General features: G+C 47.1%; 1 protein-coding gene across 3 annotated transcripts; it reads left to right on the top strand.

Annotated features, from left to right (window-relative positions):
* Positions 1–27,056: 27,056 nt before the first annotated feature.
* IGSF11 (immunoglobulin superfamily member 11) lies at positions 27,057–136,414 on the top strand (the record flags this gene model as incomplete). 3 transcript variants are annotated; one of them, XM_082305038.1, is made up of 7 exons in its annotated part: positions 27,057–27,129; positions 131,192–131,355; positions 132,597–132,804; positions 133,594–133,749; positions 134,750–134,872; positions 135,104–135,254; positions 135,964–136,414. In XM_082305038.1, 7 exons carry the CDS (start codon positions 27,057–27,059, stop codon positions 136,412–136,414), a joined length of 1,326 nt encoding a protein of 441 aa, XP_082161164.1. The 3 variants fall into 3 exon arrangements, with proteins under 3 accessions (XP_082161164.1, XP_082161163.1, XP_082161165.1); XM_082305037.1 differs by lacking the exon at positions 27,057–27,129 and adding an exon at positions 91,763–91,886; XM_082305039.1 differs by lacking the exon at positions 27,057–27,129 and having other exon boundaries at positions 131,212–131,355; positions 134,750–134,800.
* Positions 136,415–143,106: the final 6,692 nt, after the last annotated feature.

Here is a 143,106-nt window from a genome sequence, read left to right as displayed (position 1 = left end):
CTGGCCCACTCGTGGCTTTTCCAGACCCAGCTGTTTGCCCACGAGCCAGAAGAGTGACAGCTCCACAGTCAGCATCTCCCACCACCGGCGCCCTGACTTACTCAGCTGCTGCGAACTGCAGGCGAAACTCATCACACATGTTCCTTCACTCAGATAACACAGCAAGCAACAGGTACTGCTGCAGCTCCTCGCCAGGAAAGGAAGCACAGGAGAACCCTTATGCTAGGATGTCCTGCAGCACCTCTGCAGAAGGGCACAAACACCACTCCTCTACCTCACTTCTTCTGTTTTTGTCCCCTGTCCCCGTTGAGTGCTGCCACAGCTGATGTGCCATCTGTACAGAACAGACTGATGGCTCTCTCCCTCACCCCACGCCCTCTGTGGAGGCAAGGGGCTGGTGACTGCGACAGACGTGCAAAAGGACAAGGTGAACGTCGCAGGCAGCACCAAGAAAATCCATCTGACACCCTGCTCCATATGGGGAAGCACAGTTCCAGCTGTTTGGCCTTCGGAGTAAGCTGGCTCTGAAGCTGCTGCTACCCTGGCTTTAATGCTAGGCAAGCACAGACCCATCAGAGCTGCTGAATAGGGGGAAAGCAGCGGGGGTAGCAGCATCATGCTGGTACAAGGAATCTCGTGATGCTATTGCTCCCCATGATTATGCTGTTAACAGCCAAGCAGGGTGGAGTTTAATGAGCAAAGGTAGATGAGAAAAGGAAAACAACTGAGACAAATGATGTTTAAATGTGATGGCTCATTACACAAAAGCTCTCTGCTATGTTTCTTTCCTTGGTAGCAACAAAAGGGACAATGGCCATAAGTAAGAGGCAACCCACTGACAACAGGAAGGATTTATAGAAAGTAACACATTTAATTTAGCAACTCCAGCACCAATGAGCAGAGATATTTTGCATCAAGTAACTCAAGTGAAGGGTTTTGCAATGTTTTTGCATGAGGCAGAGAGCTCTTTGCAGCCCATATCCTATGAGTTTCTCACTGTTTGAATATCAAGGACCAGTCCTCCTTTCCCGCACATCCAAACTCCTGCTGTCTCCAGCAGATGGTTTGGAATGCAGAAGCCAGTGCAGCGTGGGACGCAGGTCTCATACTAATGCATCCACTGTCCTGTCTGGCCTGGGTTACCGATGCGTGCTTGTGGGGCTTTGATCCTGACCAGATCCCGTAGTTTCTACTGAACTGTAGGTCTTAACAGACTTTGAGAAGTTGTCCTAATCAATTCCGCTCCAAAAGGCAGGAGCAGCTTCTCTGGTGTCCTGCCTGCCAGCTGTATAACCTGTGCTCAGGGCAGCCGAGCAGTAGAGGCTCTGCACCCCCCAGACTGAGCAACTATTCCAGTGTTTCATTGTCATTATCCACCTTGTCAGTATATTGTCCTATCCAGCCAGGATATGGAGGACAGATTATTTCCTCCCTCTTTGCCGAAGCCTTAGTATCGATTTTGTAATAGACTGCCTTTCAGCTTTCCAACAACATGCGAGAAAAGATCTCCATAATGTTCATCTGTCTTACAAGGCAAATGGCCACTCTGCATTTGTATAAATCACAAAACTGGGTGTGATCTTCTGCCTGAAAAAAAAGATGCAATCTATCATACTGAAGTTTCTATTGTGTTATTTGTGAGAATGGTAAAGGCAATACTCTTCAGACATAAAATACGTGATCCCCCAGGAGCTCCCACCAGTAAGCTCCTGCTCTGAGAAGGCGGCCCTGCAGTCCACCAAGAGTGGAGGATGGGGCCGTGGACTTCTTTGCCAGTTCAGAATTTGTCAGGAATGAGAAAGACTGAGTACATGATTACTTCTGATGTTACGACATCTTGGACGGCAAGAGAATAATATCTTTACTGCTCTTTTCTTATTTTCTGCATGGGCAACCTAGCCTTATCAGAAATTACATTGCCCAGGACTGGAAAATTTAGCCACTTGGAAGCTGTAGAAAGTATGCTGCTAGCTCTCTCCATAAGAAAAAAATCTTGCGAGCAGACGCAGAGATAGCAGATTTAAACACCCTATTCTGTGGCCTTTTTAAAGGTCAGGCACCAAGGAACTAACCCAGATTTTAGGATTCCCACTGAAATGGTGGTGCACAACAGCAGTGGTACAGGCCTTTGTGTCGGCTGTGTTCTGCACGTGACTGCGCTGACATCGTAAACCACAGTAAAACAAATAACTTTGTTCTAACTGCTGCAACAGAAGGCCCTCTGTCTCCCAAACATCATTTGATCCAAGAGGGATTGAACTGACTTGAAAGCAGCTTTCATCAACACCCTTTCTGTTCCAAGTGAGGAGCTTGCATCGCTGGAACTGCCTGTTCACAAAGCTCGTGGGAAGACAGCCAGCAAAATACAGCATCCATACAGAAAGTGCTCTTGGTTAAGGGATGGCAACTCTGTGGACAGGAGAAAGGCTGCTGAGGCAATTTATCTACAGTGGGGACTTTAAACATCCATTTCTCGCTCCTGTACTACTGTAGCTCCTGTTTAGTGGATGTCAAAATGTAGCAGTTGAGCAGCATCTCATTTTGTGCATACAAATCAATGGTCTGATTGATTGCCCTCAGACTGATTTTTGTTCAAAATTGCTGAAGCCCCATTACCTGGATGACATGAGTCAGAGAAATTAAAGTCTCACTGATTATGATGTTATAAAGCAACCAAAGAATAACCTATGTATTTGATACCAGGGCACACTGTGTTTGCAATTGGCACTTGGAAGGCAAATACCTAATATTAGTCAGAGCACGCTACAAGAAAACCAGGACACAATGGTAAGGCAAGGCCAGCTGGACACACAGTGACTGAAGCCTGTTTCACCTTGGCCTCTGGCAGTGAGGGAATTTCGAAAGCCTTACTGACAGCAGGATTTAGCTCCAAACTCCATTGCTTAAATGTGGGTGTGTGGCAAGTTCTGACGTTGCAGCCAGCACAGATCCAGTCAATGCAGGCAATGCAGTTTGGAGACCTGTGCTGCTCTTGCTGAAGCAGGCACAGTTGGTTGTCTCTCCAGACTCTGCAGCCTGCATCGACCACGTTTTCGTTGACTGTAAGCAGACGTTTGGCCCCTAGTTCACATGTAGGTACCTACAGTCCGGGCACCTACATCTCACACTGGCTGTATCTGCACACAGTTTAACTCACTCCAGAACTGCAAACCTCACCTCGGTGTGTGCCTTGTCAGTCAATAGCAATAGCAAGCTCCTACAAAAAGTGATTACCAAAGAGTAATCTCTCATTCTCTGGGAATATCATCCTAGTATTTAAGACTAGTCCTTCCACTTCATTTCACACCACGAAGATGTAGAAAGTATCTGGAAACTGAGTCCTGAGCTGGAGTGTCTTCTGAACGGTGTGTTCACAAAACATTCAGTCCCAGAAGTCAAGAATATTTAAATATGTATTTTTCTCAAACCTTTCACCCACCTTGCCTATCTTATAAACGACTTCTTCTCCCAGTTTTACTCTGATGGACTTCCTAGAACTTTCTTAATTCTTTCCAGGTGGCGTCTCTCCAGTTTCACATCTACCGATGACCACATTTTCTTCCTGTATCTATTGAAAGCCACTGTATCTGTTCCAAAACACCTCCCCATGGACAGACCCAGGAGGCTTCTGATGACAAACAACAATTTGATGCTCATTCATGTTATGCTGACATGTAAACCCACCAAGGGTGACCAGAACAAATGGGACCTGACTGTCTTCATAAATTTCCTCGAGTGCCTGGTGGGAAGCAGAACATGCTCTTGCCAACGACCTCTGAGACTGCAGTATAAAAATAACCTAAAGCATTTAAAAAGCAACAAGAGGGGAAGGATGCATTTTATGTCAATTCAGTCAAAAAGTCCTCAGAATTAGTTGCCTGAAGTGTTTGGGAAAGCTGACGGAGTATAATAGCACAGAGACTATTTTCTTGCTTCTCAGCAAAGACAGCATTAATCGTCTGGGCTTAATATAGCCTTCCACATGCCAACTGGGTGCAAAATTATGGCTGGTATTAGAAAACCACTTACCATGTGGACAGGCTTAAAGTGCAATAAGCTGTGGGGCGTGGATGCAGATGGAGTATGCCGAAGGACATACAGTGACCTTGAGAATTGTATGCCGTGTCTCTGGAGACATAGTGCCTCTTCATTATGGACCCTGACAGAGATGGAGCTCTTCATCAGTGGTGGGGCAAGGAAGGACTTGGATTTGAAGTCAGGCTTGAATTTTAAGATCCAGGTATATCTAGAGATGGCTGAGCACAAGAGATTTACTGTAATCTGTTGTATACACCATTATAATATCCGTATGCATAATGCATAGACCAATATGTATCAGGATTGTGCCAGGGAGAGAAGCCACAACTCTGGGTGTTTGCAAGAATGTCATGTATAGAAAAAAACCACAGACCTGTAAGCATCCTGCATCCTCTTCTGTACCCAGCCTGGCTTGTTTGGTGTACCTGCTGCCAAATAGCAACAGTTATTTTGATAGAAAGGGAGCAGAAATATGGCTGGGTGTCTCTTCTGAGACTTTGTCTTAGCGCTTGAAGAATGCAGAGTATGACAAATAAGGTCAAACCCTTTAACACCCTGTATTGTAACATCTGTACAACAAAGCTTAGAGATTGTCGTTCTAGTACTACTACCAAGTAAAGTGGGCTCAGTTGCTCAGTGCTTATGTAACACACTTTTTTCTGTGCATGAATTGTGTCTCAATCCTGTTTTTCTCCCAGTAGATTTTCTCAAAAGTTATTAATAAATAGTTTTGACTAATAAGTTACGGGTTTTGCTGTGAGTTATTTGTCATTCTGTCTGTAGTTGGCCTCTTTGGTTATGCAGCGATCTCTCTCTGTGATCTCTGATGAGAGGATTAATTTTAAGAGCATGATAATAAATACACTGTTGGTGAAGTCTTTTGGACAAATGTAAATCTTTGCTAAAATTAGAAGACATTCAGCCTAGCATTTCCGCGGTTATCCAGATACTGACATACAACGACATCACGCAGAGTGAGTCAAGCAGAAGGCTGATTCATGGATCAGGATTTTTGATAATCAACCAACACTAGTATTTAGGTAATTATGTCTGTACAGGATGTTATGACATATCTATCCTACATATATTACTGGTTACTGCGACAGCTTCTTTTTATTACTAAAATATACCTTTCCTGCCTTAAAACATTATGACAATTGTGGGAATTTCTCTTATTACTGAGCCACATGCCGCCTTGGTAAAAGTGACAGGGCTCAACTTGTGTGAATTAAGGCTGAACTGGAAGCACAGAGGAGACTACCCATGGCTCCTCATCTGACTGCTGGAAGGATGAAAGGTTTGGCAGCAGGGCTGGAACTGAGAGAAGCAGCTAAAAAGAAGAAGGGGAAGGGAGAACATCCCAGGCGTTTCTAAGGGTCATCTTCTTGTGTTAGTGACCAAATACTGCGAGATCACTGAATGCCCTTTCTCCTGTTTCGACCTGTGTTTCTGCAGGTGCCTCTGCACCAAGTGCCACCAAGACCTGCTAAGCTGAGGGGCTGATCCAAGTCTCACCTTCTAGCTGGGAAGGGCGTGCAAGGAAAGTGGCTGGATACTGTGCCGCCATTTGGCTATTGCAGCTACCAGGAGGTATGAGCATCCTTTACCGCTGCACACACTCTTGTGCAAACACCTCCCCTGGCCACAGCCAGGAAGGGGAAAGGTGACTTCACAAAAAGCAGATGCTATGTGCTTAGCATCTTATGTTGTCATCTCCAGTTGTGTTGGTTCTTAGTTGTATTTGGGATCTGCTTTCCTTCCCAGCCTGAGACTGGGGAACACAGCTGTGCTCCTCAGCAACAGGCCACTGTTTGGGCTGTGCATGGAGGGTCGACCCTGTCTCTGGAGCACAGACACGCGTCGATCTCTGACCCTCTCGCTGGGAATCTTCCAAGAAACTCTGTTCCATGTTCAGATCTGGGGAGAAGTGGTCTTAATTGCCTTCTAGGCCTCTAATGCTTGCCTTGCAAAAACTACTGGAGTCTATCATCTGAAGGGCTAAATAACAAGGTGCAAGGTGCTTGCTGTCAGGCTGGAGAGCCGTGGCTGTGCTGGTGTTCATCTGAACCCTGCCAGCTCAATGCTGCTCACTGTGCTCCTTCCGCTGGAAGATGCCTCACCACTCCTGCTTCCTTCTCCCTTTTCCCCTCCTCGTGCCAGGAAAGGCTCCTTGGCTTTTAAGTGGGGGCAGATCACGGCAGATGTGTGTTCTCCTCTGAGACTCACCCACTGTTTGGCTTAATTAATCCTGACACGTTGCAGTTGCTGTTACGGAAGAAATGTCAAGAGAAATTAGACCAGCTGGTAGCATGAAAACCAGGGAGCCGGGACTGCACAGTGCCTCACTTTCCTGGAGAAGTTTGATTTGCTTTCCCAGTGGGGGCGGTGGGGGACTGGAAGGCTGTGAGCAGAAGAGGCTGACCTGTGTCAGCTGGTCTTGGCACATTCCCCTTGCACCGAGATCCATGGAGGGGACGAGGAGGAACTGTTCCCCAAACAAGCCCAGCAGGAGATCTAGCCAGCAGCAACTGGCATGGCTGGGCTTTTGTGAGAGCCAGGGCAGCCCTGGGATTCAGCTTGGCTTAGGGTCCTGCTTCCCTGAAGCGTAAGGCTGCGAGGAGCTTAGTTCAGCTCCTCGGGTAGGAGAGAAACACTGCTGAGTTGCTTCTTTATCTTCCTTTATTCTATCTATGAGCACCTTCAGCTGCTGTTTCTCACCACTTCCTTCACCTTTATATCTATTGACGGGAATGATTTCATACACCAATCAATTTCGTTGGATTTATGAGCAGCTTTCATGCTTTTTTTTTCTTAAAGCAAACAACCTTCATATTTTGATGTTCCATTAGACCATCGCATCTGAGCTCTTTCCTTTCTGCAGTGATCTGATTTAAAAAAATGAGAAGCTGGTGTAATAACACACAGTGCAGCTGCACAACGCGGATGCATTGTAAATACATATTTCCCCCTATATGAACATCTCCTTCTCTGTGCTTTCCTGTGGGACATGTAGCTTGTAAGTCTGCAGATGCCACAAGGCTGGAATAGAATTGCACTTACAGAGAACTGACTTTGACAATTAAATATTGCCCAAAGTTCAGGAGTGTATTTTGTGCTGTGTGTCTTGGGATGCAAGCAAGTAAAATTTCACTTCTGCTTGATGCATTGGCAAAAAAGTCTCTTTGTTCTACTGCAGACAGGCACTTACTTGCCAAAGGGATTTTACTCATATTTAAATATTAAGAGCAAGACCTTGCCATGGCATAGTATCTCTGGCTTGCCAAGCTCCAAAGTAAGTTTGGCTTCTAGTAGTGTAGAAGGAATATATTTCTCCTGTTTTAAACCCACAGACTGTGTGTCCTGTTGCAGGTGTTGGAGGTCTCACTCCTGCTTACCCCATGAGAGCAGTCCCATGGTCTTGTGCATTGTGTCCCTCATCCCTATCCCACTCCATGTTCCTCAAAAGATGGCTTATTTTCCCTTTGTTGTGGTCAGGGCAAAAAGAGGTGCTCTGTTGTCCTGTAGAAGACCTGGCTTGTGGGGACAAGCCCTCCTGTCTCACTTTGGGCTTGATCTGAACCTTACTGCACACGTCCAAGGTGTAAGAGGGCAAAGGGAATGGGATATGGGGGCTATGAGAAACATAGCTCAGGTACCAGTCCCTGATCCCACATCCATTCACTCTACTCTTTTCCAGAGATGCTGCTCTCCTAGGTTGAATGTCATCAGGCTGCACAAAACACTTGCTGTCTGTGGCCACAGCAGGGTTGCCTGTCCTCTGGGTGATGAGTTTCCAATGAATTTAGAGAAAGAGACCTGAACCAGGTCGGCATCACTGTTCCCTGGATCCTAACATCCATTTCCTTGCCAGGAGAGCTTCAGGAGCTGTGAGCGTGGAGAGCAGCCCAGTGTGAACGGGGGGTTGCGTTTGTGTGGTGCTGATCAATCTGTGTGTGGTGGGAATGACCTCTACCTGTGTTTCTCTGTACACATCAGGCCACTGCCTGAGCCAGAGCTGGCTTCTGCTACTCAGCGCTATCTCAGGGCTTCTCAGACATGTCAGCAAGACTGACTGCTTTGAGGATGAAGGACTGAGGCTAGGCCAGGACTCTGGGGAGCGACTGCTGTTGATGGGCCATTGGAAGCATTCCTCTTCTCATGTCCTGCATGTCTACAAGTCCGTGTCCTACATGTCGTACAAGTCCTCTGAGCCAGCCTGGCTCAATGATTTGGCTTAGGTGAAGCAGGCAGTGGGGTCATTGTCCCATACTTTGCATCCCTTGGTCTAGCCTACTTTGCTCGAGAGCTGGGCACTACATATGGTGGAAGCCCTTGTCTTTCCCTTCACTGCTGTTGCGTTGGGCACAGCAGGCCACTGCTGCAAGTGGTGTGGGCTGCATTGGCATCCAAACAGGTTTTGGTCTGGGGGTGATGCCAGTTGCCTTTGCCCCAAGCCTCCAAAGGTGAGCAGAGGTAGCTGTACTGATGGAAAAGATGGCTACCCCAGCTCGCTGGTGCTGCTGCCTTGTCGGAAGTTGCCAGCCCTGCCCAGTCTGCTGGGGAAGCTGTGTGAGTTTCATTCCCTCATCCTAGTTGTGCAAAATCCTCAAGCTTAGCTCACGTCAACCATTTTGATGGCTTCAGCTAATCCATTTGTTTTTTCCATGGCTTGGATTTTGAAGGCTCCTGTGAACTGGTCTGCCAGCAGTGCTGTGTCGGCCCCCCATCCTTTCAAGGGCAGCGAGAGCAAGCTGAGGTACATCTGCTCTTCCACTGGCATGGCTGAATCTGAGAGAAGGCACCTCTCCATTGCCTGAGGCCTTTCTCACTCACGGCTGTTCCCTGGGTTAGTTAAAGCAGCGCAATCTCCTCCCTGAGCTCTCTCATGTCAGTATAAAAGTGGCTTACATCTGCTTTTTAATTCATAATTTCCTTACAGACTTAACTTGGATCATCATAAGCTGTTTCCAATCCTATAGAGTGCGAGCGAAGGCGGGGGGCCTTCAACTAAATGCATGTAACACCAGCACAGTTTTATGGGTGGGCAAGCTCTGAGCGATGTGACTGAAGGCATGTGAATATTCACAGCCATTAAAGTCAAAATAAATACAGTGCGGATGGCCTAATAGATTCAAACAGTAAATGCTGTAGCAGGAACTGCTGTCAGTGTCCATGAGCAAAGAAAGATAAAGTTCATCCAAAGAAAAAAAAAACTATATTCACTTTGCATTATTCACCCAACCACAGCTTCTCCTGAGGGAGACCAAGCTGGTAATGGCTGGAATGGGGGAAGGCAAAACAAAAGGTGCAACAAAAATGGCAATAAACTCCAAGCATTTTTTCACATTTCACCTATTGATGCTAAACTATTAAACGCGTTTGCTCAGGGTGGGAGGGCGTGGAGCTCTCAGGCAGGAACAGCGACACACAGAGATACTCCTGAGATTTTCCACGTTGGCTCTGAAAGGTGCTCCAAGGATGGTGTTTCGCAGTTGTACCACAGGACCTCCTTGAAGGAAGGAGAGACATGACCTCCCCACTCACTATGGGACTGCACAGTAGTAGGAATGGAAGGACTAACACCTCTCTGGGTCAGGAGGGAAGACCTACTGATGGTTCTCCTGCCCCTATAGCCATGCTCTTGAATAAACCTCTAGAAGCGAGTTATCATTAGTGTCTCAACAAATTGCGATAAGGTTTGGGGACCAGCTCCTCTGGGCGCTTTAGTAAACTTGAACCTTATTAGACATCTTCCAGAAAGTCATCAGAGTCTTTGCAGATTTGCTTCAATGTTATTAATTTACAAGGGTTACTCAATTATGAGAGTCCGCTAACTTGTAAAACTTTACTTATTTACACTGTTTCTTGGAGAGGGATTTTCTCAAAGCATGATGATGATAAGCTTAGGCATTACAAATCCTCTTGCTGCTTTTGTCAACAGGCAGCCTGAGAGCCTTAATCGGAGAGACGCACACTTCCCGCTGGTGGCTTCGCTCCAGTTGGCTGCTGCTGGGTACGGCCCTGTGAGGCACCGGCTTCCCCCCAAGTCTGGTGGAGCCCTGCACGCTGGCCTTAGCCTTTCCCAGGGCTAGAAACCCCATTTGAAAGGCAGCAGCAAATTGAGATGTTTCTCATGACCCTCTTTTTAGGCAACAGGCAAGACAAGGCTGTCTTTGCCTCAAAAGCAAAGCACTCTCCCTAAAGCGTGCATTTCAGCTCAAGGCAATTTTCTTGCACCATAGACGTCTCTACTGCATGAAGCTTCAGCAGGGCAAGATGCGGGGTATGTGTGGGCTTCAAAGCATGCTCCCAATCACTTTCCAGCCAAGTGAAAAATTGTGATTCAGATTACTCCTGCAGAGAATGGAAATAGAGCGCAGGGTGAGGAGCACTGGGAGTGTTGTGACCTCCAAGCCCTAAAGACTGTCTTGATCACCTTGAGGGGTGTCCCAAATGCTCCTTGTTTGTCTATGAGCCTCCAAGTGATTTTAGTCCAAGCCGGTTGTGCAGCTCTGTGTTATTCACATGGCATATGTGGTAGGTAAATGCTGCCGATCTGCTACTCCTGGGAGGTGCTGGTATACATTAATGGTATGAGGGACATGGTGCGATTTCTGCCCTGCCCCAGCCCAGGGTGTTATTTATCCCTATGTCACTGCTGCAAGTGAGATTTAACAAAGAGGATTTTACCATTCCTGCTAGTTACTGAGATTTTGCTCTGGGCACTTGGTGAATCCTCATCTCCCTGGTGTGCAGACACTGTTGGTACATGAAGCGTGAAGTTTGAACCCACCCGGCAGACTGGGACAAGTCCTTCCTCCGTGATGGATTCACTGAGGTGGTACTGGGGAAGGTGAACCCATCCGCTAGCTGGTTTGGGCAGGAAAGCCACTGTCTCGGGCAGTGAGAAATAATGGTGGCATCCAGCTGCCAGAGCAGGCAGATATTAGACACATGGAGGGTTTGACACGGGTTGTGTAGAAGTGCTCCTTTTGACCCTGTGTCCAGTGCCTGCCTGACTGGCTACTCGGGCTTCTTATGTGTTACTCAGAGCATTATTCTGTGTATTGACATTTTCCTCCTTTGAAAGCTGCAGGGAGAGGATAACCCACTGCCTGCTTACATGGAAAATGCCAATAATGAAATCGGATGCAGCAGGTTCTCACTTCACTAAGAGCTCCATGGTTTCACGAACGTGTCATGAGTGTGTTGGTAGCCTTTGCTGCCTTGAAGGGGTTTGCTTCTTGAAGCAAATTGATTTCCCCTCAGAGTCAACATGAAAGCAAAGTTTTTCAGCCCTGACTGTTCTACAGGTGTCTGTGCAAGATCTAATATATGTGTTAATGTGCATGCAAGGATGTTGCTAGGAAACTTGTGAGAGCTAAATGAGGAAATGATATTAATAGAGGCAAGCGACAGGGCCTCGAAAGTCTTCCTTTGCAGTTTTGCTGATGGTCATTATTATCTGAACAGGGCCAGCTGTGAAGCTGGGTTGGGTCATCCCCTGGTGTCAGTGGGCCTACTTAAATAGCAGAAGAAAAAGGCTTGGCTTTGCTCTTGTGGTGGGGTTTTGGTGTTCCTCTATCCCAGGTAAGCTTCATTGCAACATCTGCTTCTGGAAAGAGTAGGTAAGCGTTTTCTTTCTAGATTAGCTGGTGGGGACTCTGCTCTGCCTTATTTCACTGTTCCTATTTGGCACTTACTGGTAACCAGCCTGTTGCAGACCTGTTTGAGCCCTGAGTTGGGGCAGCGTTTTCCCAGTCAGCCTGAAAATGTTTTGTGGTGTCTAGAGCACTGAGGGAGATGACTTCTTGCCACTACCTTTGTCTGTCTCCGGTGGGCCTCTTAGAGTTTAATTCAGCTCAAAGGTGATGTTTGAATGAGAGATTTTCCTCCCTTCTTTGTGGTGTGAGAAGCCTATAGAGCCCAAGGGATGCAAAGCTAGTAGGGACTGCTAATATCTTGCATTTGGAGGAGGCCAAAAAACTTTTGGCTCAGGTTGACTGTGAGTACACTTAATACATGATCTTCCCAGGTTAGCTCCACTTGCCTTCCCCTCCTAAAGGTGTGTTATTTCTGTAACAAGTGTTGCTCTTCCTGCCATTACTGATCCCAAGAAGTAACCTGTTTTGCTTCTCACAAAGGGTTAAGGAGTGCTGAGCTTGCTCTCTTTTGGAGAAACATTAAATTGTGTATGTTATGTACTTTCCAACCACTGTAAATATTAGGACTGGCAATTGTGGCTTGCTCCCAGCTGAAGCTGTGACGTGCTGCTACTTCAGCTTCTTTTCAAACTTCTTGAGTACATAATACTTCCCTTTGTGTCATCACTTGTTGTATTTCTTTTTTTAGGAACAGCCAGGAAAAAAAAAAAATCCCAAAGCAAATTAACTAAACTCCAGCAGAAAAGGTTTTCTTTGGGTATAGCCATTTGTTCTCTTGGCTAAGAGTGACCTGCAGGTGCCTGGTGTCAGCTGGAGAGGGAAGGTCTTTGCTATGCTGTGTTGTGTGGATGAGAGCAAGTTGCAGGCCAGATAAGCTTTTTTGGACTGAGTTGTTCCTCATGTGTCCTGAAGTATAACTTCTCTGTGTGATTTATGCTGAAATAGCCCCAATAACTTTTTAGCCCATTGCATGGCAACTGCTATTGCAAAAAAAGTCCTGGAAAAATTTTGTGAGCTTAAAATGTTTATTGGAACAATTCTTTCCTCCTTGGCTCCCTTGTGTTCAGATCCAGAGACTTTTTTAATCTTGAAGGCTTTGCATGCCAAAAAGATTGTCTGATTTCCTCCTGCCCCCCCATTTCTTAGCTGATCTAATAAATATTAATTCCTTTCCCTACAAACTTTGTCTCAGCTACAGCCTAAAGCCTTCACAACTGTAACAATACTACTACTGTGAACAAAGCTGCCTCCATTTCAATGAATCCAACTGTGCGGAACTGAAAGGGAATTGGCTGTACAACCATTTAAAAATGACTCAAATGCATTTCTATGCACAAAAAGTCATAGCATTAAAATATTGAGTCTTTTCAGGACATGTGTCCCCTTTCTGCAGCTGGGAATTGCCCTTCTCTAATAGCATGAAGCTCCCATTTCTATCCCTTCAAGACCATCAGGCATTGAAGATGAGAGGGTTTTTGTTGTACAGGGTTTTTATGCCTAGAAAAGCATCACTAGCCGAAGGCCAAGGCTGAATCTGAATCTTGCCTGTCCTGAGTGGGGATAGTTTGGGGAGAAATGCCTTTGAAACTGATGAGTTATTTGTAACACTAGAATACATCTCTGTAAAGATGGATTAATGGGTAGAGTACAGCTGAGCTGGTGAAAGGTACATGATTAATTCAGTTTTGACAGGACTGTATAATTTATAGCCTGGATCACACCTCCAATTAGGCATATCGCATTTATTTCTACAGCTGTAGAGTCTAGGAATACCATACCTGAATGTCAGCTGTAGCGTGCTTGGTGCTGTACAAACGGACATAAAGATACGATGTGAGAGGGAGTGCACCCGAAAAATGTTGAGACTATTTTGGAAGGCAATGCTGCTCACTAGTGAAGTATTGGACTATTGAAGCTTTCATGCTTAATGAATTCCTCACTGTTTCCATGAATGTCCCAGTTTCTGTCATTGCAGCCATTCTTTTGTGGAGGCCAAGTTTGATTCCAAGGGGAAATAAGCTGAGGAAGGCTATTTAAGGGGGCAGGAGAAGCATTGCAAAGATGGATGTCCAGTGATGCCGTAGATGATGTGGGTTTTGGGTGCCAGGGTCACCAGAGGTTGAAGTTTTGCTCATGAGGAGTGTGTGGGTTCCTGACTTCTGGTGGGCTGAAACTGTAACACCAGACTGTAGAAAAGAAGGTGAATTTGCCCATGAAGGAAGTGGTCTGTCCCAGGCAGAAACAGGTCACTGTGCCTTATTATAGGCATGACCAAGGTGATGAGGAAAGCTAGCTAGGCTGGAGCTTCTGGTTCCTGCAAGGGCATTAGCTGCCCTTGCTGTGGGCCCATCTCTCAATGTCAAGCAGCCTAGGGAAAGCAGGCTTAAACTGAACTGCTGCACCTTTACGTTGCGGGGAAGGACCCCCTGCCAAATGATTGCAAAGCGGATGTCAGTCAAAGCCCTGCGTTGCTGTTGCTGCACTGAAGACCTTGCTGTTATACCTCTACCTGTAAGAATTGCGAGGCTGTTGTAGGAGCTCTGCCGTGCACCTCCACATCACACCTTGGGGCTACTGTTCACTGCGCAGCTTGTGCTCCCCTTGTTAGTGATTTAGGAAGTATCGCTGCATAAATCAGTATGCAGGGAAATAACTTAGCATCTCTGCCAGGTGTCTGTTTTCCCATAGTCTTCCCCAGTATTTCAGACTGGATTGATAATGAGCAGAGAGCTATATTTGTGTGGAAGTGAGATGCCACTCCTTAAGGATTCATTTACTGGGCTGTAGGCCAAGATATATTCTGGCCCTTGATTGCATGTTACTTGCTGCATTTACTTAATCCAATGGGGAAGGTTTTAAATTTTCAATCCAACAACGTGAATGCATCATTGCACAGTCCTCCGATTTTCTTACTAGCAACATCTGAGTAATGAGGAATGGGGCTAAGGAGGAAAGAATCAACAGTGTTGTTTGTCTGAGGAGGGTCAAGATCTGCTCTGTGGCTCTGGGCCTCTTCTGGTACAGGTAAGATAAGGACTGTGCTCTGTCTTTTTGCAACATCAAGACCCATTTTAGGAGACGTTTCTGAAAAATCTGATTTGTAGCTGCATGCCTTTGCCTTCCTAGACAAAGCCAGCTGCTTTCTTCTCTTTCGGGAGAAGGATTCATCCTTGAAGATGACACCTCCTGGAAACCATTATAGAACATAGTATCCCTGGTAACTGGAGCTGATATTTCTATACACAGAAGAAATCTGTGCCATTTTAAACTGGGAGTTGAATGGGTAGGGGAAGATAACTTCAGAAAAAGCTGCTCTGAGCCACTGGAGATAAGATCAAAAGTCCACATGAGGTGTCTAAGCATAACCTTACACACAAGTGTAAACCCAGTCACAAATTCATAGTACCTTTGTTATCATTCAAATGGTAGTATGTCCAGGGAAGTCACTTAGACCTTGCCTGTCCCGCATACATTTTAAATTGTTAAAATATGTTAGTGCAGACACCACTCTGAGAAAAACTGAGTTGGTTAGCATGCCCTGTTATCAGTATGATCTTGCTATGATACTCTACTGATCAAATTGGGTTGAGATCAAGTACTGTTGCAGTGATGTAGAGGCTTTGATTCACTACCACAGGTGGAAAAAAAGGAGAAGCTGAGGAAGCTGAGCTTTCTTCAGCCTGGAGAAGAGCAGGGTCAGGGGAACAAACACCTGTCTTCCAATGCATATGTGGAAGCCATCAAGAAGATGGAGGCATGCCCTTTTTGCTGAGGATAATTGATCACTGGAATAGGTAGCTCAGAAGTTGTGGAGTCTATGTCCTTAGAGGTTTTGAAGAACTGACTGGTCAAAGACCCAAGCAACCTAGTCTGAATTGAATATTGACCCTGCTAAAATTGTTAATTTGCTAATTTTTTTTAAGTAAGAAATGGTTTTTTCTTTTAAATTACTTTTTTTTGCTCAACTTAGTTGCCTCATAGGAAACATCTTTAATTCAAAGCTTAAGAAAAAAGCTTTCAAATCCTTTTTGTATTTGAGAAACTCAAACTGGAATCTCTCCACAAAAAGACGCGATGTGAAGAAAAACACTTTTGGTAAAAATTCATTTGAAAAACTTGGACCTGGTCTATGCTCAGTTTTAGATGTGTCTAGACAGAGTGAATAACACTGGGGGTGGTAACTAGGACTTCTCAGAAGTTTCATATTCGTATTCCAGTTGCACCCAAGGGTCCACTGGTAATGAAGCCCCCCCATAGGTTGGTCCAGCACATCCCTTTGAAGAACATGCAGATGAAGACAAAAGTGAATTTATTATTAAGGGCTTAATTTAGCTAAATTGAGTTGAATCTGTGCTACCAAACTGAAAACCCCAATTGGTTTCCTAAAAGTCTGATTCTCTATAGTTCTCTAGCTGGGTTTGAAGGACTACGTGTTCCCCCAGCAGAACATGCTCTCTCTGGCTGACCAACACCCAACAGCTGCTACCTCAAATCTTTTTGAGAGCCCCCTGTTTTCAAAAGAACAGCTTTGGTGGAGGTCACACACTCCCTGCTCCTCATACTGATACAGTATAGAGAAATGCAGACATGATGTGATAAGAGGCCTTGAAAGAGGGGGCAGAGGATGCAGTGCGGAGGAGAACAGGCATGGGGTGATGAGAAAAGACATGCAGGATACAGCTGTAGACCCCAGATCAGATAAAGAAAGGTGGACATGAGAGCTGGGCAAAGCCAGTATTAAAGAGAAAATAGAATGAAATCAAATATATGTAGAAGTTCTCCATATGTGGCAAATCTGGATGCAGTGTGGACTTGCAGACCAAGAAAGGAGGAGTGAGATGTAAAATGTTGCTAGAAAATTGTATAAACCCAGCTCCATATGGACCTTAGATGGAGGAGGAAGAATGCCTCAGCACCGTGCTCCTCCCTGTGAAGAGAAAGATGGGATGTTTGCCAGGAAGTGTGTAAAACAATTTCAACTGTATTATCATAGACTTTTTCCAGATAATATTCTTTCTTTTTTTCCTTTAGTAATTAGATCTAGGCAAATATTTCTGTTAAGATTTCAATTACACTGACAGTAAATTCTTGGGTTTGCGTATAAGGTCTATTCAGATATTGTCTATAGCAAGAACCTGAGTGCAACGGCAGCACTCAGCAGGTGAGTGATAGCCATGAAAAAATAAAAAAGAAACAATGACCAGAAGATGTAGGAACTTCCTCAGGCTCAGCTTTGTGCCCCCGGCATGAGACATTCTCCTGCCCTCCCATCTTGCAGTACTCCATGAGACCAAGCTTTTCTGGAAAAAACAGCAAGTGTGAGATACCACAGACTGCTGCCAACCAGAAGTCAGATGGCACTAGGGAAACAAGAGATGAGGTTTTACTTGAAGAGTGGTGGCAAGCAGACACTTAAATTGCTGCCTCTGCTAGTCCAGTCCTGAACTCAGGGCTCTACTTGCTACATCTGGCCTTTTCAATCTTTATTTTCTTTCTCTTGATGTGAGAGGGACCCTGTTAGGATTCCTGGAGGCTTGACTTCTGCATACAGTGGCTACGCTTAGTCTCTGCTGTGCTGCAGCAACAGCCACAAAACCCAGAAATGCTTTTGCCAGTGTGACCCTTTCTGTCCCAGACCATTTTGCTAAGATAAGCAAAAAGTAAGGCAACTGGTGTAGTGGGTTTTATACTGCTGAGCGAGGCACCTCGCTGAGACCGCTGCTCTCATTTCTCACACTGTAACCGTATTGTTGTTGAAAGCATTCATTGCCATTCACCTTTAGGAGTTTAATTTGCATAATCATTTTTCTTGCGAGGCTTCAGAATTGGCTGATCTGGACTCTCCACTTGAAAATATCTTAACTGTGCTTTTCAATATGCACACAATGCCGTGAGAGAACAAAACGATCTTGTTGTGTTACCATAGAGACATCCAGGGTCTAAGAAGGGTTCCTGCTCAAAATCGGACTGTTAAAGGGACAAGGGGCTGTTAAAATTTGATGGAGGGTTTAATCCTTGACCAGGCACTGGTTTAGATCAGTGCCGTCAGGGTGAAATGAACTGGCAGTCCCAACGTAGCTCTTTACAGACAGTGTTCTTCAGTCCAACTGGCCCAAAGGGGCTGTTGTCTTGGTAGTTTCAGCAAAAAAAAAAAAAGGGGGGGGGAAGGTCCAGGAAATTTGCTTGAAAATGTTAAATCACTTCATGCTTTTCATTTGTTTTCCTGCCTTCTTTTGATTTGAGTGCTAATTAAAGAGGCTTTCCTTTGCACTTAGACAACTCAACTTTGCTTTTTAAGCGTGTGCTTTTTAAGCACCACTAAACGAAGGCAGGGGTGAGGGAAGGTGCAGGGCTGACAACTCCTACGTTCACAGTTAAAGGCAAATAGCAGGACTGTAGCTGTGTTCCTGCGTTGACCTGGCGAACACATGGTTTGGACTGAGAGGACACTACCTTCTCTGAGCCTGCTGAGTTTTTAGTGTTGGTGCTGTAATTGCCAGCTATAATGATGGTGTTGTGCAATGGAGGGAGAAGAAAATGTCTTGCTATATGCATAAAGGGAAGTAAAAATTGGTTGGGAGTAGATTCAGCAACAAAACCTTCTGGCAGTTAGCACTGTCTTTGCTTGGGACTACAGTGTCTGGGCTACTTATGAGCATGAAAATGTTGCTTACAAATCCTACTTGCTAACTTATTTAAAGCCCTAGTCCAAAATGGCAGGGGAGGCTGTACTCTGCTCCATGTTAATTAACTGAGGTGGACACTGGAATTATAATCCCCAAATGGGCATTTGAAAGAGCATTGGTGAACATGTTTTGAAAATTCACCTTTTGTCATTGTGACTGTGGTGGCAGATGCAAATCTGCCTTGTGTTATACATGGAGCTGTTCCTCTCCTTACTGACAGTAGCTGCTGGCTCAGGCTCTTAGGGCCTTCTGGCTCTGGAGTCTGGTGAGGGCAGAGTTTAATCCTTCCCGCTGTCCTTAAGTCAGCCCTGATGACTTCCTCCTCTGGCTTAAATCCTGACCCTGATGGACTCACCTGATGACTGTTTTGTTATGCAGTGAGCATGGTAAGGTGTCTAAAAGACAGTTCTGCTCTCTGTTTCTTTGCTGTGAAACAAAACCTTTCTGGCCCAGGCTAATGTGAATTATGCACACCCTGCCCTGCATAGGAAGGCATGGCATATTGTGCTAAAGCAGTATGTTCAGCAGAGCTAAATTTGTGTACATCCAAGTTAATAGTAACTCCTCAGGTGCCATGTGCTCTGACAAATACCATGTGGCCCACGGCTAACACTAAGCAACAGCAAGCTATACTGTCAATAATAGCTTGGAAACTTGCATTCCTGTCAGCAGTGATTTACAGGGTGGTTTAGACTCCTTCCAGAACAGGTGAAAGGAAGATCAGCTGGCAGGGGCTCGGGGCAGCTTCCCAGCAGCACAGCAAATGCTGCTACAAGGAGAGGTTTGAGTCTGAAGTGGAGCATGGGCAATGAGAAATGTTAAACAGTAGGTCATGTCAAAGTGCAATTTTGTGTTTTGTCCTTATATTTCTTCATTCTTTATACATAGGAAATCTTTCATATAAAATCTTCTGAACAGAAGATTTCAGTTGTTCCCACATGGCTGCCTAGATTTTGGAGGAGTCACCCTTGATGTGGCTGGCTCCCTGATTTGGAGGATCAAGGACAGATCCAGAAGATGCTGAGCACTTGTCACATGAAGGTGCTGACAGGCAGGGGTGAGGTTCATGCTTCCCAAAATTTAACAGTCGCTTTGGTATGATGCTAATAAGTAGCATCATGATTATAGATGGAAAACCTTGCCCAAATTCACCTTTAGGCCAGTAATACATACTCCCCCATCACTTCATGGGTCACCTATCTCATCTATGCATAGCGATTGCACTGTGGATACCAAAGATCTGAGCACTGTCCTGCCTCAGTCCAACAGAGATCATAAATGTCCTGAGTTGCAAGGGACCCACAAGGATCATCAAGTCCAACTCCTATCCCTGCATAGGACAACCCCAAAATTCACACCATATGTCTGAGGGTGTTGTCCAAATGCTTCTTAAATGTTGTCAGGCTTGGCACCATGACTGCCTCCTGGGGGAGCCTGTTCCAGTGCTCCACCGCCCTTTGGGTGAAGAACCTTTTCCTAATGTCCAATCTAAACCTCCTCTGGTGTATCTTCCTGCCCTTCCCTCAGGTCCTATCACTGGTCATCAGGGAGAAGGGATCAACACCTGCCCCTCCTCTTCGCCTTGTGAGGAAGCTGTAGACTGTGATGAGGTCTCCCCTCAGTCTCCCCTTTTACAGGCTGAACAGACCAGGTGACTTCAGCTGCTCCTTGTATGGCTTCCCCTCTAAACCCTTCACTATCTTTGTGGCTCCTCTGGACACTCTCTAGCAGCTTCGTATCCTTTTTGTATTGTGGCTCCCAAAACTGCACACAGCACTCAAGATGAGGCTGCACCAGTGCAGAGTAGAGCGGGACAATCGCCTCCCTTGACTGGCTGGCAATACAGTGCTTGATGCACCCCAGGACATGGCTGGCCCTCCTGGCTGCCAGGGCACACTGTTGGCTCACGTTCAACTTGCCGTTGACCAGAACCCCCAGATCCGTGTCCATGGGGCTGGTCTCCAGCCTCTTGTTCCCCAGTCTGTATGTACATCCAGGGTTGTCATGTCCCAGGTGCAAAATCTGGCACTTGCTGCTCTTAAACTTTGTAACTTGGTGATTGCCCAGCTCTCTAATTTGTCCAGATCTCTCTGCAGGGCCTCTCTGCCCTTGAGAGTGTCAATGGCTCCTCCCAATTTTGTGTCATCGGCAAACTTTGATAACAAATCTTCAAGTCCTGCATCCAAGTCATTTATGAAGATACTAAAGAGCACTGGCCCCAAGATGGATCCCTGCAGAACCCCGCTAGTGACTGGTCACCAGCCCGATGTAACCCCATTTACTATAACCCTTTGAGCCTGACCCGTCAGCTGATTGCTCACCCATTGCATTATGTGTTTATCCAGCTGTATGCTGGACATTTTGTCCAGGAGGATACTGTAAGACAGTATCGAAGGCTTTACTGAAGTCCAAAAAGATTACATCGACTGGCTTCCCTTGGTCAGCTAGGTGGGTAATCTTGTCATAGAAGGAAATCAAGTTTGTCAAGCAGGACTTTCCCCTTGTGAACCTGTGCTGGCTGGGGCCAATGGCTGCATTGTCTTTCAGGTGTTTTCCAATAACTTCCAGAATAATCTTCTCTGTAATGATGCTTTGCTCAGCTGCAGAGTAATGTAGACAATATTGTAGTCCCTGAGCCAAGCAATCCTCCTGAATTGTGAGCAGCTGTGAGGGCGCTACAGAGATACCTGCATAGCTCTATGGGCTTGGCAAAGTTGGTGTTTGCTGAATGTGGAAGTCTCTGCCCTGTGCTCTCCAGACTGTCCTGTATTTCCCTGGGGTTTTCACCATTATGTGGGATATTTCTGGCCTTTCTGGATAACTTGCAAAAATAACTTTTAATCCAGTAAATTATTGATACAGACACCATTAGTGACACCAAGATTAAGTGAAGTGGCCATATGTCCACTGGTGCAAAGATTTTAGCCTCTTGTTTTCCTGGACTCTATTCATTTTTAGTCCTTGTAGGAAAAAGCAAGCAAGTAGCTGAAAAACATTATGTATGGTTACTAGTTGCCAATGAACATCAAACAGTTAAGAAATGCAGAAAGCTGCAATATCTTTTATTAGACCAGCGGATGTAATAAGGAAAAAACAGATGAGTTTTCAGGCGTGGAAGCCCTTCTTCAGGTCAATGTGCCCAAAAGTGTGTTGATATTTTTCAGCTACATCAGCTGGTCTAGTAAAAGTTATTGCTTATCTGTAGAAGTTATTGCATCTCACATATCTTTAGACCATCACAGCCACAGCAACACTGCTACTAAACAAGATTCTTGAAGACCCATTTTGTATCACAACTGCAGGAATATGTCCACATGAGTCCTAACTTTAGTGTATTTCTTCTCAGTTTTGTCATCTATTTATTTTCTGTCACAGCTGTGTGTAATAAATTCTTTCAGCAGTTCTGGGGGAAAAAAATGGGAAGAGTGATTGATTTCCATTTTCTGAGCTTTATGGGGTGTGCTACTTAGAAGACTTGTCATTACCACCATTTGCTGGTGTTTAGTGGAAGATTTAATTCACCTACTGTAATGATTTGGTGAAATCTGTCGATGTACAATTTAGAAAGTTATTATGTAAATGGCAGCATTATGAAATGCTTTTATGTGGATGCAGCATCCACCGTTTGCTAACAGGGGTGGCAGCATCTGTCTGACAGGGTACAATGGACAGTTGTTAACCACAGCAAGAACAACGTGTCCAAAGAAAAGATTTAGTTGAAGCCCTGGAGAGCAATTTGTTCCAAACATGTCTGCGTGGCCTGGGTTTAGGGGAGTGGAGTGAGAAAGAGATGAAGGATTTTAAAATGTTGAATAAAAAGCTTTGGTTTTGTAGATGTGCACTGAAACACAGAGGGTCGCTGGGCAGGAGAAGGAGAGAGAGGAGATGATTTTGTAGCTGAGGAGGTTTGCTTTTACTGTGGGAGCAGCCAAGGAAAACTCAGAGGATGTAGAAAAGATGGAGAGAGTTGACAAGATTGTAGATTAGCTCAAAGTGCATTGGGATGTTTCGGGGTGGTTGGAAATCACAGGGGTGGGGTGCATAAATGTTTTTATTCCCTGTGCTCCTGAGGAAAGGAGCACCTTGCAGTGCACTAAGCCAAGCTGGTCTGTCGCAGGTACTACATGCCTGTGATGAAGAAACCAGACAAACCAGTGTGCCCACAAGGCTGGGAAGGTCTAGGGGAAGCAGTGCATCAGCCCAGCTCCTGGGTGCTTGTAAAGCTTGGCTGTATGGCTCCCTTCCCATGAAGTGGGGACAGGCAGAGAGAGATGGCTCTTGAGGTGTGGGTCAAAGCAGCCTTGGAGAAAGAAACAGCGCAGTGGTCTACTTCAGCACTGAGAAGTTTGAAAGTACACCTAACCACCTGAGCAAATCTGCTCCTGCATCTGGCATCAAAGGAGTATGGAAATTTGCCTGTTATTTTAGGGCTGGTTCTACTTGGATATTCCCGAGGTCTCGCTACGTGGCCAACATACAAGCAGATGTTATTGCTGTGGCAGGGATCAGGTTATCCTGACTGGCACACGGGCAGCACTTGCCTGAAAGCCTACATTGGCAATGCATCAGACTCACGGTGCCTGTGTTGGACTGCGCCTGACTCTGGACAGTGAGGGCTGATGAGAGTAAACTAGTAAATACCCACCTCTCCCAGGTCCGAGGCTCCTGCTGATTCCAGTATGCAGGCTTTCAAAAGCACAAACCTTTGTACTTGGGACAGTATTCCCACATAACCATCCCTGTGGCTAGGATGAAAAAAATCTCCTGGGATAGATGAGTTGACAGGAGTATTGCTATTTTTTCTTCTGGTTAGTGACATCTATTTTGTATACATCATCAAAATAAATCTAGGGTTTTGTTTTAATTCTTTTATTGAAAAGGTACACCCAATTATCTATCTCTGTATCTCTGAAGCTCTGTCATATTTTTTTCTCGGATAGTATTAAAACAGTTCAATCTGCAAACTCTATTTCCTCTGTCAAAAGAAGATAACCAATTCCACAGACTGAAGTTATTAATGAACAACTGAGTGAATTTTATCCATCTCTTTATATCTTGGAAGAACACTTCACTGAAGCTGATTTTGATCAATTTGTAACCAATGTCACCTTCAATAAATTCCCATCTGACAATAGATGACCCAGTAACAAGCTGGGAGACAGCAAAGGTGATGTAAGACTTGGCATCTATTGCAACTCTTGAACCCAACTGCATCCCCACTGTTTTTTTTTCAGAGCTATGTTAAGGGAAAAGGAAAAAAAAAAAAGCTGCCTTCTCAAATTTGATTCAGAAAGATGTTTTTCCCTGAGACATGAGAATTGCATTACTCATCATAATTCTTTCAAAAGAAAAAGCAGGTGGGAGTGGTTTCACTTTTCTCTTTCTGTCCTTGTCCAGCCTAGCGTGTAAAGTCTTGGCAAATATCTTGACCATTCAGTTTAAGGATCCCATGTCTGTTCTTGCAAGCAATGTAACACAACTGAGTCCTGCAGTGGTCACCTGCCAGCATCTGATGGTTGGGATATTGCAAAAGTATCTCCTCAAGCCATGATGTGCTATTCCATCAGTGCCAAGGAAGAGGTATAGACACTCGCTGGTGGGAAAATAGACTGCTGGAGCAGCAAATATATGTCTGCTTGTAGCTCCGGCATCTAACCGGCTGGAGTGTGCTGCACTGACTGAATAAATGGTTGGCATAAGCCTAGTATTTTGGGAAAGGCTCAAGGGCAACTCAAGTAGAAATTCAGAGTTCCAGGAACAATATCTCCTCGTCCACGTCCTTTCTGTACAATCTGCAAGCTATTTTTGGAAGTGGTGGGAAGGTGGAGAGGGAGCCAGGGTGAGAGGACTGATTGGTGCATCTGAAGATTATTATTCCCTGTGGCTGCTCCATCCTTCTGGAGCGTGGCCACACATTGTTCTTGCTGTTGCTGCAAGAAGCAGCTAAAGTCACTTGCTGTGTCACTGTGTTATGCAGGTATGACATAGTATCTGCTATGGTGACCAGATCCTAAAGGTGATTAAAATACTCCCTGCTCCTACCAGCTTGGGTCAGAAGGGAGTCGTTTGGGTCCATTCTGAGCAGAAATGCTTTCTCTGACCACCAAGCCCTTGGTTCACATTATGCTCACCGCGCTCTTTAGGAAGCACATTAATTCAGCCACTGTACAGGGTGAACTGATCTTTGCTGTTTACCTGCCAGCTGATGCACAGCAGGATGCAAGGAACAGTCCAAGGCGAGCTGGGATGGCATTTGCCAAATGCAGTGTGTCCTTATACTAAAAAACCCACACTTATTTCCATTAGGTCAAGAGAGCTTCCAAGACTTGGCAGATCAGGAAGGCAGTGTGGCAGTCTGAGGGAGAATATGCAATTTTTTTGTGGTTTTACTTGATTTGTCTTTACATCTTTTCATCCCCAGAGGTTATCTGAAGGAGTAAGGGTAGCGGCAGGCCACTGTGCCCAGTGTGCTCTGTGCTCTCTGCACTTGACTTTGGTGAAGGAGGTTATGGTTGGCAAGAAACATTCATGGGCTTTCATTGTGGTTAGGAGTGTGGACGTACTCATTGCATTCCTCCAGGTGGTCACCGCACATACCCACAACGATGGGGGTCTCCTGGAGCTGCTGCATTTTTCTAGATGAAAAAATACAGCAGGTCAGCTGAAGGAAAGAAGTGATCTGAGGGAGTCTGAGAGGACTTCAGTCCCCATGTTGCTGGAGAATGAGGGAGACGACTGGGCTATGACTCTTCCTTTGGTGCTCCCATGAAGTGTTATGCTTCAGCTGCTTGAGCCTTTGCCAAGAGTTGGCTCCTTAATGGAGCAAAACTATCTCTTAGCCTGCCTGCCCATGGCAGGGCTGGAGTGGAGCACTAGTCCTATGAGACTGTCCACGTTCTCAGGTTTGATGCCTGAGGATGTGCAGCAGGCACCTGACAGACCTGGAAAGAGACTGGGGCTACACCCCCTGAATGACCACGCAGTGCCTTTTTGCTCTGTTGTGCCACCCCTCATTGAATGAAATCCCAGCCCACGTGGGAGTCAGCAGGAGTTCTGCTGCCTGATAAGGACAGGTCAGCCATTGCGCCTCACATAGTATTTTTTTTTTTTTCTGGAACCAAGAAAATCAGTAAACCCGGACTGCTGGGGTGATGTTTTTACCTATTCCTCTGGTAAAGGGTGCCAAAGCTTGATGCTGGGCAAGGCAGAGCTTAGCCTAGGCTGGTTAGATGGTAGCCAGTTTCCCACTTACTGTTTCCACAGGCACCAGCTTACCTTTTTTGTTTCTTGATTGTTTCTGCTCTGCTACCCTGGACGCTTTTCCGTGTCTTCTTTGCTCCCAGGTGCAGCTCCCACTTTCTCAGTGGGAACACAGACACATAAAGGGTCAATGCAGCTTTTGAGGTGACTGGGGAGGCAGAAACCTGAGAGGTGCTGAGGAATAGAGTAGGCTGGGCATGGGGATGCTCCCAGAGCCTCTGGCTGGGACGAAGTAGGGAGAAGCTTTGCAAGGTGGATTGGCTGCCTGCAGGATGCAAAGGCTGCATGGCTATACTTTGGAGCAAACTTTGGGCAGGGGAATGAAGCTAATCGTACACTTTGCAGAATCGTTAGAGGATTTTCCTAACCAAACTGCTTATTTTCACAAAGCAAAACTAATGTGGTCAGACTTGGACAGGGAGCTGGGCATGTGGAAGGAGTCAGTCAGTGTGAGCTCTCCGCTTTGAGCCTTTCCTCAAACGATCACCCTAAATTTGTGAAGGGCTCCTTTCCTTCCTTCCCACCCTCTACATTCATGCTTGATGTCTAGCGTGCTTTATTTTGATGGACTGATTTTTTTTTTTCTGTGTAGCCTTAAGGACTGCAATTACTTAAGCTCTTGATCCTAAATGACACCCTTCTTGGCTATTCTTGTGCTATGTAGTATTGTGGGACCCTGACTCCAAGAACTGCCTTACTCCCTTCAGAGGAGTCTGATTTTTAGGGCTGCTGAACACTCATGTCTTGCACTCTCCTGAATAGCAGAGTTATGGTTTAGAGGTGGACCAGGCAGTTAGGTTAACAGGTTGGGCTCGATGATCTCGGAGGTCCTTTCCAACCTTAATGATTCTATGCCTTTGAACAACAAGCCAGCAATGTTTATACTGTGCACTGCAGCAGCGCCTGGTCCCATGCAGCCCGTCCCAAATCATTTTCTGTGTGCTGCCACCCTCTGCTTCCATGCGGTGTAGGAAGAAGCCCCCCGCGATGATCCGGAGAAGCTGCGGGGGTGCAATCTCCAGCCTGGTGCTGGACCGGGGACTCCTCACCCTGCCCTGCGTAGCATCCCTACGGATGCGGCGGGGTGGTGGTGGGGGAGCACCTGATTTTGGAGGTGGCCCGCTCGGGGAAGGAGGGTGGTGGGTTGTGGCTCTGCGTGCTGGGACGGGCCGCGCTTGTGCCGTGCGGGGGGTGAGAACCGCAGCCCGGCGGGTTGCGGGGGCGGCTCGGGGCCGCCAGGCTGCGCTCTCGGGCCGGCCGCCTCCTCTGCCGCCCTCCCCGGGCGAGCGGGGCTTGGGGCACGGCGGAGCCTCGCCGTAAGCGGGCGATCGGTCCCGGGACGGCGGCAACAACACCGGCATCAACCTGCGGGGAAAAGCAGGGCTCGGTGACCCGCTCTCAGCCCGGCATGACGCGGCGGCGGCCCGGAGGAGGCGGGAGGTGGGTGCCGGTAGCCCTGGCTGCGCTCCTGGCCCTGCGAGGTGAGTGCCGCACGGGTGGAGCGGGGAGCGGTACCCACGGCCGTGCCCTCTCCGTGGGGTCGGCGACGGGGATGGGGCGGGCGGGGGGCCCCCCCGCCCGCCCCATCCCCGTCGCCGACCCCACGGCCGTGCCCCGCCCGTGGGGAAGTTTTGGTTGCGGTCCCATCGGTGATGCTCGGAAATGCGGCGGCGGGTGAGCGCTTTTGCCAGGCAGGCGTGGGGAAGGAGCGCTGCTCCGCTCGGCTCCTCTTGCTGCCTCCCCTGCACCATCCTTCTCACTATTATTCTATGCTTTTTTTTTCCTTTTCCTTTACGGTGCTGTAAAACTTGCTTTAAACTGGGCTTCATGTCATGCTTAGTTGTCTGGGCCTAGCCCCTTTCCACCCACCTCACCTGGATGGAAAGGAAAACTCCGATCTATCCTTCAGGCCCTGAGGCAGCAGGGAACTTTCTGCAGAGATGGTGACAGGTTGCCCAGAGCCCTCTGTCACCCAGGAGTCCCCTCTGCCTTCTCCTCCCAGGCGTGTGGCAGGCTCCTTCAGCTCTAAGATAAGTGCCTGCCCCTGGGGGTGTGGAGAGACCCAAACGACTCCATCAGCTCCCACCCCCAGAAGCCCTCCTGAAATAAGGTGCGTACCCCGGTCCTCGGTGTGGAGAGGGAACAAATTGCATGTGACAGATGCTACTCACGTTGCTCGGTGCATTGCTGGAGAGCACTAGGAGATGCTGTGATAAGGGCAACAGAAGGAGCTACAGAGTGCAAAATGTGAGACTCATCTGTTGATCAGGTGGTGATGGCTTCTTTCAAGTAATGCCAAACTCTAGAGCGGCCCTGTTCAGCTGTGTTTTGCTGAGGTTGTCTACAAGGTAATTTTCCCTCGGGTCTGCTCATTTGTGCAGAGGTCCACCAACTAGTTTTGCAGAGGTCCGCTCAGTAGTGAGCAGTGCACAGCGCTGCTGAGCCAGCTGGGCACTGCTGCTGGCCACCTCTGCAGCTGGGAAACTGGGAGACCTGCTGCAAGTGATCCCTGAGAGCGTAGGAGGACAGTAAGAAATGACGGGATCTCCCATAAGAAGACCAGAGACCTCTCAGCAAAGTCTGGATGAAACTTCCTTGCGGTCTGGATCTGGATGGAGTCTCTTGCTTGGGTAGCTGTGCCTGGCTCTTGCTGCCCTGCGAGGCGCAGCAGGCCATTCCTCCCTGCCCAGGACCTGCTGAGAAACAAGTCTTGTGATGGACAAGGTGAACTTCTCACAAATGCCTCAGCCCCGAAAGCACTCTGAGCCCCATCCTCAGAAAACATTTTGGGAGCCCGAGTTGCATGTGTTAAATGGAAATTGCACCTGCTGACTTCAAAGAGATGAATTATGGAAAAAAAAGTTTATTAGCATTTAATTGAAAGAAATAATCTCAGCTGTTTCACACTTCATGCTGTGTGTTCACTTGTTGAACTTTTCCCAGTTTGGAAAGTGAGTTCAATGACTTTTAGGTTCTTGTTGCCACAATTTTGTCTGCAGACATTGCAAAGGTGTAACTGGCTAGGAAGTTACTGTGCCTACTGCAGTTAGAGGCATGTAAGGGATAAAGTGTTTCTGTTATGTGATATCCTTGCAAAAACATATAGCATAACCAGATTTTAGGTTAAAATTAAAGGGGTGTTTAATTATCTCTTTAGGCAAAAAGATTGACTCAATATTTAATTTTCTTTTTTTGGTTGAGGGCATGTGGGGACAATGGCAATGGAGATAATGAGGCACAGAAACACACCTTTCCATGAAATATTCATCTGCAATAGGGCAATACTTTTTCATGTGCTTTCCTTTAAGGCTTAAAGATTACCTAAAGGAACCACCTGTGTCTCAAGCTTGGTGGTTTTTTTTTTCCTTTTTGTCTTAGGAAAAGCCTTTAGAAGATGGTAGTAGATGAAAATAGCTGTGGTACTCAGTTACTCTTGTGTTACACAGTATGGCCATATTTTCGGTTGTTCTTGAATTTGAAAAGAAAACCCTGATACGGTATAAGGAACAGATATACACTCATGAAAGCTGAAATAAAAGTGGGAGAGTTTTTTCTGAACAACATTTGCGGAAGATCAGTAAGCATATTTCTGCTCTGGGTTGCCAAGTCTGGCTAGGAAGAGTGATTTTTTTTTTCCTTTTTGAGGCTTTAGATTGGTTTAGAGGATAGAGAAGAAAAATGGCGGTGTCATATGCGAAGCGATGCCTAATAAAAGGTGAAAGGTTTAAAAGTTAAAGGATCAGAAACTGTAAGAGTGTATAAACAGAAGAAATACTTAATGCCAAACAAATGTAAAGTGGTGGGGACAAACGGTCCCTGGAGGTCATTTTGTCATTCTCACACTTTATGCCTGTGATAAAATACAGTCCAACTTGGTAGTGGAATGTCAATCAAGTATTATAGTCCCATTTTCTTACGTTGTTTTGCAATTTGTAGAATAGCAATGATTCTTTTTAACTGGAGCTAGATGACTGCTTTCTTTGGGCCCATAATATCCATGTTTAATGCTCCTGGGGCAGGGGCAGTGTCTGTTTTCCCTCCAAAGCATTATGAGCACAATAACTTTTGCAGAAATAATATTTTTCAGGCTCCCTAGAGAAGTTTAAGGAAAGATAGGAGGGAATTCTGTTTAGAGCTTTGAAACCAAACCTGTGATTGCAAATCAATCCTGCTATGTAGCCAGAAATAACATACTGCAAATTGTCAAATGTGTTAGAAATCACACATCGGGGTACAGCTAAACTGCAGAACCAACTTTTTAACTGTGTGGTGTTTGGATCCTGTGATATAGTATCGCAACAGGTGAGATGTCGGTGTGTTACAGTCCGTTGCAGCTGGATCTTGCAAGATCAGGGTAGGAGGTGTGTGTGCGTGTGCACCTGGCAGCAGTGCATCCATGCAACAGCAGGTCTGCAGCTTCTCACACAACTTTTCCAGTCCTCACCTGAAGTCACCCTCTGGGCAGCCTGAGGTTACCACAGCTGAAACTGTGGTTCAGCCTTGCAGCACCCTTGTGTTAGCCCCCATATCCTTCCCAGCCCTGCATCAGGGCCTCAGCCCTAGCAAGAGAGGACTGTGGCAGTCCCTTGCTCATCCATGCTTATGCGTTTGGGTTTTTTTTTTTTTTGGAACAGATTTGCCATTTGTGTCAAGCTGTGTGGCTTTGTGATGTGTAGATAAATCATTTTGCTCACAGCCTGACCTTGGTCTCCAGTGGAAGGCACAGATGCATTAACCACTACTTGCGTCTCTGAAGTGGACATCCCTCCCTTATTTTGGAAACTGATTCTTTATCTTTGTTTCTTCAGTATTGCCTAAAACCCAATTTTCTTTTGTAAGATTCTTTTCTCTGAGGGATCTTGAAGTGCTTCGAGAACAGCTATATTTAGCTGCTCAGTAGTAGTATGGATATACAAAGTGTGGTATAAACAGCTCATTAAGAAACTTAGAAATCATTTTTCCTGCCTTCATTGGGGAGATGAGTTTTTATTATTATACCAACCGTACAGATGGAGAAAGTGAGGCTCAGAGAGGCTTCGTGACCGGGTGAAGGTCAGTGGATGCTGGTAGTAGTCCTGAGTGTCTTGGTCCAAACTGTAACCACAGGAGAATGCTTAAATTTATGCAGCAGGTTAAGCAATACTGTAATGGTACTCTTTAGGGATGTTCACTACTAAATTGTGGTGAGTCATCTATATTTAGCAGGATGCTACTGTCATTGTGCTTTTTAAGTAAAGTGCTTTTAACACAGTTTATTTCAAGGAGAAGTGCATGCACTGAAAACCTAGTCTTTGTAGTTTTCTCATTACGGGGCATTAAGGCTGCTTTCCCTTTTGTAAATGTTCAGACAGAAATTTAGCTCCTGGTTGTTTAACAGACAGTAGTGTAACAAAGACAGTTCCCTGGTTAATAGTACCTTGTGTTTGCACAGTCATTTACGAACATTAATTGAGAGTCTCCAAACTTACTTTGTGAGGGCAGTCAGTTTGATTTATAGCATGGAAAACTGAAGTGTACAGAGATGAAATGATTTGCCTGCTGTCAGGTGGGACATCTGCCCAGCCTCTTTAGAGAAGCCACAATTGTGGGGTTCCTAGTCATATGCCACCCTGCTTTTCTCTCACAAATGTTTCATGTCTTATGCACCAAGGAGAAAGCATGATATTATTAATTATGCACAGTGAACTTTTGAGTTTTTTTTCTTATCTGTTTTCATCTCTCATTTTGGAGGTCACTTGTGTCCATTCTGGCTTCTGCCTTTTTTTCATTGCTTGAGCTGGGCTGAGGACAAGTGTTCTGTTTCATCAGGATTGACGATTTTGGCTTCATTCTGAATGGAAATAGAAGTTAAATGCTGTGATGGTTTTGAAAGGAAATTTTTTTTGAGGACTCCCATCTTAGGTCAACCAATATTGTGTTTCTTTGTGGAATTGTATTATTACAACATCAAAAAAATACCCCAAATAAAAAGATATTTTCATGTGAAAAGTCAAAACTTTTCATCCCAAAGATGCTTAAGTTGGATGTTTCTGTATTTCTTACAACTTCCCCTGTGTTTCTATTGAAACACAGTTATGACGGTACAAAACATCTCACGTTTGATTAGGTTTGGTTTAGTGGAAGTATCTACAGTAAAAGCCTTAGTGGTTGCTATTTTTTATTTCTACAGGGCATTTAACAATGGCAGTGATAAAAACCAACTTGCAGCAATTGGTGGTATCTGTGCACAGTCTCCGTCCAGTATTTTTGCCATCTTGACTCATCTCTGCAAACACCATGTACACTTACATGGCATTGCCTGTGTCCTTTCCGTATTCATCATGCTGTAGAATGCTGTTTGCACCAAAAGAAGCAGAATATGGCATATGAAATAAGAGAAGTTTCTATTTAAGGAACACAGCCTCCTTGTTAATCTTTGTTTACCCTTCTGGAGCAGTCGCTGGAGAAGTCAGAACAGGACTGGCAGATCGAGCTCAGCCTCTATCACTGGTGCACGTGCAGAGCTGTAGCTCTCCTCCTGGCAGCACAGCAGTACTTGTGCATTTGCATATCTGCATGAGGTTAATTTCAAGTGTAATTTTGGTATTAGATTGATCAGATTGCTTACTTAGGGATAAAAACTTGTGCATTTTTTGTCACATCCTCATGTGTCAACCTAGCTACGAGAACATGAGCTAGATTGTGTTTCACAAGCATCAGCAGGAGAAAGCTGATGTCTGAACTCCACTTGATTACATCTAGTCTTTGGTTTTACTCAAAATGCTGAAGCCAGGAATGTCATTTGCGGGGGCGTATGACACACTGTTTACAATGCGTGTTTCTGCAGCGACCTCTCTAAGCAGTGCTGGGTCAGGTCAGACTGTTGATCTGCAGTGGTGTGGCCAACGCTGGGTGCTTCAATGGGGGGGGTGCCGAAACTCCCACAGTGAGCAATTGGTACCAAACATTTAGCAGAGAGGAGGCTGGTGCCATGCCAGTGCTACAGGTTGCCCTAGGAGGAGGTCGGTGTATGTATTGCTCTGGACTTCAAAGCCTACTCAAGCTAATTTTTCTCTTAATTTCGGGAGGTGCCTATGCTCCACTTCCTTGCAATAAAATGAACTAAGTCATATGTATTCCTCCTAGCAATGCAGAGTGAAAAAAATGTCCATTCCCTCTCCTTTTCTCAGGGAAGCCCCCTCTGCTTGCAAAGTAACAGATGCGAAACTTCCCCCCTCGCCAGGAGCGAGGTAGAGCTGGGGTAACTGTGCCTGCTCTTGCAGCCTCTTCAGTTGGGGGGGGGGGGGATGGGATGGGATGACGATGACTGGTGTGCAGTCCCACTGGGCCCCCAGACCCCAGCCTCCCGAACGGCATGGGCTGCTGGTGGGCTGCCCAGGCTCAGCTCTTCCCCTGCCTGGCGTCTTAACGGCATCTGCCAGGAGCAAGTGGGTTGGTACACCCTCTCTGCATGCCCACTGGGAGATTACTTCCTAATCCTCGTTAATTAGAAGTTGGCTAATGCCTGGAAGCATGAGGGTGTAGTGCTGCTATACTTTATTCTTTTCCTTCTTTCTTCTCTCTTTTTTTTTTTTTTCATTCTACCTGACATATCTGTGGATGTTCCCAGTATCCTTACAAATGTGCAGGCCTCTGTGATTTCTGCTGAGCTCTTGACTTTACAATAACATGGGCTAATCATTCCTGGTAGTTAATTATAGGCTGTGTTTAGAATAAGCAGAAAAAGCAAAAACAGAAAAGGAAAATCATAATAGTTTCCTTATGTCTGGTCACATTTCCTGCCCTTCAGTTGTATTGAACAACCTTTTGTCTTTCTCTCAAAAAAAAAAAAATCTAGAAGCACCTGGTTCACTTCTTCATACCATTTGATAATTTCTTTCTACCTAGCTCCTCTCCAGATTAAATTGTACTGATTTTAACTGTGCTTGACCAGTAAGTGTTATTGACCGGTGAATGATGAAACCTTTCTGTGCCTTCTGTATTTTCAGGTATGCCATCCAGAAGTAACCACAGCAATTCTAGCTGAGGATGCCACTGTCAGTATTCACAGTGGCATTTTAATACTTCCAGCATCCTTTTCAGCCTCTGCCTTAGACACCCTAACAGCTTGCTTGCTTTTTTGACCACCATTGTATGTTGAACAGATGTTTTCACTGAGCTGTTCACAGTGATACCAAGATATTTTCCTCAAGTGATTACATTTGAATTAGAGCCCCATGGTATATGAGTAGTTCAGATTATTCTCTCAAGTTCTTATTACTGTCCCTTTGGTAATGTTGAATTTCATCTTGCATTCTGCTGCCCACTTGCTGAGCTTTGTCAGATCCCTTCGAAGTCTCTCTCAATCTTCTTTTGTCTCAGCCAGCCCAAATCACTTTGCCAGCTCCCTGTCTTATTTCCAGATATTAAGGAATAGATTAAACCACCCCAGAGCTGGTATGAAACCTGGGGATAATCCCTTGTAATCAGGGCCAAAGCAAGGGCAGGGGGAGAGGGGCTCCCACGCCTCCGAACCTGGGCACCGAGTGGTGGGGCAGCAGCTCTGGACTCGGTATGAACCCTATCTGGGGGGGAGGCAAGGGGGGGTGGTCTCCCACCCCAGGCAAGCAGGGGACAGGGCTGGCACCAAACTGGCATCCTGCCCAGAATGGCTTAGCAGGCGTGCTTCAAAGTAACTGGAAATTAATCACTTAGTCCTGTCCTTTTCCTTCCAAAATTTGAGTGGATTGAAGGGGCGCAAGTTCCTGTGAGCAGAGATCAAGCTGGTTTGTCTCCTGTTGTGTACTTTTAGGGGCTTAGGAAACTTCACCAGCTTAACAAATCCCTGCGGCAACTTCCAAGTTAGCCTGTACCCTCTTTTAAGGAAAGCATTGCTAACTTCAAGAAACACCTGACTTAGCAAGAGCTTGTGTGTCTTTGCTAGCAGCACAGCCACTTGAGAAATGTCATTCTCCTACTGTTCAGCAGTTCTCAACTTGTCCTTTGAATATACTGAAGTGATTGTTTTTTGACTTTTGCAATTTGGCCTTCAATTTTGTTCTCAGCCCTCCTAGCTACCATCTTATGAAGCAACTTCTTAGGCTGAATGACTTCTTGTTCCTTTTGTTTGACCACACAATGTGCTTGCTTTCTTCTCAGCAGTGTTTTGTTCAGGGGCACCGGGTACCTTTTCAGTGACGATACTGAGATTGCTTCAACACACCACTGTACAGTGTAACAACTTTAATTCCCCTGCTTTTGGAGTTAGGCTGTTTTGAGCATTTTTGCTTGTAATAGTCTTTTCTAATGTTTAAGAGGTGCGATGCAAAGTTCTGGTACTGTTTTTCTCACAGGGATGTTAAATTTGATTATGTAGCGGTCACCGTTACTTTGTGACTCAGGTTGGTCTTTGCATCAATTGCAGTGTTTTAGCTTCTGAGTGCCCTGGGACTGGCTGTTCCCAGCCCTCCCTACGCTCTTTAAGATGCTGCAAAATTGTAACCTGCTGTGACACTTAGCTAATTCCTGCACATGTTGCTGAAGTCACCATTTTTTTGCTGTTTTCTTTGACTTTGTTCCTTTCCTTCCCCTCTGTGCTGTGCAGTAGATATTCCCTTCCTGATTAGAGGGCCTTTGGTAAATCCAGGTTGCTGTAGTGAGATTTGTTTTTTGGTTAACTTTTCTCCCTCTTCAGCCTTGGCTATCTAGATGGGTTCTGTGCATTACTCATCTTGCAGTTCGATGTCTCCACCCTTTTGCCCATGCTGGATTTCCAGGCAGGGCATTACTCTGAATTCTGCAGCTGTGGGACCATGGACTAAGAGACACGTTGGACACTTTAACCATTGGTTAGCATGGCTGTTTCATCCCTTTCCTGCACTGTATAAAGTGGTTGTTGCATCATGTTGTAGGGAATGGTTCACTAAAGGCTTCAGCATCAAACATGAAGTGCTCCTCGGAGTCTTGCTCCAGCTTCACACCTGCCTGCACCAACCTGTGTTCCTGTGTGGTCTATCAGCATGATCTGCACTCTATGAAATGCTTGTTTTTGAAGTGGTATCTCAGAAAATACAGTCCAGCTTCTTGATTAAAAGGTCCCTAGGTGCTCCTGCAGGGAACACTCTCGCTCCCACTGGCTCCTGTGCATTGCTCACTCTGCTGCGTTTAGCTGCCTGTGCTGATGAGGGGGCCTGAACCCCACCGTGACCCTTGGGGAAGGAGAAGGGTGGGTGGCAGACCCTGTTGTTTTAGTGAAGCCCTGCAAGAGGAGGTGCTGGAGGGCTTCTGCAGGGTGCTGCTGGGCTTGTGTGGCTGCTGGGCTACTTCCATAGCTGAGTGTGTGTGTGAACTTCACTGTCTGATGGGGTTTGATGTCTGAACATCTGTTGGTTGTGGAGCTGCTAGGTTGCAAGCCTGCTTGGCTTTCTGGCTGTGTGTTGGGAGCTAGCGGCTTGGAGAGGTTGAGAGGACCTTGGCTACTTGGCAGAGGGACAGAATAGCCTCAGTCTGTCTGCAGAATCGTCATGTCCTTGGCTTGTCAAGGGCAGCCCTTCCTTTTGCCCCTGAAACAGCTGGTGTGCCCTGGGCCCCTGTTATGGGACTTATTCGCAATCAGTGCCTCCCTCTCCTATGCTGAAAATGCCTCAGACGCATAGGGTAGGCTTGTGTTTCTCAGCTGCATGGAGTTGCAGCAAGGCTGTGTTTTGCTTGTTCTTTGGGGAATACTCTGTGTTAGTTCTTCAGTAGCTTTTTTGCATAGTCTCATCTGTTCTTGCTGCTCTTGTCCCTGTTCCCAGTGGCTGTTTTTATTTTTTTTTTGTTGGTAAGACTGCATTTCAGCTGCCACATTGACAGCAGTTGTCTGTTTAACCACAGAATAGGTACAATATGGGCAGGCTTCCCCCACCCACCCTGATCCCCATCCTCCAGCCCTTTTGCACTACCCCCCCCTTCACCCTCCCTGGGAGCTCCAGCCCTGAGCCAGAGGGCTAAAGTGGAGGGGACTGCTGCAGGTGAAGGGGGGGAGCTGAGGCATCCCACCACCACCAGCTTGTGTTGCATCCTAATTGCGAATAGCCCTTCCGGCGTCAGCAGTTTGTGGGAATAACTGACAGGAGATGCCGGCGAGGTGCTGAGTCAGAGCGAGGTGCGCTTGCCAAGTCACTGCAGCAGAAGGAGCCCGCTCGCCTGGCGTGGAGGGAAGCCAATGGACGGTGGGTTTCCTAGCTGCCTTTTGGGCCTCTTTCTTTCCTTTATCTGAGGCTGCAATTCAGCAGCAGTGATGCTATGCATGTAAGGGAGAAACCAGGTGCTGGGGAGGTGGGGGGAGCTTCTTTTTTTGCTTTTTCCTTTTTTTTTTTTGTTGTTGTGAGCACTGGGGATCAGGAGATTTGGGCTCTGTTCCCTCCTGCTGCTACTGGGTCTCTGTGCTGCCATGTCCATCCTCCGAGCAAGCAGAAGGGGTAGAAAGCACATGTTGGGGGTCAGGGACAAGTGAGTGGCCCTAGTGACAGATTGATGTCTTCTGGGCAAGGAAAAAGGGCATGTGGCACCCTCAGCTGGGCAAGGGGGATAGCTTAAGCAAGCCAAAAAATCTGCAAAATAAAATGACTGAAAAGGTGTTTTGTTTTGTCCTTCCTGGGGGTTGCTTCTGCTGCAGTGTCCTAATGTTTGTTTGGGGGTTTGAAATGAGTTGTTTGACATACAGGAAGATGAGTGCTTGTCCTGTATCCACCCAGCACCTGATGGACCTCCAGATCAGGCTCGTGAGAGCTTTGCCATTTACGCCTGACCTTCTTGAGTGTGGCTAGCATCAGTGTGTATACCACAGCTGAATCTGTCCCAGAGATCTGGATCCTTTACTTTTCTTTGCTCCAGGGTGACTTCGGATGCCTTCATCTTTTTTCCCCTCCGTAGCACAGGGTACCGTTTTCCTGCCTTGGACAGAAGTCATAATTGTTTGCACAGTGATCTAAATGTATGTCTGATGTGTGCTACCTTTGTAGGAAGGGTATATTATTTTTGCTTTGAGTAACCACTTTGTAAAAGGAGATGAGGAGCATGAAGGAGGCCCACATATTTTTCAGAACCTTTCATATCTATGCTGCACTCCACTCACCCACGTTTTTAGTGCTCATCTTTGTATAATCTTTTTCTCCACTGACTCGGGTAACACCCATGTTATCTAGATCATCATGCAACTGATGGGAAAACTGAGGCCGAGATGGGAAGTGCCTTGCCCATGGTAATGCAGGATTTCCATGGCCAACCTGGGGTTGGAGCTTGCATCTCCTGACTGCCAGCCCATGCCTTCTCCATGGGAGCATGCTGCCTGCCCGCTGATTTAGTCAGTGGCCTCTTGAATACTTTCCCTCCTGAGTTTTCATGGCAGTGGCTCCTGGATGGTTATTGATTTTGAGTCTTAAAGAAAATCTGCAGTGACTAAATTGAATGTGGTTCTTCTCTCATTCTTGCCTTGGCCACCTCCATGATGAGTCATGCACAGGACCCCTGGAGAGGTGGCACTGGGGAGGGGATTGCCTGTGCATGATTGATGTCTGTCTTCCTTGCCTCCAGCTTGCTGCCTGTTCACATACTGGGTGCAGGCTGTGACACTGGTGGCAGTCTTAAGCCATCTGTGGCTTGAGGGTGTTTTGGAGGAAGCCTTGCCTCACCACGTTCTGCTGTGAGATCAGCCGGGGATAGCTTAGCACTCAGGCTTGGCTCGAGAGGCCCAGGATGGTCTGCTGCACGACTGGCCTGCCTTCAATTTGTTTGTGTGAGTTTTGCCATGGATGGTGGAGACGCGCTAGCCAGGGCACTGCGATAGAGAGGAGTGGATCTGGTCCTCCTGCATTTTGAAGAATTGTCTTCATTGCTCAAGGGAACCTTAATCTCCATCTGGCCAAATGCAGCCCTTCGTCCTTATCCACTCTCTACCCATGCTGTGGCTTTACTCTGGAAATAGAAAAAAATAAAGCATTTTCTGTTACAATTGGGATTTTATAAGGTACCTATGGGAATTAAGTACTCAATTCCCTCAGGTTCCTTTTAAACAGCCTAGCTGATGTGAATTTATGTTGAAAATAAGCAGTCGTGTCAGCAGTACCATAGCTATTCTCCCTGTGACTGATGTAGCAACTGCAGTGGTAAAGCTTATTTAGCTTTTAAGGTCTGTGGGTCAGGTGCTGGGACTGGAGTCTTCAAGAGGTCTCTGATGGGAGTGGACCCTATGCCCTTGCCTCCTCTGGCCCTGTTCTGAGGGTCTTTTAAAGCACTCATAAGTACTGTGGAAATACTAGTGTGTAATAACACTGTATGTAGCAACTCTGTGCTGTGCTGGGGCCTGATAAATGCACCTGATGTCCACTGGGACAAGGACTAAGCCTGCTACAAGTCGGTCCAGGATGACGAAGCTTTGCAAAACCAACTCTTCTTTCATTTCCAAGGAGTAAAAAGGTGTATGGATTATGAGGTGCAGCATTTAATTGCAACCCATTGCCAACAGCAGTGATAGCATTTGCTCTGGAGACAATTGGGAGATTATTTTGACAACTGTGAGAACCCTTTTTCACACTCTTCCTCCATAACCAAATAACCACAGTTTGCATCTGTTTTCCACAAACAGAGAAATTCAGTGACAATCATCATCATTTTAATTAAAAGTAAACAAATATGGTATAAAAATAAAACAACTGCTGAGAGACCAAACAAATAGCAGAGTATGGCTGTCACTTAGAACAAGTCAGGACACAAACAAGATGAAAAAGCTGCCTTTGTCCTTGCTTATGAGTGAGAACCCATTCTGGGATTTTCTTTTCATGGCTAAAAAGAATTGTATACTGTATTTTAAATTTCTTTCTGGAATTTCTTCTTCTGGCCATAGAGCCAGGGCACAGCTGGCAACTCATCTTGCAGCTGCAAGAGGGGAAGAGCGGCTCAGGTGGGGATGCTGCTGACCCTGTGATCCAGTGCAGAGCCAGTGGGTCCTGGAGAGTCACTGCTGTCCCCTGCCTGTGATCTACTCCTAGCTCCCCCTCACCCCTTGGCTCTCTGACGCATGCCTCCTGCATTATGAAAATGTTCACTATGTGGCCTGACGGACACAAAAAAATGCCCGCTCCTCACTGTGAATTTATGTGAAAGGGACCCAAATTGTGGAACTCGTGAAATTAGCCAACTGTAAGATTTCTGTTTGTTTTAGTTTTGCTCAGAGAACAGCTTGGATTCTTCTCTCGGATTTGAAGAGTTATTCAGCCTTGGAGCTCAAAATCAAATCACAGTCTAAAATCAGACCAGGTCTCCTTAGCTCAGCTTTTAAAACACGAACTTATTACACTCAAAGTACATTAAAGATAAAAGACTGTCTTAATGCAATAATATAACTGGACAGTCAAAATAAAGCAGCACTGGGAAATGCATAAGTTAATGATGCCTTGTTATGTATCCTGTATATTTTATGGCATGAATTTTATAGTCTAAGTGGTAGTAAGATTAGAGGTAGGTCAATAATTTATAGCAGATAATTTATTTAATGAATTCCTCTTCCATTTCTATTTGCAAATTGTTTGTGAACATCCTGCGGTTTCTTTGCATTTTACTTATTTCAAATTACTTACTGAATAGCTTCCACAAATAATATTTGACACACCACATGCTTATGAGCAGGGTGTGGTTTTTTGTTTCCTTTCCAGGGGAGCAGTATTTCAGCTCCAGGTTTGGTTGCTCGGCACTAATGCAGAGCAAAAGTTCATGCCAAAGTATTTTGGTACCCTGACAGCTTAAAGTAATTGTTAGAATTAAGCTGTTTCTGAAAGATATCAAGAATCAGCTATTACTTTTTAATAATTATTCAGATTATTTATGTGGGTAGGCAAGTTCAAATTTCACTTTTGCCAGCGTGTGCTAAAATTGCTTAAAATGTGTTACTTCCTTGTCCATTCACGTCACTAAATTAGAACAGTTGCAGAAATGGGCAGAAAGATATAAGGTCCACAGTCAGCAGTGTGCTGTGCATATGCTTGACATCAGGCGTATTCTTGAGTAGATGCGTAAGTGGTAGAGCAGTAAATGATGAACTTCAGCATATGTTTAAGTGGTTTGCTGAATTAGGGCCCAAAATATAGAACAAAGCAAATTTATCTTTCATGAAAGTGAACATGGGAGAGAATTTTGTTTCCTTATCTGCAATTATGGGGTAGTGCATCTTTCAGATGGTGGAGAGGCGGCGATGATATAAATATTGCACTAGCTTGCAGTATTTCTGATTTCATCAAATACAAGAGAGTTCATCTGAAGTTTCCCACATGTTATTCTGTGCTTTTTTCCCTTAAATATTGGGGAAAACAACATGAAGGACTAAAAAAAAAAAAAAAAAACAACCCAGCCATTAGTTTTACTTTTTTATTTATATCTTTCAAGATTTCTCAGATTTCAGAATATTTTCCATGTACTTTTATTGGCTTATCACTCTAAAAAAAAAAGTTAATTTGGAATTATTAAGTAATGCTTGACAAAAATGACCCTCACAGAAAGGAGAACTTTCTCTGGGTCTGTGAAGAATAGGTATGAATTACTTTAGCATCTTAAAGGGCTGTCATAACAATATAAACTGGGAAAGGTCTACATTTTTCTGTGCATCTTTTGGAGGCTACACATTGTGGAAAGGAGCTTCTGAAGTTATGTGATATACCCTTCAGCTCTGTAATGCAGCTGGTGTTTTGTTGGCCTGCCTGCAAAGCACAGTTAAATAATTAGTTTTGTGGGTTTGTGAACCAGTGAGACCTCATCTCCTTCCCATTTGTGCCTTCGGGCTGATCTGTGTGGAGACTCTTATGTCTAGTACCGGGTTGAGCATGGCCTGGTCTTGCCCCGTAGCAGTGAGTATCTCACCTGTACCTGCCCACCTAATTCCATGAACCTTATGGAAAGAAAAGTAATGTCTTTGAAGCCTTTACTCTTCTGTCAGAGGGAGGGATGGGTGCGAGGGCCTCATGTCCCAAGGAAACAACTCTTTGTGGGCCATGATGCCCATGGGCATGTTGAGCGGAGTAGCTAGCTGAAGATCACAGATGGCTCAGGCCAGTGTGATCTGGGAAGCTGGGAAGAGGAAAAAGCCATCTCTGGATGATGTGTGGGAGGCAGCCACAGGAGGAGGCAGTGACTTTTGGGTGAGGAAGGGCAACTGTTTTGCTGACTTGCAAGAGCTAAAATGACCTCTTTGGAGCAGAGGCTCAAAGGAGTAAGATGTTTCTTATGCCACAGTGATCAGAAATGCATTCAAGCCATGCTCTGTACCAAAACCCAGACCAGATATATCACAAGGACAAGCCTGCAAAGTGTGGTCATTGGTGTCCATCAACTCCTTTTATGCAAGTGACTTGAGAGGAGGGCTTTTTCCAAAGAGAACTTTTTGGACCTCTGGATACATTTGTTGCCCCTTAGGTGATGGCTTAGATCCCAATCTCACACACATGGAAATCAATGGGGCAGTTTCAGCTCTGTATGGTCGGGAAGGCGAGAGAACACTTCTTGGGCAGAAGAAATGAGTACTGGAGCTGGACTAGCAGTGTGTGCTGCAGGGAGGACTGGGGAGGCCCTGGGCTGATGTGTTTCCCCATCTATATTCCTGTTTATCAATCTGTGCTCCTCACCCACCTGTCCTCTTCCATGTCCTGTTGTGTGATCCCAGCTCCAGGGCTGGAGAGGACCCTGCAGGGAAAAGCTGGCAGTGGAATTCTGAATTTTGCACCAGCAGTCGTCTTTCCTCTTTGTAGGTCTTTCAGAATATTAATTGCATAAAATTTATCCTGGCTTACTGCTCATCCCCAGCACCTTTAATGACCCTAGTGATGAACATTGTGAAATTAAAAAGCAATCACCTATACCAGAGAAGATAAACAGCAAATGGTCCCAAAGGTCTGCCACATGTCCTTACACACTACAGGGATGCCTTTAGCAGCAAAATAAGTAGGACTGCATTAGGTTTACAGGGGCAATCCTGCAAGGGCTGTGTGCACTCGTATCTATGACAGGAACAGCAGCAAGAGACTGCTTGAGGCAATTGCATCCTTGTTATTTTGGGACCAGAGCCTGGTCAGCTCAGGAAAGTGGGAGATCAAAGGCCACTTCTGAATTTAGCTTGGGCTCACTTTCATAGAGCCTTGGGATGAAAATGGCAGAACAGGTTAGCTTGAAAAGAAGTGTGGCTATGTCTCCATCCAGTGGCTAATGCCACTGATGATGAGTTGGCATCCCACAGAAATTCAGCTTTATATGGGGAGATCTCCCAAAAGGAGGACATGGCAGAGGGGAGGCTGTCTTCCTAAAACTGACTTTTATAGCGGTCTAAGATGTGTCTTGTCTTCTGCCTTTCTGTATTGCTTCCTCTTCAGTGTTATAAACATAAATTTGTTAATAGTAGCAATAACAAATAATAATAATTAACTGTTTTACACTTCCTTGGGGAAGATCCCGGTTGTGCCAACTGGTTCTGCAGTGACTCCTATGGGATGGTGCACAGTTTCAGGCCTAAATGGCTGGGGCCATACATCAGGCGCTCTGTGTGTCTGTCACAGTCAGCCAGGACAAGTTGAAACAGGCAAAAGGAAAGAAAACAGACAAATTTCCGCATCCACAGCAGCTGGAGCGAACGTCAAACAGATGGGCTCTTCCACCCCGATTATCCTAACCTCCTAAATATAGAAATATGGGCTTTTTTTTTCCTCTTCTCCTCTATTTTTTTTATAAATTTAAATTACCCGAGGGGGTGGTGTTAGCTCATGCTAGGGCAGTGCTAACGAGTGCAAATAGAAGTCATCTGCTGACAGAGTCAGATCATGGCTTCTGCTCATGACTGTTCCCCCCACCCTGCCCACACACACTTTTTCCATTGGAAGTGTGGGGACCGATAGGGGCTGAAGCTGTCTGCTCTGTGGGGCAGGGGAATATGTATGTGTGCATGAGCAGGCTTTTTATTTCAAATTCTGGCTGTGGTTATGCAAATACACAGCGTAAATAAGCACCAAAGAAAATGGGTAAGAACTGCATGTCCTCGCCTCCTCCTGCAGATGGTTTGGTAAGTAGATGGGGCAGCTGTACTTCAAGTCACTGGAGGAGTTCGCAACTATTTTGGTTATCATTGCACAAGCATACTGATAGGTGTGGGGTAGAAAGATGCGGGGTCTGCTTTCATCCTGTCCCCACTCGTGTTTTTATTCAGCGTGCAGAGAGATCGAAGGGATGACTGTTGGCAGTGGGCTGGCTGTGCCTGAACGCCCTTGTCCTTTTTGTCCTGCAGTGGTTGACACCAGTAAAGCAGCAGCAAGTCAGTGTTTTGTGTGATCTTTGGACTTCTTTTGCTGTACTGAGGAACTTGGGTAGGGAAACTCTGGTGTGGTGGCTTTTGTTTTTGTTTTTCTCTCTAGTGGGGAAATACAGCACCTCACCAATGCTCTGTTTTCCATTCATCTTCCAGATTTCTTTTCCTTTGCTTTTTTTTTGCCCTGGGACTGAATTTCATACCTGTTCTCAGGCTTTTGTTCCCTGGGCGGGGGGAAGGAAGGCAGGGAGAGGCAGGAGGAGGTGCTGCCTGGAGAACGTGGTAGAGGAGTGTGGAGCGAGCATGAGTCTTGCCTCTGCCCTGTTGGTTACTTGTACTGCAGTGGGTGCACACACCTGGGCCTTGCTCTCCCCACCTCTAGGAAGGGAATGACAGGGGCTTGTTTCTGAGGATGCTGGCAGGGGAAAACAATATGTTGATGCAATATTACTATTACTGTCATAGCCATGACCGAAGATATATATATATAATGAGGATAAAGGTTTGCAGCAAAACTGCCCTGACTTGAGGCCCAGCCAAGCAGAACTGCAATGTTTTTCCCTTGTCATTATGTACAAGGGTGTGTTGTGCTCTGTGGACGTATCTACACTAGCATCAGTGCAGATATACAAATAGACCACGAATAAGGCTTCAGAGACTCTGTGAAAACATTTTTTATCTTATGGGCTGCTCTCTGTGTAAGGATAGCGCATGGTTTATTAAAGCTCCCAGGGCTCATTTCGCTTGTGTGGTCGTGCTTTCCTGCAGAAACCCAGAGTTGCAACCTTAATCCCAGGTGCCAGAGTGTCGTATGTGCTGTTGGCTTCCATAGGCTCTGCATCTTCCTCGGAGGTCTCCTACGTGCAGGAGGAGTCAACAACCGTTGGAGGAGGCTGGCTGGGGAAAGCGTGGAGTTTCCACTGCGGAAGAAAGCCTCTAAGAATAGGTTCAGCCAGCAGCTGGTAGGGTGGCAGAGCTGTAGGAAATCCTGCCTTGGTGCAGAAGGATGAAGCTGGTGATTTCCTGAGGGTTGCTGCACAGGCAGTTGTTACCCCTGGTCTTTTCAGGGTAGAGTGTGTCTCTTGTTACACCAAGGTCATGTAGAGCAGCGTTGTCTGGACCATGAAGCACCCAGATGCTATAGATACTGGGTAGCACAGCAAAAGCAAATGCATCTGGAATCTCCCACTGGAAACAGTGTGTGTGTGGCATGGTGGGGGTTGTTCCACTGATAATAAGCCCTGCTGGGGCCCATGCTCACGTTTGCACTGTGTTCCCTAGAGCCTGGGTCAGGAGAGGGCTTTGCAGCCTGGATGCAGCGCCACACCTGAGCTGGCTTCCACGCGTTTACTTAGGACTCAGGATAAGCTCTCCCAGATACTGCGTATAAGGGATCACAGTGGAGAGACACCTAATTGGCTTTGCAGGAGAGGAGCTTTGGCACAGTTTATTCACTCTGATTCACGAGCAGCTGTATCAAACCTGGCTGGCACGGCGCGGGGTCACTCAAGCGTCTCTGCGCTGTGCACTTGAGTACTCCTGACCAGCAGCAGCTCAGGGGTGCAGGCACACCCGCGCTGGCTCTGCACACTGCCTGCTTGGCAGAGCCGCCTCGCTCAGGCTTCGAGCCACTGCGTGCTTGATCTGTCTCTCGCAGCATCTTTGCCTCATTCATGCTGTGCAGAGCCAGGGCTAGGCGGCCAGCCGGACCTGCGGTAACCCTGACGGGACCCACCGCCCTATTTTTGCACCAACGGTGCGGTTAATCTGCAATCTGGTTAGATCGTCTCTGGAGATGATAACAGTATTTTTAGGATTTAAAAAAAAAATAATACTGCAGTCAAGGAGGCTGGTTGTGCTGGTTGTGTTTAAGGATGCCTGGTATTTTCAGTTACATTTTTCACATTTTCTTGCCTCAGTTTCACTCTTGGTAAATGGGGTTAACAATCCCCCTTATTAAAATTGTTGCCCCCTGAGTAACTGTGATGGTGATTATTGTTATCCTGTGTTTGCTTTGAGACACTTAACTATGTTGCCAGGTTTTAAAAAGACGGGCTGAAACTTTCGCATCCCCTGATTCTAGCTCAGACTGGCTTTGTATGGAAAATTTTAGCCACCTCTGTCCTGCTTTTGAGAATAAGATTAGGGGAAATGTGGGTTCCTGTGTGTTGGAAAAGGAAAATGTTTTCTTTTGGATGCTGCCTTTCCGCCATGTTGTGCAGTCGGACCTTGAAACGCAGCAGAAGGGTGGTCTGTGTGACACAGGTGTGCTTTCTGCCACCTTTGAGAAAATCTACCTGAATTTGGCTAGGTAAAGAGCCTTTGAAAAATCAGATCTGATCATCCATGTGCTCAGCAGAGGCACTGTAGAATTTAGTGAGAAAAAAGCCCCTGAGTTTTCACCCCCTTGCAGCTGCTGTGTGTGACGGGGCTGTGCCTTGTGCTCCCTGCCAGCACGCAGAACGTGCTGAGCTGGCACCGGGACAAACCCAGACCTCCCCTCCAGATGCCATGAGCTGAGCTAGGGCTGGTCTCTGGCAATAGGAGCGGGCTGTAGGTCCATGTCTCCCTTACCTGCTCAGGGGACTTATTTTGTCATACTTGGAGGTGATGGAGGAGCAAGGCACCCTGCTCATGTTCAAGGAGACAAGAGGCTGGTCAGGGAGGTGACCAAGGCAGGGGGTGCCTGGGGACAAAGGCATGGTGAGAGTGGGATTGCACCAAGGGATGGGGAGGAAGAGGAGCTAAATGGGACTGGGTGGAGATGGGAACTCACCGGGGGTAAGTCACATTGATGGGGTGCTGCCCAAGCCTTCTCTGCTTCGGGCTGTTCCAGCTCTCTTAGCCTCTCCTGTGGGAGACAACGCACACAGAGAAATTGAGACTGGGAGTGGGGCTGTACTTTGCGAGGGACTCTGTGGCCTGATGAGGCCTGGGACAGGATCAGTCTGGGACTGGCTGGGCAAGCAGACCAGCATCCCATCCCAGAGGAACTGAAAAACTAGAAGAATTTGCTTGTGAAGGGTGTGGGATGCTACACCACTGAGCACCCTAAAAACCTCCACAGGGACTCAGCGATTCTATCTTCTGGCTGGGACTTGAGGGTATACCACAAATAAAAGCTGTGGTCACACATTTAGCATAAAGTAAGTAAAACAGAGGATTAAATATATGCTGAGTATCTGTCTATCCTGGAGATTGAAATAAGCAGGAACAAACAAAAGTATGTGATATTTTTGGGTTTTTTTTAGTACATGGTCAGCTATATTTTAGCAGTGCCAGCAGATCTGGCATCCAGTGCTGTTGCTTTTCTGGCAGCATCTGGGCTGAATACCTGAGCTGTGTTGACACTTGAGTGATTCAACCGTTTGCTTATAAACTACCTGGTGAAGGCTGGTGCTTGCACAACAGATGTTAAAAAGGAGATGAATTAACAATAATAAGGTAATAACTATTAATAATTGTTATATTAGTAACAATAAACATAAATTAATTTGAAAAATCCAGAGAGTTTAAATCTCTGCAAAGTAGATTGCCTCTTTCATCCTTTCCCTGCAGGTATATTATATTTCTGAAATTTCTCCTGTCACTTCTGTGCTGAGAACTCACTGGTGTGGTGGTCATTCACTGCCTGTTTGAGGTTTACTGCGGTCACAGGAGAAGAGTTTTGGTGCAGGGACCATACAGCAAAACATGTTGTGGGACTTCTGCAGTACAAGTATTTAATCATCATTGCTGGCAGTATGGGCAGAGTCTGTTTCTTCCTTCAGGAAGAAAAATGGGAAGGAAGAGGGGAGAGAGATGACTTTAGTGTAGAGTAAATGGCTTCAGCTGATGATTGAAAAATATGGAGAGGCTGGTGGATGTGAAAGGGATAGGAACTGAATTTCCCCAGGAGCTGCACATGGTGGGCAGCATGTGTTTGTTACCCAAGTGGAGGAATTGCACCTGGGGTCTCTGGCAGCAAGGACTGCCAAAAGTGGTGGGTGAGCTCACATATGCCATGCTACCTGCACTTCTAGTCTTTCCCCCAGCATTGCAGCATCTGAGGAAGAGGAGCCACTGAGTGAGGCAGGGACGCTGTTTTCCCTGGCAGCGGTTGAAAGATGCTCTTTGGGCATTAGTGCTCTTCCCTGCTTTTGTTTTTATTCAGAACAGTGGAAGTTGAGGACAAAACGGCCTCTTGGCTGGGTGTGATGTGTATTTTGTGGAGGCTGTCTAACCCAGCCTTTTGCAAAGGCAGGCAGTGGGACTCCAGCCAGTTCAATTAAGCCAAATATACCACCCTTGGGTGCCTAAAGCTGGACACCTACATTTGTATTGAGGCACGTCAGGAACAGTCACCTCCTCTTCGAAGTGGTGAGCTGCTTTCGTGGGAGGCTGAGGTTTAGTCCCAAAGCAGGTGCTGAAACGTTTGGTTGTGCTGAAGACTAGACCTGGAGCACCTAAAGGAAGGGAACCCCAACCCCTTATGTCCTCAAAAACATGACAGGGTTGGTCTGATTCACATGGAAATGACCTCCACTACCTGAACCTACACTGACTTAGCAGGCTTTTGCTCAGAAGCCCTGATTCAGAAGCAAGAAAGATGGTGGTGTATTTCAGGGCTTGGGCAGAGAGCAATTTATACAGCATGAGGGGGCAAACACGAGAGAGACCGAAGTTCCCAGAGCACCTTCCCTCCTGCCTTGTGTGGTGCCTGGGGCTGCAGCAGGTCCATTGGAAGCACGAGGAGAAGCTGATCAAACGTAGCGCTGATAACAGTCACTGGCGTTCTCCCTTCCTCCCCGCTCCCACTTCTCTATTGTGGAGAAAAGGCGCTAAGGCCCATGAAACGTATGCCGATATCACCGCACCTTATCAGCTCTGATGAGCTGGCCTCCTGCTGTTGAGCAGGGTTTGTAAATACTCCTTATTGTGTGTGGAGGCTGTGGGGTTTGGCTGTCCTCATCTGCCTGCTCCTAAGTCTTTGTACAGGCAGGTTCAATTGCATGAGTGTTTGGGAGATGGCTGTTCACTGCATGGGCATTCCTGGGAGCAAGCAAGAAAATTTTCTATTTGGCTTTCCTGGTCTGTTGCTCTCCAATTGTGCCAAGACCCAGCACCCTGTGATCGAGGTTACCAGCCACAGCCGAAAGAGCTGGTGGAAGCAAACTCACTCTCTCTCTCTCAGATAGAGGGCTTTTTTTTTTTTCTTAAATCATTCACCAAGTAATTACAAATTGAGAGTAAATAATTTTCAAACTGATTGTGAATTGAGAGCAAATAATTTTTTAAACCATGTGTTGCGAAGGAATCACAGCTAAAATGGGCACCAGGCATTACCTGGAGAGTAACTGAACCACTTTCATCTACAAAAATCAATGCCAACCAGAGAGTGTCCTCCCCTTCCCTGTCCTCTGGTCTTCAGGTGTTTTAGCTGCAAGTGAGTTGCTATTGAAAGTATGAGGGGAACTGGTGCTGTGAGAAACCCAGGCAGTGGCTTTTAATTTCTAGGGGCGATACACATCTGGAGAGAGGTTTCATTGCTCTGCAGAACACATCAGTCTTTCCCAATGTGGAAGTGTAGCTTTTTAATTAAAGCAATCTCCCTACCACCTTGGTGAGCCTTGAAAAAGACATATTTCTGTTGTGTCTGTCCGTGGCACTTTGTGCTTTATCTTAATGGTTTAGAGAAAGGCTTTCTTACCTACTGGGGGAGACTGCCAGGTTTCTGGTGAATGAAGCCTTCCCTGTGCTTTTCCATAGTTTTATTTCCAAATATGTTCCTGTTGTCTATTAGGTAGTGAAGAAACGGAGCAAATGAGAAACATTGGGAGCAATTACTTTCTAAAGAGAAGGGTGAAGGTGGGCAGGGGACACACACACACACACGTTTCATTTGTTCCTTTGATTCTTGCTTTCTATCTTTCTCTTTCTAATATCTTTCCTGTGGCTGTCACAGGGGGTTCCTGGCAAGCCCCATTAAAGTTCAGTGTATCATTTCTTTTTTTCTTGTAGCCTGTGATCATGTCTTTTAATAATTGAACTTTGGAGTAAGTCCCAGTGAATTACTCTGAAACTGCCTCTCTGTTATCCCACACTGAAGAGGAAAAAAAACCCCAAACCTCCAACTTTTTGTTTTTGCTCCTGCCCAAGAAAGGGATGTGCAAACTAAAAGTCATTTTTAGGCTCTATCTTTTTTCCAGTGCCCTGCATAGAGAAACCATGCATGGGAAAGGGGTGCCACTGAGACTCAGGGAGGAGATGTTTCCCTGCCTGGTCAAGCCTGATCCAGGATGAAGACTGGGGTGAGGAGAGAGGTCGGGACCTCAGTTCCTGGGCTCTGTGAGGCAGTCGCTGTCTCCCAAGCTGTTGTTGGGTGAGTACCTAGAATTAATTTAGACTCATAGCACCACAGGGTAGCACAAGCACAGCTGTGAAATTAAAGCCACAGGTCGGCTTGTAGAATTTCCCATGATTGAAGTCGTAATGTCTCCTCTTAATTAATTTTAATTCAGGTTTAATTTATTGAGGGTTTGCCTTGATTTATTCCATTGCTGCATTGCTTGCTTAGACGGCTTGTGTGGAGATCCACTGCGTTTTCTTGCAGCCTGGAAAGGCATGTTATTGTGTAATGATCCAGCACAAGTTACTGATGATACTACCTCTGTCCTCTTGCCTTGTTCCACCCCTCCACCAGGGGGAAAAAAAAAAAAAACAAACAAAAAAACCCCAAAAACCAAAATAAACAAACAAAACCAAAAAAACCCACAAAACTGAGAAGGAAGGGATGGATTCACAGTTTCTGCTGTTTGAAGAAGAGAGAGAAATTTTTTTAGGACTCGATAACAATTTTTGCACAGGGTTATCAACACGTCTCTGCACCAGGCCTGCTACGAGTCCATGGGTAGGTGGCCTTACTCCTTGGGGCTGTTATTTCTCGATGTGTAATATGGGTCATTTGCATTTGAGATGTCCTTTTGGGATCACGGGCATGTTAGTTGCCCAGCCTTACTGAATTTGCTTCTCATGGAGTGAGACAGCCAAGCGGTTACACCCAGTGCCTCCTTCACCCTCGCCGGGGAGGCTGGATTCCCTTCATTCCCCCAAAGGGGTTTTGTTCTCTCCCCTTCCAGCATCCACTTGTGCGGTGTGTGTGCTGGAGCGTGTCTCCCCCTCCTCCATCCCCTTTCCCTCATCCGAAGTCTCCCAGTGCCCTTGTTGTTGCTCGGTTGGAGCCAGTGATCCTCCTCCTTCTCCTCCTGGCTGGGTGCAAGGCCCTGATTTCCATTTCAATAGCAGGCTTTCTACTGAGGCTTCCCCACTGCCCAGGCAGACGAACAAGGAGCCCACTGTTTGTGGACGGGATGTTCAGCCAGCCCTGATGTCCTCGCCGTCCTCAATGGGACTTTTCAGCCCCTCTGCTGATGCTTGGGGCGCCGGGCTGGTGGGGGGCAGGCTCCTGGCCCCGGGCAACATGCCACTCATTTTAAGCAGCCCCAGCCTGTCCCCACTTAGGGCTTTATGGTCTATTAGAGGCTTGTTAGACTCGCAGCTGGTTTTCGTGTGGTGCTGAGGTAATAAAAAAGGGAGGGATAAGTCAAACTGGAGTGGCAGCAAGGGATGGGGGATGAGATAGGGTCCTTTGCCAAAGGCTTGAATGATGCGCGGGTGCATGCACGGGGGTGAGCATGCATCGTGCCTGGGGCTCCTGCCTCGTGAGTTCACACTGATGCTTCGGGTCAGAGGCAGACCTGTGCCTCATCCCTGATGTTTTCTAAAAAACACATCCTGCCATGCAGGTAGCTTTCTGTATTGGTGTTTGTTTCCAGACATGCAGCTGCGGCTCCCCAGGCAAAGGCAGGACAGAAGTGCAACATCTAACCCCGTGCCCTGGGACGTCTGAGCCTGGGCAAACCAAACCCTCCTGCCCCATTCCACCACACTGAGCATGTCTCCACGCAGGACCCCACAGAGAGCCGGCTGGGTTTGAAGTGCTGGAGTCTCATTACCGCAGCTGGAGGTGGCTGAGGGCTGACAGCCCCCTCTGGCAATATTTTTGGAGTTTACCCTCTAGACGATGCTGGCGCAGGTATCGTGAAGGATTGGTTTCCACCATAGGAAGCTCCTCTCCCCAGCAAGGTGTGGGGGAACTTGGCTACTTCTCCTGCTGCCTTCAGCTTCCAGGGGCTTTTGGTGGCATGAGGAGTCATGAGAACCACGAAGGAGCTCCTGGCGTTGTGATGTGCCAGGGTGGCTGTAGGCACTGCTTTTCTGAATAGTTTTCCTTTTTTTTTTTTTTTTTCTCTGTGGGTAGAGGTAAGGGACTCCAGGTTTGTTTGTGTTTTTTTCCCCAAATAGTGTCACACTGATGACATTTAAATTCTGCAGAGCAGGCACAGAAGGGGCAGCAGCAGAGCAGGCTTCCCTCTCTGCTGCTGTAGGAAGAGCCAGCTGGAGCGTGGGGACAGTGATGAGGCCAGGCAGACCTCTGCCAAGGCTGGCAGCAAACAAAGCCCACTAAAACCGGTTACAATGTGTTAAATCGCTAGTTGACAGCAGACAAGAATGAGAAACCTTTCTCTTCTGTCAGTATGGGTAAACTGCTGATAAGGAAAGGCAATGCTTGCTTCTGGTCACTTCTTAAAGTTTTAATTTAGCTGTACCTCTTTTTCTCTTTTTTTTTTTTTTTCCACCGAGTACTTCTCATTTGTCCTCCACTGATGCCCTCACGTGCGCTGAGCTATTGCAGTCCTGTTCTCCCCTTGCTAATGGAGACATGAATTCAAGTCAGCCTCACCCCTCTGCAGCAAGCAAGTGGTGGAGCCTGTGCAGGGGCCCAGAGCTCTTGCCTTCACCCCCTCCACTTCCATCCCAGCTTTGTCAGTGGGGTAGGACTGGTGGCCTAAGGGTGGCACTGAAGCCTGCAAGCAGTATGGGGCGCGTTCATGTTGGTGTTGGAGGCCTGGAGCTGGTAGGTGACTGCTTCTCTATTGCAACAGAAGCACTGGAAATCCAGCGTTTCCTATTCCCCAGGCTCTGGGGATCGGTGCCCTTAGTGATGCTCTTTCGTTACCCCAATGCTTGTGCCGTGGAGCCAGCCCTGCGTGAAGGATGGGCTGTCGTGGCTGCCTGCCCGTGCCCTTGGGTAAAGGAGCAGAAGGGCGAGTAAGAGACAGACATACAGAGGTACAGAGGCTCCTAGCTGCTGTCCTGGTGTCCACTGAATTCATTGGGAATTAGGCACTGAAATATTCCCAGCTCCTGAACATAAACAATTAGCGGAGACTTTGAGCAAATTGGTGGCAGTACCTGGGAGAAGGTACCAAATCACGTTCCCAGCTGGGTGGCGTAACTGCAGGATGATTCCTCCTCCTGCGATCAGTCCTCTGGCTGCCCGTAACAGCGCTGGAAATCTCATTGCACACGCAGCTTTCATACACCAGTGACTACTGAGAAGGGCTTTCTTATTGGGATGAAGTCTCCCAATTTGGTCTCAGCCTAGACAAGGGGATTTCCAGTTGTTGATTTGGCAATGTTTTGTGTCTGTGTGTGTCTTTATGATGGAGTGGTATCACTATGCTCTGAAAAGAAGAAGGTGCTGTGGCTTTATTTTGATCTTTCGGGAGGGGTTATGTGTAACATAAAAAGGTCAAAATTAAAGTATGTAGAAACTCAGTCACATTTTCTTTATTAGAAGAACTCTTCTTGTGCTTTGCCATGAGGAAGAAAAAAGGAATAGAAAACAAACTGAATAAAAAATGTTTGCACATTTCAAGGAAGTTAAGCACTCGGTGCTGTTTGAGTCTATCATAGCTATGATAGCTGACAGCTCCTGTGGACGTACCCAGGGAGCACTGCGGATGCTCAGAGCCCAGCAGGATCAGACCTTATATTAACATTACCAACTGATGAAGTGTAAGGGGCCCAGAGGAAAATAAGTTTGAGTCCCACTGGAGTTCTTGGGCTCCCGTGGCAATTTTCAGTATGGAAACTTTAGGCAAGTTTTAATGCAGCCAACAGATTGTTGAAATCTTCGTACTTCTATGGGGTGTATAAGCTCTGCAGGAGGGGACCTTCTTACCAGATAGCTTTTAAATGCTGCACTCCCTCTTACAGAGTTTATGCTGTTGAAGCCTGTGGAACTTGTTCAAGCTGAGCAGCTCCGGTTATACATAACTGCTAATACATCACTGAGCTGATCCTTTATTTTTTTTTAATAGTGGAGGTCGTGGGGAATTCAGGGAGAGAAAAATACAGATGCTTGTGTTACTGTAACACTAATGTCTCAGATGAATAGGTTTCTAAATTGTGATATTTGGGAAATGTTATCTTGTCTTTATTGTGCTTGGAGAAGATTGTATTTTCAGTATGAATATTTCTCTTTTTTTTTTTTTCAAAGACCGTTTTGCTGGATGTTGGGTATGTAAAATGCTGAGATAATGTTACTATGAGAATCTTCAGCATTTCATTTCCAGATTAGGAGTGTTTAGCTATGAGACTGTGATGATAGTTCATCTTGTTGTGTTTCAGTTTTATTAACTAATCTGCACATGGTTATCACCGGGATGACTCACAATTAAGTAAAAAGAAATGCAGAAGTCACCCCCCCAAAAAACCCAATTCCAACAGGAGTTCTAAATACTGTATAAAACCCTCTAAATCCAGCCATAAATATGGTCCTGGAAACAGCTCAGTGTTTTCTCGGAAAGCTGCATTCTGAATTCTTAGGACTTTGAATTTGCAGTTCCCCTGCTGGGAAGGGAGCACCCCTTCACTAGCATCTCTGTGTAATTTAGGAGGACACGTTCACTAAGAAAGGAAACCCTTCCCAAGAGGAGCAGACTCTTCAGCTGCACAATGATACTTGGCACTTGAACTCGGGTTGTTTTTCTCCCTTTTTTAATTTTTTTTTTATTTTTTTTTGACATTTGTATCTGATTTGCTCAGTTCTTTGGGGTTTTTTGTCCCTTTTGGACCCATAAAGAAAAAGGGTCCTGGGAATTGTTTGTTTGCCCTCTTTTGCTTTCCCGCATGACCCGCAGTGACCACCGTTGTGAGCAGGCGGCGAGGGGAGAACAAATTGCTTATGCTTGCTAGGGTTTTGTGGTTTCGGTAACAGTGTGCCCCTTGTTTCAGATTCAGATATGTTTGAACAGCCTGGGAAGGAGAGGTGGGTTCCCATGGGCACAGCAGGTGTATTTCTCCAGCAAACCCAGGACCCTGGCAGCAGCTGCAGTGGACTGGCTCATGCTGACTGCCATGCTGGAGGGGAGACTGGGAAGCTCTGGTGGACTGGCACTTCCAAGTATTCATCAGCAAAGTAAATTATTCCAGTAGAAACTATTTCCCTCCCCACGGCACCTTCCTGTCTCTCTTGCAGAGAGGATGCTGTGGCAGCAGCCGCTACTGCATCTCGGCAAGTCTGTGCAGATAACTCGCAGCAAGTCACAGAGAAAATGTCTTTTTTCTGCAGGGGTTTAATTAGGCTGTGAATCACATTAGCGGAGAGGGCATACTTACTGTGCCATACGGTGGACATCACTCAAGCTGGGCGTGAAAGGGCAGGCACCGCAGGGGGTGCAGCAGAGACGGAGCCATCCTGAATTTGCTCCCTGAGACTCGCAAAGGCTGAATAAAGCGCAACGCTCATAGCGGCTCACCTTCTTTGAGCCTGGTTGCAGGATGCGCTGCCAGAACTGTGCAGGACCTCCAGAGACATGAGTGCTCTGGCAGAGCATCCTTGCAGAGTGGGATGTGGTTTGGGCAGTGCGTGCGTGCCTGTGCTGCTGTGCATACCTGTGTTGTGATCCTGCTGTCCTGCTAGGTCAGGCTGTGTTTTAATGGTGCAGAAGGAAACATGGTGCTGGAAAGGTTGCTTTGATGCTGTGCGTGGGCTCCACGTTGCCCTCCGAGCCTGTATTGGAAGACCACTAAGCATTTTGTCATTTGTGCTTTAAATTGGCACATGGGCAGGGCAGCGGGGATGCTGCAGGGCAAGACGGGGGGACGTTGGCCAGGCTGAGTCTCAGGAAATATTTTCCTGCTCTTTCATTTGTCATTCTTCATGAGGACTTAAAATTGGATGATGAAATGGGAAACAGATCCGCAAACAAAGCCACCCTCAAAACCAAGTGTGATTGGAAGGAAGAGACTGTGCATAAAGTTAGAGTGTGCAGGGAAGGGGCTGGGCTGGTTTATTCAGTGCCTGAAGCCTGAGCAAGCAGCTGGTGAGTGAAATCACATATACGTGCGCACACGTGTGCACACGCACACGCAAGCGTAGAGCTCTGCATTTCTCAGTAACATTGTAGTTGCTGCGAAATGGAAGATCATGTCTGTGCTAAAGGGGCATCGCCCAGGGAGAGTTGTGCTTTCAGGGACTGCAAAGGAGAAAATCATTGATATATATTGCTGAAAGACCAAAAAGGTTGCAGAAGCAGAACTAAGTGTGCTGTTTAGGCCTCTTTTTTGTATTTTTATTTATTAAAATGCTCTAGATGCAGAGGAGCTCTGCTCATTATTTGTAAGTGTTGCTACCGCCTTGAAATGGAATCTGCAGGCACTTTGATAAATGTGGTGAAAGCTTGTCTGGTGTCACTGCCACTTCTCTAAAGTGCCTCCTGCATCCTCTGCTGAATTGCTGTTTCATCAGTTTGGACAGCAGCGTTCCTCAGCGAATTGCAGTAAAAGTCTAGTTGCATCATCCCATGCTAATGGAAACGGAGCAGGAGGGAGCAAGCGCCGTGCGTGCCCTGTGAGTGCTGGGCAGAGCAGGGGCAGGAGGAAGGAGACAGCCCTGCTGAGCCCCACTCGCTTCTCCACCCTGCTGAGTTTGGTGGGAAAAAGGCTCCTGTTCAGTATTGCCATGAGCACACTTCTTTTGCCATGTGCTGACAGCTAGGAATGGCATTCCTGTTTGAATCTCCTGTGCCAGAGAGCAGAAATTGAATTGTTCCAGTGTCAGCCCCTCCTTCCCATCATCCCAATGCCTGTTGTGGAGACAGGCAACTGATGGGCTGTACGTGGGGCTGTCCTGGCAGCTGAGTGCAGGGAGGTTTTAAAGGGCTGAAAGAATGCAACTCCCCTGGGACTGCGGAAGACCGAATTGTTGACATTGAAAAATCTAGTGACCAAAAAAACAAAGGGAGAAAGTTTGTTTAAAAAAACAAAACAAACCAACAAAAAACAATCAACAACAAAAAACAACCCCCCAAAAACCTTGTCTTCTCCTTTGGGCAGAGGGAGTTGCTCGTAGCTGATTGTGCTAAGCACAAGCTGCACTTGTGCTGAAGCAGACGCCTGTCAGGATGATGAGGCAATGGAAAGCTTGTCCTGCAAGGGGAGATTAAAAGAGCTTGGACTGTTTAGCCTGAGTGAAATGGTAGGGGGAGTATGAGAGTGCTCTGTAAATATGTCAGCAGGTAAGCTGTGTGATGGGGAAGAGCTTTTTAAGGCTAAGGGAAGGTGCTGGCAACAGTACAGGCTCCTATAAATCAGTTGTGGTAATCTAGTCTGGGAATTAAAGCAAAATTTTGAACCGTTAGGTCAGGGAAGTTTGGGAAGAAGAGTAACAGGAGCATAACACCCATACAGTCTTTAAGATGAGTCTCAATCTGTCTGTGAAAGGGATTATAAGATGGGGCCCAGGCTCTGTGTGCTAGTAGATTCTGTCCTATGCTGCTTCCTATGTTCCTAGTCCTGCATTAACCATACAGGCTTTATGTACGAGATGTGCCTAAATAGAAATCACAGATGAAATAGTGGTTTGCAACCTCAAAATAATTTCTTTTCTTTTTTTTTTTTTTTACTGGCTCCTTTCAGCATGTCCTTTTGACCTGAATACACCACAGCAGCATTTCACCCGGTGCCCAGGTTTCCCCTTCCCCCTCCTCGAGCCATCTCACTTTTGTGCAGGCTCTTTCCACCAATGCATAGCACAGCTCAGCACTTTTGGGGGCTGAAAGCTATTTACCAGCTAAGAGGGCAAGAGTACAAAACTATTTTCAGCACCGTGACCCACCTCGGCCAATTGGATTGTGTCTGGCAATCCTATTTGGTGGAGATGGGGTCACGTAACCTGAAATAGTTTCTGCTCTTTGCCTTCACCTCCGGCTCTTGTGCCTCCAGAGCAGCCGGGTTGTGGTGCCTGTCTTCTAATGCCTGACTTCCAGAGGGGAGAAGGGCAGTGTGGGGTTTCTGGCTGGAGCTCCCGCTTCCCACCAGGAGGTTGCCCCTTTCTCTCCATTGATGCCCCATGGAGCGTTGTCCTTGTGCCATGATGTGAGGTTGCTCTCTACCCCTGTGGAATCAGGCATTGGTGTGTTTAGCTCTGACCTTCAGCTCACTAAGCCTCTGTCCTTCAGGTTTTTGCCTTGCTTGAAAATTGGTGGGGCTTGCGGAGTGGCCACTGGGCAGCATGGAGGAGCAGCATCAGGCTCCACATGTTGGGTTACTGACCCTCCTGGAGCACTTGGGTGCTTACCAAGGAATTACTGACACTTTGACCCTGAATCCCAGCTCATCCTGTGCAGGCCCCGGAACTGCAGTGGAAGAAGCTTAAGCATGCATGCTTTGTGTAGCCATCATGGGAACTGATCCCTGGCTGTGCGGCGGCCGCAGGGGTGATCCGGCACAACCCCAGTGTGACTAAGGAGGAGGAATGGGGCGAGGGCCATGGCCAGGAATGAGCCTGATGGTGTGGGCTTGCTCAGTGAAGCAGCTGGCATTACAGCCCAGGCGCCAGCCTCAGCCTAAACCCGGGCTTGTACCTAGGGTTTTGGTGGGGAGTGGTACCTCGGCATGTCACTGCAGTGCTTCCATTCTCACCTGGGCTCCCACCTCCTAATGGTTGTGTGTGTCCTGGGATGAGCAGGAAGGGTTCAGGAGTTAAGTCGGGTAAGGAAAGGGGCATCAATAATCTCTTATAAAGTTCACTTCAATTGTTTAAAGTATTTAAAAGCCCTGAAAAATCTATTGCCTGAATGAAGCCAAGAACGAAAAGGGCTGTTTAGCTCAAACCGTGCATTTCAGACAGGATTTGAGGCTTCAGGTTCTTCTTGGTGCAGTAACTAAACAGTGCACTTGCAGGATCCGTTTTTAGCTCAGTCTCACTGGGAGGGAAGGGCTGTGAAGCTGCACTGCCTGCTTCACCCTTATAGCTTTGTACCTCATAAGCCAGTTTCAGCCCTCTTTGACAGGAGTCTCCAAAATACCGCATTTGCCAGAATTTGTCAAAACATACAACCAGATCAAGCAAGGAAAGCAAATTAACAACCCCATTGTGGGAAAGGATGTCTGTAATGTGAACTTAGGTAGATTATTAGGCACAAGAAAACCCAAGCCAGCAGGTTGCAGGAATCTAGGCTTCAGTCCTGCTACTCAGGGATTCCTTAAGTATTTGAGCGTGGTGGTGGTGTGTAAAGCTTAAGGTCTCTCGCTGAGCTTGTACAAGAACACAAAGCAGGAATGTTGCTGTGTTTTGTAGTTACCAGTTATAGCTCAGCTCAGCTGAGGCTCTTTCTGGCCTTGATTGCTGCGAATTTCAGTCCTTTGATTGACAGAGGGTGCCCTGCACGCTGAGCTGGGCTCACATGCCTGCATTCTCTCTCATCAAAGACGAACAACTGTGGACTAATCCCCTGGGCAGCCCTGACAGCAATGAGAGATCCTCTGCTTTCCTTTGAGGAGTAAGATGAGATCTCCTCTCTGGCTCCAGCACAGGTCCCACAGGTGCTGCTCAGCCCTTACCATGGATTGATGCTGCTTCTGACTTGTGCCTGTGCTTAACGAAGCCATCCCTTTTATTTCAAGGCATAAAACTTTGCACAGTAGAGGGATATTCTCTGAAGGAGTGGGAGGAACAAGAAGGCTGTTTGAGGATAAGGTGCTGTCTGATATGAAAGACTTTCGCATTTCCCTAGCTAAAGCATAAACTGGAGTTTGTGCTGTGTCACTAAAACCAGTGTCAACTGAGGCACAGGACCTTTGTTGCCATGCGTGCTGGACTGGGCTGAGCCTGAGTCTCAATGCTGTGTGTGTGTTGAGCCTTTGTCTGTCTTGCAATGCAGTAAAACAGTTGGCAAGTGTTGTCAGAAACGAGTGCATGCAGTACTTTGCACTGCTTTAGACAGCGCTTTTCGTCATGGGCTATTGCAGATGCTGAGTTAAGCCTAGCAAGAAACCCAGGTCAAGTATGCTACAAGCTAGGGGAGCATGTGCAGTCACACTTGTGGAGTCACAGGATGGGCAGAGCAGGGGCTGACTCCTGGCAGTCTCCCTCTCTTTGCAGCACTCAGGCCACCAGTTCATCGCATGTTGTCTTGGCCACTCCAAGCTGCAGTTTCCTCACCTGCCCCTCTGGCCTGTGCAGCAGCAGCTGCTGCATGGGAATAAAGCACTTTACTTGCTATGCTAACACCCAGTGCTGCAAAATTAGTCTGGAGTTTCTCTCCTTCTCCCCCACCCCAGTATCCTTGTTCCTCTGTGGGGATGGTGAGAGCTCTCCCAGAGATATTCAGCAGTGGCATGTGATTTATCGTGATTTCTTTTTCCTGCCTTCTCACAAAGTAAAACCTTTTTCTTGTTTCAGTGTAGGCAACAGTAGGGGCATTTGATTTGGATCCAGCATGAAAGTGAGCAGCCAGCATAAATTCTGGGTGGGTTTTTGGAGTAAATAATACACCCAGTTCATCTCACTGTGTCATTTGCACTAGGTGTCTTGGAAACTAGAGCCTGCGCTGACTGGAGTTGAAAGGATCTTTCCAGTCTGAGTGCTAGCATCCCTGGAGGGATTTCCTTCTAGGCTTTCTCGGTTTACCTGGACAATACTCATAACCTTAGCCTTTCTTGCGCATGCTTTAATCGCATGTTTCAGACTGTCTTGGTCATCTGTAGGGTCAGGAGGGCGTTTCTCCCTCTGATCAGCATGGCAGGATCTGCTGTAATCTGGTTGTGTTTTTTTCCCTTCCTCTGTACTTTGGGGCACTCTTTCAAATTTCTGGGCATTTTTGCCCAATAAATTCCTTCTGATGGTGAAGACACACAGCAGAGCCTTGCAGGGTGTTGGTGGAGCACTTCATCTGCCCTCCTGGGCACTCTGTAGTTACAGCTTTGGGTCTTCTACTGTCAGGGGCACAGGGCATCGGGAGGAGGGTGAAGTTACTCTTTGTGGGACCTTTCCGTATCAAAATTCCCATTGCCAGACTGCCAGCAATTGCATGGCGCTTCCAGTCCTTCCTTCCTAGTGACTGGGATGTGATTCATCCAAGGGACTGGTGGGATGCTCGTGGTCGGTGGTGGGGATTGGATTTCCTCAGGGACTGCCACTGTGTTTTCCTACATCCTGCTCCAAGTGCAGCCTGCGTCCTTGTGCTGCTCAGATCTGAGTGCTGCTGTGTTCCTCCTCCCTCCCTCTCTGCAGTTTGAATCTTCTTGTTCACCTCATTTAGTTCTGAATTACAACAGTCAGGGTATGTAAAAAAAAAAAAAAAAAAAAAATTAAAAAATATCTATCAATAATCTGGGTTTAGAAACAAGCTTCCAGGGTGTTTAATTAAACCCAGTGTGATGGAAGCAGCCAAAAGGCATGCATGGTGTGCGTGTGTGCACAGAGAGCTGGCCATGAGGGAGCAAAAAGCGTGTACGTGTGGGCGAGAGAGGGAGTAAAAGGTCTGGTTAAATAGATCCTTTCTATCTGTGCTCCAAATATAATGTTCTTAAATGTGTAACCCACAAGAAAACAACGGTCCCCTTATGAAATATGTGGAGAGGTTTGTGCTAGGAAAAGGTCAGCAGCCTGGTTTCGCATGGCTAGCGTGGCTGTGGGCTGGGGCGGCAGAGGATTTCGGTAGGGAAGAGATGTCTCGGCCAACCCTTTCCTGGCACAGGGGCTGGATTTTCCTGCTGGGATCAAGCTGGAAGGCTGATGACTCTCACCTAGTTTGAAAGAGAGACAAAAGGCAGGCTGGGAAGGGGATGCGCGGGCTGTTGCTTTACAGCAAGGAGCAGGTCTGCTTTACCTAGGCATCGGATGCTGGCAGAGAGGAGGGGAAAAGTGGAGTGGAAACAAAGCTCTGAGTTTCAACTCCTGTTTTGTCCCTGGCATCCATAACCTCTATACCTCTTTCTTTCCTGAATTAATTACCACCTGGATATCATAAGGAACTGATTTTATTTTCTTCCTGAGTTATTTTGGAAGAGAGGAACAGGGAAACCTGCGTGTGCTGGAGGGAATAACGTGGTGCTAGCAGACGTGCCTTTTCTTTTTAAATTAATTTCCCTTTCATCATCTTCATACTTTGCCCAGTTTTTCTGTTTGTGTTCTCTATTTGGCAAAAATATTTTGCTTCTGTTACCCCTTCACTGCCAGGCAGAGTGCCTCCTCATCTCTCTTCATCTGTTACTCCAGAAATGGGATGCATGGGACCCTGGTGCCCAGCAGCTTTCCCCAGCGAGCAGGCAGGAAGCTTTGAGGATATTTGCCCTTTTCTGGGCAGCTGAGGTTGTAAATGGGGCGTATGCCTCGGTAGCTAAGTGCCTGCTGCAGTGGGTCCTGCAGCGAGCGGTTTTCCTGCTGCCGGTGTTATGGGGCGCAGGTGCTACAGCTGCGTGCAAAGCCGGCATGATTCTCATGTGCCTGGCACCCATTTAAAAACAAGGGGACGGGGGGGGAAAAAGGCTTTTTGTTCTCCAACTGAAATAGCTTCGACAAGTCACAGGCACCACCTCCATCAATGCGACTGTTGTGTGTGGCCCTGCGATGACCGGCTCTGTTGTGCTCGTCCCCACGTGGCCATCAGGCCCACAGGGGCTCCTCTGAGATGGGAGCTGATGAAAGCCGGAAGACATAGTGGTGGAGAACAGGCAAAGGATGATGATGATGATGATCCTTTGCAAATAACCTGTCAGCTGCAAGGGTTGCCGAATGTGAGGTGTAGCTGCTGCTGCTGAGCTTTTCAGCTATACAAGAGCAGCAGAGGCATTGTGCTTGCAGCGCTCGCCGAAATAAAAGGAATATTGCGGAAAGGTGTTACCTAACGATTATTGCTTTGCAGTCTATGAAGCCTACAATCCTGTGTCTTCCCTAAAATACAGGATGGTGAAAAGGGTTAGGGTGGAAGGGCCCATCTAGCTCACCTGCAGGCAGAGCAGTTCAGCATTTTGCATTAAGGACTTTCAGCTGCATTTTTGCTGTCAGGCTTGGTGACTGTGCTACCTTTCTCTTGCTTTCCAGTGGTCTCTCGACTGCCTGAATGTGTGCAGAGCTATTGCATCTATTGGGCCATCAGGGGAGGGTGGCTGCTGTGTTGATCTCCTGGTTCAAGCCTTCTGCTGGAGTCGCTGCTCCTCCATGATGCCACTTTTGTGCCACAGCAGGTCATGCAGGTTCTCCTCGGCTCTAATTAATGCTCCTGGCAGTGATGACAAGTGGCCCACAGAAGTGTGAATCTAGTTTAAGGAGACTAAGAAGCCAAAAAAGAAAAAAAGAGCCTTCTAATCTGATCGTTATGCTCAAGCCAAGGGATCAGCAAAATGATCAAGCAAAGAAGAGAAACAATTTCTGGCTACTAGATTTTGCATCCCTATCCAGGCCAAGTGCTGAGGGTAACTATTAATGATTTTACCACAGTGAACATCAATCTTGTAACGAGCTTGGATAATACCCTCTGGTGAATTAACAAGGACTGCTGATATCTAAGTGCTTTTCAGCTGCACATTGCCAGGAATAAGTCTCAGTTCTGGGGGGCCCGAGTCTTTCCTCAATCTGAGTTTAATTCCCTCCCATCTGCTGTCTGCATTTCCTGATGATCCTCACCCAAGTAGGGCACAGCGTGTGTTTTGAGGGGAGCGGGGACGCACTGGCCTCTCGGTAGGCTGGAATTTCCCAGGGGGAGGGTTTCTGCTGTGTGGGGATATCCACGGTCTGTTGTGGTCTTCGTGTCCTCGCATGTGCAACCAGGCGTCCTGGGAGCCTCTGCAAAGGTGACTCTGATGGTAGAACAAAACCACCCAAGCTGGTGCAGTCTGGAGCAGGGGACAAAGGCGGTCTCATTCCCACCATTGCTGGGAATAATGGGGATAATTATCTCATTATTCCTGCAGCCTCCACAGCTCCCGAAGAAAGAGTAACTGGTGTGCAACAATGCCTCTGCTGTAAATAACGCCCCCAGCACATTCCACTGAAGCAGAAGTTGGAGGTATAAAGCGCTGCCCTCGGAACACGCTCAAATTCACCACTTGGATTTTGGTCCACTGAGCTTTAGGTGTGGTGGGGTTTTTTTTTGGAAAGAGAGCACTGTGTGGGCTTTCTAGAGTTTTATTTATTTATTAAATCAAGGGCATGGGTGCATGTTCAGTTTGTAACTGCTTGGAATTGTGCAAGAAGCCTGTGCTACCCCTGTACTGGACGTGACTGGCAACATCACGGAGTGGGCAGGAAGGGAAACCTGTGCCCTGGCTATGCCAGGGCAAAATTAGGGGGTGCCACTTATTCCTCCTGGACTGTCAAAATGCATTTTCACCTGTAGGCCTCAAAAATGTCTCCAAGATCCTTGTTTGGCAGCAGGCAAGACTAGGGGGTAGGAAAGGGAGAGGTTTTGCTGAGGTTTGCACAGCCTGGAGAGAGCCAAGAGCAGAACCAAGTGTCGTGACTCGGGTTTGTTTGCTTTGCCTTGTTTTAAAGGTGGCCCATAAAAAGAAAAATATACCACCGTTAGAAGCAGAGATGTTTCTTTTGTCAGACTTCTGCACGTTTCACTGATCCATTGCTGGTTTGTGGAGGTTACTGCAGTGCTGCTGATGGCTGTGCTGTTATCCATGGGCGTCTGAAATCCCCTGGAGTATCTTTTGGTTCTTTTCTCTACTTGTTATTCACATGAGAAATACCAGGATGCTGTCTCCCAGGTTTTCCTGGAGGGCTTCTGATAAGATTGGAAAGGTGTATCATGAAGTTTCTTCACCCTTGCCTGAAAATTGTATTGGCTTTCAGGAAAACAGTTTTTTCTCACAAGCCTTTTTCAGGCAACTGGTTTAAATAAGTGTTAACATAAAGCAGAGAGTGAGTTTTCAATGGTTCTTCCAGTTTCCTGGCTTAGGCTTTGGTTCTGTTGCTTGTGATGTGACTATTTCATTAGCTCACTAGAGAGGTCTTTGGCAAAAATTAGGAAGCTGAGACTTAATATTTCTAACGTGTCTTAAAGAGAATTAAAAAAGCAGATGTAAAAAAAAAAAAAACCATCCATGCATAAATTTTCACCTAAGCCCCAGACTATTGCAAACTCATAAAAACAAAAATCCAGAGGCCGAAGCATCCTTCTGTTGCAGCCCCGCTGGGAGCAAGGCTGGTGCTAGCTGGCACACGACCTTTCTCCATGCGACTGCTGTGCCCTGGCTGCGCTGAGAGCAGGGGCAGACCGAGATGGGTATGGGCGCTCCTGGAGGGGAGCAGAGCAGGCTGCAGGGAGCCGGGGCAGCCCCCATCACTTTGTCCCAGGCTCTGCCGCTGACTTGCTGCAAAACTTTAGTGCCTCATTTTCCAGCAGGTAAAACTGGGAAGGGTGACAGTTGCTTGTGGTGGGGGGAGGCAGGGTAGAAATTAACGGGGGTTGTGCTCATGCCTCTGCAAAGTGCTGGATGGATGTAAAATATCCTTATTCCCTGTCTGGTCCCAAACCAAAAGCCCTGTGAGGCTGTGCAGAGGTGGGATCCCTCTTCCTTGCAGCCCACCTGCAAACCTTCCTGCCAGCAGCTTCTGCTGTTCCCGCACTGAACCAGCGCCTCGCTGGTACAGCGGGGCTGTCTGGCCCTGGGTGAGTGGTGGCTTACACGGAGGGTGGGGTTTTCTGAAATCCTGGCTGTAACCTCGGGAAGTACAGGCTCCAGCCAAGCAATGAGACTTCTCTGTCTTTGCAACACCATCTGTCTCCTCTAACTTTCTGTAATCCTTCAGCTGCTGGATTAGAAATTATCACTGGGCAGGGCTGCACTGAATCTGAAGCAGGGTTCCTCCTTCGAGTGACTCAGGAGAGGAAAGCCTCACTGAAATGTGATGTCTTCCTGCTCCTGCTCAGGGCCCTACAGGGTTGCCACGTGCCCAGCTTGGGGCATCCCGGAGTGGTAGAGCTGGATTTCTGCTTTGCATCTTGGCATCTTCTTCCTATGCTATGTTGAGGTGTAGAGCGGGTGGTATTGGGGGCTGAGCAGGACCAGTGCAGGGATGGGAGCACAACCACTTGTTTCTTCTCTCGCCTTGGCTTGCCAAACAACATGCTCAATGCTGGTGTGCATGTGGGAGAAGTTCTAGGTCCTGCACTTGCTTGTTATCAGTCTGCCTTCCCAGAATCAAAGGAGAAATTGATCTTTTCTGTGCCTTTTTGCAAGACCAAATATTTTGAGGAGGAAGACAAATTGCTTCCTTCCCATGCACCATTGCCAACACCCATGTTATCACTGTGACATGCCTACCAATGTCAGATGTTTCCTTGCTACTTAAAACATCTCTCCCGTCTTTTCCAGCGCTGATGGCAGTCTTTCTGCAGAGGATGCAAAATGGGGCAGCAAAGCTCAGTGCAGAGCGGTTGGTGCACAGCGCTGCTGGTGTCGCCCAGCCGCTGGAGCAGACTTAATGCCTTTGTGCCACCAACATGTGCAAGGCTCTGTGACACAAAAAGGCATCTTTCCTGCTCTTGCCCCACCTCTTGTAATGCCAGTTTTAACAGGGTGAGCACTGCCAGCTTTTCCTTGATGTTTCCCCGTTGCGTCTGGAAGAGGATTTAGGGACCTGTGGCTTAAATGCCCGTCAGTGATGCTGAGGTTATGACACTTGCCTACCCACAGAAGTGCTGCCATGCCAAGGGGCACAGCACGTGCCTGGGGTCCCTCAGGCTGGAGAAGTCAGTGTGCAGGCTGGGATGGTGAGGAAGGAGGCGGTGAACCATCCCAGTTGGAGGACCCGGAGAGATGCCTGGTTCCTCATGCCAGGGCATGAGCCAGCAGTGTTGTATAAGGGGCTGGTGCTGCTCGTTATAGGCATTATTTTAGGATGTGTTTTATTAACGTTGAGATTTGAACCAGAAGAGGAACAGCTCAGTTGGTTGTGCAGTTACCAGCAGGAATAAGGAGCCATTAAAGTGTATCTGGGTGAGCAGAGCTGGGCGTGCAGGTGCACGCAGAGGCAGCAGGTCTCGGCAGCGAGAAGGGGTCCTTCAGTAACAGTCACTTTTCTGACAGAAGCTGCGCTTTTGTTGCCGCTCCCACAAGGAGCAGCGGGGAAAGGATGACTGCCCAGAGGGTGCTCCTGGGAGGTGAACCCATGTGTGGTTTCTTCAGGGAAGCGGTGATTTCTTTTGCGAACCATCCCTCTGCGTGTGTGTGTGTTCGTGGTGATGAGGTGCTACTTGGTGTCATCTGTCCCTGGCTCCCAAAAGAACCTGCACTACAGAAAGGGAACAGAGAGGGGGAAGAAGGAAAGATGAGGAGCAGGGGATTTATAGGCTCACAGGGAGGTGACGTGAGCAATGCCTACATGATATATTGCAGGCAGAAGTAAGCTCCCTTGACCTTCCATCCGAGCTGGTGGATGCAAGCCAGCACTGGTCTGAAAGCCACGAGACTGCTTCAGTGCAGCACTCAGTATGAGCTAATGCACCTTGCATCTCAGCATGCTAACCACATCTGTGCAGCTTTATCTGCTCAAAGGATGGTCAGGGCTTGCTTCTGCCTGCAATACAACAGGTAAATGTACCCGTGGCTTCACTGATGCCATCTTATTATAACCCCTGCTTTTCCCAAAGTGCACCACGCTCCCAAGTGCATGTTTAAGGCAAGGCTGCTCAGGCTGTCCCCTAAATAAGTAAAGCGGCTCTAATGTGCACCAGCTGGTCCCATCTCCTTCAGATATAATTGTTTAACATACACGTTGCACATTAGTCTCAGCTTGGCAACTCAACAGTTATGTTGTGCTTTGATCCTGTGACGAGTTCACACAGGGATGTCAAATATCACAACACAACATTGCAACATGACCATTAGTCTTGAACTGTACCTTTAAAAATAATAGTCTGAGGCTCCCAATTTCTGTTTCCCTATAAGGTTGAATATTCTTATGCTGTGGACACCTTTGGTGTCCTACCAGATGGTCTGCAGAGTGCCAGTGTTTGGGAAGTCACTTGCTACAGTGATCGGAGGACTAAGTTGGGATGTGGTGGTTTTGCCCTGAGAAATTATCCCCAAAATGGGTAGTTTGGAGAGTCCCTTCTATACACTGCTGTTGTTGCCCGCAAAACTATATTCATCCATTCTCCTCCTGGGATTTGCTGTTTCTATAGAGGACAGCAGATGAACACTCTTCTGCAATTTCAGTGGAAGCCAGGGAGCTCTTAGGCAGGCAGAACAGTTCCTGGCATCCCTGTCTCTCTACTGAAGAAATGGGACAACTGCGAACAGAGATGTGAGATGTCACTGTCCCTTTTCATCCAAGGGCCGAAAAGCACTTCACAGGCATTTAAGCTTTACAAAATGCCCCTGTGAGGTGTATAAGAATTCTTCACAGATGGAGAAACTGAGACAAAATGCCTTGCTCCTCCTTTGTTCCATTCATCACTGAAAGAATTGGGGACAGGAGCTGGGACATCTATTCCTAGCCCTGTGCACTGACCACAGGGTCCTCCCGATATCCTGCAGAAAGTGGAATTTTCCACTGAACAAAACTATGAACCACCTGTGCTCTGAGAAAGGAATCTGGGAAGGAGCTAAAAGATAAAAAAGTATTTGTTTAATGAACGAACTGTGGAAAACATACCATTGAAGAAGAAGCTATACCCTTGGAGAAGAGCTAACGGACTGATAAAAGGGAACATCTTGGCGCCAAAGACTGGATGGTGGCCAGAAAAACATGAAGTCTGATAAAACTTCAGTAACTGGGTGAAAGGTAAACGTGGTGAGGGGAGATCGCGACCGATTCAATTCAGGACCGAAAAGATTTGCCCCCCCCCTCCAAAAGGAGCATGCATGCTAGTTTGCATAGCAAGCGAGGCTAATTTAAATACAGTAAATCAATAGTGTATGAAATGTTAATCACTAACCAATAAGTGTAAATTTGGGTGGGTTTATACTAATCATGTAGCAGGATAAATATGCTGTAGTTTTGTACGAAGGTGTGCTAGATCTGTGGAAGTGCCACCTACCACCCATCTTTGCGCAAATATGAAGGGAATAAAATAGCCCAGTTCTGTGTGTTAATGGTGTCTGCACACTGGGCGAACAACCCTGCTTTTGGTATAACATTCCCTCCCTGTCACCTTGGGAGGGACATAGTGCACACAGGGGTGCTCCTGGCAGGGCTTTCAGTGTCTGCTTTGGTCAGGAAACTACTTTGCAAATGCTTCTCCTTCATTCATGCAATGACACATTGCGTCTGACCTTTATTTCTTATGGATATATTGTTTAACCACCCCATTTCGGGTACACCAGCCTGCAAGACCCATCTATATGTGTCTCCCATTCCTTATCCCTCCCTCCTTTCAATCTATGCCAGTGCATACTTGAATCACAAAAAAACCCCACCTTGTGTGGGCTTTTGTTTATCTCCTGGTGGCTCTGTGCTTCCATTTCCCAATTGCCTTGCCAGCCATGGGTGCAGAGAAAGCCTGTCCGTGGGGGAAGGGAGCAGGTTGGGAATGCCTACCCTCTCAGGGACGTGTCTGGTCCTGCATGTTGTGAATGGGAGCTGCTGCTCCGTCCTCTTTTCCTCTTCCCTGCAGTGAGCTGACCATCTGCTTACCTTAATGGACTAGAGATTAGCCCGGGGGTTAAGTTATCAACGTAATTAACCTAGATTTCTCCTCTATGGCTGAGGCAATTTTTACTTATCTACTGCTCAGGTGATGTCGTGAAATTTGGACAGCTCTCTAGGAACAACAGAAACTGGAGTAAGCGGAGGGGAAGGCTTTCAAAGTTTGAAATTATCCTAAAGCCCCCAAGGCACAGAGATGAGAGATGATGAAGCTTGCACAGGGTCACATATGTTCTCAGCTATGAGAACGGTATTGCAGAGAAGTCTAATATATTATTAATACTGCCTGTTCCTTATGTGGAGGGCTTTTCAGCTCTGTGTCTCAAACCAGGCAAGACTCATTAGCTCCATTTTATGGAAATTTGTTGCTGGAACATATGCAGAAAGCTAACAAATTGAAAATATATGACAACCCTGTGTTTCTGCCCAGTGGGCATAATGCAGAAGACTATCGTAGGTGATACTCACCTGCAGGACACTTTCCAGCCTGTGCTCTGGGTACAAGCGGTTCAGTGACAGGCTATCGTTTGATACTGTGGTCATGTATCACCAGATACTCTTTTCATTCTGGTTTAGTATACCAGAGATAATGTGACTCTACAGCCATGTGTGGGTGGCTTCTATGCTGCTTTTTCCTTGACAGTAAAAGATTGCAGTTGCCACTTCAGAGCATCTCTAGCTGACTTTCCTGCCCTAGATTCGGTCTGCGTTTGTGGATAGTGCTATCAGACACGCGCACAGGCAGTCTTCGTTGGCGGGGCCAGCGATGGCAAGGCAGTGTCCGAAGTGTCAGAGGGCACCAAGTTCCTGCATACATCCCTTGAGGCTCTCCTGCCTGTGGCCACGGCATTCCAGCCATGCATATTTGCTCTGGGCTCAGCTTGCCATGGGTGGAGATGGCTTGCAGAGGCTGTGAGAGTGGGAGCACCATCTGACCCATCCCTGCGGGCACTTCCCATGCCAGAGAACGTGCCACGCAGGACCGGAGGACGTCTGGCGTGCCGTCAGGCTTCAGAGCCGGCACTCAAATGATCGTTGTAATTACTGTCCTGAAAGCTTTTAATCCCTTGGTTAAATAAAACCGACAAATGATAGTGGGAGTAGGAATCTGCAGACGGCTGGAGGACAGCCACGCCAGGAGGAATGAGATGTGCGAATGAACAAACACCCGCATCCTGCTAGAGACACCTAATCTTGCTAATGATGAAATCAGCATTCAGCTTTGGTCAGATCCCACCCAAACCTCGCTGCTCAGCTCCCGACATCTCATTGTCACAGAGGCAGGCAAGTTAAAGGTGTTCAAAGAAAAGCAACGATGATTAGGGTGCTGCAGGGGAGCTGAGGTATGAGGAAAGATTAAAGCAACTAAGTGCATTTATCATGGGTAATTGGTGATTAAAAGGGGAAACCTAACTGTCTTTCTGTAATTGGAAGGGTGTGAACTTCAGGGACAGGAGCTGCTCAGAAGGGTAGCGGGACGTATATAAGTAAGAGTGATGTGATAAAGCTTAGGGAAAGAAATGTAGGTGGAATATCAAGAAAAGCTCCTAATAGACATTTTTTGGTCTGGCTTAAGAGTGACAATGGTAAGAACATCCCTGTTTGGGGCACATATATACAGACAGGAAAATGCTGGAGGAGAGACCCCATAGAAGTAAATTATTCTGCACAACCAGGGCTGGACTACCTGACCCTACACATGCGTTTTCTCCCCTTCTCTACATCTTTTTTTTACATGAAGAAACAAACAGCACCAGTGCTTCTTGTGATTTACAGTGGAAATGTGTTGCAAATGTTGCATTTTCCAGTAACACTTTACCCCACACTGTCACCGTTAAATCTGTCTGCTGTCAAACTGTAGTGGTGCGTCAGTCCTCCTGTCTCTTTGATAAGGGCTGGGAAGGATCTGGTGGATGTTGGTGGTACCACACCCTCTGGGACTGCTGAGGGCAGCTCTCCTCGGTGAGACGGGGGGAGACCTGGTGGTGCCAAGTTGCTTGGAGATAGAAAAGCTTTAGAGCGTGCCCATGTTGATTTTTGTACATGCTGCTTGGTGGCTTGCACTGCCGAATCAGTGTGCTTATCATGCTACTGGGCTTGCATGTTGCCTTTCAATGAGGCTTAAAAATTGCAGACCTGTTCTTCTGGACAGCAGAGCCCCAGTTGCAGTGTAGGGACCTTCTCCCTTATCGTGGGCAGGAGGGGTCCAGGTTTTCTTATAGAGGGATTGTACACCCAGTCTGTGGTCTTGGAGGCACTCAGAGGGACCATGGCTGGATCATGGTGACAACCACCTAACGCATTAGTCCTTTGCTGTCCCACGATTGTCCTTGCGCAGAAAAGGCGGCGTCACTCTCCTGACAGGCAGATGAAGCATTTACTTGAGTGCTTCTCATGATGGCTGTGCTGCATCCTCCTCTTGCATCTTCTTACTGGTTAAAAATATCATATGCCCCCCCCCCCCCCCAATATTAAGCCTGCCTATACACTGCTGGGGACTGCTCCCTGTATACAGTTGATCCTCTCCATACACTTACACATCCCCCCCCCAGCCACCTGCATGTTTTCCAGAGAGCTTGCGGAGTTTTTGCTGGCAGAAAGCATTGCCTGGAATGGGTTCCCATTGCAAGCATCTCACCTCATAAATCTCCAAAACATAATGCGTTTACCAAGTTCACAGCTGCCTGTGGGAACTTATCCATAATGCACACAAATTCCTCACCTTGTACCTCATCTGTTCTCCTGCTTCTTTCTGCCTTTCTCCCCAAACCCACACGATGTCCCCCAGAATGCATTCCTGTTTTGTGCACCAGCTGTCCGAAGGCCGTGACACCAGGTACTAGCACGGCGAACGCTGTGACGTGGTGCCTGTGCTCTGCCGCAGCTCTTACCTGGGGCGGCTGCTCCCCATCTTCGTCATCCTAACACAGAGTGACTCGGCTCAAATGCCCCTGCGGTAACCTGCCTGGCTGTAAATTGGAGACCTTTACAGCTGAAGGTTTGCCTTTAACATCTTTTTTTAGGTATAATTCTCTGCTCTGTGAGTGCTTGCAGACACCATTGCATGTTTTATTTCCAAAGCTGACTGCATTGTAATTAAGAGGCCCCAAAATGAACTCAGCTGAGCAATAACAAAATGTAATAAACTGAGCTCCTAACAAGACTGATAGGAGAGCAGTGAAGCTGCACTTCCCTGGGATGTTTCAGCATCCACATAGACATTTTACCTGACAGAATAATAGCAAGTTTCTTTCGACTATTATGTTCACTCTCTCTGCTAGGGTCTGACAGCTGCTGTCACCTCAGAAATAGCCAGCGAAAGGGTGCATCCTTGTCTTTCCAGGGAGGTAACAGCACCAGCTAAGTGATAGAAGCTTTCATCCTGGAAAATTTCCAGATACCTCTAGAGAGGAAAATCCTGCCACTGACAGGCACTGGCTGTAGAACTGAATAATGCAACCAACAAAAACTGCAGGATTGATCCTTTGCCTCCTTCCCACAGGCAGGCAACTCTGATTAACTGCAGTCTATGAGACAATGCAGAAAATCAGGGTCTGCAGCATGATGCTGATGCAGACATCCAAGTTTTGATATCTGGTGTCTTGAGGAACTGAAGGCATCTTTCTCTCAAGTAGAGATGTATTGGCTATTTCACAGCCAATACATACTGGCTAGATACTGTAATTAATTTGCTGACTTGCAGCTAGCCTGTTGGGCTGGGAAGCTCCATCTCTCTGCATTTTGGCCCACTTCTGGAGCAAGCTGGTATTAGCTTGCTTCAGGACATGCGATGGAGCTGCTAGTCCTGGCTCCAGCAATGCTCAGTGAACCTCTCAGTCAGCTGGCCTGGATAAAATTTAGGTAGGTCTTGTTACTGGGTCTTGCCTCCTTTGTCTGGCAAGGTCTAGTGAAAAGCAGCTTGCTTGTCGTCATGTCATGGTTATCATGTCTCTATGAGAGAAGGCAGACAGTTGTCTAAAGAGCAAAAGATCCTGGCACCCCACGAAAGTCTAAAATTCTTGTCCAGGCAAAGGTCAAGACCCTTTCTTGAAGGCATCCCAAACCCACAAGACCTTGCGGGACAGTGCGAGACAGCAGGTTGTTGGCTGACAGATGGTACAGAACAAGAGTAGTCCTCCTCCCTCGGTATCCAAGCCCATGTCAACTCAGGGAGGCGTGTGCTGTCTTATTTTGTGAGGCCGGTCAGGGTGATTGCATGGTGGTGAGGATGTGTGTGCCAGCAGGGAGCAACCCTGGACTGACTCTGCACCTGGGAACAAACCTGTGCATGGTCCTGCTCTTCTTTCTGCCTGCTCCCTGCCAGCTCCTTGGCTGGGTCCTTCTTGCAGGCAGCTTCAGAGGCAGGGAGCAGGTCAGTGGCTGCTGCATGGGTGACCGGTGCCGTGCTGGAGGGAGGTGGCAGCGCTGGCAGAGGGACGGGGCCAGGAGGGAGAGTTGTGTTGCAGAATGGTGTGGTTGTGTGAGCGGCTGTCAGTCTCCTGGTGTCTCCAGTGGACTTGACAGCTGTGCAAACAGTGCAGGCAAACTTATCCGAGAGGAAGTGACAGTGAGGAAATGGAAACGTCTGGAAGCATACCAGGGAGTGAAGTCTCATCATAATATACCCCCAGGCCAGATCAGAATTACTTTAGTGCAATGATATATTATTTTTTTTCTCTGCTTTCCTCTCAGGGAGGAGATGCTACAGATCTTGACTGGTATTGCTGGGTATGTAAAATGTCATGTTACACAGTTGAAAGAGATGCTGTCCAAGGGAAATACGAGGCCTGCATAGAAGAGCTAGCTTGAATGTGCATTTTCAGGATAGCAGAGCCTGGGCTTTCTGGAGTCAGCCTGTTTTAGACTGCTCTTAATTTTGCAGCCCAGGTCCTTTGGGTCTTCTGCTGGTCACCCACGAAGTCCAGGAAGGAGTTTTCCCTACCCTCTCCTCCCATATATATTTACATTTGATATTGGGGGTGGGGTGCATGTGTGTGTGTATTGCTTTTTCACCAGGGTCTAATTTACTTTGGTGTATCAGGGCAGGATGTTGCCCTCTCTTTTAATGCAGCCTGGATGCCATGGAGATGTGGTAGACCATGTAGCAACCATCCCTCTCTTCCCCTTTTACCATACTGCCAGAAAAACAGCGTCTGGTCTTGATTTTTACCTTCCCCCAGAAGAAAAGAGTTGGGAGAAAATAGCACACTGGATGTGCGTCATGGTGCCACAACTGTCATTAGAAAACCTCTGAGGGCAGTGGGCATCCCTGGCTGGTGGGTCATGTCATGATTGAGGACCAACATTTGTCCACAGTGGGGCTGTGATGACCAAGCTTATTTCAGCCTTTTTTTCTCTGCATTGCAATCTAAATAAATCTCAGAGAGTGAAAGGAGGTTATGATCGTTTATCATTTGATGAGATTCAGCTTTGTCTCTGGCAGGTACTAATAGAGAAAACATTGTCATCCAAACCCAAGCAGCCTTCAGCTGAAGTTAAATTACAGCACTGCTGAAGAGTGACAGATTTCGGAGAGAAAATAATAACAGGTGGGCAGATTATTAAAATACAATGCAGTCAATACCTGGAGGGCAAATATAATCAGCTTTGAGATGGCAATGAAATCTGAGGAGCGTTTTGAAAGTGGAGAAGGCTGGTATACATGTGCCTTCACAGTGTGGACCCCTGGTTACACAGCTGGAGAGCTGATATCTTTATTTTAGCAACTTGTTTTCCATCATACAGGAGTGCTTCTTGTACCTGATAACTCACAGGCAGCCTGGATGCATCTTATTTCTCAGTGTTTCACAGTGAGCTTCCCACGGCATCCCAGAAACCAGAAATGTCTTGCTGAAAAAGCAAGTGCTTTGAGAGGTATTGCAGAGGCTAGCTGAAAGCCGGCCCTGGGTTTGAATGTCTTGCCCTGGGTCCTGTGAACCACTGCATGGCTATGAGCACAAGTGATGCCAGTGTTGCCCACCGCTGATGCCAGCGGAGCAGTCCCACAGTTTCTTTGGGTATGGGCAATGTCTCTCTTCTGCTCGTGCATGCTTTCTTCTCCACCTCGTGCACAGGCTCTGTCTTGCTCTCCCAGCCTCCTGCCCCATGTATCATGCAAGCTTTTTGCCCTGTCTGTCCTGCACGCTTTCAACTGTTTGTTCTACCATACGTTTACTTGAGAAGGCTGTCTGGGGAAGACATATTCACGCCAATAAAATTGATAAATTGCTAGAGAGAGCGAGATACAGTTTTAGTAACTGGCATAACAGTGAATTTGCTGACCTGGCACCGGGAGGGGAAAGGGAAAGGCTGGTGAATTAATTACAGTACTGAAGCAGTGCTTAGGAGAGCCTGGCTCATCTTGGAAATGGTTCAGTTACTTGCCTTGAGATAGGTGTCCAACTGTTGTACACTTGAGGAGGTAACAAACGCACGAGGTTGAGAGTCAGGGCTGCTCAAGGCATGGGTCTGGTTGGTGTAAGCTGTTTTGAGACGATGCTCCGACCCTCTGCCTGCCCATCCATGACTTTCCACCACCTCCCCTGTCCTGGCATTTGCAATTGCACCCCAGGCTGACTGTTTAGATAGCTGCACAGTCACTGAGGCTGACGTGAAGGAAGCGGTGGCAAGGTGTGGGCAAAGTCAGGACGTCAGCAAAGCATGATTTCAGTCTGTTTTAATTCCTGTTCTCAGCTCAAATCCTGGTTCTAGCTCTGCAGCTGACCTGTGTGAAGGCAGGACACCTCTCCATGCCTCAGCATGGTCTCCTTAGCCCAGAAGCGCTGCATTCCTTGTACAGCCATGTGGAGGCACCTAGGGCTGCTTGTGACCACCCTGGTGCGGGAGAAAAGGGCAAACTGTTGTTCTGGTCAGTATTGCCCATTGTGGTTGATATCCCCAGGTGCTTTCCAATTGACTGCACAAACCTGGTACCTGCCTTGTTTTGCAAAGCTGAAGCTGTCTCTGGATCATCCCAGCCATGCTGTGGTCACCCATCCCGCTCGTGGGGCTGGAGGAGGAGGAGTGCTCGTCGCTCAGCACTGTCACTTTCTCTCCTGCACCTCATCCCAGGCACCAGCTTGGGGAAAACAGATGGGAGGTTAGTATCTCTGGTGGAGTGTTGAATGAGGTGGCTCCAGTGCTTCCTGGTTTTCTGAGAAATTTCAGAGAAATGCACAGAGGGCGAGCGAACTTGTTACCCATAGGAGGCTTGGAGGCTCAGGGGCTCAGCAGAGGCTGCCAGTTCAAAGAGAACAACATCGTGTTAAACAAAATCTTCAGAGATTTCAAGTGTACCGTGAGTCTAGAAGGTAGAGTGTCCCTTGCGAAAGGTATATTCTCTCTAAAAGTAAAAAATAATTATTGCCGTAGCGGTGTGATACTGTTAGCCTTGATGTTTACGAATCCTCGTCGCCAAAGGAAAAAGATTTGAATGCATTTTGAATACAAGTGGTCTCCTTAGGCATCATCTTATTTGTGATGTATGACTGATAACTTGGCTAGACAAAGGTTATTGCAAGAAATAGACTTGACCTTTTAAGCGTACAACAGAGATTTGCAGCAATAGTGAGCACCGCACTTTCTAAATGAATGTGTTAGCAGGCAATGTAAGCAGAGGAGTGCATCTAATTAAAAATGTATGTCAAAGAAAATAGATGGAATAAAAAAGGGTAAACAAATATTAGAGAAGATAAACATATTGTCACAACAGAAGTTAGAGCCAGCCAGCGTGGAGAGGGAAGGGTCCTACATGGAACAAAAGCAGCCATTTTGAGAGCTGTGCTTAGCACCAAATTGCAAAGAAATACAAAAATAAAATGCAATTATGACTATACAGCTGGAGGACAAAGCTATTATGATGATGGTGCAGAGCCATCAGTAACTGTATGATGAGAAAATGCAAAAATCTTCCTGCCATCTGGTCAAGTCTATTACTTACGTAGTTCTCATTGTTAATGGTCCTCACATCAAGTATGTATTGTAAGGCTGCATCCTGAGCAATATTTTAAGGCTGGATCTATAGCAATAGGACATATGATCAGACGCGCATTCAAATGCACACAAATCTCTAAATTTCTCATCGGCTTTTTAAGAGAGCATTCTGCCTGGCAGACAGTTAAAATACTTTTTTGCTTATCTGCACTTGTCAAAGTCTCTTTGGCTTCAAATACCTCTGAACAGAGAGTCTTCCCTGAGCTTAGCTTGCTGGTTTTGCTGTGCATCCTCTGTAAAATGAATGTGAGTTATTGAGCAAGTATTGGCTTGCTATTACTCCATCCAGTCAGACCTGTGGAGGGGCAGGGGGGGATTAAGATAGGGAACATGTAATCACCTGAGCTGGAATTTAGCCATGACACTGGGCTTATTGCTTTTAATCTTATAAAAAAAGGACCACAGGATCTCTAATGGTTAGAAGTGGTTTGGTCCTTAGCTTTACGTCTGGCCTGAAAGCCCAGGCTCTGCTGTGTGAGAGGCTGCTCTCCCAGCCTGGGCTCGGCAGAGAGAACAACCTGCTGCAAATTCACCTTGGGCAGCATTTTATTTTTTCCCATGAAAGCCTCCTTGCTTTCTATAGGCTTTTGCCTGTTCAGGCTCAGTAAGTACGGGAGCAGAGCCAGTGGGAGGCCTGGCTGTATCAGGGCGGTTAAGGAAGGGTGGCTGCAGGTTTCTGGTGTTTACAGGGATGATTGCTTCTGACATCTCTTTCAGTTCCTCTCTGTTTGGGGAGGGCTGAAGGGAGGCACGATGTCAGAGAAGAGGGGACTGAGTATGGGTTGGAGCGAAGAAGCTCTGTGAACTTGGAGGTGGGATCACCCTTGCTGCTGTTGTTAAGAGCTTTGGGGCAGAGCACGGGAGGATTTTGGTCACAGCATCTCGGTGTCTCCCAGTGAGATGCCCATTCAGAGAGATGTGATTCCCCAGGGTGATCTGACCTCCATGGGCCCTGCTGAAGAGGGCTGAGGGTGTGCAGCGGAGGGATGCTCTAGGCTGTGTAAGCACTTGTGATTCAAAGTGATGGTTGCCCAGTGGTAGCCAGCACTAAGGACTACCTGGCATCAGACTCCCCATGGAAAACGCTCTCCAGCCACTGTTGGCTCAGCTGTCCCTGAAGGTGCTGTGGAAGGAGGGTGATTGAAGTCGTATATTTGGTACATGGGAACCTGCCTTCGGCCTCAGTGGGTGCCCCAGACCCCTGTTTTGGCAGAGGCACAGCCACTCCGAAAGGGCTGCTGCCTTCCACTGCTGCACCGGCAGCTCTGCTGGCTGTGCACCGGGGCCGCAGGAGGAAGATGAGCTAACGGTTTTAGTTGACAAGGCTGTCTGAATACCTGTGTAGATCTATAGGCAGAGTTGCCTGAGGAAAGATGAAAAATTAATGGGGACATTTTCACCCTGGCTGGCTCACATGCCATTTTAATCCTACTGCCAACATGATGGGCGTTTCCGCCTGAGAAGAAGTGTTGAGTGAAATCCAAATCATTTGACAAGGAGTAAAAACAGCCACTGATGGGGCCTGGGGCAATAAATCAGTTTGTAAACACTCTGCACTTTGAGGAAGGTCTATACACAGATTTTGTTTCTATGATGGCTCGAGCCAAGGTCTAAGTACCTCTGAAGCGTGGGCTGTCTTCAGCAGAAGGCAGTCTCTGCTGCAAATGTGGAGAAATGGGGTGGTAGTTGGGAACAGGCGTAGCGTAGTGGGGAAGCCTGTTTATTCCAGATGGTTAAGACTTGGTCTGTGCACAGAGGGGCACCTGTGTAATGAAAGGTATGATTTGTTAAAGTGTGCAAGCTTTTTGTTGGTCCCTTTCGTTGAAAATTAGCACCTCAATGTTTAGATGGTAGGTAGCATGCACAGTGACAGCTAATACCAAGGGAAGTATCATGAAAGCAATGACTGCTGTATTTCAGACAGAAAAGCTGAACAACGTGGTGAGGTCAAAACCTGAGATGAAATAGAGAATTAATTACTTCTGGGGAGATGGCAGTAGGATGTATAGGTGCAAGAAAGGTAGAGCAAGACTTGGGAAATGAAAGAGTATTCGAGGTTTGTCCAGGCCACGTGATTCAGGTTGTAACACCATCTCCAAGGGATCTCTGCCTAGGAGCTGTGGGGTGAGCAACCAGTGAGTGCACCCCAGGGCTCAGGATGAGAAGGGACACGCTGCTCTCCATGTAGTCCTCCAGCAGCACTGTGTTATCACAAGTCATTCTGTGTAAGCCAGGCAAAAGGACTCATCCTCTTTCCAGAGAGATCAAGCCTGAAATGTAAAAATAGTCCGATTTGGACTGGAGCTTAAACCTAAAGTGATTACATGACTTCTATTAAAGCAAAAAAGCAAACAAACAAACCCTATTTTCCTCTGGTGATTACATAACTCACAAATCAGATGAATGGGCAGTCTTCAAAGCCATCGCCAGAGGAAAGCGCCTGTACAACCCAAACCCAGCAGCCGTGTGCTCCGGTGAGACCAGCGCTCCGGTAGAGGCTGAGCCTCGGAAGCGTGGCTCTCGCCCTGCACATACCTTGCAGCTCCTGCTTTGCGAGGGCATATGTGCCTATTCCCAGCTATATGGTGGTCTCATAACCTCTCCCTTGGTGTGGCATTTCTTACTGCACTGCTGTCTCTGTGCTGCAGGGTATCGAGCTGCTCTGTTAGGCACTTGGCCTTTGGAGAACCACTAGCCAACTGGTTTGCCAGTGTCTGTGCAGCAGCACAGGCAGCAGGGAAGCTGTGTATTGTACTGGGAGAGGTATGAACAGCAGAAGAAGTTACGTTCCCAGATCCTGTCTACACACACAGTGCAATGTAAATAGTCCTGAAAAGCCATATAGACAGTTGATCTGCATGGCAGAGCAGGATTTCACTGCAAAAAGCTTCAGTGAAAACTTGTATAAATTAGTACCTGCTGGGGTCCTGCTATGGAGATTTCCCATAGGACAGGGAAGTTTACTTAAGCTTGCATACCCCAAATGATGGTTTTCCTGAATCAACAGCAGTTGAGAGATGGCTGCATGTTGTGGCTCGTGCTCTGGGTGATTTCTCAGGTGCCTTTGTCCTCGTTGCAGGTCATCAGTCTCTCAGCTGGAAGTTGCTGCTGAGTCTGCTACACATTTTTGTAAATGCTGAGGTTGAAGGATATGATCTTTCATCTTTTTGATACCTAGCTTGAGGGCTTTGAATTTTTCCTGGCCTGAAATCCTGCTGGAAACCTGCCTTGCCTAAGGTCATCATGCAGTGGCAGATATGAGTGCAAATCTCTGAACTCAAGATCCTCCTGGCCATAGGCTGGGGGTCCAGTAGGTCCCTGGCCCTGGCATGTGGTAAGGTGGTGGTGGTGGAGGAAGTGAATTATTTCCCATTAGCTTCCTTTGCCTGCTGCTCTGGAAGTGAAGTGTTGATGCAGGAATAGCATGGCAAGATGTGGTCTTTAAAAGCTGGTCTGGGGAAGTTAGGCTTGTAGGGGATAACGGATATATCAGGAGTGTGTAGATAAGGCATGGAGATGTCATCTCGGTAGAGTTATGGGCAGGACCAGGAGGACCCCTTGCCCACACTGATGAGTTGGTAGGGGTTATCTGCAGGAGTGGAACCAGCACTTGGGTTTTAACCTGGGCTTCTAGCAAGGGCTGAGCTCACATGCCAGGTCCAAAATATGTGTGTGTGAGCAGGGGCAACAGCCACGGAAGACCTGAGGATAACCCTCCAGTGAAGGCACTTGTCTGGGGGGAGGTAAGGAGCACCGGGCTCTCCTAAGCAGCTGGACTACTGAGCCTGAGGCACTGAAATAGGAAGCTGAGTAGTCCAACATGTAGCCTTGCATGCTAGTGATGGTCAGAGCTCTTTGCCCTGTGCTGCTGTCCCTTTATAGGGTCTCTTTCTTGCACTTCAGCCCCTTGGAGTCATATCCTCAGGCTGTTTGCTTTGCACAAAAGTCATCAATATTTCACTCCCAAGAGAGGGGTATAACTGTCCTCTGTCCAGGGAGAGTTCACAGTCAGAATTGGGTAGAAACAGGAGCTTGTGATCCTTTACGAGAGCATTGGACATCCTGCCTCCAGCAAAGTGGCCAGTGCCTGATACTCTGTAGGAAGCCCCCCCCCCCCAGCCCCACTTGCCTACCTGTCACAGGATAGACATAGGAGGGCAAAGCTTTCTTTGTCTGCCTTGGAGAGGGTTTTGGAGCAGCCTAAGATATACAACAGTAAATTACTACGGAATTTCCTCCGTACATTTGTGTGTGTGCATATATTTGTGTGTTGATTTGTGCATGTCGTCTATTTCTCATCATCAGTCCTCCCCGTTGGGTTGCTGCCCCAGTTTGTCACTGAAGCTGGGTGATTATTTTGTGGTCAGAGTGGGCTGAAGCTGGAAATGATTTTATTTGGAGGAACTCCTTTACTAAATACAGCACTTCTGCACACCTTTTCCAGGACATGTTTTTTTGTCTCCTTCTGTGAGGGTTTACCATCTCCTGTGCACTATTTCCAGAAATGATCTGTTACTACATTCTGCTTTGTGCTCTGTTTTCCCCTCTTTATCTCCTCTCAGATCAGCTGTCATCTTCTTTCTTCCCCTTGCATTAGGTCATTACCTGAACCAAATCTCCTCTCTCACAGTGTTGCTGCCATCCTTATGACCCTAGCTGCTGCCAGGCTTGCAGAATTTCAGCAATACTGACAAATCTCAGCTTCTGTTAGTTTTTTACCCTTCCTCTCAAGCATACCTCAGAGACAGAGCTGGATGTTTGAGGATGTGGTGAGGGGCTTTCGAGTTTGCAACAGGTTTTCTGCAAAGAGTTGCAAAAGGCATTTGCAAAGGTTGCTCTTGGAGGGGCAAGCAGACCAGTTAGTCCAGAGAGGTGTGATCTAAACCCAAAAATGTAAGTGCTGGCGTAGTTAACTCCTTCATCACTGAGCAATAATAATATCCAGGAAATGTGTGAATACCGCAACTCTTAACTGCCTCCAACGTATTCCTGAAGTGTGAAGATCCCCGTTATCTCATGCTCAGCTGCTACAGCCTCCTGACAGCTCCTCTGCTTCAGAGACTTCTTGTAAAGTCGTTGATAGTTACAGGGGGGAGGAATATAGGAAGGAGCTGAATTAAAGCGCATTTTATGTAAAAGCAGTTAGCGTAGATATGCATCACTGAGTGTGTGATTCACATTACATTCAGTTTGCTAAAAACTTGCATATAGATGACATGGCTGCTGCCCCTGTCAGTGTGTCAGTGTCTGGCGCTCGGTTGCTGCAGGGTACACTGGGTCTGCCCAATCCAGTTTGGCACCTGTAAGCCATGAGATTGGTGAAGCTTTGAAGCCGTCTGGGGAGGGGGAGGGAAGACGCCTGTAGAGAGCGGCTGGTGAAATATAGACATAATCCTGCTTCCAGTAAACCTATCTATGAAAAGGGCTGTGTTTCTCCAAAGCAAGGCAGTGCCAAGCAAACCAAGGTGCTCAGTTTAGGCACTAAAATTTCTTGTTCTTGAGGTATTTAAAGAATCCTGCATTATTGATCATGATATCCGTAAGTATCGGTTTCTCTAGACAACTTGATTGCTCCAGCAATCTGTATTGATTGCATTTATTGCCACATTAGCAAAGGTTGTTTTTTTTTTTTTCCTGAATAGCTCTACCTAAATGTACACTTTCTTCTACCGAATGATGCATGTCTCATTCTCTGTGTCTCAGAGATGCACTGCACAAGTGACACCTTGATTGTGCTGTTCCAGGTTACTGGCAGGCTTTGTCCTTCTCCTGTTATCCCGTATTTCTTGATCGCTCTGTTAAACATGTGAAAGTGTCTTCCGTTATGTTAGACCTGCACCCGCTGCTGGGTAGTGGAGCAGATCTATTGCTCTGATGAGTCTGCTACAACACACACAAATTATATCTAGAGTTACCTCCTTATAGCTTTATAGCTTTTTTTTTTTTTTTCTCGTGTTCACGGTCTTATCGGGTTTCTGCATCAGAGGTCTGTCCCATGGTAATGTAGAGCAGCTGGATCAAAAGGGCTGCAACCACAGGTGAGCTCTGTCTCTCGCAGAGCAGATTAAACATGGGATTCTGGTCTGAACCGTGATGGGGCTTAGCACCATGCTTGAACCTCCCTGTGAAAGGTGAAGCACCAAAGCCCAGATCTGAGACTGAACTCCCCCAAGGCTCCTGGACTGAGAGCTCCAGCCCACCAAACTGTCCTCTTCACCAGCCCTCCCCAGTGCTGAGTTTGGTCGGTCTCATCACCTCTGTAGTTCTGCTGCCTTGCATACTGTGCTACCATCCTACCTGCGCCGTGTGCCTTGCTCATCACGGTGCTGCGCCACGCTGAGAGAGATGCACGCAGGGCAGCCCTCTGACCTGTTCTCATGTGCTCTGCACTAGAAATGCCTCGTCTGCTCAGGCGGAGGGTGGGTTTCTTTTTTTGCTAGTACATCATTGGTCTCATAAAAGACTAAGTGACTCAGTTCAGTGGCGCAGAAAAATGGAGTGTTTTCTGTCTATTTGCTTCTTTTTAGTTTTCTCTGAGAATCATCCCTCCCCCTGTGTCCCCCCAGTCTCCCAACTCCTCCCACTTCAAGCTGTGCACAACCAAGAGCTCTTACCCTTGCTCCTGCATTTCTCCTGCAGCTTCCCTCCCTGCCTCTCCTTGGGCTTACATGCAGACCCACCAGCTGCTTGGTCATGGGACTTCACCCAGCGTCCAGGGCAGGATGCTCGAGGACAGTGGCTCCTTTTCCAGCCGTGCCTGTCTGAGAAGCCTGGCCATCTCCCAGGCTTTGTCATGTTCGTCTGCTGGCCCCGGGCTGCCCTTGCCTCCTCACCGTCCATGAGCCCTAGGCAGCTCTTTCCTATTGGCAGTGGCTCCTGGGATGCCATGCAGATACCCAGCCACCAAGCCCGTGTGGACCTGGCAGATTTTGTACACCCAGTTTCACTTTACCTGTGATGTGGCACCAGTCTTACCCTTTGGGACCCGTGTCCCAGGAATAACGCTGATTCTGCTGGTCCTGGGCCAGACAGGAGCCCCTGCGGCAGGTCCAGACCACCCGCCCCATGAGCACAGAGCAGGCAATGCCTGTGTTAGTGGAACGATGTGCGTGGGCGCTGCCTGCCAGTGCTGCTAAAGGGCTCCTGGCGCACTTGGCCTGACTTGCACGTTGCAGTTGAGTCCATATTTGCTGTGTCTTTTGAAACTTTTTGGGAAGGGCAGAATGAAGTTGGCTGGGTTTGGCAGCAAGCTCTCCCGGCCCTTCCTGCTGCTCAGGGCAGGGGTGAAGTCCATGTATTTTTATCTCCACTTGGGTGCTGAATTCCATGTCTTTATTTGGCTTGCCGTCTTCGTCCCTCTGCCAGGATGCCTCTGCCCGTACCTGGTTATATCCAGCCCTTAGGCATGCGTGCAGGGATTCTTGCGAGGGTGATGGCCACCCCCTCCTTCTCCACCTGTTATGAAGATTTGGGGATGGGCTGGGGATAAGGACTTGGGCAGCAGTTGCATCTGGTGGATAGAGTTAATCCCTGGAGTCTTGAGTGTCTCCTGTTCTGCTGGCCCGCCTGGTTTCCTGCCTCCAGCCCCTGCCTCGGTTGGGTTGGGTTACCGAAGACGCAGGGGGGTGGGAGCCACGGCAGGAGTGTGTCTATTCTGAGGAGCCGTGTTCGGTTACCGCTCAGAACCCGTGGCATGCCAGAGACGCTCGGGTATCGCTGGCAGGGAGCCGTGTGCTACCGGGGCAGGGGGGCAGGAGCTGCAAGATGGGAGCAGGAGAAGATGGCCAAGGACCTGCAGGGCTGCGTGGGCCATTTTTTTGCCCAGATGATTACAGAGATAAAATATGTCAGTTCAAGACCATGAAGTAGTTGCACTGAAAGAGCAGACAGCAGTTCATCTGTTAACCTTAAATTATTCCTTCTCCTGAACTCCCCGCTACTGTGCCTCCTTGGCAATGAGGGAGAGGATACAGATCTGTTTTTTGCATGGATAGCCATGGTGAAGTGACTTGTCTCAGGATATGGGGGGTCTGTGGTGCAGGGATGACCAAAGCCTTGGTCACAGATGGCCTGGTAGATCTGTAACTTATCTGCTAGATCGTAATGCATGTTGCAAAGGTTGCTGTAAATACTCAGTTGGTCTGAATATCTCTACAGATAATGATGAGGCATCATTCAGATGCAAAGTGCTGTTCAACACACTTTATTAGCCCCTGAGGTACAGAAGCTCGGTTTGGAAATAGAGACAAGAGACTTCATGACGTCAGGGACAGGGATGTGATGAGCAAGTGTACTCGGCTTGGGTTTGCTCTGATTTCTCTGTACTCGCTGGCAACATTTGGGTGAATGAGGGCAGTGCTGTACACACGTGTAGCTAACATCACTGTGAAGTGTGTGGGCATGCCTAGAAGGAGCTCGCTTACACTGATTTGCATTTGTACCTACCTGGTACTTACCCCTCTTTTATAGACCTTTAAAGAAAATGCTATTTTCACCTGCTGACAGAAAAAGAAAAGCTCATTTGGGAACATGGCTGCCTGCAAGTTCCTGTCCTACATCCCCAGCACTCCTGCAATGCTATTTTCTTCTGCTGACATCCTGAGGATAAAGCACCACAGCATTTGCAGGGAGTCCACACGTCTTCAGGCACTCCGTGCCCTGCCAAAGGTTTCCATTTTCCCCCCGCCCCCAACTGGTAACACTCTGCTCCTTCCTACATCTATTGTGACCTTTGGAAATATCCTTTATTTTCTCCTCTCTTTCCTATTTTTCTTGACCAGATACTGGTCTGGCAAGTAGTTGGCTTTGGGATCTATGTGTGGCGATTGACTGCCTGGCAGGCGAAATCAGGCAGCGCTCTGCTGAGTTGTTACAACAGTTTGTCACAACACAAATTTACTCATCCCCTCGATGTCACAAAACTTACAGGAACCTAAATCTTGGAGGTGTCTAGTGCTTTGTTAAATTTTCTGACCAGCAGGTTTGAAAACTGTGTGGGTGACAAAATACTGACGTACACCCACACAAACTCACAGTGCGATCCCAATAAATGACTTAAGTGTTGTATATATAGACAGTAATCATAGGTTTTTGGCTTAAAAGAAAGTCCACCTCTCTAATTTCATTGCCTATCAAGTTTTGTCATTTTTCCTTCTGAATTATGCGTGCAAACTTTCTTGGTCTTTTCTGAGCTTCTCTGTGGTGGATGTTATATGGGTGGTTATGCTTGGACCAGAGTCCCAGGTTTCAGTGCTGCTGTGGTCCTCTGGCTTGGAGAAGTCCCCAGGCATCGTGTCTGTACATAGCTAGAGTCCCAATGGGCCGTCCCTCTACCCATTTCCCAGGCACATACCCGGGGTGTGGATACTCTGAAGTCCGTGGCAAAATATCTGTGCCTGCTTGTCTTTGTTCCCTGCTTGGCGCTGCATCTGAAATTCCTGTTTGAGAGGGATGTAGGAGAGCCGTATGGGAAAGCATAGCACTGTTTCATGAATAAAAGGGTATTTACAAAACAACGGGGTTTGTTATAGCTACATGCAGACTTTATACCAGACAGTGATGCCAGCATTCCTAAGAATCAGCAAGCAGAAAGACTATTCACAGGCATAGTCAGCTGGTTAATTTATTCACTGAAAATAATTCTTATGGACAAGCATTCTGGAAAATAGCATTTAGGAAATAAAATCAATAGTCCTTTTTAAGAATTCCAGAGCTATTAGGGAAGGGAAGTAAAGTCGCTTCATACTTTTCATTATATGATGCTTGATAAAGCACAGAGGAATCATATTCTCTCAGTTTGAGCATTTTTGCATATATTGCCACAATAACCAGAACAAGTGCCTGCTGTCTTGCAGCTATTACTGATTGTGCTGCTTCAACTGATAGGTTCAGCTCTTACTACATCTTTGCCTGCAGTCTATCAAAGTTTCCTATTTTTAACTCTAGATTTTCGCCTATAACTCCATGTCTGTACCCTCACTATGAGCTTTTTTTCCTGCAGGGTGCTCCTCTGGTGTCCCCTGTTCTCTCAAACTTGTCCTTAGTTTTAAAACTTTCCTACTTTAGCCCCTCATTCATGCTTTTACCTTTTTGTGTTCTCCACCCCCACCCCGCCAGCTCTCCATCCAAACATAGTTTATTACAGCCTCAGTCACCCGTTCTGCCGGTAGATATCTCACTTTACAGTTTCTTCTGCTCATGGTGGGTTTTCTTTTCAGTCTTGATAGAGCTGCTTGCCCTCATTTTTTTCCAGGTCTATGCTAAGGTTTCTTACACCAACTTGTTGCGCCCTGTTTTAGTTTGTTTAAGACCTCCCTGGAACCATCTTTCACTCTTAATGTTACCAAAGACAATGGCTCCCTGGGGTCTCTAAGCGCTACTGTAGTACAAATACATATATAAAATTCATCATCTTGCTAGGGCACATTCCTTATGTCCTAACCTAGCAATTTCCTTGCTCTTAGTGCGTGGGTTTTTCAAATTATGTGATAGAGAAGTATATTGTAGTCACTTAGCAACCAGAACTGGCTTTTGAAAGCAAAAATCTTGGTTTTGTTTTGTAATTTTTGTTTCTAGACCCTTAAAATTAACAATTGCGTGCTCAGGAAATCAATGAAGTATTTGCAGGGTTGCAGAACGAACGTACCCTGTTGGTTTATGTGCTCGCTTGCATGCACGTGTATGTGCACGCTTACTCGCTTGCTCTCCCTAGTTATAGATGGGACGGCATATTTTCTTGTCCTCTTCTTTTGCACCTGATTTTCAGGAGTGTTCTTGAACTCCATTTACGGCCAGTTGGAACTTTCGTGCTCAAAAATCTGGAAAAATTGGTTTCTCTGCTGCAGACGCAGGCTGCCCCTCCGATGCATCCCCAGCTGTGAAAAGTTCCAACTGCCCTTTATTCAACAGCCAGCGCTTCCAGCTTTGTCCCTGGCAAATTCTGCAATGCAGCTCCGAGTGATCAATGCAAAAGTCTTTGGCATATGAAAACTAAAAGTGTGGGGACAGCACAAAATAAATTGAATGGCAAAATAGAAGAGCACAGGCAATTCTCCTGATTGCATTATTCAGCTTCACATTTATTTAATTAAAACCCGGCATTTTCTAATTAAAACGCAGCCCCTGCAGAATTTCCCGCTTGCTGCCGGCGAAGGGGGGGAGGCGGCGGGCAGGGCTCGCCGCAGCGGCCACCGGGGAGCGGGGGACCCGGGCCGGGGTGGGGGGGGTGGCCCTCCCCTTCGGTGGCGATGCTGAGGGACAGCTGGGGGGACACCCTGCCCGGGGGGGTGCCCGTGGCCCCGGCCCGGGGGTGGGGGGGGCAGGCATCCCGCTTTCAAGGCAGCGCAGTGCCCTCTAATGCCGCTCCCGGGTAGTGGCGGGGGGAAGCCCTCCGGAGGATGCCGGCTGAAGCCCTGTCGAGGCTTAGGGGAGAAAAGGGACTTTTTTGGTCCTGCCGGGGAGATGGGGGGAAGAAGGCACTGTTTTGGGAAGCGCCCCGAGCCCAGCCCTGATGCTAGATCCATAGTTTCGCCTCTCCATCCCCTTGGCCTGGCTGGCGCTCCAGCCAGGGAGAGCCTTATAGAGGGGCTGCTGTGATGCCTTCTGTATCCAGGTGACTTGTGCTTCTCTTTTTGGAAGTAAACTTCTCCTGAAATTTGCTACAAATGAGCTTCGGGCCAGAAATGTTCCCCCAGGGATTTCGTTTTAGCTGTGACCTGTTTTAGGTGCGGCCGTGGCTTGAGCTGCTGCGGACACAACGCTGCCCTTTGTCAGCACTGCCCTTTTTCCTCTCCCTGTGCTTCAGAGAGGCAGGTCCAAGCTGCGTATTGCAGTTATGTCAGGGAGGTCCAAAATTACTATATCTTGCAGATCTTGGGGGTGGACTTCCATTGCTTGAGCCTGTGTCTGAACAGAGGAGCAAGATTTCCTCCTTCTGCTTTCTAGAAATGAATGCCTGGAGGTGGATTAGCCTTTGCTTTCTTCTCCAGGGTAGCAATGGGAAGGTGCTGTGGTGGCCCTGACTGTGGGATCACCTTTTTTAACCATAGTTCCCCATGGAGAAACCACTGCACCAGAAAGCGCGGGTGTTTCAGACGCTGGCCGATGGAAGCCAGGCTGGAGCACGGTAGAGGCTCAGTGCAGCCATGGTGGTAGCAAGCAAGGGCTGGAGGAAGGCTGTGGAGGCTCGTGCGTGGGGTCATCTCTCTGCGGCCCAGGAAGGAGACTGGTGTGGGGTGGAAAGCCTCTGCCCAGTAACGGAGTTCACTGTTTTCCTGACCTGAGGGCAATTGGGTGGGAAGCTTGGCTGGGAATGGCTCATCATAAGACTGTCATCCGTTGGTTTAAGTCGATACCAATTACAAGGTTATTAATTAAAAAAATGTGACTGCTGTGAATAATGATTGTAACCCTTCATTTTCCAGGCAGTCACACTGCATACATCTAGTATGAATTAGAGCTCTCTACATGCACTGACTGGTAAAGGCTGTGCTCCCTTAAACATGTCTTTTAAGTGTCATAATAACATCTTTTTAACTGTTAGGACTGATTTTTCTTCAGAATTGGCTTTCTCTTGCCTTCAGGAATCTTCTCAGTCTTGAGACTCCCTATTCGTTCATCTCCTGCTGTCGGAGAAAACATTAAAAGTCTCTTAAATGCAGCCCATCATGAAAGGGTGAATGTTCAGTCAGGCATGGAAACCCGCCTGATGTCATCTCTCATTCCCAAGGAAGTTTTCTGGCTCTCCACTAAATGTTCCCATGCTTTCATATGTGGGAAAGAGATACTGGAGTAGTCAGCATCCTTTGCTGGCACCGAGATAAGAGCTTGGTGCTAATATTATTGCGTGTGACTTATCTCCTGGGGTCAGCCTCCTGACTGCCTGGTTGCCATGTCCTGGAGGAGGGAGTTTGGGGCTGGCTGGTCCACATGAGGACAGGAGTGTTTGCTCAAGCAATTACTGCGTTAGACCCGCACATCTGATGGGTTTCCAGGGTGACCTGGTGGATCCCTTTCTATGTTTGCAGAGGGGCACCATCTGTGGGGGGAGAGAGGAGCAGAGGAAGGTGGTGAAAGGGCTACCTGCGTGGACGTAAACTGAGGTTGGCATCGTGAAGCACGGCTTTAGTCTGGTGGTGCCTTACTTCTGTTCTGCACCTGAGGCACAAGAGCAAAGGGCTGCCTGGCTTTGGTTTATGGTTGACCAGGCAAACTTAGAGACAGCTCCAAAATGAACATACCCCAGCCTGCAAACCTGTCTCCCTATATGTCTAAGACAAACTGGGTAGCCTTACAGTGCCGTTCAGCTGTGCCCAGAAAAAGTGTGATTTCCCCCCTTGCTGACACATAAACTGATGGATTTGGGGGCATGAATCCTCCTCGGGGATGCACGTAGCCCTGGCTCCATCACCGCTGGGCAGGACAGATGTGAATCCACGTGCATTGGTGACGCAGGCAAACTGGATTTGGCCAGCTGCTGGGGCTTTGAATGTTCATTTTGGGGGAGGGAGGGAGGACAGAAGAGGGGAAAACCTGCCCTCTGCCTGCTCCTGGTGCTGAGGTGCCTGGGGAGGGAGGGGGGGCTGTGAGCAGAGGAGGAGCCAGGGCAGGGCTGCTGCTTTGCCAGGAGGTCCTTTCCCCATTTGATGGCAGAGACATAATATCGTGGGGCCAACGCACAGGAGCCCGGCTGGAGCTTTTGCTGCATCGGAGGGATTTACGTGTGCTTGTGTGTGTGTGTGTCGCTTTGTTTTTCCAGCCTGTGTTTTTTAGTAATAATCCCCTCCAAGGTTATAGAGATATCATTTGTCAGGCAAGCCGACAGAGCTCTTTCTTACTATGGGATTACATAAGAGAATACAGGCTTTATTACCATTTTAGGACGTATTAGCATTGTGGATTATTTCCATAGAGACTGAGCACAGAGGCAGCCTTCACTCTAGGCTCCCTTGTCCTTCCTCCCCTCCCACCTCTTACTTTTTAAAAATAATATTCATTAGCAAACAAACAAGTGGAAAGCGTCCTGTGAAGCCTGGTCCATGATCAATGGTGTATGTGGAGGGCTGACATGAGTTCCAAGTGTGCATCGCAAGCCTGTAGACAGAAGGAGGAATTTAGAAATGACGATGCAGAGCAGCAAGAAAGCAGACATGTCTTCTTTATTCCTGCTCATCCGTGTGCCTTCTTGGGGGGCTAGGGAGAGCTGCTGCTCCTGCCTCGGTCATTCATTGCCTGTGGGATCACGGCAGGTCAGGTCAATGCTTCGTGTCTCAATTTAACAGTCTGTAAAATGGGGAGGTTAATTATACTGGGGTATCCTGTTGGCCAGAGTAACTCACGAGCATATGATTTATTCGCCGCATCTTTTCTGTGACAAAGCCTGATCCTGAAACAGTGGTCTCATGCTGGTTGTGCATCTTCTGAGCTGCTGGTAGAGTAGGAAAGGAGCGTGGAGTATTGCTGTAAATAAGTGAAACTGCACGTTCCTCACTTGGAAAAGCATCTTGCCATACATTTAAGACCTGCATTTCTGATGTGTGCTGTAACCGTGCTGTGGTGGGATCTCCTCCACGGATGGACTAGCAGGGGATATTTTAGGTTTTTCTCCTTTTCCATTAAAACTTGCAGGGAGCAGAGATGTTCTTTCTCAGCAGGTCTAGGGGATTGCTGAACTGTGAAATCTGGAAACCCTTTTCCTCCTCTTGGCTGCGCTTCTGCTACAGCTCAGTGTATTGGCATTTCTCATGGCCTGGCAGACATGGTCTGGGAAATTTTTGGCCTTCACCTGTGCTGGGGGTGTTCGTTACTTGAAGCAGTTCATCGTGATTCTCAAGCTGCATCATGCAGAGCTGATAGTGGAATTGATAGACATGGCTGCCAAGACTAATGTCAGTTCAGCAGTCAGTGACTAGGCTCCAGGTCTGGAAGGGAGTCTTTTGTTTCACCTCTTGCCTGGTCTTTTCAGGGCTCATAAGTCATCTAATTAGTGTTTCTTCTCCTGATGCTGCTCATACGTTATCTGTAACATGAAAGTTGTACTAGATCCTGAGTAACTCCCAGTTTAGGGAACACCTGCAATGTTTGCACTGCAGTCATGTCACAACTCTCCCCTGGGTCCAGTCTTACAAGAGAGCAATCAGACAGCTAACCGCATCCAAGAAAGAGCCTGCTGCTCTGTTTCTTGAATGCTTCTGTTTGGACGTGTGCCCTGGTGGGAGCTGCATGTTCATGCCTCTCCCCTACCAGTGAAACCCACAGGCTCCAGGTAGCAAATATACTCCAGCGGCAAAACAGGCCTCTGCAGAAGAGACGCTTTCTACAGGAAGAGCAAGAGCTAACCAAAAAGTCACCGAGGATCAGTCATTCACGAGTAAATTGTTGAAGAAAGACAGGGAACTTGTGGGTTTTGGAGATGGGTGGGAAGGTGCTATTCAGTTCTGCAATGGCTGCAGTGGGAACTCAGATGGGTTACTGGACATTTGAGAAGCCACACACTTAGACAGTCGTAGGAAATCAGGCTTCAGATATTCTGCTGCTCAAGAAGCTTTATGTTCCTCTTTGAATGAATAAGTTTAATCAGAGCACTGAGGAGAAGTAGCTGTCCTGTTGTGACCCTGGTAATTGCATTGTTATTTACCAGCACAATGCATGATCATTAATAGCATCCTTACTTGGGATGCTAGACTGAAAACCTTGAGTTTTACTTGTAGGCTAATAGCACCTGCGTTTTGGCATCTTTGCTGCCATTTAAAAAAAATAAGTATATTTCTTGCCTGTGAATATTCTCTTTGCTGCTCTAGACAAATGGATCCAAAAGAGGAAAAAAAAAAAAATAGTGAAGCTCTCATCTTTGTGACCCACCTGGACTTACTGTCCTTGTGTTCTCTCCTGTGCCGGTCTCACATTTTTTCTTGACGAAAAGGCCTAAAAGTCTTCAAAGGCCATGAGAGATGCAGGTTTCTAGCTGAAGACTTGTGGCTGTGTAGGTAACAGAACACTTTTCTCAAACATATAATGGTGTTGGATCTTTTAAGATTATTAGCTGGATTCCTCATCCCGTCCTAGGACACTGGTCAGCCAACAGAAAGTGCCCTATGATCTGTACTTTCTATAGGGGAGACCAGGTGTGATGTTTTAAAGGCTGATCCCAGTTGTTAGAGAAGTCCATTTACAGAAGTCCTCTGTAATCAAAGATGTCTTATCCTAGCCAAAGTGGGCTACTACAGCAGACCCCAGTGACATGAACCTGTTTGTGGGAAGCAGCCTAAGGAAAAGCTGTTTGGGCTGGAATAAAAATCCATATGTGATTGAATTACTGAGACCTACCTAAAATGTCAGCAGTATATGTCCTTACTGCCCACCCTGTTTACTGGTGCTTGTGGAGTTATCATTGAAGGGATTCACGTGTGTCAGCACATGAAGCCATCGTTCCTGGTGGCTGGAAACCTTACCCAGAGATCTGACTTTCCCTCAGCTGAAAACAAGACAGTGAGGAAGAGCTTTCTTAGGTTAAATTTGCTATGGTTCAAATAAGACTTGTTCTAGGATGTTTCTTATCAGCTTGCTGAAATCACTAGGGAATCCCTTAAACATCAGATCCTAGAGACACTGCTCTGCAGGGCTTAGGGCATGCACTGTTCTTCCTGGCAGCTACACCAGCATCTGTACACTACAACACCTTGGTCTGTTTCTTGAAGATTTTGGGTAATTGTCGGTGGACTGCAAGTATTTATGTCTTGGACTGATGACTGAACGAGCAAATCTGCAGACTGGTGCAAGCAATGGGGCTGGCTGTATTTCTCATGCAAACACACACAATGTGCATTCCACCAGGGGCCTCAGGGAAGGGCACACATCTGAACGCTGGACCGTCTGTGGCAATGATTAGTATCTATTTATCACAGCTACTGTGAAAGCAGGGTAGCAGATAAATAAAATGGAGAAGGAGGACCTTCTTTCTACCACATTGGTTCCAGGGGTGCTTTCACCTCATACTTGCTCATTCATGTGGCACAAAGCAGTTTTCCTTGATGCTTTTAGCTGGATTGCATCTGCAGAACTACAGTGAGATGAGCAGGCATCATTTCTGTCTCTTGTGGTCCTCAAACCCACCTTTAACTAGGTTCTGACTGCAGACTCTCTAACAGCTGAAGATGCAGGAAGACATCCATCTCAAACCTTACCACCTTTTGTCTTGCCTTAGGCATCTGCGAACTTCGGTGCAGTGGGACCCCTGCAAAAATGATGGTCAGTGATGGTGGGTAAGCACTTGAAGGGGCCCTGTTAAATTCTGTCAGAGCCTACCCTGTCCAGGAGTCCTGTGTACACAAGCTACTGCCTTGAAGCCAAAGGTGTAACTTAATTCTTGCTTCTCTGTGCTTTTGTTTGAGAAATCCCTCACCACAGTAAGTGTGCATGAGGGTTTGGGATGCATCAGACCTGCTGCACCGATGGCTGTTTCCGATGTGGAAATAGCACAGTAAAGCTGATGCATCCTAGCTGCAAGCAGCCTTGCACAGCATGGGGACAAAACTGTTGTTTTTTATAAGCAGTCAGACTATTCCTGTCCTGTACAGGGCTGATGAAGGTCTGAAAAGACTATGGTAATAGCTAAATTTCTCTTTTTCTGCCCTCACAGTTTTCCTGGACAAAAAAAAGAGAACTTGTTGAAGGGCACCCAGTCATGCAACAGTCCTATGGGCGTTGTATTGGTGTGACCCCTGTGTGGCTCACAATATACTTTGCAACCTGGAAGAAGCCTTGTCTAATATGAAATTCCTTATCTGCTTACTCCATGTAGTCCTGTCTTCATCTGCACTGGGAGACCTCTTAGGGACCTTGACAGCCAGCTGTGGAGCAATTATGCACATCTGTTGCAAAGGACTGTGGCTCTGATACCAAACCCCTTACGCCTGCATTGTATTGAGGCCCTGGTGTTCTTAAAAATTGTCTTTGTTAGACACTTGTCCTTATTTAGTGTAGTATTTGAGCATTATATATATGGTGTATTTATACTCACCGTACTTCTCAGAGCTGCTTTATTGTCATAGGTGTTCGTGCTTCAGTCTGTAAAATGAAGATAATTATTCATCTGTGGGCAAATTATATAGTATTTGGTAGTCTGAATTTCCCTCTGCATGGGCTTGTGTCTGTGTTGAGAGCCTCTGAACCGAGCCTGAGTTTGATGCCTTGAGTAGGCAGCGTGACTGCTCTTCCAAGTGACTTCCAGGGTCACATGTATTGCTTGTAGCATAGAAAGGAGGATCCAGAAGCTGAGCCTTCAGTCTCAGAAAAGCACCCTTACCACAGAGCTGTCTTCCCTTGCCAGGTACACTAACACCCGCATTTCCATTCGCGGAAACTAGTTTGTCTTGCAGCAAGGAGAAAAACACCCTTTGACTTATAAATTGAGCACATTTAATGGGGAGCTGCACAGGAGGAGTCATTATTAATAATTATTTGCATAACAATAGTTTTTCTTCCATAGATCTCGCAAAGCTGGGCAAACATGAATTAATTCAACCTTAAACTACCCACATGGGAGGACGCAAAGTATCATTATCCACATGAACAGTTTCTCTGCATGATTTTACTAATTATAGTATAGCACTTAGGTGTTGTTATATGTGCTATATAAGATGGTAAATAACATTTTACAAAGAGGAACAAAGGGCGTTTCTTACCCAATCAAACTCTCTTTCCAGTACTCACACTATACTGTCTCCAGCAATGGGTAGAGTTATTCCAGCAGAAGGTGGAGGAAAAAGGCCATCAGTGGGCAGCATGGCCAGAGCTATAAATAGGTGAAATGTCTTGCCTAAACCCCTCAGAAGCGGGCCTGTCGAAGAGCTGGATCTAGATAGTAACTCAAGTTGCGCACCTTCCACCATTCCAGAACGGCTTTTGCCTTTCTCTGTTGCTTGGAGGAATCCCATTCCTGATCCTAGCATGGCAGTGTAATGCAACATTCCCCAAAAGGCTGAGCTGTTTCAGTAGCACTGCCTTAAGATGTTACCAGGCTGGTCCAGTGAGGTGTGGGAGCACCTTCTGCTTCATGATGCTTTGAGCATTAGGGAAACAGCTACTGCCTCAAAGCCTGGGGAAGGGGCACTGAAATACTCTCAGCTGCCCAGGAGCCTGCGGGTACTCCTCCTTCCTGGCATCTGAGACTTCCAGCAAGGCCTTTGCCATCCTTTTTTTCCCTGCTAAGCTCATGGAAAAGAGCTGGCTCTAGGTTTTCCTGAGGACAGCCCAGCAACTGGGCATGGCGGTGTCTGAAATAAATATAGTTTCGGAGGAGAGTTCATTTCCCCTGAATTAATGCAGCCTGACACAGAGCGCAGGAGCATGTGCCATCTGGTCAGATCTGCCTTGATTTTGTGAACAAGGGGGAGGGTAACCGATACTTTTATGAACTGCAGTGGCTGCACAGGCGAAAACAGTAATCCCCTAGGTACCGAAAATGCGAGATGCTAATCTGAAATTAAAATGGGTAAACGCGCACAGGCCCAGTAAGGTCGTGAAGGTCAAAACCTTACTCTCTAAGGAAATGAACCTTTTTATCTTGAGAAGCCCTGGGCACAACCATGTAGTCCATCAATTTAACAGGAGGCGGTGGGGTAGCGTGCTGCTCTTTTATTTCAGAGCCAAGCTTGTTCCCTGTACGTGTAGAGTGTAATGTAATTTCCTTCCTTCATCCCACGACGTATGTGTGTTCTCTGCAGAGATTTCACTCCTATATTACCTGTCTATGCCCCCTGCCCCACCTCGGGCCTTGTTTTGCCATTGCCTTCCGATGCCGCTGTATAAATTGGGCTGGAGGGTGTCCCTCTCACTCCTTCTCAGCTAGAGAGCAGGCATCTAATTCCACTCCCGCCTGTAGTCCTGCCGAGCACATAATGAAATGGCCAAATTCCGCCGATTCTTCCTGGGAGGGAGTCCGAAACCGTTCAGCGGTATGTCGTAACACAAGATGTGATGGTGGGGAACCTGGAGGAGGAGATCTTCATCTCTTTCCTCACGCTGCCTGTGCAAGCAGGGCTTGCATGTTCACGAGCGGCGGGTGAGGATTCTGCACAAGCTGCTGGAGAGTGCAAGATAGCCACGTGTGCCCCACAGCGATGGCTAGGAAGTCACGGTTGGCCGTGACTTTGGTACAGGACGGGCTCTTAAGGCTCGCCATGCTGGCCTTAATTTAGCAGATAATGGCTGAGAAACCCAGAGGCATGTGTAAGGCAGGAACAGAAAGTGTTTGCCTTGTTTTCCTAACAAAATTGCTCTCTGGCTGAGCACCTTCCAGATTTTCAGCCATCGTCCTGTAGTGCAAAATAGCAATGAGGGCTCTGAAGCTTCTCTGCAGATCAGGCGAGGAAGGCCTGCAGTGGCACGAATAGCAAAGGGGAGAGCAGGGAGGTGGTAAAAAGCTGCTTTCATATGCAGCAAAGCAGTGGGGGAATCTGTCGGGGTGCTGGGTGAGACGCAGGTAATACGTAATAACCTCCTCTTACCTCCCTGAGGTTTGTAGTGCCTGTGCCGCTCGGAGGTAAAACCTGCCATCCTTTCACGTATGCTCGGGATGAAACAGAGTTGTGGGCTAACAGAGCGTAACAAAATCGAGGTGTGGGAACAACAGATGTGGTCACTGCATTTCTTCTGGAGGGGTTTGCACACATGCACGCCCAAAGCCTCTGTCATCTGGGAATTCATTTCCCCAAAACGCAGCCCTGCACCTCTCACCGAAGAGGGTAATTCGTCTGCTGCAATTGGGTCTTCCCTTGCTGCTGTGGGTTCAGCCCCTCGGTGGACAGTGGTCAGGGGCACAGAGCTAGCGTGCACCACTTGGTGCCAAGGCAAGCAGTGATTCACAGGGAGGTGAGGGCTGCAGGAAGGACAAAAATCGGGAGGCGCGTTATCTGTGTGGTTAGTTCAAGGAGAATATTGCGGCTCTTCTGGCCAGGAAAGATGCATGGGGAGAGGATGTTTCCTTGCAGTGGCTTGGTTGTCCTTTTTCTCTGATGAAAAGCAGGAGCAGTACCTTGATGTATTCCTCCCGTTCTCAGATGGAGTAAAACTTGCCTGGCTTTTTAGAGGGAGGCACATTACAATGCTTGGGTGAAAAATGCTATAAAAACGCAGAAGGTTTATCTGGCCTGCAAAGCCCAGATAAAGGGTCAAGGTTTAGGTTTAATTCATGACAGGGAGATTCTGGCTCAGAAATTTCCATCAGTTTCATGAGGGCTGAGCTCTGATCATCTGTGCAAGGGGCAGGTTTCAGTAAAGATACTGTATTTATTCCCCACCCCCAAGCCTTTTCTCTTGGAAAGCAAATATCTCCAAAACAGGGAACTTTAAATACTACTTCTCTTTTACCTTTTTTCTTTTGCTCCGAACCTTGTTTTTGTTTCTGGACCAGAATGCCTGATAAAATCACGCAAAGGTCTTTTATTTATGTTTGGCTAGGAGCTGACCAGATGCCCCAGCCTGTGAAATAATCACCATCTGTTGATTGTAATTGCAAGACAAAAGCCAAAAGCCTGGAAGGTTTTTTCAGTGATGTATTCAAAGAACTGCAGCTTGACTTTTCTGAATAAAAACAAAAGCTTCTGCTTTGGGTCAGACCTTTTTTTTTTTTTTTTTTAAAATACCTCCCCACATGCTGAATGCCTATGAATAGCTCTGCTACTCATTCCCTCCTTATCAGGAGCAATTTAGCTTTGCACTTTCTTTTTTTTTTTTTCATTGCCATCTTGGAAGGTGGCACCATTGCTGTGCCCTGGTGCATTGCGTCCATCCTCTGCAGCTTGGCACTTCGGCGGGGAGCACGCTTGTCTGAGGTCCCGTACGCAGTGAGTTTCTTCTCTCCCTCTTTTTGTCTCTCTGACATCTTGCCATTCTCACATCAGTCAAAGATGTCTCTGGGGAAGAAGGACAATGGCAAATACTGCAGGTGCAGTGAGAATCAATAATTCATTTAATCATAAATTAATAAATGATGCTGCTGCATGGGGAGAAGGGGAGGAAAAGAAAGAACATTAATAAAGTGGTTTCCAGATCAATTCCACAACTCTGAGAGACTGAAGAAAGGCTCCAGAGGGCCTGAACTTGATAATTGTCAAGGTCTGTAGGATTCCCTCATCATTGCCGCTTCTTGGGTTTAATTCAGTGATATGGCTGTTATCTGCCCCCTCTCCCGTGGAACTTGGAGGCTGCAGAACTTCAGTATTTGCACGACGCAGAGCAAAATGCCTCTGGGTGGGGCAAGTGAGCTGTACAGAAGTTTTTATGCTTACTGGATAAAAGCATTGCAGCTCCTGAAGTGCTTCTGCCAGATATTAAGAGGAAGGTAGGTCTTCAGTCCTCACCCCCAAACAGCTGAGCTTGCTTCTCTGGGACCATGGGGTGCAACTGAGTTATTGTTGCCCCTGGGGGGCCTGGGAACACTTAACGCTGTGCTGCATCTAGCCCTGCCCAAAATACATGGTGCGGAATGCATGTATGTATCCCATCTGCTTGAGTCTACAGCATATGAAGGCAGGGCAAGCCAGGATTCAGGATTTAGCCGCCAGAAAATGAGGAATTAATATAATAAGGATATTAAGTGTATTAACCTCCAGAAGACACCTCTCAGGCAGGCGATGCCTATTTATTTCAGTAAGTGGACAAACACTCCGAAAGCCCTTGTCACAGCACTCCTTCATCCTGCGGTAATAGGCGTAACGGGTGGCCAAATTTGTCACGTGAGTTACCACCAAGCAACAGTGTTTTCCTGTACTTTTCTCTCCAGTGTGCTCTGTCCTTCCCTGTGCCTGCAGTAGTACAGACCTTTCACAGCAGCTTAGATGAAGGTCCTCAGGGCTGCCGAGCACTATTACTCGTTTTCTCCTTCATTGGCTCTTAAGTAACAGACATGGACATCTGCTGACTTGGGGGTTGGATTTGTCTTTTTGAAAATATGTAGGACCCCGAGGTTGTTTCTCCCTGGATTTAGTGCTCTGTGGGTGTACCTACAGTTTGGGCTGACTTAAATTTCGATGAGAGATAAGAATGTTATTTTTTGTTGTTGTACAGGAGAAGAGGTCAGGTAAGTTTATGCAGCCTGGTAGTGCTTAGAGGAATTCAGAAACTGTGCCCCTCTCCCAGCCCTTCTTGTGGTCAGCAGGCATCTGGAAACATGACCTCCCTAGGGACAGGAGGCCTTCATTATGTATTTGTATGTCACTGTATTAATAATGGTAATGAATAGTGGAATTAGAGCCTTAGTATCTGCTTTACATAACTACGCATGCTGCTAACGGGCATAAGATTAGCCAGAGCTGCTGAAACACCCGGCAACACTGTTTTGCCTCAGCAGTGATTTGAATTCTGCCCATTGCTTGTATACCGGGTAAAGTAAAAAAAAGGGAGGAACAAATCAGTGCAACCAAGAGTGCTGCTGGAGCTTGGGAGCTGAGATCTCAGACAGTGCAAAGACTGGGAGAGAGGGAAAGGATCTCCAAAGTGCTCTCTGGATGTGCTCACAGTGCCTGTTTTCTGTGCCCCTTCTTTTCTTCCTGTTGAGTTACGTCTAATTTTCACTGATGCAGAAGCAGAACAAGGCCAACTTATTTTCTGATATAAGGTCTATTCTCCTTTTTTTTTTCTTTTCTTTCTAGTTTAATCTCATAATTCCTAGTTATTACCTCCTCCCACTCTGCAGTATTCACATTCATCAAGTATATTTTACAGTTTACTTCCTTGGGTTTTTTTTTCCTTAACAAGCTGTACATATTTAACCCTTCATTTAAGTCGTCTTCATAAATTCTTCCAGGTCTGTTTATCAATCGTCTCTGATTTTTTTTTCTAGTTTCCTGCTCATTTATTGCTGATGAGGAAAAACTGATGGAATGAACAAAATTGAATCTTTGGGCTGGTTGCATTGAAATGGTGCAGAAACTCTTTCATCCCTCCCTTTACTGTGATGGGAGGCCCCTCTGTTCACCACCCAAAATAGCAAGAGCCTGTTTTGCTAATATAGCGCATCAAGATTTTTTTATTTGCTATTTTCTGTAACCTCAAGTCTCAGAGAACAAAACAGTTCCTGTGCTTTCTCCCTCCTGCTGAGTATCCATCTTTTGGATTATTGCTCTCCAGGGACATTACCTGCATTTTTCTATTTTGTTGGGTTCAGTTTGTGGCTTTGATGAGCCTGGATTCAATCATCTTCCGTCCCACTCATGCTACTCTCTGCTTTGACTTTTGGACCATTGCCCATGCATGCTTAATTTTAAGGAGCTCTGTGTTCATCGAGGGCCTCTTTCTTTGTCTTCCATTATATTTGCAATTTCTCTGTAGGGCGTCAGCTGCAAATTTCATGGACAGTTAGTGTTGGTTTCCTGTGACACTGGTTTAATAAGACCAACACGGATGAAAACCCTTTGGCACACCATTTGTCATTTCCCTGTCCAACAAAGCATATTTTCTTTTGGTACCTCTGGCCAGTTTATTGATCTGTGGGCTGTTGGTTCTGGTCAAGCTGACGCAGTGGTGCAATGTCAAATCCTTCAAGTTCCTAAAGCTTCAAGTTCTGTTTACTGCCTTTCCTCTGGGTGCTAGTTATGCAAGAGACTTTCACTTGTGTATTGCATGTGATTTTATTCTTTAGATTCTTAATGACCCCTCATATTTGTTTCATTATTTCACTAGGGATAGATATTGACTTGGAATTAAACATTGCCAGCTCTATTCCTTATTGAAAATCTTTATTATGTTTGCTTTTTGGTTGGTTTTGTGGAGGCTCCCTAGCTCAATGTAAATTGTCAGATTATTTGTCACTGGGATAATACGTTTGTCAATGTCTTGCCATAACAAATTAGGCTCCTGATCCTGCATACATTTAAGCAGGTGCTTATATGTATAGATTGCTTAATGTTCAGCCCTGTATTAATTCTGTTGAAGTGAAAAATACTCTTAAAAAATGTCTCTGCCTTTTCTGGATTAAGTTCTAGGATGTCGTTTGCTTTATTTGGTTTGTGGACATATCATTCTTCAAGTTTTTCGCTTCTGCCTTTTTTTTTTTTTTACTTGCTTTTCTTCCTCCTTTCTAGTCCAAACTTTCTTTATTCTTCTGGCTACGGACAGATTTAAAAAAGCTGCTCAGCCATTTCTGAACCATTAATTTCATCCTCATCCTCATTTATTAATGAACCTACCTTCTTTCTGGTGCTTCTTTTCCTCCTGATGAATTTGTAAATCCCTTCTTATTCCCTTCAGTGCCTTAGGCGACATAAATTCATTTGCTTTTTTCCCCTTGCCCTTATCTTTTCCCTACAGCCTTAACTGACTCTGTATATTCTTGTTTAGTCACAATCTTTACTTTCATTTGTAGCGCAGGACTTTTGTGATTTTCTTAATGAAAAGGCATCACTAGGAAAACACTGTGCTGTACAGTGCAATAAGATCTGAAGTGTTTCATTTAAAAGTTGTGTGTGGTGGAGCCTTCTCAGGGAGAATTTATGTTAGGAACAGTCGCTGTGTGGCAAAGCCAGCATTTTAGTTTTAGCGTGTCTTTGGCTTAATTTTTTAAAGCTCTCACCATGACTTGAGCAGAGCAAGATGGGCAGCTGAGCAAATGGGAATTCCTCTTATTTCTGAGTGGTTTCATCAACTATGCTGTGTTGGCTGTTAATTACAAGAGCTGCTCTCCTTCCCTGGCAGGAGATATAGAAAAACCTCCCTTTTTAAGGGGAGTTCTTCTAACTTGAAGAGGGTGTGGGGCTGTCTGTGAGTGTTTCAGCTGCTTGCTGCTCAGCTGAAGGCAGAGGAGGAAACCTGGACTGACAAAATGAGCGGCTATTAGAGGGGAGAGGGGGAAGGAGGTCTTTCCATCCTTCCAGGCTCCCCTTGAAGATTGGTTGGCAACACTGCCATGCTTGAAGGCAGGCATGGTCTTTGAGCTCCATCAGCATGTTAGGCAGCTAGAAATGTCTCATGACCACCGTGGCTGTTGCCAACAGAGATGGCAAACCTGCTCTTGGGGAGCAAGGCTGGAGACTGACTGGCGGAGGGGTTGCTTCACAAGGTCTGGAAATAAATAAACTTGGAGGATAAATTTGGAGGCTTGTTGGAGAAGACCTATTCAGCCAAGGCTGATCTTGTGACCTAGAAAAATGCCTGTAACTCAGCTCATGTCAATGGGGCTGTGCCACTGACCTGCCCTGTGACCTCGGAGAATTCTTTCCTACATTCAGTTTCCCCATCTATAAAATGGGGACAGTGATACAGGGTTGCAGGAGTTTGGCCAACTACTGACTGAAATACTTCAAGAACCTGGGTTGAAATGGCAATGTTTCTTTCTTGTAGGGAGTCAGTGTGAAGCTTTCCATGGGGCAGGGCAGGAAGAAGTGGGCTGTGTTTAGCAGTTCCTACCACTTCTCTTGCGGATGCTCTTACCCACCTTTCTCACTCTCTTCTTCCCTGTGTGGGTGCCGTGGGGAGCAGCTACAGATAAGCAAAGCGTAATGAGGTCACAAGTTCTCAGAATAGTACCAGCCATTGCTTCTTCATCTTCCCACATCACTCTTGGCATCCTTCCACACTTGCTGAAGATGGACAGATCAGGAGTCATGCTAAGTCCTGAGGAGGTGAAAGAAAGAGCACAAAATGTGCTTAAAAATAGAGCTTACCTCTGTAGATCCCTATTTCCCCCCTCCTCCTGTGCCCTATAGTGTCGTGCTACTTGAGGGCAGGGAGGCTGCCAGAGCTCTGGTCAGTACGTTGGATGTTTGCTCAGAGGAAATGTCTTTTTGTTTACACGGGGGAGAGAGAAGCTTAGAGAAGAAACCTGGCACAGAGCAGTTGGGATTCGGTTAATCTGCTTAGAAATACATTAATCGGAGGATCAGATGCTGTCAACAATACTCTTTCCCCTCACTCTCTTCCCTCTTTCAGTACCTTCCTCATCACTGGGTCCTACTCCTCACCCTCCTCCATTTGTCCCTCCCCTCCCCTGCTGTGAAAGTCAGGGAGTAACGAAGGACAAGGAGATTAAAGCAAAATTATCAAATAAAATATAAATCCTCAATCTAAATGAAAATTAAAAATGGATCTTCGGATGTTTATTTGCTTCCCTAAAAATAGCCTTGTACCCCAGCCAAACTGAATGTAGCCAGGATTTCCCTGGAAAGTTCTGGGGAAAAAGGGCAGCTCCCAAATGATGAGCAAATAGTGGAAACAGTGGCTGCCTGCGTCACCCCCCCGACTCTATCCATCTCCCCCCACTTCCACTAGAGTCTGCAGGAGAAGCTGGGGGGCCACACTCAGACATGGCATTATCATGGCATTATCCCAGCGACTGGAGAAAGGACTGCTCCGAACCACCAGCCCTCGTTGCCTTCAGCAGGAACTGTGGATACTCTGCTTCTGGCTAACATCTCTTGTCTAAAGATGGGCGTCCGTGATTGTCAGCAGTTGCAATATAGTGGGTGCTCTGATTAAAACTGGAGCCAGGCAGTTCAGTTTCTCTTTTGTGCAGTTGGGATAATAGGACAAGGACATTACCTATATGGGGAGAGAAGCTCTGAAAGAAGGTGTCGCTATTAGTGGCATATTCCTTGACATCTTGTTGCTTTCCTGCCTGGCCTCTGGTGAACTGGAAAGTGAGCTCAAAGGTGGCTCCCTGTGGCTATATGGAGCTGAGGTTGAGGCCGAGTTTGCTACTCTCTGAGCTCTGTTGTTGTAGAATAACTGTTGTCAGAGGAGTATTTGTTCTACATGCGCTGTCTTCTTCTAACATTTTTGTTGTATTAATTTTTCAAGAAAAGCACAAGAACAAAAAGCATTGCAGCGAACAAGATATCAGTACTGACTGGGGGATAAAGAAAGAGGTAGATAGCTACTGCTTTATACTCTTAATGTTTGCTTTGCACGCACGGTGTTTTATATTCCTGGGTTTTGTTCTCAGATGTGCAGCGCCTGGTTTCATTCTCTCTTATGAAGGTATAATCATAGGCAATGCAGGATGTGCAGTGTGGCTTACTTAATTTCAAGGGAAACCTTTAACTTCAGGGATCTCCTGACCTTCGAGCCATTGTTTTAACAGCATTACAGTTGCATTAATTTTGGAGATTTTTGCAATCCCATGTTAATCCAAATTCCATTGAAGTCAATACACAGGCACCCATTGTCTTAAGCTGGGGTTGGTTCAGGTCATTACTCTTCAAATTGTGCTGAGAAACGGATGGGGATAAAAGGAAGGATGCAGCGGTATATCAGAGCTCAGCTTCTTTTTTTGCTTTCATGGGTGAAGTAAAGGCTGGCTAAGAAAGAAATTGGGGGGAGGTAAACATTTTTACAGGAGGAATTCTTCGGGCGGGGAGGGGGGAACAGGAGGCATGAGGGGAATGTAAGGCTGCTGCCTAAGGGTGCAGCAGTACTTGCCCCAAATGGGAACAACTGTACTTTGGCTGGCGAGTCCTCAGTGCATCTTCCCTTCCACACAAAGATGTGTCCTTGTGTCAGTTTCCCTCCTCTGCTCCCTCCTGCTGGACCACTGCACTGAAGAAAAAGTGAGAACCCACCTCTGGTTCTCTTCAATCTGCTTTTAGAGGAAGATTCAGAGGAAACGGTGCCGTTGCCCTGTTTATGCATATACATGAGCAGATGCACTCAGCTATTTGAGGACATGTAGACCCCTTTAATGTTGGTGCCCGCCATCTCTGCTTGGCATGCCTCCTGTATTCCCCCAGCCACTTTGGTGCACTGTGACCCATCTGCCTGGTGTCTAAGTGTGGCTGCCAGGGTGGGCAGCAGTGCAGGCTGCCTGTGCCCTGCGGGTCCTTCGCAGGCTTCCTTTCCCTAACGAATTTGTAGGGCTGATCATAGAATCATAGAATGCTTTGGGATGGAAGGGAATTTTAAAGGCCATCTAGTCCATCCCCCCTGCAATTGGCAGGGACATCTACAACCAGATCAGGTTGCTCAGAGCCCCATCCAGCCTGGCCTTGAATGTTTCCAAGGATGGGGCATCTACCACCTCTCTGGGCTACCTGTTCCAGTGTTTCACTACCCTCATCGTAAAAAATGTCTTCCTTATATCCAGTCTGAATCTACCCTCTTTTAGTTTAAAACCATTACCCCTTGTCCTATTGCTACTGGCCCTGCTAAAAAGTCCCTCCCCGTCTTTCTTATAAGCCCCCTTTAAGTACTGAAAGGCTGCAATAAGGTCACCCCGCAGCCTTCTCTTCTCCAGGCTGAACAACCCCAGCTCTTTCAGCCTTTCCTCATAAGAGAGGTGCTTCATCCCTCTGATCATTTTTGTGGCCCTTCGCTGGACCCTCTGCAACAGGTCCATGTCCTTCTTGTGCTGAGGACCCCCGAGCTGGATGCAGTGCCCCAGGTGGGGTCTCACCAGAGCAGAGTAGAGGGGCAGAATCCCCTCCCTCGACCTGCTGGCCACGCTTCTTTTGATGCAGCCCAGGATACAGTTGGCCTTCTGGGCTGTGAGAGCACGTTGCCGGCTCATGTCCAGCTTTTCATCTATCAGTACCTCCAAGTCCTTCTCGGCAGGGCTGCACACAATTCTTTCATCCCCCAGTCTGTACTGATACCAGGGATTACCCTAAGCCAAGTGCAGGACCTTGCACTTGGCCTTGTTGAACCTCATGAGGTTCACAGAGGCCCACCTCTCCAGATCCCTCTGGATGGCATCCCGTCCCTCAGGCATGTCGACTGCACCACTCCGCTTGGTGTCATCTGCAAACTTGCTGAGGGTGCACTCGATCCCGCTGTCTATGCCATTGATGAAGATATTGAACAGCACTGGCCCCCGTACGGACCCCTGAGGGACACCACTCATTACTGTTCTCCATCTGGACATCGAGCCATTGACCACTACCCTCTGGATGCGACCATCCAGTCAATTCCTTATCCATCAAACAGTCCATCCATCAAATCCGTATCCCTCCAATTTAGAGAGGAGGAAATTGTGGGGGACCGTGTCAAAGGCCTTACAGAAGTCCAGATAGATGACGTCGGTAGCTCTTCCCTCGTCCAGCGATGTAGTTACTCCATCAAAGAAGGCCACTAGGTTGGTCAGGCAGGACTTGCCCTTGGTGAAGCCGTGTTGGCTGTCCCGAATCACCTCCCTGTCCTCCATGTGCCTTAGCATAGATTCCAGGAGGATCTGTTCCATGATCTTCCCAGGTGCAGAGGTGAGGCTGACAGGTCGGTAGTTCCCAGTGTCCTCCTTTTTACCCTTTTTAAAAATGGCTGCAATATTTTCCTTTTTCCAGTCCCCAGGGACTTTGCCTGACTGCTATGACTTTTCAAGTATCATGGTGAGTGGCTTAGCAACTACATCAGCCGATTCCCTCAGGACTCTGGGATGCATCTTATCAGGACCCATAGACTTATATACGTTCAGGTTCCTCAGGTGGTCATGAACCTGATCTTCTCTTACAGTGGGAGCTGTAAGACCTCTGTCCTCCCGATCCCCATCAAATGGCCCATTGACTCAGGAGGTGTGAGGAGAGAGGTTGCCAGTGAAGACTGAGGCAAAAAAGTTGTTGAGTACCTCAGCCTTCTCCTCGTCTGTTGTTATCAGCTCGCCACTACTGCTCATCAGAGGGGGTATGCTTTCCTTAACCTTCCTTTTCTGGTTAATGTACCTGTAGAAGCCCTTATTATTCTTCGCATCCCTCGCCAGGTTCAGCTCCAGTCGAGCCTTGGCCTTCCTGATCCTATCCTTACACAACCAGGCAGCGTCCCTGATCTCGTGACCTGTACTACAGCATAAAGCCTTAATGTTCTGGGGCAACAGCTTCAAAATACCTGGGCTTGAGCATTGGCCCTGCAACCAACAAGTGCTCATAAGACTTTCTAGAAGGCCGCGTCCAGACGTTGTGCCAGCAAGGAAGAAATGCTGAGTTAGCAAGTTCACAAATTCCTGCATCTTGGCTTCCTCCCAGCAAGTGGGAGGTAGAGAGCCAATAAACCTCACAGAGACGTGTGCCTTTGACAGCAGCCCCATGTACATGAACTGCTCTATTGCTCCCGGCCAGGAGCTGGGGCTCTGATACCTGCTGGATGAGGTTATAGCCCTGAATCAGTGCATTTAGGGATTTTGTCTGCCTGGGCAAAGGAGAGTGTGATGGGATTGCTGCATCCATTCCATTCAGCATAAGCAAGAGTCAGAGGGAGGATGTGGTGGCACGGATCTCACAGTGAGCTGCTATCAGCAAAGCACACAATGTCCTTTCCAGCATGGAGTCCCTGCTGTTTTTTAGCATGCTAGCTGGATTAAACCTAGTATAGACACATGTACTCATGCTGTATCTGAGTTTTACTTTCACTGAGGACAAATACTTGTGGCCTCACTGAGGACAAATACTTGTGGATTTGGGGCTGGTCTGTATCTCCAAGTGTGGAGCTGGTCCAGGTTTTTCTTTCAGCTGTATGTGTTGATGAAAAATGGCTTTTTTAATCAAAGACTTTTTCAAGAAGCTTCCATTACATTCTTGTTTTTGTTTCATTTTTTCTATGGAAAATGGTCCGGGTAGGAGGAGGAATTGGGACAGGTAGTTTTTAATTTTTTCTGACACAGCTTTCAATTTTCACTGAGAGGAAAAGGGAGAGGAAAGAGGACTGGAAAGAAATCAAAGGAGGAAAGGAAAAGAAACCTTTTTTGTTACTTTTTCATCTAAGTTTGGTGCTGGAAAACTCTTATCTACCTTTCTCCTTGTTTTCCTCTTCATCCCTTTATTTCTTGTGTTCCTTTCTTATAGTTTCCCTTGTCCCAGGCAGTCACTTTCCCAAGAACACAAATAGCCACAAGTGCTGATATTTGCATGGAAGGTTGGAAAGGAAACTTTCAGGAAAACACAGTGATGCAGGTAGAAATGTGCTTGGTATTAGCCCTGCAAGCTAATCTGGTGACCTCTTCTTGAGCTCTGAAGCTGGTCACCAGTCTGGCAAGCTGCTGAGCCAAGAGCTGGTGGATGGGCTTTGTGCTGGTGTCAGCCTGGTAAGCCAAAGCCGGAGGGAGCATCACTCCCCAGCTGCTCCTGCCTTCATGTAAGCGGGCAAGCTTGGGCAAGCAGAGCTGCCCCTCCTGTCCTGGAAGAAGCAGTAGATTTTTCCCCTTCTCTTCCTCCCTGCATGTGGAGGAAGGTGGTCTCCTATCAAGTCTGCTGGCTTGAAAAGTGAGGAGGATTTTAAATGGGAACGGTGCCAAGCAGGGAGATTTAAGACCTCTTGTCATGCTCCAGTGCTCCCGGCAGAAGGTTTTTTTATCCATGGTTGTTCTCTGACCGAGGTTAGCCACTGCTTTTTCTATTCTCTTAATAGCAGTGGCTTTGCTGAGTCTTGCCTCAGGCCCATCTAGCCCCATAACTGGGCTACTGGTTGGAATTCGGATTGCAGCAGGTACTCAGAGGATGTTCAAGGAGGCGTCTTTTCCCATGTACCTCCTTCCTGGAGTGTCATGAAGAGAAAGATGAAGGAAGAGTTGCTTGCCATCAACCTCTTCTCCTGCCCAGGGTGTTGCCACTGGCTTCCTTGCTCATAGCCAAGATCTAAAATGACGCAGTTCAGCCTGATGTGCTCCATCTCTAGGCTCAATGCTTTAAGTTGATGTGGATGGTGGATAGTGGGTTGCTGGACTGAGAAGTGGGGTTGGAAGCGCTGGGGAGATTGCACCTCCCAGCATGGCTACATACAACACATGCACTATTGCTGAGCAAGCTGTAGGTCCCTGGGGCCAAGTGGGCTTCCTATACACCCCTTTTTTTCTGTGGCTTCTTTCCCTCTCCTGAAGCCTGGCCCTGCAGCTGAAGCATGTACAAAGATAGAGCTGCAGAAGCTTGAGAAGATCTTGGGGCATCTTTTTAGGCCAGTGATATGTGGACTGTGGTCTGCAAAACTGAGGTGAGCACTATGTAGATAAACCAAATGAAATAGCAGCTTTTACAAACTCAGTGGTTTCATGCAGCTGCTCTCCAAAAATCAGATAGTGGATAGTGGGCCAAATGTTCAGGCACCACTATCTGATCTGGTCTGTGTGCTGCTCAGGCAAAGTACCTGGTTGAGTCTCAGTCAGCCCTACACCCTGCCTTTAAAAGCTGCCAGAGGTGGAGTTTTCACAGCCTCCCTGGAGCAGTTTGTTTCAGAGCTTTGCTGTTGTCATAGCTAGATAGCTAGTCTGAGATCTCGCTGCAAATTTAGTTGTTAATAAAGATGATCGGTGGGGAAAAGAGAACTATTTTTCTCATGCAAATTAAAAACATACTACATTTATCTTTTAGCGTTTTTCTATCTATTTTTCTTCTGTTTGTTTTCTGTCCCTTTGATGTATCTCCCTACCTCTATCTCATTTCCTACCTTCCTTCCTCCACAATGATCACTTTCTCCTTTCACAGGGGGCAGAAAGAAGCATCTGCCATGTTTTATGGGTTCCCACATAATCCTGCCTGACCCCCCATTGCTAGAAGGCTCTTTCCCCTCTGGTACCTTTATGTCTGGTACAGATGAGTATGGTAGATCCCTGCAGAGGGTCCTGTGATTTTGGGACGCTTCCCAGCCAGCCAGCACCTCCAGCCCCATCTCCCTCCTCTCTTAACCCAGACACCTTGTGCTCAGATGCTAATGTTATCACTCTTTTCTTCTAGCATTATGATGCCTGGAGCTTTAAAATATGTTCATTAATTAAGCCTCCTGGGGTGTATCCCCTGCTGACCACTCTGTGTACGTACATGGAGCCGGCAGAGGGGAGGAGAGGGGAGAGGGCATGCCTGGTGCTGGAGCATACGCTGTGCATCCTGCCGGTTCTCAGGCTCGTTTTAACAGTTGGTCATCCCTTAAAGCCTCAGCACCCTGCAGAAGTCAAGAGGGCCTGGGATGCCTTGGAGGGGCAAAGAGATGCAATCGGGTTTGACAGGATTTGCACCATAAATTAAGTGCTGAGTGTTTATGTTTGACACTCCAGCTCCATGGAGCTTTTGGGTAGACCCTTGCAGAGAAATCTGTCAGAAACCCAAGCATCCAGAAAGCAGGGGGAAAACCACCCTGCCATCTCCTGTTTTTTTGCTTTTTGGAGGATGCAAAACACTGAATTGGTGCTGCATGGCCTTGTCAGCTCCAGTGAGCACCCTGAGTCCATTGCCCTGGGGAGGAAGGTGCTGTCATGGCAGGGAGCTTTCGTGCTGCCACTCCCCATCCCACACCCCCATGTTTGCTGTCTCTCCAGCACAGGGCTGGAGGCATGGCCTGAAAAGTGAGCACAGGTCCTGGGGAGTGAGGATCCATAGGATGCTCTTCAACTTGGGGGCATGATTTTTCCCCTCAGCCCCTTCCCATGGTTCTCACAGCCATGGCCAGCTGCACTGTTGCGGTGGTGAGCACAACCACACTGCTTTGAACCATGTCCTCTTGGGTCTCATTGGTGGGGGCAATATTGGCATTGGAGAGATTTGTGAGGGTCAGGGCTGCAGGAAAGAGGGTATGCCCAAGGCTCTTCTCTCTCTGCTAGGGAAGTGCTGAGCTGCTGGTCATCATCTTACATGTAATGGGGGTGTGGAGGCAGCAACCCCATTCTTCTTGATCAATTAAAAGGAAAAGTATGAACCGAACGCATTTAATTACTTTGAGCCAGGGATGTTCATGCCAAAAGACTAATGGAAGCTTGTTTTCATTTGTTAGACTTCCACTCTCCAAAGGTAGCTGTATTTTCTTCATTTGTCCTCTGTGGTGATGGATTGTTGCTGCATGTGCTGTCTGAAGCAATACTGTCTTCCAGCCTAGCAGAACCACTTTCCTGCACTGCTGTATCTTCCTGCTTCCTAGAGCTTGGAAAAGACTTTAACATTTTGTGACATGTATGTAGAAATACATATCAGTAGGTCCTACGATAATGAGAGCTGGGCAAGCAGTTATAAAAAGGTGTTCCTTTGATGAAAGTCGTCCCTGGATGGGCAGCAGCTTTATGCCAGTCTCAGTACAGCACAGCCTCCCACAGTACCACCTTGTCATTAGAGCTGAATTTGTTCCCTGTGGCCTGTGTTTACTGTGAACATAAATAGCATCCCTGTGGCAGCCTCAAAAGACAATTCCTTCTGAGCTTCTGTTGTTCTAGGATTTATCCAGTGTAGTGATGGTCTTTCTCAAACTCTTGGTTCCTCCTGCTCAGAGACTACTCTTGTCCTTCTGTATTGTTCTTTAGCCGTTCCACATCCTGCTTAGAGATAGCCAAAATATCTGTGGAGATATGAGGCTCTTGCAGAGGCATTCAGTGGGCAGCCTTTCCATCTGTCTCTGTGGGGTATGTGTTTTAAGCCATGCCAATTCAACTCCCTGATTTCTTTCCGACTGACCATCAGGTGTATACAGTTGAGTTTATTCCTCTCTGCTTTTCAAGAAATGTTTTTCCCAGGATCATATTCTAGCTTGCAATCTATTGCTTTGAGTATTTACTACTTTCCACCTTCACGTAGACCTCGGGGTATGGTTTCTGCTCCTTCCATCAGTCTCCCTGCTTGTTTACCTACCTTCCCTTAATACTGTGTGCCCAAGCAGCACAAAGTGCTGGTGGGGTGAGGGGACACTGCCCCAGTTCACAGCCAGGCAAATGGAGGCAGGGAGCGAGGCTGCAGTCAGATGTACCGCCCTGACTGCCGCTGAGGTGGATGGAGAGGTCAGAGGCTGTCCCTGCTCCCCTTCCCCTGCCAGAGGTTGCTGTCAGTCCGGGTTGCCAGCACGGCTGTCTGCATTCTTGCTTTTTAACCTGATCCGCTCAGCGTGACCTACGGTAGAAAAAAATTTGCTCTTACCCACTAATGAGGATCTTTTTGCCAGAGCTGTATGGAGAGCTATTACACTAGCAGTTATGCTGGCAGATCTGAGGGAGAGAGGATGGGATGAGGAGCAGGAGAGATGCTTACCTGAGCCTCTGGGAGCACTCAGCCAGAGGAGCAGGTCTGGTCTCAGCATGAGTGACTACCCCTCTTCTACCAGCAACTCCAAACTGCAGAGAATTCAAACCCACATACGGATTTCTCAGTGGTAGACCAGGCCTTGGTGCAGTAAATTTTAGCCTTCTGACTTTGAGCCTGTTTATCTTAGCATTTTCTTATGGAGTCCAAGAAGTAGCCTTCAACCTCTGAAAGGCCTGGGTGCCAGAGGCTGGAAACCTGTCCTCCACCAGCTGAAACAATCATCTTGCTTATGTGAGTGTGTGCAGCAGCCTCTCCCTCATGTCATCGTCTTTGAGCAGGGGAGAGCTGGTGTGAGCACTTGCAGAAGGCAAGGAAACCAGGTCGGGTGAACACTGTTGAAGCAAATTCAGGCTTATTATTCAAACAGATGTTCATGAATATATTTTGCCGTACTTTCAGAGTCTTAATTGTAATCTGACTTGATGGGCACATGAGTTTAAAAGCAGAAGACTGAATTTAGGGAAGGAGAGACGATCTGGGAGATGAACTACCAAGCCGGGCTCTGGAGAGTGAGGGTTCACGTCTAGCTCTGCACAAGCGTGGGCAGGTCACCTGGGCTGATTGCTCCTTGCCTTCCCTGGGTCCCAGGGGTGCTCAGACCCTGCTGGGGGAACACATCTGCATCCTGAGCAGGACCGTTTGTGTGCTGGATTGCATGTTCATTCATAATTGTTGCTTTCCTTACTTTCCACTCTTGGCAGATATAGTGGAGATTTGCCACCTTTTTTCCCTCCTGCCTATCACTCCCCTGTCCCTGAAACAAGGGCTCTCCTCCACCCCTCTTCTGTTTTCTCAGCATCCATGGGAAGCTGTCTAAACCTTTCCTGGTGGGACCCCTCCTGCAAAACCAGGTCTCTGTGAAGTTTTGGTAATACAATGACTTCACTGCCTGATGAGCAAGAGGAGAATCTAGGAAAGAAGCCAAAGCGTGATTCTACTACAGAGATTATTATTATTGCCATTAGCAAATATGGCAGGAAAAGTTATGGTAAACAAGGGAGAGATAAGTGCGATTTGTACATGTTTAATCTCTTCTGTGTGTTTTTTCTTTTCTTTCTTTTCCTTTCTGATGACAAGTACTGCTTTAAAGCTAGGGGTAGGTGGCATCCTTTTTGCCCAGAGTCTGGTGACATCGGGATTGCCCATTGCGTTGTGCAGCGCAGCATATTGGGTCTCACACAGTACCTTTTGCACAGCAGGGAGCAGTCTCGACTGCGGATGAGAAGTTCTGTCCTCCGATAGCATCTGGAGGGTCAGAGAGACATCAGCACATCCCCGAGGGGGACATCTCCTCCCAGAGTTGTGCTCACTGCCCGTGCACCTTCCTCGCCTAGGAGGTGCGTGGGCAGGGCTCGCCTCGGCTGGCGGTGGTTCATCTGGAGCAGACCCAGATGGCTTCAGGTGAGGGCAGCCTCCTGGGGGTGGTCTCAGGTGGAGGATTTGGAAGGAAATGAGCCTGTGAGTGCAGGAAAGGGGGTAGGAGAGTGGCTGCTTTGTGATGGTAACTGCTAGCGCAACTGTGCTGAGGGGGCTGTTAAAAACATTGATGCTTAAAAAGAAAGTTTTACCCCTTACGGCAAATGATGTGGTACCACAGAATCTAGAGATGGAAACCTCCTGCTCAGACTACTGCAGTATTGTAAGGCTGCAGCTGGTAAGAGAACAAATGGCTCCAAAAATACTTGTAAAAACTGTAACACCTCTGCACATGCTGCCTGGTCCCTCAGTCCCCCCTGCCCAGGCAAACAAAAAAGGAGCACAAAAAAGTAAGTAAAATTGAGGGCTCAGCCTCGTGCTTTGTGTTTCTGAATGAGAAGCTTTGTAGCAAGGTGGCACAGGGCAGTTTGGGAACAATTCTTCCTTCCATGATGCAAAATATTTTGCTGAGTCTTCTGAAAAAGGTCCTCTGCCACAGTGAGTTGTGGCAGCCCGGACCACATCAGGCACAGATGGTTCTTTCCTTGGGGCTGTGCGTCCCACGTCACTTTGTTGAAACTGGGGGTGTTTGTGGGCACCAGCAAGCTCAACACTGGCGCTGACCTGCAGAATTTGGTGCGACTCCTCCCCAGCATTGCCAAGGCACTTGGATGAAGGTTGAGGCCAGTGATGCCTGTGGATAGGATCTGGTTTCCAAAAGGCGTAACTGGGGAGGTTGAGTCAAGCTGTGATCTTGCACCACTACTAACCCTGCTAAACAGGGGAGTGCTCTTTGGAAGTGTGCCGCTTGTTCCCACTGGCTCTGGGTTTGCTCCCCAGGACCTCAGAGTGAGTGGTAGTACTCTGAAACAGGACACGGAGACCCCCAGAGTGAGCCTTTCCCAGCTCTTGGGAACCACACAACAAGGCTTCTCTGAGTTTAAAGGATAAATGGGGAGAGCAGTGAGTACCTGCTCTTGGCTTCAAGAGAAAGGCAAGAGTTTGGAGAGACTTCTTTATGCAGAGTAGCACTGATCTGAGCTTTTAAAAATGCAATGGACTTGTAAGTGTTCCAAACTGTGAGATTTTTGAATGAATTTTTAATCCAGGGTTTAACATTAAAGATTAACATGTGCGTTTTGAACTTCAAAAAGGGAATTTACCCCTGAAAGGCTAAGACTTCTTTCAGTGGCTTCTTATGGTTTTGTTCTATTTTACTTCTTGACCCCCCTCCCCAGGTGCATTAAAGCAAAAAAACAAAGGAAAAGGAAAACGCAGCATCCAGGCTGTGCTTGGGGAATTTTCAACTTGTTTTTAAACCAGTGTCCAATTGGGCTCTTTCATATTAATGCTGCTCTGTGTGCTCTTAGACTTGGCAGGAGTGACAACATCTGTGTGAAAAACTGAGCCAGCTGTGCAGAAAAAAAATCTTTCTTAGTTCAGAGCAGTTGTGTACTTTGCTGCTTGGGCATAAGCAGCTTCTTGCATCTGTTATGGAGGGAAAATTTGCAAAGTGTTTTCCTGAGACCCTAACTCTAAAAGACAAGGGAAGCCTGTAGCATCTTTATGTTTGCAAAAGTTAGCAGCTTTTGTAAAAGGGAATTTAGGACATCAGGGGAAGGGAAGAAGAGAGGGCAAGGATAAAATCAGACAGAACTGTGAGGCTTGGTCACCCAGAGTTAACTCTCAGGACTTGGCATCAGAAAAGAAGGTGGTAAGGAGGGAGGCACGTTGTCATGTACAATAACAGCAGCAGCTGCATTCACAAAACCTCTTTCCTGCATTTCAAGCATGTTGTGATGATACTCTGTGTCTTTGGAAAACCTTCTTAAGAGGTTTGGAGCTTTTTGTGAGCATCTGACGCTTCCTTGAGGGTGGTGCTTCATGCCTCCCAGCCTGGAGTGCTTTGGGGCAGGGCCTCTTGCAGAAAGCGTTTGTTCTTACAATCATGTTGGCCTCCAACAGAGCTGAATGTAGTGAACCTTCTTGGTTATTTTTTTTTCTCCTTGATAAGAAATGTGTGTGCTAATTTGAAATCAATGCTAACTTGGCACAGTGGTGGAGAGAGTGATTAATAGGCAGAGCAAGGCCCATGAATCAGGTGCCGAAGTCCTATTCTTGTCTCACCATTGACCTGCTGTGTGGTGTTTAGGTGAGTTATTCCTTCTCTCCATCTTGGTTTTCCTCACTGCAAAATGGAGACTGTCTGCATTGCCCCAGTGCATTGCTAGCATATTTTAGAGCTACCGGTGCAACTTTCTGCACTTGAGCTTTTCCAGCATGATGCTGGGTACCCAACTGGAGAGCAGGAGGGCTGGTACCAGCTGGTGTTGAGGATGCCCAGCATTTGTGATAAGTCAGGCTCAGTGATCTTAGCTTGGACACTTAGAGCTGCAGATGCCTCAACGCTGGGTACACGTGAGCAGCATGAACCTCCCAGAATTAGGACTTGTTTCCCTTTGCACCCTGTGCTGGCATGTACCTGCATGTCAAAAGAGCATGCAGCAGATGGACAGCAGATTCGCATTAATCTGGCTGCGCACAATTTATGTATTGGTCCTGCTTCCATCATGCAATGTGGGAATGATTAGCCCAAATGACTGGAGAGTGAGGAATTGATTTATAGTAAGCAACATCCACAGCAAAACTTTGGGTTTTGGGGAAGGGAGGTGGGGAAGATGGAGCTCCGTGAGGACAGGGAGCAAGTCTCATTCAGGGAAAGGACAGCAAAGTGCTTAAATAGATGTCTTCCTGTGGTGCATGGTGGAAGTGTCTGTGCCTGATGCTGGCCACTTGAGCAACATCAGGACTAAACTTCACATAGAAACACCTACAGCTTCTGAACTCCGGGCGTTGCCATGTGAAGATGGAGCTGGAGTTTTTCATAGCTAAAGCTGGTAACGAACTGGTCATCTATTCCAGGAAAGTCCTAATGTGTCCTCTCTGTTTCGTTTCACATCACAGTGAGAGTCCAGATTTTTTAGTGGATGGAACAAAAATCAGGGGAAATTTCCATTGGGAAAAGATACTGTTCACATGATGTTGAAAGGCCATAGCATATTAAGTATTTGTGTGTGTATAACTCTGTACCATTACTGAATAAAATTATATGAAGTCAGAATTTATGTAATATCTAAATATATGGCAAAAGTTTAAATGGATTGAAATAAAGTGTTTTTACCTTATTGAACTGAAGTGTGCCAATATTACCATAATTAAATGGGAAAGTCAAAGCAATTCATTTTGACTTCACTCACTGAAAATGTCATCAAAGTTGATATTCTTACAACCTATTTTGATTTTAATGAAAACTCTTTTTTTTTTTCCCAGTGGAAAATTGTCCTTTTACAACCTCTTTCAGACAGCTCAACTCATAATCTGAAACACTCAATTACTGACCTGACATTTGCCAGATCAGAAGACAAATTTAGGTTTTCCTTTATTTTCAATTTAAATGAAAAAGAACCTGCCTTTTTTGTTTCTTTTCTGTTTGCTTGTTTTTAATAATTTTAATAATTTTAATAATTTTACATCCCAAAGTAGTTTGGGATTAACAAAATTTAAGATATGGAAGTCTCATGTCTTTGAACATTCCCGTGAAAGCTAGTTTCAACCTGACTGCTTTTGGAGACTGAAAATTATGCTTTTATGCTTTTATCAGGCTTATTTTGAGCATCATGTATGAGACAGGGAAATTTCACTGAGATTGTGCATGTTCTCACTTAAAGGCTCTCTCTCATACCAGCAGGCCACAGGAGTTTTGTTATCAAAATGGATGCAAATGTGATTAGACCTTTAAGCCCCGATTTGGCAAGATACTTAAACATGTGCTTAATTTTTAAACATCAAGTGTATTTCCAGTGACTTAACTACCTTTAGTGGAATTACTAGGACATATCAAATCATCCTGGGCATCAGTGTGTGGCTGAGCAGCTCTGGGCACGTTGCTGGCCATGCAGGCAGCACCATAGGTGAAGTAGGACTCATAGCCAAGTCACAGAGCAGGACAAATTTTAGAGGACCTCAAAGGCATGGTGAACACTGAATATCTGCCAAATATGAGAACATACACGAGACATGAAATTTGGGGTGGAAAGCAGATAGCGAACTTGTTGGCATTGCCTCAGCCAAAAGTTGTGGGCTGCTGGACCAGATCCTTTAAGAATCTGATACTCATCCTGGTTACAGTCCTTCCTGACTTGAAGGAGAATGGGATCAGTCTGTAAATGAAAGCTTTTCTTCTCAGAAATGGCTAGTTTCTGTCTCCTCAGGGGTTGCTTTTATTTTAAATTATTTAATTTTATTTTGTTTTCTCTTAGGCACTCCTTTGTTGAGGGACCAGCCCATTATAACCCCCCATAGGCCATCATAACCAACCATGGGGTGATGATGGTGCTGGAATATCCTGGTAATGGGGGAAGGCAGGCAAGGTGGGTACCCCAGGAAGCATTGGGGGAGCTCCCCTGCATTTGGCTTGGAGATGTGAGGCCATGTCTTGGGGAGTTATTTCCTACCCCCAGGCCCTGCTGTTCATGGTCCCCTGCACTTCCTTAGCCCCAATTCCAACTCCCACGCTGCTACCGCAGCCCCACATTCCTCTCCCCCAACCTCTCCTTCCTGGGGCTGCCCTCGTCCCCTCTCCAGCCTGATCTAGGTCTCGCTCAGCCTGGCCTAGGCTTCACTCTTCCCCTTGCAGGGAAGCTTTCTCACATAGGAAGTCCTAGCTTCTTGGAGCCCTCATTGCTGACCCAAGCCTTGCTGTGGCCTCAGTGGCTTTGTGTCATACATGCACCCCTGCATGCATGGGTGCACTCCTGTTTGTGGTGGAGCCCATCAACACCTGGGTAGGTGGAGGCATAGTGTTCCTATTACCTTGCTGCCTCGTCATTTCTGGAAGATGCAGCAGCACCAACAAGGCCTGGGTTTCATGTGGCCACTTGAGGTTCCTGGAGGACTTCAGAGGATGTCAGTGGTGACTGCAGGGAGGGAGCCACACAGCAGCATGTCCCTGCATCTTTACCCAGCCTGTGCCTAATAGGGCAAGCACTGTCCCTTTTCTGTCCATCACTCTGTGCTCTTCCTTCTTTCGGGGGAGGATGGACATAGCTCTTGGTGCTTTGGGTAAAAGTAGTTGAACCGTAGTCGAACTGTAGGTTGGGACTATTTGCGCTGGAGTTAGACCTAATGATGATTGTGTCGGGGTGAAAAAGTCACTCAGGTGTGAGTTTGCAGTCTGTGTTTCAATGGCATTTTTCCTGTAATGGGAGTAGGAGGTGGAGGGATATGCAGAACGCATATCTCTTGATGCATTCTGTGTTAAAGTGTTAAAAGTCACTGATGAGATGGTTCTCCCCGCCCCCCGCCCCTTTTCCCATGCAGCTGCATCCCACGCCTCTGCCTCTCTCCACCACGCACAAGTCGTATATTCCAGCCTGCCCACCCAGTCATCCTGCCTTCCCCTGTGCCAGCTACCTTTACTGGGCTTTGATCTTATTCCGTATGGGCTCTGGCCTTCCCACTCAATATACCATTGAACATATTTAAACCTTGAGTTGTTTTCCCTTATTAAGCAGTTTATCACTCTGTTGCGCTTGCTTTTTTTTGTAACCAGGAGAGAAGGAAGAAATTTATTCTTTTGACCATAAATCATTTACAAAGCTGCTGGGCCGTTAATGTATTTTTTATGGCTCGGCAAACAGAAAATAGGAGAGAGTGTCTTAGTAGAGCTTTGCTGACCTGTTTTGATTTCAGCTTCCTAACCCTAACTCTCTGTTCCCCAGTCTTGGGAGAAGATACATTTCTCTTGTAGAGGCACCAGTGGATACCTTCTCCCAAAGGAGGCAACTGTGCTGTGTCAGCAATGTCACGTGCTGTTGCCAGCACTTGGCACTGATCTGCAGCGTGACACATCTCTGCTGACTGGGCTGTGCTGGGAAAATACAAGCAAAGAAATGGGATGGACAGGGGGGAACTCGAGGCTATTTTTGCTTTTAGATCCTGGGGAGAGCTCTAATTAGACTTCTGCTCTGGGGTAAGCAAGTTACATACAGCTCTCATCTCATCCCATGCAGCTTCATCCTGTATTTTGCATGTTGTGGGCTCAGCTGGCCTCAGGTTTGGTTACAGATACCCATAGGGATGCTTGAGGATGCTTTCAGAGACAGTGACTGCCCATGGTCGTGCTTCCCAAATTTTAAGAGCTGGCTCCTGTGAGGTTTTACAACCTGCTTCACGAAAATGAAGCCAACGTATGCCTTCGCTGCTCTCAGTCAACTCTGTGCCTTTTCCCTCTTTTAGGAAACATAGATACAAATCTTTGCTGTAAAAGGTGCATTTTCCTTTCTGATGTGCTGTGACAAGCAGTAAGATAATTAAGAGGAGGAATGTAGGAGGTTTATATTGGCATCTGAGCTGGATGAATGGGAAAGTCTGCAGCTCTGAGCTGTTGTTGCAGGCTCTTTGCAAACTCAAGATGAGCTTCCCGTTTTAAATGTGCTTGCATGAACATTTGATAAGCTTTCATTCCCAAGTCACTTCACCTAAAGTAACTGGCCATGGTCATTTAAAATGTTCCCATCTCTAGACATTCATTACTTTTGGATGATGCCTCTACTGTAGCAGTGAGCAGAACAGGACAGCGTGTCTGCAATGCAGCTTTCCCCTTTCACAGCAAAGCAAGTTGGTCTGTCCTTACACCTTCCTCAGCAGGTTATGCTGATTAATGCCTGGCTGTGAGATGGAGGCACAGCTTCCTTTCTGCTTTTGCTGGTTTGGGGGCAATAATCTTGTGCTGAGCAACAAGGCAAACAGCAGAGGATGACAACATCTTAAGTTACTGCAGCAGTATTCCCCAGAGCTGGTCTATCACAGGACTAGGGGTGAAGAAGGAGGGACTGTGTTTGCCAGTCTCAGCTTTGTAGAAGACAAAGAATAGGGAGATACCTTTCTGTGCCCCGCTGAACTTTCACTTTGCTCGTTGCCTGTGGCTTTGATTTGGAAAATGGTGCTTCAGGCATCTCTGGAGGACCTTAGGAGGAAAGAAATGACTGGCACCCTGTTGCAAGGACACACCACCCTGTTTGTACCTTGGGTATGCTGCCTCGTTGTAGCCTTCAGCCATCTTCTGTAGACAGATTGCATGCTCCTGATTTGCCCACCTGAGTCCTGTGGGAAGTCATTGACAACTCTGATGCTGAGCACAGCCAGGAATGGGCAAAATTGATACCAAATGGTCCCACAGAGTGGGCTGAATTAAGCTTACCCACCCTGCCCCTCTTTCAATTCAGGGGAGCAATAAGTGAGCACTTGAGTGAGTTCCTGATCCCCTCTGGGTCCCCTCTGGTCTTGCTCATCTACTAAAGCAAAAAATTCCCCAACCTCAGTAGTGCAGCTGCTCCTTGAGTCCTCTGCAAATGCTGTGAATTCAAGGACTGCCAGCTCAGATCACAGCAGTCTCTCTTTCCAGCCAATGCCGCATGCATCGGAGGGAAGTGTTAAACTTTCCATAATGTACCTAATTGTGCAACACTACACCATGGAGAGGGGATTAACGCATGCCCCAGAGCACAGCAATTGATTAGTTTTATCCTAGCTAATGTCATTGTAGATGCTATTTTTGTTCCTATCAATGTCCCTTCCTGTTTTTATAATCTTGATATGATAGAATATAGTTGTTTTTTTATCTCTAACTTGTATGCATAATGCAACCGAGGCAGTAGAGATGCAAGGCAACCATTCCAGCTAGCAGGAGCTGAGAAGAAGGTGGCTCTCCTGGCAGCTCCAGCCAGGCTGGATAGAGACACAGAAGAGAAGCCAGTACTGGGAGCACAGCAGGAGTCCAGAATTGGAAAGGACCATTTGGGTCATCACGCCCCTGACTCTGCTATTACCGGGGCACCTGTAAACCAATTTGGGTTCTTGTTCCCGCTTTGTACATGTTAGCAAGTTGCTCTAACACTGTGCTCTTCTCACAGTTCGAAAAGCTCTTTTGCATTTCAAGACTGTGACTAATTAAACACAAGCATTAAGATCTGTTGGAAGAGCACTGTTCAGGTTACACAGAGAACTTAACATAATGTGATCCCTGCTACATGGAGAGCACAGCCCCTCTCGATTTCCCTAGCAGGTTTGAATGCTCAGCAGTTCAGCAAATCAAACCCTTGAGGTCTAGAGCTGAGCAAATGAGGATCTCACACTAATAGGGACCCTCTGAGGATACTTGGAGCTGAATGACTTGCTCAGCAGGACCCAGGGAGTCTGTGCCAGAAATGGAGAAGGAATCAAATTCCTCACTGTGTTATGAGAGCCCCTTTTCTACCCCTGCAAGAGCTAGTCCAGCTCCTTTGACAAGGACAGGGGAAGGAACTGACACCATTCTTGAAGTATGTAAAGCTGAAAGGTTTCCTGCCTTTTTTTGGTCTTAAAGTCCAGTTTTCATCCCCCCTATGGCTGCAGGTTGGGGAGGTCAGGGGCAGGGAGATGTGCTCCATGTCATCTCAATCAGACAGTTGTTTGAAATCCTCCTCCCAGCCGGCCTGCAGAGAAAGACCTATTTCTAAAAGGGAGGGTGGCAAGGGGTGGTAGTGATTGCTATTCACAAAGCCAACAGCTGAGGCCAGAGCAGAGTGGGTCGCAGGAAGATTCACTGTTCACTCTCTGTCTACTTCAGATGAGGTTATAAATGGTAAGGGAGAAGCGTTGGTGTGATCTGCACAGATTTACAGGTAGCCAGCATTCCTGATCAGCTGGTCTAGTTCTTGGCAAGAAACACTGCAGGGCTCGAGTTCAAGACCCTGACATTGTGTTTTCTCCCTGGATTAGTCTCTGCTAGCCCGCATATCCTACAAGGTGGGCAGCAATCCTGAGATTGCTCTTACTGTGGTAAAATGGATCTATTTACTTAGAAGGCTCCATGCTGGAGGGATGACTAGATACCACCAGTTGTGTGTGATGATTTCTCCAGGGATAAAGGTGCTTAGAGGTTAACTGGGCTTTTGACCTGCATTTAACAGAGAGAGTAACACTGTATACACCTCAGAGGAAAAGTTAGTGTCAGTGTAGGTTTAACACCTGTGCTGTGGAGGTCTTGCTCTAAAACCATGCTAGATGTGATAGTTTTCCTGCTGCTTGTTCCAGTCTGTCCTGCAGAGCCAGCAAAGATAGGAAGGAAAGAGTTGGAAAGTATTTTGCCTTATACACTGTCAGGTTACTATCCCATTGCCAGACCTGTAAGCCAGAAAGAGCCAGCATGAGCCTTATTTTGGGATGTTCTTGTTCAAACAAAGGGAATGGTCTTACTCCCAATAAATTCTCAGTCTGGTGTCTGAGGTATTCAAAGTTTGACGCAGCTGTTTCAGAGAACAAAATGGCCAAACTCTGTCCAATTGCAACTCTCTTTTTAGCTCTGAGCTACGTACTTGCCCATCATTGTGATGGGGATAGTGCAGAGAACTGGACAGGGTGAGGGGAAGGGATGGGGTTGGCAAGTGTGACTTGCATGGCTGGGTTGCAGAGAGGGAAGGGCAGGGGCCCAGAGGCACCACTGGCGAGAGCTCTGGGAATTACAAGAAAACAGGGGCTGCTGGGTACTGGACCAGACTGCTAACCTGTGCTGCACAGTACAGACATTGTCTGGGGCTTTAAAGACTAAATTAGACAAACTTCTGTTGGGAGTGGCTTAGGCAGTGTTGATTGTGTCTTGAGGAGGAGCTATGTTAGAAAGTCTCTGTCCCTCTTTTCTGACAGAAGCATGACATTTTCTTGGGTGTCCTCAGTATGCCTTGCAGGCTCTCTGGGAAGGCTCCCTGTAGCACCTCTATAACATGTGCCCACAAACTGGGGCATGGAGGCAATCACCCTGAGGATGTCTCTGGACCAAAGTTTGCCTTCTCCTTGCTGTGAGCTGGCAGAAGGGCTACAGTGTGGTGGAGCCCTCCCTTCTCACCATTGCTCCCATCTCCCAGGATAATTGTTCCAAGGTGGTCTCTACCAAGCATCCTCCCCAGGAAAGTTTGTGCTAGGGCACATTGGTCCCAGGGTACAGTCTGCTATGACAATGTGCATCTGTCCCAGATGCCTGCCCTGCAGAATGACTTTGGAGGCTGGAAGTTTTTCCATGGTAGAATTTCCTTAGTGGACTGGAAATAATTCAGCCTAGCTGGGCATTAACTCAGATCTGTGCTCCTTTAGAGTGCTTGGTGATGCTGGTTCCACAAGCAGGGTGGAGTCTACTGCAAGCTGCCTCCAGACACTACGCTGGGTAAATACTGCTTTTGGTTAGATAGATTCTGAACTAGCAAGTGTGGCACATCTAGAATGACAGGAGGTTGCTTAGTCCCTGGTGAGAATGGGTAAGACCAGCAGTCAGACAGCTTGTTGAGCAGCCTGTTTGCATGCTGTCATATCATGCTGAATAACTTCAATGTTATCAGTGCTTACAACTGCGAGTCAGGCTCCTTCAGGGGCTTTTGAATGGTTGCTGCGCTAGCAGGTCCTGTGGCAGAAGTACTCCCTGCATCTGTTAGTGTCCCCTCCAGCTGTGAGTAACTCCTTCCTGGGCCGTAGGTTTTGCTGTTGCTCAGTGTGTTGAGTCGGCATTGTACCTCAGCTCTTTTGGGGTGGGAGACATTTCTCTTCTTTAGCACAGAAGGCAGCTTTGGTCCCAGACTCAGAGATGTGAGGCAGGCCAAAGGCACAGCGACTTGTGTTTTCCTTTCATCTCAGGAAAAAGACTGCTCTGCAGTTTCTCCCTCTGTTGCCTGCAGTTGCCAGATTGAACATTGTGTTCTTACCCTGTTCTTGAAACTTTTGAGTGACCTCATCTTTGCCTCTCTAACGAGGGACCCAAAATGTCATACTGCCAAAGGCATCTTCCCCAGCACATGGCAATAGGATTGCTAATTGCACTGGGATGGGGGGAGCCATTCCCTGGGTCTCAGATGCAAGCTGATATAGCTTGAAGCTTTATTCTCATTTTCCCCCCAGCCACGCACATTTCTGCATGTTTTCCCTGGAGGTCTGGAGATGCAGAAAGCACGCAGCTGAGGTTTTTTTAATCCCTTTCACACCTTCCTCCCTCCTTTCTCCCCTGGCCATTTGTTTCCCTGGCTTGCCAGCACTGCAGTGATCCTATACCCTGGCCTCCATGTGTGCAAAGTCATGCTAGCCCAGCCTCCCACGCCGCTGAGTATCAGGAGGTTCCTGCTAGCAGGTGCCAAATGCTGCTGACTTGCCAACAGTTCTTGGGGGTACTTGCAAAGCAGAGAGTGTCATCCGGAAGGTAAGGCAGGGCAGGAGTTTGACTTTCATGGTATGAATGACCCTCCAAAGAAACTTCTGTTTTTCTGTGGTCCTGGCAGATCAACACTCCTAAGCTAAATACAGCGGGTGAGGACCCTCTCTGTGCACTATACTGCAACCCAGCCAGTGATACCCAGATATCTCACTGAGCATGGTTGCCTCTGAAAACCAGGTTCTGGGGATGATCCAGCAGTAGAGGAGGACGTGCCCTTAGCACAGCTTCAACAGCGTGACCACAGCGCTTCCTGAAAGCACAGCCTCTGCAGCCTCTGAGGCCCCTGTGGTCTGTGACCATCTGCCATCATGGTAATATGGACTGGTGATTGTACCTTAGCTGTTCATGTTATAATCTGGCGTATTGATGTGAAGCGATGGTGGTGGAAGTCCTCATTTCACTCACGGTGCTGTCAGCCGAGGTGATTTGCTGGTCTTGCTGGTGATCTCTGGCAAAAAGGTGTGGCAGTGAGTGGGAGCTTGGGAACATTTTCAGTCAACTTAATATGAGTGAAAATGATAAGATGCACCCATGTCTTTCGGCTTTACTGCATCTGGTATATTCTGAAGCCTCTCAGCTTGCAGGGCAGCTAGCAAACATGGCAGCATCTGCCTCATCCTCATACCCAGCAGGGAGGCAAATCCTGGTTGCAGGACTGGTCCCTACATGCTTGTGTCATGCTGTATGAACTACCTACGTGGACTCCTTCATGGATGCAAGGGAGGGAGCTGTGTGTGTTACTTGGAAAAGAAATAGTGACCCATCAAAAATGAAATCAGAGTGATCTGTTGCCAGAATAATTACTTGGTCCTGAAAATATGAAGAAACTCTAAAAGAACTTCTGTAGCCAAAACATTGTTCTGCTGGCTGGTTCCCTGATAGGGGACAAAAAAATGGAGCATCCGTTCTAATTAGTGATGGGAGCTCGCTGCATCAGGATCAAAGGAGAAAGCCATTTGCAGAATCAAGCTAAGATCAAAGTGTTCTACATACAGGAAGGGCCCATTCCTCTTTCTGCTGACAGTGGTGTACCTTGCTCTTCCTTCAGGCATGCTGCTTACAGGGATGCTTAATTACTAAGTAAGGACGAGACTGCACATACAAGAGAGGGTGTAATGGCCATTGTAATCCAATTCTAAGAGACGATTTGGTGGTGATCAAGTCTTGTTTTCTCTCACAAGTCATTAAACTTCTCTGAATCCTTAGAAAAGATCTGGATTGTGTACTTTTGCAAAAAGAGACTCTTCACAACATCCTTTGCTTCATTTTTCTGACCTCTTATGTGTAATTTGACTTAGTAGACTGGGCTGTATGTGTATGCATATATCTATATTTGCATTTATATCTACCCAAGGGAATTCAAGTCCTCATTCCTTAGGCTGCATTGAAAAATCCTTATCCCAATAGATATGCTAAATTTGAAATCTCTTCCTCCCTCTCTCCCCTGTCTCCCTTCTTTTGCATTAATGCAAAGCCACATTTTTGCAACTCCTAATTTTGTAATGTTTAAACATGTAACGTTTAGTTGAGCTTTCCTACTAGATGTCTTCCTGGGTATACAGGCTTCTAAGTGTATGTGTCTTTGTGTGCATCCACCTGTGTTTTGGGCCATGAGTATTGGTGTGGAAGGATGCAGTCATGTAGATCCTTGCGTAGATGGACAAGGGCATGTATACGTGTGTTACATTTTCTAGTATTCTGAGATATAAAGAAAGACACTGTAGCTTCTGAAGAAAATTTGATCTTTGCTCTCCCAGCTGTCTCCCTGGGAGAGGAGTCACGTGGTAGTAATGCCCTCCCAGTGCTGTGTTAATGCGCCAGCCTACCTCCCTGTTTATGCTGGTGGAAAAGGACTTTGCCTACATTTGGTCTCCTGACTCCCCTGTCGCCTTGTTTAAACTTACTTGTCAGAAGCGGTTGTGTGTGTTTTCCCCAGCTGTAGCCCTGCAGGTGCCACTTAGCTTAACAAAATGAGTCCTTGTCTTTAAGTGCTGCCTGCCTTGTATGCATCCCAGGCCAAAGAGCAGCTGAGAGGCCCTGGGATGCATGAGGCAAAAGCAAGTCTGAGGAGCTCATGTGCCCGGTGGTTTAACAAGATAGAGACAGGACAGCATGGTGGTGGTGGGGTGCTCATCTTGCATGTCCATGTTTGAAGCATCTCCCCTTGGCAATAGAAATGGATGAGGACTTCAGCTCCTCCTTAGTGCCCCCCTGCTGAAACCACTCTGTGACATTCAAATTAAAAGGGATGTTGTGGTGCCTTGAAAGGGGGAGGAGATCATGGGGGCTGTGGGATGCTGCAGGGCAAGAGTGGGGCACTGGCAGAGCAAAGGGAATATTATGTGTTTTCTTTCCTTTTTTAAATTGTTCATAAGTCAGTTGGGAAATTCTCAAATGTATTGAAAATTATTTTTACAGTGAAGAAATTATGCATGTTCTATTTTAGTGTTTTTGTTATTCTGCAGGATGCTTACAGTCAACTAATTGTAAATATTAGGAGAAGCAAGAGGGTGGTTAGGTATGAAAATCACATCATCTTGATAATTGAATGATTGATGTAGCTAACCCTGCGATGCAAACTGTAAACTCTAACTTTTCCAGTAAATTTGCTATTAATGAATACTCACACTTAAGTATTACTTTTCCTGAACATACATTGCTATTCCAAATCAGATTAGTAGTTGGTTTTTCTCTCATGGAGAGCATCTCATTAAATCTATGCTGAAAATGGCAGAAGAGCTTTCTGCACGATGTTGGAGAGAGAGGTTAATCCAATAAATGTCAAAATTATTGTGACTCCCTGCACACTGTTTAGCACATGGATGATGCTGGACTGGATGAGTAGTCATGACAAAGTAGCCTTCAAATTTAGGCCTGCAGAAAAGATGATCCCTTGTCAGGGTCATATTCAGTAAAAGACGTCTCCAAAGTTGACATGGATCACTTCTGGTTTTTGAGCTACTGCCACTGCCTGGCCAGCCATAATCAAATGAGGAGTCCAAAACCATTCCCAGTCTGTTGACCACAGACACAACTGGAAGGCAGATACCTTGTAATAAAGGTGATGCTTATTACTGGCTCTTCAAATTATTTACTCCCGCTTGCTGCTGACAGCCCTGAATAGGAGATTGATGGATTAAGCTTTCACCAGCTGTTCCTCATCCAGGCACCTAATTCTCTGAGATGTTAACACCAGAGATGAACTATTTCTGTAGGAATTTCCAAAGTGTTCCATATTTTTAAATATGTTCCAAGGCTGTGAGGAAAGTCAGACTTGGGTCTTTTTTCTGCAAAGTAAGAAACTCGTGAATTTCACTTGGAGAGATTAAAATGGCATTTTGTCTGGGTCTGTTCTGAAGCACTTCTGAGCCTTATCGAACTACCTAGGGCTTTGGAGGTGGGAGATATGGAGGAGGGAAAGGAAGTCCAGAGGAGGTTGCTGAGGATTTGCAAGCTAGGCTATTGCAGCTCCAGACCAGTCAGTCCAAACCCAGGAACTCATCATAGGCTGTTCAGGTGCTAGAAACTTTGGATCTGTAGTATCTGAAGCTCAGCACTTCTAGGATCTCAGCGCCCCATCTCTCCATTATGTAGGCTGGGAAGGATCCCAGCAGCTAAGTGTGCGGGAGACCACTCACCTTTTTCTCAGAAATTAGCCTGTTCGATTTCTTCGTAGCTCAGACAGAAACCTATTCTTATGGAGCATTTCCCCTTCAGCAAACAAGTGTCTTTTGGCAGAAAAGAGAAACTTTGCTGGCAGTCCTTCCTGGAGTCAGCAAGAGAATAGGGTGGTCCACAGACTCCACCTGGGTGCTAGCAATACTCTGGTATTGCCTTGGATCTTGAAAACTCCTTGCCTTCTCCTCCAGCAGCCTCCCACATGCTTTGAACAAGAAGATAGTGAGCTGTCATATAGAGAGATGGTTTTTTGTAGTCCATGTTTTGATTTTGTGGGGAAAAATGGTTTAAAGAATTTTAGTGCTACTCAAAATGGTGGTGGTGACTCCTTGGTTAGTTTCATTTGACAAGATTTTGGCAGTAGGAATGGAGATATTTCCCTCTGTAACTTGCAGTCTGAAAACTGCAGCTTTAAGCTGCTGTGCTGGGAAGCTAGGGCTTATCAGGCTTTGAGCCCTGTCCAGCCTGTGTGGAATGCAAAGAAGTGAATGGTGGAAATGCTGGAAAATAAATGAGATTTGATGAGATTCTCCATTATCAGTAGTCGTTTTTCACCAGCTAGATAGAAATACCTGGACTGGAAAAGATTTAGATTTTTAACCCTTTAAATTAAAAATAGTACTAAAATGTTTCTGCTCATGCTGGACTTTATGAGGGGTAGGAGTGGGGGGAGAGCTGTGTTTCTTCTTTAATAATACACAGTCTTCCTTCTTACGTCTTGGTGAAGACTTTCAGAATGCAGTTTCCTTTTCTGTTTCAGTGATGTTGGGCATCATTAAGATTGATGGGTTTGAAAACATATTTCATTATCTCTTAGACACAGCTTGGCTGCTCTTCCAGATCTTTCCCCATCACCAAAACAAAACCTGTTGTTTTCAGAGGCTCTGAAACTAGAGTGCTCTCACTTAAAAGGGACACCTATCTACATTTGCCTGTGAAAAATGTCTGCATGAGAGTAGCCTGATCTGTTGAGGGAGGAATATAATTCTTTTTAGCCTGAAGTAATTGGTAAGGGACAGTTGGGTAACAACAGGATGCTGCTGTCATGACCTGCACATGTATGGGGCCACCTGCAATGCTTGAACTGGATGTCCTTCTCCTGAAATGCTTGAACTGGGTGTCCTTCTCTTTCCAGGTCTGGTGTGTCCTCTGGAGGTGTCAGTCAGTTCAGGGAGTATCCAGGTTGCCCGGGGCCAGACAGCAGTATTGCCCTGCACCTTCACCACTAACGCTGCTCTCACTAACCTTAATGTCATCTGGATGGTCATTCCTCTTTCTAACGCCAACCAGCCTCAACAGGTAGGTCCTTTCTTGCTGAAACATGCATTTCTTTGAGGCTTTCCTTTTCCTCACCCTTTTCACACTGATCTGGATGTAGTCCCTTTACAGTGCTGAGTCTCTGGTTGTCCCAGAACATTCCCTTCATTGCTGAACATGCCCTCTGGATCTTACATGAATCTGATTTCTTCAATGCTTTGTTAACTGATGCACATTGTGTCCTTGGTTGCCTTGGCTGAATGTGCAATTGGGGTAGGTGTATGTGATACTGTATGGCTGCCCTGGATTTCTGGTGGTTTGTGTGTTCAAAAGAGCACAGGAGATGTAATCCAGGTTTTGGTGTGCTGCATATGGGATTTGGAGGATCTGAGAGCGGCTTCAGGCTTAAACCTGTGAAATCTGTGTAAAATGTGCCAGAACACATGGCCTCTCATAGACTCATCTCCCCTTTTACTTCCCCTCTTACTTTTTCACTGTCCGTTGCTTATGCAAGTCCATTCTTACGAACATTAGCAAATGAGAGTCTGTTGTGGTGGGCACAACAATCATAACCTGAGATCTGATGGCCTGGTTTTTGCCCACATACTCTGATAGCAGAAGAATGCCATTGCTCTGAAATGCATCTATCTTGGGTCACACTGCCTCCATCACATTTGGTATTCAGTTATGAGAACCTGCACCAAAGAGTACTTGCTCCTCAGGGACTTGGTCTGAGTACAGACTGCTATATAAGCCATCTGACTGGTAGAGGCTGTGTAGATTCAAGGGTTGCATTGCCTGTCATTCCCAACGATCATCCCAATGATCTTCAGTAAGAAGTGTCAAATCATGGCAGGATCTTACTGGATGAGACTCAAAATAATACTGTCCACTGGGTGGATGCTTTCCAGCAAAGTACTCACTGACCTGCAGAGAGTCTCTGCCTCTCTACATCGATCATGTACAGATGGGTAATGACTATCATATGAAGCAGGTTGGTATTGCCAATCCAGCTATGCCAGAAGACTTGGGTATCTATCTGGTCTGTTACCTCTGTGAACATTTTTATTGACATAAAACAGGCTACAGAGTGTGTTCCTCTTTTAGAGAAAACCCCTCTGCTAGGATTGGTCTGCCTTGGACAACTGTATATTGAGGTCTGGTTAGTTAGAGATGCTTTAGGAACAGGTCCTTTTGGCTTTGGAAGCCCATGTTTTGCTTGCTGTTCTTCCTCCTTGCTCAACTACTGAAGAGTGTTGTTTGAGCCTTCCTTTCTTTTCCAGGTTATTCTCTACCAAGGGGGTCAGATCTTTGGTGGTGCACCCCAGTTCTATGGACGAGTGGGGTTTGCTGTGACAATGCCAACCACCAGTGCCTCCATCTTCATCAACAACACTCAGCTATCGGATACTGGCACATACCAGTGTTTGGTCAACAATCTTCCCGACCGAGGCGTCAGGAATATTGGAGTCATTGGACTTACTGTCTTGGGTGTGTTTATTGGAATTATGGGGGAGAGGGGAGGAACAGGGATCCTCTGTGCATGATAGTGCATCAGAGCAGAGCAATATGGTAGTGTATGCATTGGAGCCCATGGACATCCTGTCATGAGGGATGGGCTGCCTAGTGGATATTGTGGGAGTTTGTAGGGCACATAGCCTTCATATGCAGGTAGTATAAAATGGAGTTGTAAAATATGGTGGAAAGAAAGCTTTTGTGGCAGCATTGTGATGTGGAGTTGCAAAGAAGCATGAATAAAGTATGAAGGCATCCTGGAGAGCTGAAGGGACCATAAGAATTTTGAGCATAGCAACAGGAGAAGTGAATGACTTTAGATCTTTGCTTCCTTTTCATGAAAACAATTAGTACTGGATGCTCCCTAGGACGTTAAATACTCCAGAGTGTGTGCTGTTATAGGGATAAGAAGGCAAAACCCAGCCACAGCAATTCTGTCTGCGGCTCTGTTAGCTCTCACCACCCTTGCTGTCTCAAATACAGAAATGTTCACCTTCTTTTTCTCCAGGGAGAGATCTAAGTGTACTGGGTCCTGTAAAAGTCAGCAGTAGTCTGTAAACTTGATGGGCTGGTGGGTCAGGAATCTTTGTGAATTGTCACCCCCCAAACCTTAATGGGTTTTTGTCTGCTGCCTCCCTCTTGTCCCTTTGTCAGCTCATGCCGGTGTCCTTGTTTTCCCCAGCAGCGCGTGTCCAGAAGGAGCCTGCACTCCACTGTGTGGTCATATTTCCTGATCTGCTGTCACTTTCCCCTCTTCTCTCGCAGTTCCTCCTTCTGCCCCGCTTTGCAGAATCCAGGGATCCCTGGACGTGGGCAGCGATATCACACTGACCTGCAGCTCGGAAGAAGGCATCCCCCGGCCAACATACCTCTGGGAGAAACTGGACAATGTTCCCAAGTTGCCCCCAACTGCCACACAAGGTGCTTGTTCTGTTGATTATCCTCTTATTTCCCAGGTGACAGCCTGGGCTTTCCTTTGTCTGAGCCACCAGAGATGGCATAGCTCGTTGAGTGTCTGCCGTCACTTGCATGGTCACTTTATCGAACAAAGATTCCTAGAGCCCATGGTGGACTACGCACCCTCCAGTGGCCGCTTAAATTTTCATGTTTTTTTGGTACAGAAACATGTTCCCCATTGAGAAACAAGGGTCTGGTCGAATGGGAGAGAGAGAGCATGGGTGCCACATGTTGGCATGTGGCTGGAGATTTCAGCTGCTGACTCACCTGCATTTTAAATCAAATGAAAGGCTCATTGACTAGAAACTGGGAAAATGGAGGCAGAATCACCCCAGGAAAATACTGCCAGCTTCTCACACTGAGATCACTGTTCTCCAATAAGTTACTGCCAGAATTGCATTTCACATGTGTGTAAAAGCAAGGCTCTGATCAGACTGGGTATTGCCCAGCCCAAAGTCCCATCCATAAGATTTCTTAGCCTAGGTGTCCTGACCAAGTAGTGATAGCTGTACTTTTGCCCTTCATCTTACTGTATTTTAAGAATAAGCAAGCATTTAAGTTCTACATAATTCAGGAATGAGGAAAATTGGCAGAGCATGGGGTGGGGAGCCCAGGGATGGGAGAGCAGGGCTTCTGCAGGGCAGGATTGAATTTAGCAGGTAGATCTGGGTATAGGTAATTGCACGTCTCTTCTTTCCTCCCTTTTCTCACACAATGCTGAGAGTCCCAAGCTTTCATTTGCAGAAATTCATCTATAAGACAAAAAAGAAACATCTAGTGTAAGCTCCTTAAGACCTAATCTTGTGTCTGTGTGTGTGTGCACAATGCTTCCATCTCAAGGTTATTTCCTTATTTATTTCTCCTTAAGAGTCTCACACCAAAATTCTCTATTTGCTGGCTTTGCCTTTTCATGGTTTTCCTCAAGGGGGGGAGGGATTTAAATCCTTCTTTTCTCTCTGACTAGACCAAGTCCAGGGCACTGTCACTCTCCGAAATATCAGCACTGTGTCCTCAGGTCTTTACCAATGTGTGGCTTCAAATGCCATTGGAACCAGCACTTGCCTTCTGGACCTGCAAGTCATTGCACGTAAGTATTTTGCCAAGGGAGGCTTGGCCACCTGCTTCTGTCTTGTGACAGTAAAGCGTGTAACCATGTTTGCTGTGAGCCACCATGTTCCTCTCTATCAGAAGATCATTGTGCCCTGGAATGGGGACGTTGCCTTTCCCCCCTCCTAAGCCACGGTAGCTTCAAATGCTCATGGATGGCCACAGCCCAGCCCTGATTTCTTCTCCATTCTCTGTTCAATCGTCCCCACAGCCCACCCCCGGAGCATTGGCCTGATTGCAGGAGCGGTGGCCACAGGCGCTGTTGTGCTCGTTGTTTGCATTGTGTTGGTGGCTGTGGCACTGTTTTACTGGAAAAATAAACACAAAGAAGAAGAAGAAGAGGAGATTCCCAATGAGATAAGGTAAGGGCCAGGGAAAGCTGGTGGCAGGGGACCTCTGATCACCCAGCAAAAGCAGCGGCTGGTAGGAAGGCAATCAGAAATCTCACTCATGCTAATCCTGAGTGTCTTCCCCTGGGCCAGGGGAAGATGTCTGTTATCTGCCCAGAAAAAGGAGGGAGCAAATGAAGAATGGTAACGACAGATTTTTGTTTTCAGTATGGCCTTTATTGAGAGGTTTGGTTTGACATTGTTAGCTCCATAAGAGAGTGACTCTGCACATGATGGGGATCCTGACCCACAACACCAGACAGTGATAGCTCAAGAGTTCTGGAGATACAACTTTAATCTTCGCTGATGTTACAGCCACAGTGTTTCCCTCTGGTAGCTTCCTGCAGCTCCCCTGAGGATCAGCTTCATTGGTTGTACAGGTACAGTCATACTGACTGCCTGCGTCGTACCAGTGGCTGTGACAACCACTGGTTTTGCCCTCCTAGACACATGGGTGTGGGTTGTTTGCCTCATCAGTAGGCACATGGAGCAATTAATGTGCACAGAGGTGGGTCCTGCAAAGAGGTATGAGCAAATGGGCCAAGGAGCAGTGTTGGTTCACATTGGTGCTGTCCTTCACCTTGAATTGATGATGTTGACTCCAGCAGGGTGTGGCGGAGGGGTGGGTGTTGGGCAAGTGGGGCAGCATCCTCCATGTGCCCTCACACCCTCTCCTTCCCAGGGAGGATGACCTGCCGCCCAAATGCTCCTCCGCTGCAAAGACATTCCACGCCGACGCGTCCTCGTCGGAGAATGACACCCTCACCTCCTCCAACACCTACAACAGCCGCTACTGGAACGACCCCAAAGCCAACCATGCCACAGACTCCTTCACTCGCTTCAGCAACAGCAACGATGCCCACCAGCCCCCCTTCTCCCGCTCGGGGAGCACGAGCACTCGCCCTGTCTATGCCAATGGTGGCCACCCATCCCCAGCTCCCCCTAAGACGCTGGTGGTGACGGCCAGCACAGCGCCGTCCCCTCAGGAGGTGATCCGGAGCAATGGCTCGGTCAGCAGGAAGCCGCGGCCGCCGCACACCCGTTCCTATGCTGTCAGCCAGGCCACGCTGGAGCGGATCGGGGCTGTCCCCGTCATGGTGCCCGCCCAGAGCCGGGCCGGCTCCCTTGTGTAGGGTCATGCCAGCGGTCAAGAACCAAGCAAGGGGCCTCTTGTACCCAGTGGGGCGAAGAGACCCTACTCCTTCCTGAAAGGCGGCGAGGCAGCAGGGGGACACACACGCGCCTCTCCCCCCTGCCCTCCCTTTCCGAGGCTGCTGCCGGCCAGTGGGACAGTCCTGGCCGTGCCACATCCCCGCCGGCTGTTGGAGCTCCTTGTGCTGGTGGACGCCGCAGATGTGCCAAGGCCGGGGGAGCAGGGAGGTCAGGATGCACGCCTGGCTGCTGGGCCCCGGCCGGGACATGTGCCTGGCCCTGACCTCGGGGGGGACTTTTGCTTTTGTTTCCCCTTGGTTTTGCTGAAGGTCGATTCCATCCATTTGGGTCTTTCAGGGAGGTTTGGGGAGAGAGAGATATATATTATTTTTTTTTCCATTGTTGTTGCCGTTTTATTTCCAAGAGGATGACAGCCTGCATTGGGGCAGGGAGGGCTGGGCGGGGAGGGGTGCTGAGGCGGGGTATGCCTCACCATGGTGGCCCTGGCCCCCTCCTCATGTCCCTGGCCCCACTGCCAGACGAGGAAGGGCAGTGCACTGCGGCTGGGTGTGAGGAGGCATGGGCCAGGCTGGAGGGGCAAGACGGAGGCACAGCCACCAGCCTGGCCATGGGGATGGCTGGGTGACAACACAGACCAGGAAGCGTTTGTCTTTGTTGCAGTTCTTTGCCCACCCCAACACGCACGCACACAGACACAGACACAGACAGGTCCTTGTCAGACTGGGTCTTTTTCCTGCACTAGCTTGGGGTGCCACCAGAACCCTGTTCATGGCTGTGGAGGACGCAGCCATCTGAGCGTCTTTCCCCGAGATGCTCCGTTCAGGGCGAGAGGGTGCGTCGCTGCTGCTGCTGCTGTAGGGCTTGCGTCTTTTTTTTTTTCTTTTGGGGTGTTGCTGGGGTTATTCTGGAGGCAGAGAGGATCAGGATGGTGTGGCAGAGCAGCAGGCAGGTCCAGAGGTGTCTGCTGCCCCTGGGCTGCTCTGGTTCAGGGCAAGTGGCTTCAAACCCCACAGCTTTGGTGTTTGCATGGTGGGTTTTCCTCATTGGGCTATCCAGGGCTGGCTGGCATGGCGGGGCACATATTGTGCTTGGGGCCCTCATACGGAGGCATCACAGTTTTCATTCCCACTCTCCCATGTGCACTGACTTCCCAGATGTTGAGGCTGGCAGGATTCATTTCCAAATCTCTTTCCTTAGAAAGAGTAAAAGCAGGGGCTTAATGGTAACCCTGTGGAAGCCCACGTGCTATCTCTCTGCCTCCCCTACTTCCTGCAGTGTCCCAGGGACAGGTACTGGTGGCATCTGCCAATGGCTCTGCCATCTTCCCGCAGCCAGGGGGTGGTTGTGTCTGTCACCTATCCTTTTTCTATTGCAACTAAATAGCCTTAATCAAAGCCAAGAGTTGAAACCTCTGAAGGAACCTGGTGCCATTTGGAGGGCTGGACTGAGGGCTGGGACTGACCCTCCCAGAGAGCATTGGCTCAAAGGGGAAATGCCTAGATGGGTGTCTCGGCCCTCCTGCATAACACCAACCCTTGCACATGTAAAGGCAGTGGTCACCTCCAAAAGCACCAGAGCCCTCCCAGGTCTGCTCTTGGAAGAGCAACGAGGGGAGTCACAGGTGACTTTCCGTAGCTCTCACATTGGAAAAAGGGTCCGTTTAAGCCAACAGACTCTTCTTCATCCCCACTTTCCTTGCCTGGCACAGCTTTACTTTCCCTAGCAGTGCACAAACCTTGGGCAGGGCTTTCTGCCTGAGCGGTACCTTTCAAATGCAAGCACAGATACTGAGGAAGAGGGGGGAGAGGTGAGGTGAGGGCTGGGTTCCCACATGGACACACTAGCTTTTGGGCAGGTTGAGGGCTCCCAGGCAGCACTAGGTTTGAAGCTTGGCTGAGATTTTGTGCCTTCTTTGCTTAAAATAAAAAAGAAAAGAAAAGAAAAAAGAGAAAAAAAAATCCAACCTCCCTTCCTTCCTCCTCTTACACAAGTCCATCCAGAATGGGTGCAAACCCCTGCGGTGGTGCAGGCAGGCGGTTGCTCTGTGTGTGTGTATACAGGTTTCACCGGAGCAGTCCTCTTTCGTGCCTGTCTGCTCACTTTGATGCTGGGTGGTAGGATTGACAGGGGGAAGACGACTAGCTTTAGAAACCCTAATGTGGGAGGGAAAAAAAGAAACAATCAAAGAAAAGCCCAGACACATGCTCTCTGCTTTTATAACAATCCCTGTGCAACATTTACAGGAACACTGCCCTCAGCAGGTCCCCTCCTCTACTGGGAAGGCTCTTCTGGTTCCTACCCTCCATGAGACTGTTTGCTCCTCTTTCTTTGTTCTTTCTAATTGTCTAAAATTCAATAAAACTTTATTCATATAAAAAAAGGACTTCTTACTGCCTGCTGCTGCTTTTTTTGTCCCTCTACCTAATTCTGTAGCTACAATGAATTTGGCTGTTAATACTCATCCTTGATATGACTGGCAGTAAGCAGCAACTGTGCAACGAAGACCTGCATGTTATTAGGCCAGCCAGCTTGGTAGTGAACCCTGGTACTATAGCCTTGTTTTTCTCATTCATAATAGTCTGACACGTTGCCCTTGAAGGTACAATTTCCCAGGCTTGCAAGGTCTCTAATTCTCTAGACAAAGGTGAGTTTTATTTTCTGTTGTTTGGCATGGGAGATCCTTTGCTGCTTTGAGTGATGTGGGGAAATGTTTTTTTAAAATTGCCTAACTTTGCTCGTGTGTTGGTTTTTCCAGTCTGAAACACAGCATGTTCAACCCAGATCTAAGGCAGTCACCAGGAAGGTCCTCACTGACTTTCTTGGGCATCTGAATAAGTTTGATGAGGGAAACTGTCAGGAAGTTAACAAAAGTGCTGATCCCCATAGACAGAGCATGGGAAATTTCACTGTCTGATCATTCACACTTCCAGGGCATAAGGGGACTGGGAAGCACAGACTTCTTGGTCCGTATCAACAGCTGCTGGCAGCAGGTTATTATCAGTTAGGGCAACCTGATGTTTTGCCAAAGATTTTGCATTTTTCTCTTCATGTTTCATTTTCCCTGTTTCTTCTCTAAAATCCCCCAGATATTCTGAGAATGATTATTAAAACCAGAAACCTACCAATCCAACAGCAGTGGTAATTCAGCCCTGCTGCACATGTATCGTGTTCTCATTCCATGATATTTTTCAACACCTAGTTTAAAATACTCCTGTAAATGTGTTTTCAGCTATAGGCCTTACAGTAAATGAGATCACTGCATTGCAATTTTTGGAAAGTTGCCGTAGGAATCTTAATGTTTGCATTTTTCATCTTTTGATTGTGCAACCTTGATGTGACATTAATAGCATCTTTGCATTTTATTCCCATGATAGCCCTGTCAGTATTCTGCTATACTAGTCATTCCTTGCCACTGGCTTGCCCCTTATGTCATTCTTCTGCATATCTCTGACTATTGATCTAGAGCAGAATTTCCTGAGATGAAGGATCATTCACGAGGTTTGTGCAGCACCTAGTATGCTGGAGTTTTAGCCTGTAAATTGTACCTAGTGAGGCATTGCTGCAATACAAATATCTACCCAAAAATAATACAAGTTAGAGGTTTTGATAGTGCTCCAGAGTAACTATTTATCCTTAAAAAGCAAACAAATGTTCAAGTTATTATAGTTGTAAGTGGAAGTCACTACCGAAATGCCTGAGTTTGCTGACAGCCTTCAACCCCAGCTGTGTAGAAGGGATTGTCCACCACAGCAGGTGTCACGAAAGTTACTTTAAATGTCAGTGCCTATTGATTACATCACCTTCCACCAAAGAATATCAGAAGGAAACTTGTTCTAGCACAAGGATTAACTGTACATTTGAGTGCTGAGACAGAGAAATAACCATGAGAGGATGCTTTACACTTTAAAAGTGGGCATCTTTTTAGAGGTTGGTGTAGATGAGAGCTCAATTTAAAACATTTGGAAAATCTGGACTGTTGACTGCCAGAAGTTTTTTTAACTTACACAGCTTTTGGACATGGATCTGCTGATTCATCTGAACTAAAAAAAAATAAAATTACCCAGATGCATGCACTTCAACAAACTCTTGCCAGAACACAGATGAGTTTCCAGTGGAAGCCAGTCTACCAGATGGTGTCTTGTCCAAGACTGCCTGGCTTCCCCATGAGGACCTGGGATGATCACGAGATCAATCCTCCTTATATCATGGTTTAAGTCCTCATGAAGAGTACCTCAAATCGAGGTAGCCACAGATGACACTCAGGACTGAGGTAACTGGGTGATCAATTTGGTACTGGGCAGAGGAAATAAAACTGAAATTTTTTTGATCCCCCCCAGCAAAAGGAAAAATATTGGGTGAATTTTCGTGATAAATTTCTGGTTTCATCAAACACATTGGTACGTTTTTGCAGGTTACTGGATTTCTCTTGGAAGCAACATTTTGCATCCCAGCTTCATCTACTTTAGGCACGTAAGTGTCTTTCTGTGTCTGCACTCTAATCGGGATCTTCTGAGCTGTGGTGCAGCTGGTTTGTGAGCAAGTGGATGAGTCTGTGCCAACACCAAGTGCACGCAAAATGGTTCAGCAGATTCTGTTAAGAGAGCCTTGAACCTTTCTAAGACAAAGGGCAGGGAAAACCGAGGAAGCAGATCCCTTTCACATGTTGACTTCAGAGCAAACCCAACAAGCCCTCCTATTAACTCATATGGAGCAGAGCTGTTGTGAGCTATCTTGATGAATGAGTTACCTTTCTCCCTCTGCTTTTTCTAAGTGCTGCTAGCTTTTTGTTTTGTGGGGAACAGGTGAACATCAGGGACAAAGCTGTGCCTTGAAAGCAGGGAGAATGAAAAGCTACAGCTCTTTTTTCAGCCTGCTTTCTTCCATGTCTGCCTCTGCGTGTTGCAAGTGCCGGGAGGATGTTACCAAGAATTACCAGCTCTGTGATCTCCTAAATAAGGGGGGGGGGGCACATGCAAGACAGTTCCTGAGCCTGGCACTAGCGCAGATCTCTTGTTGCCAGCTGGTGGGCAGCACAGAGAAAGGTTTCATTAGGTCACCTACACTTTTTCTTTCCCTGTGATGGAGGCTCCCTTGCTTTAGAGAGCACTGCTGATGTGTAGGAATGGGACAGTGCTCATGGCTAAGGCTCAGACCCTTACTAAGCTTTCTAATGACATTTTCTGCTGGTTGGTTGTTCCTGATTTCCTCCTTCCCCCCACTTCCTCTGTAACACGTTTGAATGAGAAAGTGGGTTGGCAGGAAATTTAATCTTTCTGTGTAAAAAAAAAAAAAAAAACCAAACCAAAACCCCAAACCCCTGAAACAAATAGCAGCAAAGAAGAGAGGAGATTAAGATGCAGCTTGCATGGCTGGCTGGCAAGTGATTCTTTAGCACTGGATGTAGCCTGGGTCATCTCCTGGATTTGGACTTATTAAATCATACTTGGGAAGGGATGATGACTTTCTTCCAGTTGATACGCTCTAATGGGAAAAACGGTGTGGTGCATGCGCACAGAGAAACAGTGGCTAAGGGGCCTGATGCAGTAAAGCCCAGAGGCTCTGTTGTTTAGCTTCCTTGTATTTAAAGCCCATGTGTTTGATATAGGGGCTGAGCTACACAGCCTGCCTTCCAGCTTTCTGGATACTATCAATAACTGAAGAATTTCTCTCAGGTAGTTATTTTTCTTGAAGGATCTCAAGACACTTTGGCAAGGTGAGTATAGCATTCACTGGGTATTTGTCCACGCGGGTATCTGAGATGGGGAAAAGGTGCGTGATTCAGGTTGCAGCAGCAGTACTTTAAGCTATGGCAGTTTCTAAGATTGCACAGTAGCCTAGAGACTCTTTTTTAGTGCTCTGCATCACTGATACAGCATTTCCACTCATGATCCTCTCCTGTCTTCTTAGACCGAGGCTTGTGGCAAAGGCATGTAGGCCCCTGCGTTCCACATGAAGGACCAAAGGCAGCAACGGCTAGAATTAGCTCAGTAGAGAAGCCAGCGTAGCATTAAACTCTTAAAATAAAGATGCATCATTAAGGCTAGAAACTGTTACAGAACTGTATCATGAACATCATTAATGCTTCTTCCTTTTGGCTGTGGTTTGCTGCTGGGACAAATATGCACAAAACGAAAGACTACCTTTTTCTGACAGGAACCACAGAAATGGGTGAACAAGCATATAGACCCCCCACCAGCTCTTTCCTGGGTGCACTTGCTCAATGGCTGCAGACCACAGTCTGTTCCTGCTATCCTTGAACACAATCTCCATGTTCACAGTTTTCTTTGCTCGTCTTCCTTGTGTGTGAATGCATTCTCCACACAGCCATCCATGCTCAGGGACACCAAAAAAGGTTGAAAGCAGGCACGACTGTAGAGCCCCCATGCCTTTGCTCAGCCCAGTCACCTAGAGCACACATCCCATTTGTTTTTCGGGCTAACCTGTTGCACATCTCTCAAATCACGATGTGTTTTGCCGCTCCTCCTGTCCTTTCACAAGTTGCGCGCTGGTCTAGGGAAAGTTGGTTACTTTTGGCAAAATAAACAGGGAGGTTTGGGGCTATTGTCCGAAGAGCGGCTGAACACTAGGCATTTATTCACTCTCTCTCCAGATTTGGGTCACAAAGCTCGCCTTTTTTGGTGGCTCTACGATG

This window comes from Platalea leucorodia (genome assembly GCF_965183815.1).
Source record: "Platalea leucorodia genome assembly, chromosome: 2".
NCBI lineage: Eukaryota > Metazoa > Chordata > Aves > Pelecaniformes > Threskiornithidae > Platalea > Platalea leucorodia.
This window is presented reverse-complemented; position numbering and strand designations above follow the sequence as displayed.